We start from the raw sequence: 112858 nt of genomic DNA, 5'->3' as shown, positions 1-112858 counted from the left end.
TGAGGGCAGATGATCCAGAGCGCACGGGCAAAAATCAGGTTCCAAAACAGGCAAAATCAGTTGGCAGCAGTCACAATGGCAGGCTAGAACGACTCAGGTCAGAGCTGGGACAAACTGGCAGAGAATGTGAGTCAAGGCAGGGTTTAAATGGACCGGGTAATGAGTGAAAACAGAAACAAGTGGGTCCTAGTAAGGAGATAAGTGGGTAATTGGCAAAAGTCCAATAAGGAAAGGCGCTGGGTCAAAACCCACATGGCCAGGTGAAAGGAGGCAGAAATTAAGGGCTATTGTGGTCCAGAGCTATCAGCAGAGGCCATTCGACCCCGTGTTCAGGCCGGATCCTTAACACACATTTGTCAGACAAGATTTTCCCTTGAGGAAACTATGCTGACTACAGCCTATTTTATTATGTACCTCCAAGCACCCTAAGATCTCATCCTTGATAATCGACTCCAACATGTTCCCAACCACCGAGGTCAGACTAACTGGCTGACAGTTTCCTTTCTTCTGCCTCTTTCCCTTCATGAAGAGTGGAGTGACACTTGCAATTTTCCAGTCTTCTGGAACCATTCCAGAATCTGGTGATTCTTGAAAGATCATAAATAATGCCTCCACAAGTCTCTTCAGCTAGCTCTTTCAGATCCAGGTCCAGGTGACCTATCTACTTTCAGACTTTTCAGTTTCCCAAGAACCTTCTCCCTAGTAATGGTAACTTCAAACACTTCATGACCCCTGACACCTGGAACTTCCACCATACTGCCAGTACCTTCCACAGTTCATCCACCATTTCCTTGTTCCTCATTACAACCTCTCTAGGATTATTTTCCATCAGTCTGATATCCACTCTCACCTCTCTTTTACACTTTATGTACCTAAAGAAATTTTTGGTATCCTCTTTAATATTATTGGCTAACTTACTTTTGTATTCCATCTTTACTTTCTTAATTACTTTTTTAGTTGCCTTCTGTTTGTATTTAAAAGCTTCCCAATCCTCTAACTTCCCTCTAATTTTTGCTCTGTTTTTCATCCTCTCTTTGACTTTTATGTTGGCTTTGACTTCTCTAGTTAGCTACAGTTGTGTCATACTTCTTCCTCTTTGGGATGTATACATCCTGTGCCTTCCAAATTGCGTCAGAAAATTCCAGCCATTGCTGCTCTGCCATCATCCCCGCCAGTGTTCGTTTCCAGTCAATTCTGGCGAACTCCTCTCTCATGCCTCTGTAATTCCCTTTACTCCACTATAATATTGATACGTCTGACTTTAGCTTCTCCTTCTCAAATTTCAGGGTGAATTCGATCATATTCTGATCACTTTCTCCGATGAGTTCTTTTACCTTAATCAATTCTGTATCAGTGCACAACACCCAATCCAAAATACCTGATCCCCTAGTGGGCTCAGCCACGAGCTGCTAAAAACCCGTCTCACAGGTATTCCAGAAGTTCCCCCACTTGGAATCTAACACCAACCTGATTTTTCCATTCTACTTGCATATTGAAATCCCCTGTGACTAGTATAATGTTGCCCTTTTGGCATGCGTTTCCTGTCTCCTGCTGTAATTTGTAGACCCCATCCTTTCTACTCTTTGGGGGTCTGTATATAACTCCCATCAGGGAACTTCAGTTCCTTAGTTCTATCCACAATGATCCAACACCTTCCAACCCTGTGTCACCTGTTTCTAATGAGTTGACATTTTTTACCAACAGAGTGACACTGTCCCCTCTGCCTTTCTGCCTGTCCTTTCGATATGATGTGTATTCTTGAACATTAAGCTTCCAGCTATAATCTTCTTTCAGCCATGATTCAATGATACCACAACATCATACATGCCAGTCTGCAACTGTGACTCAAGTTCATTGACCTTATTCCGTATATGTGAGGTGAGGGCCTCCGTTGGTCAGAGTTGACCATGGATATTGTGTCCTAGCTGCTTGGATATTCAAACCTGGGCAGTGTGAGGTGGAGAGCAAGCTGGTTCCCATGTAGCAAGCTTCCCCTCTCCACGCATCTGATAAACACAAAGGAACAGCAGAGACCGATATAGTTTGGCACCAGTGGCATCACAGGAGTTGCCAGTCAGGATTGATCCATGTAAGACTGCCATAGGGACTCCAGCTCTGGATTTTTCCCTCGGTGTTTACACCTGAAGCTCTTCCCATGAGTGGGTATCGCCGCAAGGCAGCAGAGGTTTGAGATCAGAATTCTCCTTCTCTTCAATGAACTGCCAATCACGGCTGATGAGCCCCATCTGCCCATAGCGACTCGTTTTAAGGTGCCAGTAACGTGCCTTTGCCCATTTTCCTGTCAGTAGAGATGGTTCTGCCAAGCTTGGGAGCTAAGCCACATGTGAAGTCCAAGAGCTGGTTGTCAGGGGCTATTTGAGTCACACACCATTGGGAACATTTAGTAGGTAGTGGGAGTTTGTCCTCATTACCAGCCCTGACTATAATAACCTTAAGCAACCATATACTGCGCACATTTAAATATAACACCTTCAGTCCTGTATTCACCCATTTTGATTCTGTCCATCTTTTACATTGCAGCTCAACCTGTTGACTGCACTTTTGCCCTGTCATGAGCCTCTCCTTGCTGGAAGTGTCATTACACATTGTCACAGTTTGTAAACTAACTGTGATAGTGCTCATCTTCAGCACTATCATTCTGGTTCCCATCCCCCTGCAGACTAGCCAACCTGCCCCCAAGGAGATTGGACCTCCTCAGGTTCGGGAGTAACCTGTCCCTTTTGTACAGGTCATACCTTCCCCAAAAGAGGTCCCAATGATCCATTAGTCTAAAACCCTGCCCCCTGCATCAGTTCTTCAGCCACAGATTCACCTGCCAAATCATCTTACTCTTAACCTCACTGGCACGTGGCATCAGGCAGCAATTTGGAGATTTCTACTCTGGAGGTTCTGCTTCTCAGCTTTCCACCTGGCTCCCTAAAATCTCTCTTCAGGACCTCCTCACCTTGCTTACCTATGTCATCAGTACCAATAAGCACCAGGACTTCTGGTGGCTCACCCTTGTCCTTGAGAATGCCATGGACCTGATCCGAGACATCCCTAATCCTGGACCCAGAGAGGCAACAATACCATCTAGGTGTCTCTATCGTGCCCAAGGAACCTTGTCTCTGTTCCTCTGACTACAGAATCTCCTGTCCAGCCCCATCCCTCGATTCCTTGAATACCCAGAGATCCATTGAATTTTGCTTTGAAGCAACACACTGTCTGATCCTCCACAGCCCTCTGGGTTGGAGAATTCATCTGCATATCAGCACAGAAATTTTCTCCTAAATGGCCTCACCTTATTGTGATCTCCTCACTTAAGACTTGTCAGGCAAGGGAAACATTCCTCCTTCATCTGGCCCCTAGAGGTCTCTAATATAAATTGTCAGTTGTTTGTTTATTGTCAAATACACCACGGTAGAGTGAAAAACTTATATTCAAGTTCAAGTTCATGTTTAGTTGTCATTCACCCAAACATGAATATCCATGAATACAGCATTACTCTGGAGCCAAGGTGCAAAACACAATGCCAACAGTCACACACAGCACAAGGCACATATAGCATGTATAAGATATCAGTAAAATACAGTCACACAAAATAATTATAATCTGAGACCCTGAGTCCATGAATATTGCAGCAGTTGAACACAAGATCGCTTGTCTTCTGCCGAGCAAACACTGTGGGGGGCAGCACCGACTCCAGTTTGGACACTGCAACATACCACCTATGGTGCTCCTTTGGAGTGCACCGACTCCCATGCCTCTCTCCTGGGCAGCTGTAACAGGTGACTCTGTGGCTTGAGGCCTAGTCCTGGCTGTGATCGAGGCCTAGTCCTGGCTGTGATCGAAGCCTAGTCCTGGCTGTGATTGAGGCCTAGTCCGGACTATGATTGAGGCCTAGTTATGGCTGTGATTGAAGCCTAGTCCTGGCTGTGATCAAAGCCTAGTCCTGGCTGTGATCGAAGCCTAGTCCTGGCTGTGATCGAAGCCTAGTCCTGGCTGTGATCGAAGCCTAGTCCTGGCTGTGATCGAAGCCTAGTCCTGGCTGTGATTGAGGCCTAGTCCTGGCTATGATCGAGGCCTTGCTGCTTCCCTGCCACCTGCCGGTATATTAGTGAATCAGACTCACAGCATTCCACATTAACAATGTCCACCAGGGTCTCACAATCACAAGTAAAATGACCAAGATGATCATTCACTGTTAGACTGCACACTGCCTTGGTGCACCGACTCCTCCATTGCCTCCCTTACGTGGGCATCAGCACAATCAGCACCACCCAGTTTTTTCAGTTTCTCTGCCAACAAGCAGCTCACTGACAGGATAGATCTGCATTTCTTTAAGTTTTTAACGTCCTGCAGGGTCCTGAGATTGTAAAAAATATATTTAAAAAACAATCATATTTTGCTTGCCATCTGTACAGATCATTTCATCACATTGAGGTAGTCCAAGGGAAAAGCAAAACCAGAATGCGGAATAAAGTGTTACAGTTCCAGTGAAAGTGCAGTGCAGGCCGAAATAAGGTTCAAGATCATAATGAGGTAGATCGTGAGGTCAAGAGTCAGGCTTATTTTACTAGGATATTATTCATTTATAGGTTGGACTCTGTAGCTCACGTTATGATTGTGTTTGGTTTCTGGTACCTCCTTTTGTAATGCTATTTTATACAGTCAATGGATGACACAGCACTGAACTGAACTAAACCACACATCCCTAGACCATTTCATTGACTCTGTGGTCTCTATACGTTTTGCTCTTTTTCTGCTGTTTGCATTTTTTTTTGCATATTGGGTGTTAGGTGGTCTTCTTTGAACGGGTCCTGTGGTAACTTCTACTTTACAAAAAGACCGCTCAATAACTTGATGGCCAAAAGAGCATCTTTATCTGGGACGGCAAATGTTATTTACAATACAGAGGCTTCCAGGTACCTCGTGCGGCCTGGGTGGAGGGACTATATACAATGCATACCGGGAGTAAAAAGAGCGGAAGTAAAGACCCCGCCAACCCCGGATCCCGCCTCTTGCTACCAACAGCTTCCCGATTAGTATTAACTTACTTTTAATAATACTCACAATTCAACAGGTTCCACGATGTTTCTTTGTTTTGAGGCTGTCTGCGGGAAGATGAATCTCAGGGTTCTATACTGCATACATTGATAATAAATGTACTTTGACTCTTTGAATCTTGTGGGAGAGAAGCTATCCTTGAATCTGGTGGTATATTCTGTCAGGCTTTTGTATCTTCTGATAAATGAAAGGAGGGAGAAGAGAGAGTCACTGGGATGAGGGGGATCTTTGATTATGTGAAGCAACATACAAAATGCTGAGGTCAGGCAGCTTCTATGGAGGGAAATAATCGATATTTCAGGCCACGATCCTTCATCAGGACCAGAGGTGAAGGGGCAGGGAGGTGGGGTTGGAGGGAAGGGGTTGGTGTCCAAGTTAGCTGGTGATAGGTGAGGCCAGGTGAAGGGGAAAGTGGGTGAGTGTGGAGTGAGAATGAAGTGAGAAGCTGGGAGGTGATAGGTGGAAAAGGTAAAGGTCAGTAGAGGAAGGAATCTGATAAGAACAGAGAGGAGGCAGAATGGGAGAAAAGGAAGGAAGAAGGGCATCAGAGAGAGGTGATGGGCAGGTGGGGGAAGGGAGGGGAAGAGAGGACCCAGAATAGGGAATTGAAAAAGGGAGAAGGGGAAGGTAAATGGGGTTGAAGTTAGAGAAATCAAAGTTCACCCACCACCAGGTTGGATGCTGCCCAGAAAGAATATGAGGTGCTGCTCCTCGTGCCTGAGAGTGGCCCCATCGTGGTAATAGAGGAGGCCGTGGACCAACATTTCAGAATGGAGATAGGAATGGCCACCAGGAAATCCTGCCCGCTGTGGTGGACAGAACAGGGTACGTTGGCTGATTTACCGAGGCAGTGAGAAGTGTAGACAGAGCCCATGGAGGAGAGGCTGGTTTCTGCGAAATGTTGACCTGTGTCCACACTTCTCCACAGCGTGTCTCAGTCATGAGCGATGTGTGATGTGTGCAGTGTACAATATTCTTCATCATCTTTCGGAGCCTTTATCTGGGTTTTAAATCGTTCATCCTGCCCACAGCCGTTGCTCCACCTAAGGGTGGATTTCAACGGCACTTGCTCATTGTTATTATCAACAAATGCTGTGGTGTCGCACTGGCAGCCCTACAATTTTAACTCTAGTCCCTGCTGATGTCAGCTGTGATTCACCCAGTGACATAATTACTCCATTCAATCAAACCAAACTCTCTCATTGTTTCGTGTGATCTGAGTCGTCCCTACACAGTCGTCAGCACTATTTTGAATTCAGAAGCATATTCTGCCTCAGATGAGTAGTATTAACAAGGTCCTATTGTTCCAAGATTACCACAGCACAAACAGATTTGAAAGCAGCATTGGCACAAAGTTAGGAGGCTAAACTTCCACTTGGGCGCTTATCCACGAGTCTGCAGGAAGCGAGAGGCCTGAAGCCCGACCAGGAGTTGGGGGAACTGTCAGGGTAGGTGGGTGGGAGGGAGGAAAGGAGCCTGCTTTGATTGCATCAATGCGCTGGGCCCAGAAAATGTGCTGGGCAATGCATTCCACAGGGAGGACGTGTAGAGAATCCTTACAGAATGGCACTGGAACTTAAATCCAAACTCCAGGATGCCCCCAGTACTCAGAACCATGCTACAGTACCATGGCACCAACCATTCTGTTAATAAGTTATCTGCCTTCCTTTGAGTCAGATAGGAAAGGCAAACTGGTAAATTAGTTTAATATTTTTGTATGTACTGAGGTACGGTGAAAATCTTCACTTTCCACGCCAACCCTACAGGACCTTTCATTACAACAGTGCATTGAGTTAGCTCAGGGGAAAACAGAATGCAGAGGTGTTACAATGACAGAGAAAGTGCAGTACAGGCAGACAGCAGTGTGCAAGGTTATGACGAGGTAGACTGTGAAGCCCATCTTATAAGATTAAAGATGAAGGTTAGATTTACTCCTCACGTGTACATTGAACCAAACAGTGCAATGTGTCGTTCGTATCAAATCAAATCACTAAGCTTCTCGTGCCAACATAGTATGTTCAAAGCCCACTCACCCTAACCAACAGCTCTTTGGAATGTGGGCAGAAACTGGAGTATCCAGAAGAAACTCATGCGGTCATGGAGAGAACGTACAAATGGCCTTACAGACAGAGGGGGAGTTGAACCTTGATCTTATAACCGGTTACTGTGAAGCGTTGAGCTACACGACTCTGCCACCCATACAAGAGAGCCTTTCAATAGTCTTATACAACGGGTCTTCAGACTGGTGGTAGGTGGGAAGGGAAAGAGAGAGAATGTCTGGAGTGGTGGGGTTTTTGATTATATTGACTGCTTTATTTGGGAAGTGGAAATTGTAGACCGAACTCACGAAGGAGAGGCTGTTTTCTGTGATGTGCTGAACCATGTCTGTGATGACCAGATGAAGGGTCCACTCCTTTTATAAAAACATTTTTTTATTGAGTTTTCAAATGATTACAGAAAGAAAAAAAAATTATCTACCCTTCCCCCCTCCCCTTAACCCCTCCCCCCTAACATCCCTATAGAAGAAAAGAAAAAGAAAAAGAAGAAAAAGAAAGAAAGAAAGATTGCCTGGATATCGGAAGATCCCCACATGCTCCACGGAGTTCATAATAGTTTTAGTATAAATATTTATTTCTTTCCCCAAATAACCAATTATTTTATCTTTGGAGCACCTATATATTTAATCCTGTCTTTTGTAAATAAGGGCGCCAAATTTTCAAAAATGTTTCATATTTATCTCTTAAATTATAAGTAATTTTTTCAAGTGGAAAACAGCTGGAAATTTCTTTCTTCCAACAATCTATACTTAAGTATGAATCCGATTTCCAAGTAACTGCAATAGCCTTTTTGGCTACTGCCAGTGCAATTTTTATGAATTCTTTCTGATATTTATTCAATTTGGATTTTGGTTTTATCCCTTCAATATTGCCTAATAAAAATAATATTGGGTTATGTGGAAGTTGTGTTCCAATAATTTGTTCCAGTGAAACTCTTAAATTTGTCCAAAAAGGTTGAATTTTAGAACAAGACCAAGTAGAATGTAAAAAAGTAACAATTTCTTGGTTACATCGGAAACACTGATCAGATAAATTTGGGTTTAATTTTTCCAAGGGTCCACTCCTGATGAAGGGTTTCGGCCCGAAATGTCGTCATTACCTCCTCCCATAGATGCTGTCTGGCCTGCTGACTTCTGCCAGCATTTTGTGTTTTTTTATTTATTTCCAGCACCTGCAGATTCACTCGTGTTGCATGTGATTTCTGCAATTTTTTGTGTCGTCCTGCAGAGCAGCTGTCATATGCACCCATATAAGGGTTCTTTCAATGTGCATTGATAAAAGCTGGTAGACTCAAGGAATTCTGCAGATGCTGGAAATCCAGAGCAACACACACAAAGTAACAAAATGCAGAAGGAATTTAGCAGGCCAGGCAGCATTTATAGAGAGGAATAAACAATTCAAACCCAGATCCTTCATCAGGATAAAAATTGGTGAATGCTCACTTTCTTCAGCCTCTCGAGGAAGTTGAGGCACTGGTGTGTTTTATTTGCTATAATGTCTACTTGGTTGGATCAGGACAAGCTCTTGGTGAAAGAATCAAATAAAAGTAAATCATTGTACTTTTATATTGCAAGAAATCCTGGAAAAGTAATTGTATATGAAGGCTCGGTATCAATCGGCTTTCTTATTTCTGGCCAGGCCTCGGTGTTGTTCAGGTTCAGAAATGAAGAACTTCCCCTTTACAATGGAGATGAGGAGGAATTTCTTTAACTAGAGGGTGGTGAATCTGTAGAGGCCTAGTCATTGGGTATATTTAAAACGGAAGTTGATAGGTTCTTGATTAGTCAGGGTGTTAAAGATCACGGGGAGAAGGCAGGAGAGGGTTAATAAAAAAACCAGGCTGGAACGGTGGAGCAGACTCGATGAGTTGAATGGCCTCATTCTGCTCCTGTGTCTTATGACCCTATGGTCTAATGATGGCTTCTTAATTGATGCCCTGTATCAAACACACTGCCAGTCCCTCACAGCAGAACGTCATTAACTGCCAACAGCTGTCCCAGAAAATGGATGATGTTCAGTGAAGCTGCCTTACTGGCTGTGGCAGAAACCTCATTAACCCAAGGACTCCCAGAAAGGGCAGGGGAAGTTAATCTCTCATTGATTTAAACGCATCAATCTAAATGGTCTGTACTGAGAGCATACAGCACTGTGCTTCAGTTAAGCTGCTAAAACAAGGTCTTCTTTGCTCAGTGGGGTGGATTCAGATTCCGATTCAGATGCATGTCCAGATTTCAATTCGGATCTGTGCACTTTGGAACGTGCAGTGAAACATGCCATTTGTGTTAACAACCATCACCACTGAGGGTGTGCTGGGGGCGGCCCACAAGTGTCGCCACATTCCAGCACCAACAGATCATGACCACAATGTTCAGCAACAGAAAATCAGCAAACAAGCCCTGTTCTTCCCTCCCACCCATGCACACACACTGTCCTCTAACCCTAGGACAGCCCATTTCCGGCCTCCAGTGATTCAGGGCTCTGGTCATCAGACCTCAACTCCTGACTGACCTCCCAGCTTTGATCTTCCGTTTGGACCCCAGGACTCACTAATGCCCCAAGGTGAGGACCTTGAACTCCAGGCCTCGGCTCCAGACTCTCTGAGGAATATCTGCTCCCATTTTAGGTGAGTACCATTTGCACCATGGTTTTTTTACCATCCTTGCCAAATTCCCACTGTTGTGACTGTGAATTGTCACCAGAGAGACTCTGAAGCTGGTGATATCGAAGCCTTTATTCAGCACAACAAACAAGCAGTCTTCTGGAGACTCATAGAACACACAGGACCTTCAGCCCATCTTGTCCAGCCTGAACCATTAATCTGCCTAGTCCCATTGACGTGCACCTGGACCATAGCTGTCCATACCCCTCCTATCCATGTACCTATATCCAAACTTCTCTTAAATGTTGAAATCGACCCCATATCTACCATTTACTATAGAAGCTCGTTCCACACTCTCACTGCCCCCTGAGTGAAGAACTTCTGCCTCATGTTCCCCTTAAACATTTCACCTTTTACCCTTAACCCATAAGTTCTAGTCGTAGTCTTACCCAATCTCAGCATAAAAAGTTTGCTTGCATTTACCCTAACTATACCCCTCATAATTTTGTATACCTCTATCAAATTTCCCCTCAATCTTCTACACACTCCAGGGAATAAAGTCCTAACCTATACAACCTTTCCCTATAACCCAGGTCCTCCCATCCCAGCAATATCCTTGTCAACCTTCTCTGCACTCTTTCATTCTTAGCTACATCTTTCCTCTAGGTAGGTGACCAGAGAGGCACATAATGCTCCAAATTAAACCTCACAAAAGACTACTCCAAATTAGGTCACACAATTAGATAGAGTCTCACAAACTCAAAGTACATCACACTTTTATTCCCTTAAGGTGAAAGGTAACAGCAGGTGACTCAATGAAATGATATTGTTTTCTTCAATATTTTGGGTTGACATCCTTCCTTTGATTTACTGTGGGAGACACCTGTGGTGAACTACATATACTTGTCTGGACACGCCCCCCCCCCCCCCACTGACTGCTCCTGTGGCCCCTCCGACTGACCCCTGAATAAAGGCGATTGGAGGCACTGCTCCTCCCTCAGTCTCCTGGAAGTTGTGTGATGGTCTTTTGCTGCTGACAGTGCTTTCTTCCAGCTAATGAAAGCCTATCTCTCGCCTCACATCTCCGAGAGTTATTGATGGTGCACCAACACCTCTGAATATTGAAATATCTATGCTGGGACAAAGTAATTCACACAGATGGTCTAAAAGCTTCTGGGGACCGAGATCTCAGACACCCAAAAGTAATGTTGTCAGGGCTGACAATGAGTACACAAATAACCGAACTATTGATTCCAACTATACCTGTGACTATGTTTGATATGCGAAGTGCCAACATCAGTCTGGTCTTCCAGCTCAAACTCAGGTCACAATGGTGCAAATAACACATTGATGCTGACCTATTAATGTCACCCCATTGCACACAAGAATGATTGTGGTTACTTCGCTTTGCTAACCAAATCTGCCAGCAGTCAGACGCCCACTGCAGGCCAGAGAGTGCTCTGCAGACAGTATTTATTTGCAAAATGTCTTTTTGACTTCAAACTGGTCACTGCTTGCAATTTACAATTTACATTAAGAACCGAAGAGTGGTTCTTCAATATTGGCTATATTCACATAAGCCCAGAGTATTCCCTCACAGCCACAGCCCCATCTCTCGCTGGGACACTGCAGAATTAAAGTGCCACTCTGTCCGACTGTGCACCTGATATTTAGCCTTGCTGCCACAAGGGTTGAACTGAGGACGCCTGCTGCCTTAACTCAGTCAGCATGCTGAAGAATCAGTGTGGAACTTCAGACTGCTGTGTCAAGATTCAAGACTATTTAATGTCATTTCCAATACACAAGTGCAAAGGAGTACGGAATAATTGTTACCCTGGATCCGATGCAGCAGAAGTAAAACACATAAAGTGACTCTAGGCTCAGAAGTATCTGTACACAAGAAGGCTCTGACAGGAAATGATGAAGTAGTGGTGGGGGGGAGTGCAGAAGGGTGAGTTATTGGATGAGATGTTGATCAGCCTTACTGCTTGGGGAAAGTAACTGTTTTTGAGTCTGGTGGTCCTAGTGTGTTACGTAGCCTCCTCCCTAATGGGAGAGGGACAGATAGTCCATGAGCAGGGTGGGTGGGATCCTACATAATGTTACTGGCCCTTTTCAGTCCTTAATATACACCTTTCTGTATATACTGTATGTCCATGATAACTCTCCCCTTATCTGGGCCTTTAATACGATAAAGGTCCCAAGGCCCTATGTGGGAACATTGTCAAGGACCACTGTTCCCTCTAGCTTGCGAAGTTTTGCGGCCGCACAGTGACTGAAATGCTCCCACACACACAGCCTTTGTTGCCAGATAGCTGGAATTTCCTTTTATATAATATTAATTTTGAAATGATACAAATATAATTTTTAAATCTATGTTAATATAATTGTGAAATACCCTGTAATTAAGTGTGTTGATGAATATGGTTCATAGGTTCTCTAAATAATAAATATTTTCTTTGCAACATTTTAAAGCTCCTATGCATTTTCATTGTCACTGTTACAAATTGTAACAAAAAACACAGAACGGGAGTTGGTAACTCGTTAATAAACCACCAACATGGGGAATGCTGATCCGCCTCGTCAAAACGTTTTACTTTTTCCGTTGTGCCTTTCAGTTGTTTTGACTGCCTGGCATCGTTTACTTGTGTTGTGCATTTTGGTTTGTATTTGCCTGATTACAAAAACAGAAACATTGAAAGTGCTGCACAGTTTTCAGTGCGTGTAAAAATTTCCTGCTAGGAGCAACGGTTGGTCTGCGCAGCTATAAAAATAATTAGAGGGAACGGAGGCAACGTTGCCAAGGATGCAGGAGAAATTCTATCTGGCATCTTGAAACTGCACTGGCCAAAAAGCAAAACTTCTCAGCCTAATCTGCCCTCCAGTGTTTGCCCTGTAGCCCGGCTGACTAAAAGACAAAATCAGCTTTATTTGTCGCATGTACATCAAAGCATCAAAACATAGGAAAATGCTTTGTTTGTGTCAATGACCAACACAGACTGAGACTGTGCTGGGGACAGTCTACAAAGATTCGCCGTGCTTCCAGCACCAACAGAGCCTGCCCACATCTTACTATCCCTTACCTGTACGTATGCCTTTCTGGAATGGGAGGAAACTGGAGTGCTCGGAGGATCCCATGTGGTCATGGGGAGAACGGACAAACTATTGTGCCTCAAGTTCACATCTGAGTAACGTTTCAGAGTAAGAAGAGTTCTTGCTTCAGGCAGTGAGTATCAGACCCCCCAGTGCTCTCTGCCTGAGAACAGTTTCTCTCATTTCCTCTCTCATCCTTCAGCCAGTGATGTCAGATTGACCTGACATTAAGGGAAGGAGGTTCTCACTGTTCTGTTTGTCCCAGCACCTCAGAACTTTACAGTACACAGTTACAGAGCTCAGACAAATACGTTCCCAAAAAAATAGCATGCTCTATCTTTCTAATAGTCCCAATTGTCTCCGAAGATCATCATCTTGTTTTGGTGGAGAGGCTCATGAGTTGTTGAGATTCCGAGAGTCTGCATGTTAGGGTCACCCGTGGTGGTAAAGTCAAGGGAGAGGTTTCAGACAGAGGGCAATTCAATCAAGACCTTGATGGTGCAGTTGGTGGATAATGATAACACACCACAACAGCAGTGAAGGGTCCCCAGTTGTCATGCATTCCCCGCCACTGGGCCCTGACCCCCATCCTTTAGGGACCATGTGGTGGTTTAGGCACTTGGTGTACAACAAAGTTCACACACAGGCGTTCTCCATTAAGGGAGTCCACCCTAACATCCGGGTTATGTCACCTACAGCCACCTGACGACCCACCAATAGACAACAATCTTTTAGGGGAGTATCATGCTTAACTTGAGTGATCAAACTACTATTAAACATTTCCAAACCTGGTAACATTCTCACCAATCTTCTTTAATTCCTCTTAAGCACAACCTATCCTGTGGTGTATTGACCAGATTTGTACACCCTACTCATGCTGTTTGTGTGGCGGGTTGGAGGTGGGAGGTGCTCCTTCTCTCCTCTAGTGTGCAGGTCACCCTTGGGCAAGGTGCCTGCCCCGATCAGGGTCCTGTGAGGCCATGGGAGCAGGTGGTGGATGGTCATTTGAGCAGCTGGTGCAAATCACAGAGCCTGGTTTTGTGATGTCACCCGTCTTGTAAAGACACTGCCCAGGAGAAGGCAATGGCAAGTCACTTGCGTAGGAAAATTTGCCAAGAACCATCATGGTCACATAGACCAGGATCACCCGAGTCACTCGACACAGCACATAGCGATGATAATTCATGCTGTGGTCTGGCAGATAGTTGATTGTAAGCAGCATAGCCTCAAAAGTAATTCTTTAAAAAATTGCTGCAGATACTGGAAATTTAAAATAAGAACAGAAAATGCTGGTAAAGACTCTGCAGAACAAGCTGCATCTGCGAGAAAAGAAACAGAGCAGGCATTTCAGCTCAAAGACTGGTCAGGGAGCATCTGTAGAAGGAGAAACAGTTAATATGTTAGTGCTGGGATTTCCTTTGTCAAAAAATGGGGGAATAGCAAAGGTTTTCAGCAGGAAAACCTGAGTGGGGTGGGGTGGGGGGGGGGAATCTTTAGAACATATAGAATACAGCTAGGACATGTCCATATAGCTTATTGAGAGCAGCTAACAGCAAATTAAATCTTTGTTGTCTGCACAAAGTGGCATCCCACAGGGACTGATGCTGGGGCCTTTGCTGTTTGCTGTTTACAAAAGCAATTAGGGTGTGACTGTACAAAGTAAGTTTGAAGATGATACTAAAACAGGTGGTGGCATAGACAGTGAAGGAAGTTCTCACAAACTACAGGGAAACCTTGATCAGCTGGGTAAGTGGGCCAAGGATGGGCAATGGCTTTCTATCCAGGTAAGTGTGAAGTACAGTCATTGGAAAGTAAAACCAAGGTAGACTTGTACAGTGAATGATTAGACTGGTGTGGAACAAAGAGACATGTGCACAGTCTGCTGGAAGTGTTGTCACAGGTAGACAGGATGGTAAAGAAAGCAATTGGTATGTTGGCCTTTATCAACACTTTACATGTTTTAGTAATATGCATACTATGAATATTTAGAATGAAAATTGAAAAATCACATACTTCTGATTTTATTTATTAATTGAAGGGTATAATGAAATTCAGTACGACAAAGGAAATCTTTTACTTTTCATAAACTTTTTCTCATCTGTCTTTATTACAAATCCATCGTCTGTAAACACTGTCCAGGTTAATTTCCTAACCAGATGAAAGATAAATCTTAATTCTCATTAGATCATCTAATTGTTCCACTTCTAGTCTGTTTCTGGATTTACATTTGACTGAATTCATAAGACTGAATCCACGTTCACAATCGGCACTGGAAAATTGAAATGTTCCAACAATGTTAACAAGAATTGACACTTCTTCCAGTTCTTCATTTCTAAGCACATAGTTCAAATTATCATCTTACAGGGGCTCCCGACCTTTCTTATGCCGTGGACCAATAAGTAAGGGTCCGTGGGCCCCAGGTTGGGAACCCCTGTACATCTTAATTGAACCAGTCTTTCGGAGAAACATCAAATTTGAAATCACAGTTTAGCTGTGATATTTTTGAAGCAATGCTTTCTTTGTAGTTTGTAATAGTAGCTGAGTGATTTTTGTCAGTCATACAACATTCTCTTTTTCACATTCAAAATGGGTAACATTTGCAGTAGCAGCAGGGTCAAAAGCTTTACATTCTCCTAACTCATCACATCAGGAAATCTATTATCCAAGTGATTACACACACATTGAATGAACTGAACAACAGAGGCAGTACCAACATCAGAACTTATAGAAAGAAGCAGATATTTCACTTTACACAAACACGAGGAAATCTGCGGATGCTGGAAATTCAAGCAACACACACAAAATGCTGGTGGAACACAGCAGGCCAGGCAGCATCTATAGGGAGAAGTACAGTTGACCTTTCAGGCCGAGACCCTTCGTCAAGACTAATGTTAGTCAAAACGTCGACAGCGCTTCTTCCTATAGATGCTGCCTGGCCTGCTGCGTTCCACCAGCATTTCGTGTGTGTGATGCCAGATATTTCACTTTGTTACTCCAGAATGAGAGAGTGAGCCCAAGGACTTCTATGCCCACTTTGAAAGAGAGAAGCTGTGAAGATCCCTGCTGCACCTGATGACCCTGTGATCTAGAGGCCGATGTCAGACTGTCTTTCAGGAGAGTGAACCCTCGCAAGGCGATAGGCCGTTAGAGTACCTAGGGAGGCTCTGAAAACTTGTGCCAACCAACTGGCAGTTGTACTCAAAAACATTTTTAATCTCTCATTGCTTCAGTCAGAAGTTTCCATCTGCTTCAAAAGGGCAACAATTATACCAGTGCCCAAGAAGAGCAGTGTGAGCTGCCTTAATGACTATCGTCCAGTAGCGCTCACATCTCTGGTGATGAAGTGCTTTGAGAGGTTGGTCATGGCTACAATGAACTCCTGCCTCAGCAAGGACCTGGACCCACTGCAATTTGCCTATCGTCACAATAGGTCCATGGCAGACACAGCCTCAATGACTCTTCATGTGGCTGTAGGTCACCTGGACAATACGAACACCTATGTAGGGATGCTGTTTATTGACTATAACTAAGCATTCAACATCATCAATTCTACAGCCCTGATTGAAAAATTACAGAACCTGGGCCTCTGTTCCTCCCTCTGTAATTGGGTCTTTGACTTCCAGTTAGGAAGACCACAGTCTGTGTGGATTGGTGACAATACCTCCAGCTCGCTGACGATCAACACTGGCGCACCTCAGGGGTGTGTGCTTAGCCCACTGCCCTGCTCTCTCTATACCCATGACTGTGTGCCTAGGCTTAGCTGAAATGCCATCTATAAATTTGTTGATGATAACCATTGTTGGCAGAATCTCAGATGGAGACAAGAGGGTGTACAGGAGTGAGATAGAAACATAGAAATCTACAGCACGTTACAGGCTCTTCGGCCCACAATGTTGTGCCGACCATGTAACCTACTCTGGAAACTGCCTAGAATTACCCTAGCGCAGAGCCCTCTATTTTTCTAAGCTCCAAGTACCCATCTAAAAGTCTCTTTAAAGACCCTATTGTATCTGCCTCTACCAACTTCGCTGGCAGTGATTTCCAAAATCCACCACACTGTGTGAAAAACTTACCTCTGACATCCCCTTGTACCTACTTCCATGCACCTTAAAACTATGCCCTGGGAAAAAGCCTTTGGCTGTGCACGTAATCAATTCCTCTATCTTGTACACCTCTATCAGGTCACCTCTCATCCTCTGTCGCTCCAAGGAAGAAAGGCCGAGTTCACTCAACCTATTCTCATAAGGCATGCTCCCCAATCCAGGCAACATCCTTGTAAATCTCCTCTGCACCCTCTCTATAGTTTCCACATCCTTCCTGCAGTGAGGTGACCAGAACTGAGCACAGTACTCCAAGTGGGGTCTGACCAGGGTCTTATATAGCTGCAGCATTACCTCTCGGCTCTTGAACTCAATCCCTCAATTGATGAATGCCAACACACCATATGCCTTCTTAACAACACTGTCAACCTGCGCAGTAGCTTTGAGTGTTCTAGGGGCACATGCTTCAGGATCTCGCTCATCCTCTACATTGCCAAGAGTCTTACCATTAATACTATATTCTGTCTTCAAACTTGACCTACCAAAATGAACCACTTCACATTTATCTGGGTTGAACTCCATCTGCCACTTTTAAGCCCAGTTATGCATCCTATCGATATTATGCTGTAACCTCTGACAACGCTCCAGATTATCCACAACACCCTCAACTTTTGTCTCATCAGCAAACTTACGAATCCACCCTTCTACTTCTGATTGGAAACCTCTGAATGAGGGACAAGGAGCTTGTCAAAATCTAGACTTTTCAAGCTGCACAAAAAAGGAATTTGATCTAGTATTCACCAGTAATAAGGACCTCGGCAATTGTGGGGATGACTTATAGCGGACTGAAATGCTTGAGTGTATAGACATTAAGAAAGAGGTTGTGCTGGAGCTTTTGGAAAGCATCAAGTTGGATAAGTTACCAGGACCTGATGAGATATACGCCAGGCTACTGTGGGAGGTGAGGGAGGAGACTGCTGAGCCTCTGGCAATGATCTTTGCATCATCAATGAGGATGAGACAGGGTCTGGAGGATTGGAGGGTTACAAATGTTCCCTCATTCCAGAAAGGGAGTAGAGATAACTCAGGAAATTATAGACCAGTGAGTCTTACTTCAGTGGTTGGTAAATTGATGGAGAAGATCCTGAGAGGTAGGATTTATGAACATTTGGAAAGGCATAGTATGATTAGGAATAGTCAGCATGGCTTTGTCAAAGGCAGAACGTACCTTACGAGCCTGATTGAATTTTTTGAGGATGTGACTAAACACATTGATGAAGGAAGAGCAGTAGATGTAGTGTATATGGATTTCAACAAGGCATTTGATAAAGTACCCCATGCAAGGCTTATTGAGAAAGTAAGGAGGCATGGGATCCAAGTAGACCTTGCTTTGTGGATCCAGAACTGGCTTGCCCACAGAAGGCAAAGAGTGGTTGTAGACGGGTCATATTCTGCATGGAGGCTGGTGACCGGTGGTGTGTCTCAGGGATCTGTTCTGGGACCCTTTCTCTTTGTGATTTTTTTAAATGAGCTGGATGAGGAAGTGGAGGGATGGGTTAGTAAATTTGCTGATGACTCAAATGTTGGGGGTGTTGTGGATAGTGTGGAGGGCTGTCAGAGGTTACCTCCTCTAACTTCATGCACGTTTCCACTATCGCTCCTGATCAACCTATTCTCACACAGAAAGACGACCAGCTAGTCGAGTGGTGCCACAGTAACAACCTGACACTCAGCATCAGCAACACGAAAGAGCTGATTGTGGACTTCAGGAAGTGTAGGACGAGGGAAAATGAAGCAATCCTCATAGAGGGATCAGAAGTGGAGAGAGTGAGCATTCAAGTTCCTGGGTGCCAAGATCTCTGAGGATCTAACTTGATCCCAACATATTGACGTACTATTAAGAAGGCAGGACAGCAGCTATATTTCATTAAGGGTTTGGGGGGATTGGGTTTGTCATCTAAAACACTCGAAAACTTCTACAGATGTACCTTAGAGAGCATTCTGACAGTCTGCATCACCGTCCGGTATAGGGGAGGGGGTGGGGGGGTGGGAAGCTACAGAAAGTTATAAAATTTGTCAGCTCTATCTTGGGTACTAGTCTCCATAGTGTCCCTCTTCTCAGTGTAACCATCAGGAAGGAGGTACAAAAGTCTGAAAGAATACACTCATGGACGTTGAACACTGAATCACTACTTTTTTATTACTTCTGGTTTTGCACTACTGTTTGTAATTTAACTATTTTATGTATGTACTTTATTTATCTATTTATTCACTTATTTTCTAAATTTATCATGCATTGGATTGTACTCCTGCTGCAGAGCAAACAAATGTGCGACATATGCCAATGTTAATAAACGATTCTGGTTCTGATTCTAATTCAATAAACAGTATCACCAATATACCATGACAGTAACTTTGTAAATTTTGCTTTTGTGTACTGCAGTGCTTCAAGTGTATTCAAACAGCTTTTTGAAGGAATCTTCCAGATCTGCCAGATCATCTAAAGCATCATTAAAGACACTTTTGAACAAAATCATCAGACAGTCATTGCTGATTGTATCATTAGAAAATTCATGGACTATATTCATTAACATGTAATTAATTACAGGGTACTTCACAATTAAATTATCATAGATTTCAAAATTATGTTAACATAATTCCAAAATTATATTAATACTATATAAATTATATTCCAGCCGTGAGACAACAAAGGCTAGGTGTGCGGGGGCATTTTGGTCACTGTGTGGCCGCACACCGTGGAGCAGAGAGGGAACAGCGGAATGGATTCTGCAGTTTTACCTACAGAGGGAAAGCCACTTTATCATCTGACCACTAGAGGGAGCAGATTCACAATAATTTTAAACAAACTTTCTCTGAAGGATTGCCACAGTTCCTCCCTCACAGTGTACACTGAAATAAGTATGCACGAAATGCAATCGAAAGAGTACAGTAAGACCCTTAACGATGCTGACGAGCAGAGAGCTCTTGGTGTCCAAGTTCATAGCTCCACAGGTTGATAGGCTGGTTAAGAAGCCATATGGCATGCTGACTTTTCTTCGTTGAGGCTTTGAGTTCAAAAGATAGGAAGCTATGTTGCAGCTTTGTAAAACTCTGGTTAGGCTACATCTGGAGTATTACAAACAGTTCTGGTCACCCCATTATAGAAATGATGATGAGAATTTAAAGAAGGTGCAGAAGAGGTTTACCAGGATGCTGCCTGGATTAGAGGGAATCTTTCATTGATTCTATTATGGTTCTTGGATTTATTGAGTATGTCAGCAAGAAGGTGAGTCTCTAGATTGTCAGTAGTGACATATATGTACTTTGATAATAAATTTACTTTGAACTTTCAAACCGGAGCACAAGGTCATGGAGAGAATATACAAACCACACTTCTTCAAGTACACATACAAACTGCTTGCAGACAGTGGCAGGAACTGAGCTCTGATCACAATCACTGGCCTTGTAAAGTGATGCATTATGCTGCTCTCTTCTCGTTACTATCATCCGGGAGGAGGTACAGGGGGCTGAAGCAGGTTTATTTATTTACTGAGATACGGTGTGGAAAGGCCCTTCTGGCCCTTTGAGCCCTGCGGACCAGCAACCCCTGATTTAACCCTACCCTGATCATGGAACAATATATAATGACCAGTTAACTGACTGACCGATACATCTTGGGACTGTGGGAAGAAACCGGAGCACCCGGAGAAAACCCACGCATTCCACGAGAAGGACGTACAGACTCCTTACAGGGGACGCCAGGATTAACAAATGAACTCTTGTGTCCCGCTGTGCTACCATGGTGCCCATGATGGCGATATAGAAGAAGTCTGAATTGTCCTTCATGTATCAGCATCAGAATGTCTGCTGCCTTCATTATCGACTGACAAGCAGAAAGGGTCAGTTGAATCATGTGATGCAATTGCATTTCACCTTCATCGAGTTCATATCAAAGGTTCAGTGGTTCAATTTAATATCAGAGAATACGTACAGTATGTTGTTGCATGAATGAAACTGCCAGAGAAAATTACTGGTAGATACAAAGCAGCTTCTTTATTCAACAAAACAAGGTACTGCAGGCATCATATGGAGAGGCATCTGGTTAAAAGGTCTTCTGGCCCAACATGGGACTCGATAGTTTATGTGCCCAAACATCAAAGGACAGCTCCATATTTACAATGTATGGACAAAGCTTTCTTGGAAATTTCACACTGTCTGATTCACATCCACACCAAAGCCATCCAAATTAATTTTAATCAGCATTAAAAGGTCTGGGATTCACAGCTTTTAGGAACCCATTCTTCAGAACTGCACTCCAAATTAAATCCACAAAACATTTTCAGATGTGACGACTGGTAGCCAAAGTCAATTGTTAAATGTATATGACCTAAATCCAAAAATCAGTCGAACCATACACGGCCTGAAATTCTTTCCCTCCGCAGACATCCACAAAGCAAAGAATGAACGTCAGAAACATCAGAACTCCAGAACCTGCCCCACCCCCTCCCACACACACAAGCATCGACCCTCCCCCACTTACACCGGCAGAAGCACCAACTTCCTCCGCCCACCATGCAAGCAATAGAAAAGCTCCCAAAGAGACCCTGATCTGGATCCATCGAAACGACAGCCTAGCTCAGACTAGCGAGGGATCACTCTTGCAGCAACATCAAGAGCCGGAGACAAGCATATATTTAAATCCAGAGCAACACATGGGAAATGCTGGAGGAACTCGGCAGGCCAGGCAGCGTCCGTGGAGGATGACAATAAACAGCCGATATTTCCGGCTGAGACTCTTCATAAGGACCGGAAAGGAAGGGGGGAGGGGGCGGAAAGCAGGAAGAAGAAGGTGGGGAGGGGAAGTAGTACAAGTTGGCAGGTGATAGGTGAGACCAGGTGAGGAGGAAAGTGGTGGGGGAGGGGTGAAGTGAGAAGTAAGATTATGCATATGATGATTTTCAATTTTGCCAATGGTTGTCTGAGATTGCCATTTCTAGGCATAGAAACGTAGAAAACCTACAGCACGATACAGGCCCTTCGGCCCACAATGCTGTGCCGAGCATGTACTTACTGTAGAAATTATCTCGGGTTACCCATCGCCCTCTATTTTTCTAAGCTCCATGTACCTATCCAGGAGTCTCTTAAAAGACCCTATTGTATCTGCCTCCACCACCGTCATTGGCACCCCATTCCATGCACTCACCACTCTCTGTTTAAAAAACTTACCTCTGACATCTCCTCTGTACCTGCTTCCAAGCACCTTAAAACTGTGCCCTCTCGTGTTAGCCATTTCAGCCCTGGGAAAAAGCCTCTGACTATCCACACAATCAATGCCTCTCATTATCGTGTACACTCTGTCAGGTCACCTCTCATCCTCTGTCGCTCCAAGGAGAAAAGGCCGCGTTCACTCAACGTATTCCCATAAGGCATGCTCCCCAATCCCCTTTCTATGGGTTCCACATCCTTCCTAGAGTGAGGCGACCAGAAATGAGCACAGTACTCCAAGTGGGGTCTGACCAGAGTCCTATATAGCTGCAACATTACCTCTCGGCTCTTAAACTCAATCCCAGAGTTGATGAAGGCCAATGCAGCATATGCCTTCTTAACCACAGAGTCAACCTGCGCAGCAGCTTTGAGTGTCCTATGGACTCGGACCCCAAGATCCCTCTGATCTGCCCTCTATTTTTCTAAGCTCCATGTAACTATCTAGGAGTCTCTTAAAAGACCCTATCGTATCAGCCTCCACCACCGTCACCATCAGCCCATTCCACAAACTCACCACTTTGTACCTTCATCAATGTGTTCAGTCATATCCTCAAAAAATTCAATCAGGCTCGTAAGGCATGACCTGCCTTTGACAAAGCCATGCCGACTATTCCTAATCATATTATGCCTCTCTAAATTGACCTCTTCCTGTTTCTAACTTCCAATTACAGAGACCCAGTAGACAATCCCTCTATGACTTCCTTCTTTTCTGCAGCCCTGACACTATTTCTGATCAGCAGTGCCACACCCCCACCTGTTTTGCCTCCCTCCCTATCCTTTATGAAATGTCTAAAGCCTGACACTCTTAAGTAACCATTCCTGCCCCTGAGCCACCCAAGTCTCTGTAATGGCCACAACTTCATAGCTCCAAGTACTGATCTATGCTCTAAGCTCATCCGCTTTGTTCATGATACTCCTTGCATTAAAATAGACACATCTCAAACCATCTGTCTGAGCACATCCCTTCTCTATCACCTGCCTATCCTCCCTTTCACACTGTCTACAAGTTTTCTCTATTTGTGAGCCAACCGCCTCTTCCTCTGTCACTTCAGTTCGGTTCCCACCCCCCAGCAATTCTAGTTTAAACTCTCCCCAATAACCTTAGCAAATCTCCCCGCCAGGATATTGATCCCCCTGGGATTCAAGTGCAACCCGTCCTTTCTGTACAGGTCACTCCTGCTCCAAAAGAGGTCCCAATGATCCAGAAATCTGAATCCCTGCCCCCTGCTCCAATCCCTCAGCCACGTATTTATCCTCCACCTCACTCTATTCCTATACTCACTGTCGTGTGACACAGGCGGTAATCCTGAGATTACTACCTTTGAGGTCCTGCTTCTCAGCTTCATTCCTAACCCCCTGTAGTTTGTTTTCAGGACCTCTTCCCTCTTCCTACCTATGTCATTGGTACCAATATGTACCACGACCTCTGGCTGTTCACCTTCCCACTTCAGGGTATTGTGGACGTGGTCAGAAACATCCCAGACCCTGGCACCTGGGAGGCAAACTACCATCTGTGTTTCTTTCCTGTGTCCACAGAATCGCCTGTCAGACCCCCTAACTATAGAGTCCCCTATCACTACGGCCTTCCTCTTCCTTCCCCTACCCCTCTAAGCCACAGGGTCAGTCTCTGTGCCAGAGGTACGGCCACTGTTGCTTTTCCCAGGTAGGTTGTGCCCCCCAACAGTGCTCAAACAGGAGTATTTATTGTTAAGGGGGATAGCCAGAGGGGTACTCTCTAGTAGCTGCTTCTTCCCCTTCCCTCGCCTGACTGTTACCCACTTATCTGTCTCCCGAGAACCCGGTGTGACCACCTGCCAGCAGATCCTCTCTGTCACATCTTCACTTTCCCTGACCAGACGAAGGTCATCGAGCTGCAGCTCCAGTTCCCTAACCCGGTTCCTCAGGAGCTGCAGCTCGAAGCACCATGCGCAGATGTGGCCGTCCAAGCGGCTGGGAGTCTCCTGGACATCCCACATCCGACACCAAGTACAGAACACTGGCCTCACAGACATACTCCCTGCCTGTATTCTTCACAAGAAAATTACATCACCTCGACCCATTATCGCTGAAGTCCTCTTGCTCTGAGTCCCTCTACTCCAGCACCCATTCTATAAAGGTATCTTCATTTTAAGTTCTTTCTGCTGGTCTAACTCGCTGGTGTCTACGCACCTGGGCAATCATTACTTATTTTGATATTTATCATGCATTGCCTTGTACTGCTGCCACTAAGTTAACAAATGTCACGACATATGCTGGTGGTATTAAACCTGATGCTGGTTCAGATCTTACAGTAAGTCCTGTCCTACGCTTTATGTTCTGTGTTATTTAAAAATCCATTCATTAAGACCATAAGATGTAGGAGCAGAATTAGGCCATTTGGCCCATTGACTCTGTTCTGCCATTTCCCTCTCAGCCCCAATCTCCTGCCTTCTCCCCATGTCCCTTCACGCTCTGAGCAATCAGCCGCTACCTTAAATATACAGAATGATCTGGCCTCCACAGTTGCCTGTGGGAACTAATTCCACACATTCAACATTCTCTGGCTAAAGAAATTCCTCCTCTTCTCTGTATAACTGGACATCACTCTATTCTGAGGCTGTGTCCACTGGTCTTAGACTCCCTCACCATAAGAAACATCCACTCTATCGAGGCCTTTCTCCATTTGATAGTAGTAAGTAGTGCAAAAAGAGAGAAAATACTGAGGTGGTGTTCATGGGTTCATTGTCCATTCAGAAACCTGATTGCAGTGGGGGGAGAAGCTGTTCCTGAATGAATGTCATCAATTCTTCAAGTGTCTTCTCTCCAACTTTGGCTGGAGCCGGTCTAGGTATTGTTTTGATTGAATTATAATTGTTTGTAGCAAACAAAAACTAGGAACTAGATTCTTTAGTCACTTATGGAAAACAAGTGATCCGTTGATTCAGTTTATTCAACACATGACTTGGTTGAACTAATCTAAGTAATCAATTCAAGATTGTTTAATGCACAAGTGTAAAGGAGGATGAAATAATTGTTACTCTGGATCTGATGCAGTACAAAATAAAACACAGCAAGATAAGGATCATAATAGTAAATTTTAAAAGCACATCAAGCATAATTACTCGAGATAGCTTACCGATATGTACATATTTATTTATTTTAGTGATACAGTACAGGTAGCCATTCCGACCCCAGCAACCCCCAATATACCCCATCACCCTAACCCATATTTACAATGGCCAGTTAACCTACCTGATATGTCTTTGGACTGTGGGTTGAAACCCAGGGAATCCCACGCATCCCGTAAGACCAGCAGACCATAAGATATAGGTGCAGTATTGAGTAGTTTGTCCCATCGAGTCTGCTCCGCCACTTCTGCTCTTAGCCCCAATCTTCTGCCTTCTCCCTGTATCCCTTCATGCCCTGACCTATCAGGAACCTATCAACCTCTGCCTTAAATATACCCAATGACTTGGCCTCCACAGCTGCCACAGATCCACCACCCTCTGGTTAAAGAAATGCCTCCTCATCTCAGCTCTAAAAAGACGCCCCTGTATTCTGAGGTTGTGCCCACTGGTCTTAGACTCTCCCACCGTAGGAAACTATGGTTCCACAGGACTCATTGTAGAATGGCACCAAACTTTGAACCCTGGAATGGCCTGAGTTTAAAGAGCATTGCACTAACCACTGCAGCTACCCTGGTGCAATACAATAGATTGATTGTATGTCTGTAAAGTGAATGAAACATTCAGCAAAAAAACTGGATTCTTTTGACCCACCTTGCCTAGTGGGTTTTTGCTGTGACATTCTAATACAATGACAAGTAAAGTTCAACTCAAATCTCAGTAAAGCTCCAAAACTAAATCCCCAAGATACCGTCAAAGATAAACAATACTGACTCTGAAAACAGCAGGGTTAATCCTTGCTGATTTCTGTTCAGAACCTGTAAAAGTTGAGTAATTCAAATTCAAAGTAAATTTATTGTCAAAGCATGTATATCCTATCCAACCATAGAACCATAGAACATTACAGCACAGAAACAGTCCCTTCAGCCCTTCTTGGCTGTGCCGAACCATTTTTCTGCCTAGTCCAACTGACCTGCACTGGACCATATCCCTCCAAACCCCTCTCATCCATGTCCCTGTCCAAATTTTTCTTAAATGTTAAAAGTGAGCCTGCATTTACTACTTCATCTGGCAGCTCATTCCACACTCCCACCACTCTCTGTGTGAAGAAGCCCCTCCTAATGTTCCCTTTAAACTTTCCCTCCTTCACCCTTAACCCATGTCCTCTGGTTTTTTTCTCCTCTAGCCTCAGTGGAAAAAGCCTGCTTTCATTCACTCTATCTATACCCATTATAATTTTATATACCTCTATCAAGTCTCCCCTTATTCTTCTACGCTCCAGGGAATAAAGTCCTAACCTATTCAACCTTTCTCTGTAAATCAGTTTCTCAAGTCCCGGCAACATCCTTGTAAACCTTCTCTGCACTATTTCAGCCTTATTGATATCCTTCCTGTAATTTGGTGACCAAAACTGTACACAATATTCCAAATTCGGCCTCACCAATGTCTTATACAACCTCACCATAACATTCCAACTCTTATACTCAATACTTTGGTTTATAAAGGCCATTGTACCAAAAGCTCTCTTTACGACCCTATCTACCCGTGATGCCACTTTTAGGGAATTATGTATCTGTATTCCCAAATCCTTCTGTTCTACTGCACTCCTCAGTGCCCTACTATTTACCTTGTATGTTCTATCTTGGTTTATCCTTCCAAAGTGCAATACTTGTCTGCATTAAACTCCATCTTCCATTTTTCAGCCCATTTTTCCAGCTGGTTCAAATCCCTCTGCAAGCTTTGAAAACCTTCCTCACTGTCCACTACACCTCCAACCTTTGTATCATCAGCAAATTTGCTGATCCAATTTGCCACATTATCATCCAGATCATTGATATAGATGACAAATAACAATGGACCCAGCACTGATCCCTGTGGCACACCACTAGTCACAGGCCTCCACTCAGAGAAGCAATCCTCCACTACCACTCTCTGGCTTCTCCGACTGAGCCAATGTCTAATCCAATTTACTACCTTTCCATGTATACCTAGTGACTGAGTCTTCCTAATTAACCTCCCATGCGGGACCTTGTCAAATGCCTTACTGAAGTCCATGTAGACAACATCCACTGCCTTCTCTTCCTGGTGACCTCCTTGAAAAACTCTAATAGATTTGTTAAACATGACCTACCACACACAAAGCCATGTTAACTCTCCCTAATAAGTCCCTGTCTATCTAAGTACTTGTAGATCCTAACTCTTAGTACTCCTTCCAATAATTTACCTACTACCAACGTTAAACGTTAAACTGGCCTATAATTTCCCAGATTACTTAAAGAGCCTTTTTTAAACAACAGAGCAACATGAGCTGTCCTCCAATCCTCCAGCACCTCACCTGTGGATATCGACATTTTAAATATATCTGCCAGGGCCCCTGCAATTTCAGCACTAGTCTCCTTCAAGGTCCAAGGGAATACTGTCAGGTCCTGGGGATTTATGTACTCTGATTTGCCTCAAGACAGCAAGCACCTCCTCCTCTTCAATCTGTATAAGTTCCATGACCTCACTACCTGTTTGCCTTGTTTCCATAGACATCATACCAGTTTCCTTAGTAAACATAGACGCAAAAAACCCCATTTAAGATCTCCCAAATTTCTTTTGGTTCCATACATAACCGACCACTCTGATCTTCAAGAGGACCAATTTTATCCCTTACTATCCTTTTGCTCTTAATATACCTGTAGAAGCGTTTAGGATTATCCTTTACCTAGACTGTTAAGTACTTTTTTTGCACTTTTTATACTCCTCAGGCACCTTATTTGTTCCCTGTTGCCTATACATGTCATACATCTCTCTCTCTTCTTCTTTATCAGAGTTCCAATATCCCTCGAGAACTAAGGTTCCTTATTCTTATTCATTTTGCCTTTAATCCTGATAGGTACATACAAACTCTGCACTCTCAAAATTTCTCCTTTGAAGGCCTCCCACTTACCAATCACATCCTTACCAGAGAACAACCTGTCCCAATCCACGCTTTTTACATCCTTTCTAACTTCTTCAAATTTGGTCTTTTTCCAGTTTAGAACCTCAACCTGAGGACCAGATCTATCTTTATCCATGATCAAGTTGAAACCGATGGTGTTATGGTCACTGATACCAAAGTGTTCCCCTACACACAGTTCCGTCACCTGTCCTAACTCGTTTCCTAATAGGAGATCTAATATTGCATCCTCTCTAGTCGGTACCTCTATATATTGATTTAGAAAACTTTCCTGAACACATTTTACAAACTCTAACCTGTCTAGACCTTTAACAGTAAGGGAGTCCCAATCAATATGTGGAAATTTAAAATCCCCTTCTTGAAATTCATCTTCTTGCAGGCAGCCGTAAAACAAAGAAAAACGATGGAACCCATGGCAAACCACACACAATAAAGACCGACAAACATCCAATGTGCAAAAGTGGACAAACTATGCAAGTAATAAAAAAGTAAATAAATAAAACATAGAACAAGAGCTGCAGAGTCCCCAAAAGTGAGTCCACAGGCTGCAGAGACCCTGAAAGTGAGTCCCCAGGCCTCCGGGACCCTGAAAGTGAGTCCACAGGCCGTAGAGACCCTGAAAGTGAATCCCCAGGGTGCAGAGACCCTGAAAGTGAGTCCACAGGCCTCCGGGACCCTGAAAGTGAGTCCACAGGCCGCAGAGACCCTGAAAGTGAATCCCCAGGGTGCAGAGACCCTGAAAGTGAGACCACAGGCCTCCGGGACCCTGAAAGTGAGTCCACAGGGTGCAGAGACCCTGAAAGTGAGTCCCCAGGCCTCCGGGACCCTGTAAGTGAGTCCACAGGCCGCAGAGACCCTGAAAGTGAGTCCACAGGCCGCAGAGACCCTGAAAGTGAATCCCCAGGCCTCTGGGACCCTGAAAGTGAGTCCACAGGCCTCCGGGACCCTGAAAGTGAATCCACAGGCCGCAGAGACCCTGAAAGTGAGTCCACAGGGTGCAGAGACCCTGAAAATGAGTCCACAGGCCGCAGAGATCCTGAAAATGAGTCCACAGGCCTCCGGGACCCTGAAAGTGAGTTCACAGGCTGCAGAAACCCTGAAAGTGATTCCACAGGCCTCCGGGACCCTGAAAGTGAGTCCACAGGCCACAGGCTGAAGAGCATTCTGTGCTGAAGCTGGTTAAGATGGTTGAACATGGTAGCGTGAGACCCAAGACCCGTCACACCTCTCACCCAATGGGAGATAATGAGAAGAGAGCGAGGCTGCTCAAACACAGGCAGATGGGACTGGCTCAGGTGGAGGGATCTTGGTTGGCATGGAGTAGGGAGCTGAACACTGGTTCATATTCTGATCTTGGGCCTCAATCCTTTAATGTGGCCTGGTCCACCCCAGCAATGGCCACCGTGTAGGTGGCCAGCCTTCATCTTCAAGGTGTCATACTGATGCACCATCAATAACTCTCGGAGAAGTGAGTTAAGGTAGGCTTTTATTGGCTGGAGGAGGAGCCACAGGAGCAGTCAGAGGGTGGGGGGGGGGTGCATGTCCAGACAGGTATATGTAGTTCACCACACATACCTATATTCCCAGGAGTCAAATTCACTGAATCATAAATTCAGAAGGTTGGTTAGTTGGTTCAAAAGTTCTTTAGTTAAAGGGAAATCACAGCTGAAGATTGCAGAGATCATAGAATTTCTCTCATGGTTTAATCATACGCTTTCCCACACAAAACTATTTTCTGCCTTTGTCTGACCACGAGAAGGAGTTGATAATGCGTATCACAGCCTGGAATGATGGCTCCAATGCCCAGGATCGCAAGAGTCAGCAGCTCCATCACAGGCACAAACCTCCCCATCGAGGACCTCTTCAAAAGGCAATGTCTCAATTGAATTGAATTGTATTGACCTTATTTCTTACACCTTTCACAAGCGTGGAGTAAAAATCTTTACATTACATCTCCGTCTGAATGTGCAAGTTATAGTCATTTGTAATAAACAGTATGTACAACAGGACAGGCAATTTAGCATAGAAATACAATTGTATCAGCATGAATTAATCAGTCTGATGTCCCGGAGCCTGTCGGTCCTGGCTTTTATGCTGTGGTACCATTTCCTGGATGGTAGCAGCTGGAACAGTTTGTGGTTGGGGTGACTCAGGTCCCCAATGATCCTTCGGGCCCTTTTTACACACCTGTCCTTGTAAGTGTCCTGAATAGCGGGAAGTTCACATCTACAGTTGCGCTGGGCTGTCCGCACCACTCTCTGCAGAGTCCTAAAGGTGACATCCATCATTAAGGACTCTTAACATTTAGGAGAAGCCCTCTTCTTGTTAGTACCATTGGGAAGGAGGTACAGGAGCCTGACGACACACACTCAGAAATTTAAGAACAGCTGCTTCCCCTCCACCATCAGATTTCTGAAGGGTCCATGAACACTGCCTCACTTTTCCTCTTTTGCACTATTTATTTATTTTGTAACTTATGTATTTTAATGTCTTGCCTGTATTACTGCCACAAGATAACAAATTTCACAACATATCAAAGTTCAATGTAAATTATATTATCCAAGTACCTATACATCACCAAATTTGCTGATGTACCATTGTTGGTAGGATCTCAGATGGTGACGAGATGGCGTGCAGGAGTGAGAGATGCCAACTAGTGGAGTGGTGTCACAGCAACAACCTGGTACTCAATGTCAGTAAGATGAAAGAGCTGATTGTGGATTTCAGGAAGGGTAAGACGAAGGAACACATACCAATCCTCACAGAGGGATCAGAAGTGGAGGGAGTGAGCAGCTTCAAGTTCTTGGGTGTCAAGATCTCCGAGGATCTAACCTGGTCTCAACATATTGATGCAGTTATAAAGAAGGCAAGACAGCAGCTATACTTCATTAGGAGTTTGAAGCGATTTGTCATGTCAACAAATACGTCAAAAACTTCTATAGTTGTACCATGGGGAGCATTCTGACAGGCTGCATCACTGTCTGGTACGGAGGGGATACTGCATAGGACCGAAAGAAGCTGCAGAAGGTTGTAAATCTAGTCAGCTCCATCTTGGACATTCGCCTACAAAATACCCAGGACATCTTCAGGGAGCGGTGTCTCAGAAAGGCAGTGTCCATTATTAAGGACCTCCAGCACCCAGGTCATGCCCTTTTCTCACTGTTACCATCAGGTAGGAGGTACAGAAGCCTGAAGACACACACTCAGCCATTCAGGAACAGCTTCTTTCCCTCTGCCATCTGATTCCTAAATGGACATTGAAACTTTGGACACCACCTCACTTTTTTTAATGTACAGTATTTCTGTTTCTGCACATTTTTAAAAATCTACTCAGTATACATAATTGATTTACTTGCTTACTTATTATTATTTTCTATTTTATTTATTATTATTTTTCCCGCTTTTTTTTAGATTATGTATTGCATTGAGCTGCTGCTACTAAATTAATAAATTTCACATCACAAGCCAGTGATAATAAACCTGATTCTGATATATAACCTCAAGATTCATTTTCCTGTGGGCATTCTTGGGATCTTGGAGTCCGAGTCCATAGGGCACTCAAAACAGCTGTGCAGGTTGTGTGGTTAAGAAGGCGTACGATGTATTGGCCTTCACCAATTGTGGAATTGAATTTAGGAGCCGAGTGGTAATATTACAGCTATGTAGGACCCTGGTCAGACACCACTTGGAGTACTGTGCTCAGTTCTGGTCACCTCACTACAGGAAGGATGTGGAAACTATAGAAAGGGTGCAGAGGAGATTTACAAGGATGTTGCCTGGATTGGGGAGAATGCCTTATGAGAATAGGTTGAGTGAACTCGGCCTTTTCTCTTTGGAGTGATGGAGGATGAGAGGTGACCTAATAGAGGTGTATAAGATGATGAGAGGCATTGATTGTGTGGATAGTCAGAGGCTTTTTCCCAGGGCTGAAATGGTTGCCACAAGAGGACACAGGTTTAAGGTGCTGGGGAGTAGGTACAGAGGAGATGTCAGGGGTAAGTTTTTTTACTCAGAGAGTGGTGAGTGCATGGAATGGGCTGCCAGCAACGGAGGTGGAGGTGGATACAATAGAGTCTTTTAAGAGATTTTTAGATAGGTACATGGAGCTTAGAAAAATAGAGGGCTATGGGTAAGCCTAGTAATTTCTAAGGCGGCACAGCTTTGTGGGCTGAAGGGCCTGTATTGTGCTGTAGGTTTTCTGTGTTTCTATGTCACTCAGTAAATCTATAGAATAGTAACTATAACAGGATCAATGAAAGGCTGAGCATCTAGGGCATTCAACCAGAGTGCAGGAGACAATGAACCCCACAAATGCAAAAGAAAAAAGCAATAATAATAATTAAGCAATAATTATTGAGAACATGAGATGAAGAGTGGTTGTGGGAGCACTTCAGTGATGGCAAGTGAAGTTGAGTGAAGTTATCCCCTTTGGTTAGAGTCTGATGTCTGAGGGGTAGTAACTACTCTTGATGGTATGATTCCTAAGGCTCCTTTACCTTCTTCCTGATTGCAGCAGTGAGAAGAGAGCATGTCCTGGGTGGTGGATTTCCCATTCTAGGGAATTGGTGTTTCCACACCAGACTGTGAGGCAGCCAGACAATATCCTCACAACTACACATCTATAGAAGTTCGTCAAAGTTTTAGACGTCACGCCGAACCTCTGCAAACTTATAAGGAAGTAGAGCTCCAGTTGTTGTTAATCACCCTGATTTTGATTCTGGTGCTTCTATCAGATTTCTAAATAGACAATGAACCCATGAACACCACCTCACTTTTTGAACATGTTGTTTATTTTTTTCTATTTCTTATTATAACTTCTAATAATTTTTTGAGCCTTGCACTGTTCTGCTGCTGTAAAACAAAAAATTTCACAACATACAGGACAAGTTTTTTTCAAAAGCGTTGCTTTCTCAGAATTTTTGTTTGTGATAGCCCACGAGGCTGAACACAAATATAATTTCAGATACTTGTATCATGTAGGAGTTTGGAGAAATGAGAAATTAATTTTTATTGAATGTAAATCATTTAGTTGCATAATTGTGTTGACCCTTTGCCATAGTTCAACAAAGCTAAAAATGTTTTGTTGATGATTTTCATTTATACTAAGTGTCTGAGGTTTCTCACTTCAGCGTCCAACATTAATCAGCAAGGATTGATTGATTCCATTTGTCCTGATACCGTTTCTCTATGACCACAATCTCCTGGTAAAACCTCTCACCATGTTCATCACTGACAGCGCCAAGATTTGCGGAAAAGAAGTCTAAATGGGAATGCAGAAAATGAATCTTTAGTGACTTCATGGTTTTGTATGCTTGAAGCATTTTATGAACCAGCTGCGTGTAGTTTGGTGCTCTGTAGTTGCCAAGAAAGTTTTCAACAACATCCTTGAATGCCTTCTGTTGACTGTTCATCAATGGAACTAGTTTAGGATACACTACACAACTCATAATTAATCAAAGCTCGCACTTTATTGTCTCTGTACAAACAGCAACGTAACTATGTTGACCCCGGGCCAACAACTTAGAACATGAATTGTACTGCTTCCTCAGTACCAACACTCACTCAGACCACTTTTCCAATTTACAACACCAACATAGGGGATTTCTGTTGTCCAGATGATCGAATCTTTCTTCACCCAGCCCCTAGCATGGCGGGTCTTCCTTGCCACGGTGGGTCTCTTGAGAGATTTATTGCTGATTGTTCCTTCCCAATTCAAATATTGCATTCCAGTGTCATTGGCTGTAGGTCCTCTGATTGACCTTGAACAAGTTTTATTGGCTTTGCTCCAGATCAGCATCCATTTCGTGCCCTCTTCTCAGCAAGTGACAGCTCTTTGATCTCTTCAGTAACCACTTCAAATCACTCCAGGCAGGCACCAACCCCAACATTCACAAACCTGCATGTAATGTTAGATCAAAGGCACCTCACAAATAACTTGTTATCTGGAAATTATCTCCAACCCAGCAGATGACCTGAAACATTATTGCATCTAATTTAAAACACAGAGAGTAAAGGAACTCCATCTCACAAAATGGAGGATGTAAAACTGTTCCACAAAATGGTAGCCTCCGTCTCCAAGCACATGGCAGGAACAAAGGCAATTGCTCTGTCTGCTTCCACTGTCCTTGACCCATTCAAGATCAACGTTTTCAACAAGTAGAAGATACACTCAACAGTATTCAGGAAGCAAATCTTTGTTGTCCAATGTAATCTGACTGATTTTGATTCTGATTCCAACTGGGATTTCCAGAGTTTCAATGAAATCTCCACTTCAGATTCAGAATCACTTTATTGCCAATAAGTGAAACATCCCAGAATTGAAAAACACAAAATGCTGGCAGAACTCAGCAGGCCAGACAGCATCTATGGGAGGAGGTAGTGACGACGTTTCGGGCCTCTCAGAATTGATAGTGGTTTGGTGCCAAGCAGAAAACACAGGGCAATACCATTACAGACACACAATAACAACCAACAATTTGCAAGATAATTGTGTAAACAGCCCTGAACAATCAACAATTAGCAGAATAGTCACATGTACAAATGTAAATAATCAACTTTAAATAAATGTGAATATATGAGCAGATCAAATAATTCTCAACAGAACAAGGAGCGTGTGGTGAACTACATATACCTGTCTGGACACGGCCCCTGCTGACTGCTCCTGTGGCTCCTCCCACAGACCCCTGGATAAAGGCGATTGAGGCCTGAGCCCGGCCCTCAGTCTCCAGGATGTAGTATGATGGTCAACTACTGCTTGTTCTTTCTTCCAGTCAATAAAAGCCGATATTTCGCCTTTACGTCTCAGAGTGAGTTATTGATGGTGCATCAGAGAGCAGAAAAGACCATCTAATGGATGTTGTGCAGGGGCAGCAAGGGTGGTATACCTGAGTGAGTTTTGTTGAGAAGCTGGATAGTTACTGGAAGGAAGCTGTGGAAATGACGTGTAGCCCTAGTGGCAATGGACTTGCAGTACTTCCCTGATGACAATTTAGCAAATAGGTGACTGCTAGGGTGGGTGGAGTCAGCAGTAATTTTTTCAGCTCTTTCCTTTGCTCTGACGATGAACAGGTCTTTTAATGTTGGTAGCTGACAGCCCATGATCTTCTCTGCAGAGTGGGCCACTCACTGCAACCTAGACTTGGGAAGGGAGGAGGCGGTGGGAAGCCGAACGGTGATAGAGGTGATCACATCACTGTCAAAGATGGCTGAGTAAAATTTTTTCAAGAAATGCCCTGAGATGTTCAGTTTCTAAGCTGCCATAGGAATTGGCCATAGGCTAATCGAGTCCGCTCCATCATTTCATCATAGTTGTCCAATTTTCCTTTCAGTTCCAATATCCTGTTCGTATCCCTTCATGCCCTGACCAATAAAAAAATCTATCAACCTCTGCCTTAAATATACATAAAGACTTGGCCTCCAACCTGTCTGTGTCAATGAATTCCACAGATTCACCACTCTCTGGCTTCACTATGTGAATCCAAGTACACCGAAACCACATCCTTAACAAATGTCTTCCCAATCCAACATCCAACATCTTCTCAACCACTGAGGTCAGACTAGAAGAAGAAGAAGAGATCATTGGGAGGCCGTCAAGATGGCGTTTTTTTAGCAGGCTTTTTTATTTTCACAATAGCCAAGTTGCTAGCTCGACACTCAAGTCAGCAAGGATGGGAAGTGTGCAAGGCAGTCAGCTGGATTCAAACACAGGAGCCTTTGCTCCCAAGTCCGGCGCTGATGCCACTACGCCACCAGCCAGCCTGAGGCCTATAATTTCCTTTCTTATGCCTCCCTCCCTTCTTCATGTGGAATGACATTTGCAATTTTCCAGTCTTCCAGAACCATACCAGGATCTACTGATTCTTGAAAGATCATTACTGATGCCTCCAAAATCTCTTTGGCCACTTGTTTCAGAACCCTGGTGTGTACTCCATCTGGTCCAGGTAACTTATCTACCTTCAGACCTTTTACTTTCCAAATAACCTTCTCTCTATTAATCAGTGGTTCCCAACCTTTTCTATGCCCCACACCCCTAGGAAATGTTTGATTAATGTTCGCACCCCCTACAAAAGTAATATGACATTTGAAGATGAAGAAGTCTAATTTCTAATTTTTGAACCACAAATTGAACCACATACAATACTGTAGGTGAACAAATTAAACTTAAAAAAATAAGCTTTTAACTCAGTGCATAAAATGCAAATATAAATTGAGCAATTAGATTCTGATTTATTCAGAAAAAATTGTAAACAGTAAATTGATGAGACTCCTCAACTCTGAGGTGTAACTCCCAGGTAACACTGATGAGAATCCTCAACGCTGACTCGGGCAGTGGGAGACTGGAGTGAGTTTACGTCTCTCTTGACTCGGGCAACGGGAGACAGGAGTGAGTTTACGTCTCTCTCAACTCGGGCAGCGGGAGACTGGAGTGTGCTTGGGACAAACGTTACTACCACTTCTCAAGACACACTGGCAGCTGGCTGAGTGATGACTCGTGACTTGTCACTCAAGCACACAAGCCACTCTTTGTCGCACCCCCTGAAATTCCATCTTGCCCCCCCCCCGGGGGTGCGGGCGCCCCAGGTTGGGAACCCCTGCTATTTATCCTCCCTGACAGCTGGAACTTCCAGCACACTGCTAGTGTCTTCCACAGTGAAGACTGATGCAAAATACTTATTCAGTTTATCAGCCATTTCATTGTCCCCCATGGCTACCTCTCCAGCAATGTTTTCCAGTGGTCTGGTATCCACTCTTGCCTCTCTTTTATTCTTTATGTATCTGAAGAAACTTTTGGTATCCTCTTTAATATTATTGGCTTGCTTGCTTTCATATTTCATCTTTACCTTCTTAATTACTTTTTAGATGCCTTCCATTGGTTTGTAAAAGCTTCCCAATCCTCTAAATTCCCACTAATTCTTGCTCTATTATATGCCCTCCCTTGGGAAAGTATAAGCCCATGATGTATTTCCTGGAATGAAGGAGACTGAGAGGATGGGGGGAGGTAACCTGAGAGAGGTATGTAAGATCAGGAGGAGCATAGACAGGGTGAAAGCACGTAGTCTTTTTGCCAGGGAGGGAGTTGCCCGTGACCGTGTGGGTTACCTCTGGCTGCTCCAGTTTCCTCCTACAGTCCAAAGATGTACCAGTTGGTAGGTTAGTTGATCATTGTGAATTGTCCCATGGTTAGGCTAGGATTAAATTGGGAATTGCTGGGTGGTGTGGCTCAAAGGGCTGGAAGGGCCTGTTCTGCCCTTTGTCTCAATAAATGAAAATAAAAACCAGAAGCGAGTGATTTAAAGGGGCAGCATCTTCACACAAGTGGTGATGCATATTTGGAGTGAGCTGCCTGAAGTAGTGGTTGAGGTGGCATTTAAAATCCATCTAGTTAGGTACGTGGCCAGGGGAGGTTCCGAGAGCTGTGGCCAAGTGTGGGCAAACAGGACTAGCTCACTGGACAACACAGTAGGCACGGATGAGATGGGCTGAAGGGCCTGTTCCATGCTGTACTGAATTTCTCCTTAAGGCCTGCCTTCTCATTCTACTGAGCCTCGAAGCAATTTGTTTTGATAATAAGCTTAAGGCAATCCAGGTGTGGTTTCACCAGAGCAAGATTTCCTCATTCTAATCTTAACTTTCTTGCAGATGACTCAGATGACATTTCCTCTTCCTGACTGCTTGCTAGACCAGCTGGTTAACCTTCTGTAATTTGTGTCCACTGCATGACTACATTTCACTTGCCGAGAAGAACCTGCCTTTCCAGCCCAACGAGCTGCACCATCCAGCGAATCACCTACTTAACCCTAGCCTGATCACGGGACAATTTGCACTGACCGATTAACCTACTAACCAGTATGTCTCTGGACTGTGGGAGGAAACCGGAGCACCCGGAGGATACCCATGCGCTCACGGGGGGGTAACCGTACAAACTCCTTACAGATGGCATTGGAAATAAGCTCTGGAATGCCCCGAGCTGTAGTAGTGTCACACTGGCTGCCACGCTGCCAACTTCTACATGCATTAATCATTTAAAAACTGCCTTGGCTTTGCAGAGGAGGACTGTTAAACCAATAGGCATGGAGCTTTTATCATGTCAGAGAAGCTGCATTATTAAGTCCCAGCAACCACCTTGTAAGTCTCCTCTGCACTCTTTCCAGCATAACGACATCTGCATTTACAACACTCAGATGGAGCTCTGCCACAGGGAAAGCGGCATCCATCGTCAAGAAGCCCCCAGCATCCAGGTCATGCCCCATTTTCCTGACTACCATCGGGCAGGAGGTACAAGAGCCCACAGTTCCCACACCACCAGGTTCAGAGATGGGAGCATGTGGACAGTTTTGGTCTGGGAGCAGGTTTATGGTTCATTATGGACTAGATGGGCCAAATGGACTGTTTCTGTGCTATGGTGTTCTAAGACTCTATTGCAACATAATTCATAAGAACCAACCATCCCAGTGTGTGATTGATCATGAAAATATTTGACAATAGATGTTGGGATAATTTGCTCCATGTTGAGAAGCTGCCTGTTAGTTTGTTATTGGTATTACCATCGGGATAGGAGACCAACCTGACAGGAGAGAGACGAGAATTGTTCTGGCATCGTGAGCTTGAATACATTTCAGTTGTGTCTTTGCAAAAGGAGAAATTTCCACCGTCGAGCACCGTCACAAAAAAGCAACGTCCATCATCCAGGACCCCCACCATCCACACCCATGCTCTCTTCTTGCTGCAACCATCGGGCACAGAGGTACAGGAGCCTCAGGTCCCACACCACCAGATCCAGGAACAGTTATTACCCCACAACCATCAGGTTCCTGAACCAGTGTAGATAACTTCACTCACCTCAATTCTGAACAGATTTCACAACCTATCTTCAAGGACTTTACAACTCATATTCTCAGTATTACTTATGTACCTGTTTTCTATCTATTTAATTTTAACTATCTGTCTGTTTTGTACTTGGACTGTTTGTCTGCCTCTGTGTGTAGCTTTTTATTGTTCCTATTTCATTGTTCTGTGAATGATTGCAGGTAAACGGATCTCAGAGTAATATAGTAGTACATCCCACTTCGTAGTCCTAAAGGACTACAGAAAAAACGCTAAAAAACCCTTGACAGCCGCCTGGAAGAACATGCAGGGGCTCCGTTCAGAAAACAACATTTACCACAAGCTTCATCATTTCTTGTTTGCACTATTTATTTATACTAGTAATTGAAAGTCATTTTATGTCTTTACATTGTACTAATGCTGCAAAACAACAAATTTCACGTCATATATCCTTGATGATAAACCTGATTCTGATCCAGGCTCCTGTGAAATGGTCTTGAGAAACGAACAGCCTATCAAGTGCAGGTCTGACGCAGTGAGCTCTGACTGGCTACCTGACATTTTCACTCAGTACAAACAGGCAGCCACAGTTGCAGCCAGTCGTCAATTCATTGGTTGCTAAGTACTTAGATCATGAGACATGGCAGCAGAATTAGGCCATTTTGGCCCATCGAGTCTGTTCCACCATTCAATCATGGCTGATCCTTTTTCTTCTCCCCAAGGCCTTCTCCCCGTAACCCTTGATGCTACGACTTAGAGATAAGCTGAATTGATACCTCAGTCACTGCATTGTAAACACTTTAAATCACTTCTCACCTACCTATCACTACCCCGAGTCCCCCCTCCTTCCCTTTCTCCTATGGTCCACTCTTCTCTCCTATCAAATACTTTCTTCTCCAGCCATATAACCATATAACAATTACAGCATGGAAACAGGCCATCTTGGCACTTCTAGTTCGTGCCAATGCTTACTCTCACCTAGTCCCACCGACCCGCACTCAGCCCATAACCCTCCATTCCTTTCCTATCCCTATACCTATCCAATTTTACTTTAAATGACAATATCGAACCTGCCTCTACCACTTCTACTGGAAGCTCATTCCACACAGCTATCACTCTCTGAGTAAAGAAATTCCCTCTCGTGTTACCCTTAAACTTTTGCCCCCTAACTCTCAAATCATGTCCTCTTGTTTGAATCTCCCCTACTCTCAATGGAAAAAGCCTATCCACGTCAACTCGTTCTATCCCCCTTGACTTTTCCCACCCAGCTGGCTTCAGCTATCATCTTCCAGCTCGCGGCCTTCCCCTCCCCCCACCTTTCCATTCTGGCATCTTCCCCCTTCCTTCTCAGTTCTGAAGAAGGGTCTTGTCTCGAGGCGTCCACTGTTTATTCATTTCCATAGATGCTGGCTGACCTGCATTCCTCCAGCATTTTGTGCGTGTCATCTTTTATAAAGCTGTTTATTTTGTTAATACATGCTGATGTTTATGCATTTATGCAAATTTTATTCCATTTCTGTGCTTTAACCTCTAACTTTATATCTCATATAATTTTTATTCTTTATACTTATTGAATGATGTCACTTTTGATGCATGTTGTGCCAACATTCCACAGCAAATGCTGTAAGACCTTAAGACGTAGGAGCAGAATGAGGCCATTCAGCCCATCCAGTCTGCTCTGCCATTTCATGGTTGATTTATTATCGCTCTCAGCTCCAGTCTCCTGCCTTCCCCTCCTGATCTTTGACACCCTTTCAAATTAAGAGCCTATCGACCTTCACTTCACCTTCACTCAAGAAGTCTGTCTCCACAACCGTCTGTGGCAATCAATTCCACAGTTTCACCACCCTTTGGCCACAGAAATTCCTCTTCATCTCTGTTCTAAAGGGACATCCTTCTTTTCTGATACTGTGTCATCAGGTCCTAGATTCTCCTACTATAGGAAACATCTTCTCCATGTCCACTCTGTCAAGGCCTTTCGATATTTGATAGGTTTCAATGAGATCCTCATTGTTCTAAACTCCATACCTTTATCAAATACATCAAATGTTCTTCATACATTAACTCCTTCATTCCCAAGAACCTTATGAACCTCCTCTGAACACTCTCCAATGCCAACACATCCTTAGCTAAGGAGTCCCAAACTGCTCACAGCCCTTGAAGTGTGGTCACCAATGGCTTAGTATTACAATGCTGGTTTTGATATCAGAATCAGAATCAGTCTTTAATCGCCAAGTACCTGTGCACATACAAGGAATTTACTTCCGGCAGATGTTGTCTCTCTGCTCATAACAATAATAATGATAAATATAAATGAAAATATAGATTATACATACAAGTAGTGCAATCCAAGTAATAGTTAGCCGACAGTTAACCGACAGTTAACTGTTCAGCAAAGTGACCGCAGTAGGGAAAAAACTTCTCCAGTGCCTATTAGTCTTAGTCTGGAGGGATCTGAAGCGCCTACCAGACGGAAGCAGTTCAAACAGGATGGAAGGAATCCTTTATGATGTTCCCCGCCCTCTTCTTCAACCTGGAAGAGTACAGGTCCACAATAGAGGGCAGGGAGGCTCCAATGATGCGCTCGGCAGTCGTCACTGTGCGCTGTAGTCTGGTTCTATCCTGCTTGGTGGCGGCTCCAAACCACGCAGTGATGGAGGTGCACAGGACAGACTCGATATTCGACTAGATGCAAAATTTTTCTGGCAAGTAAATATGATCCTTGATCCCTGGCAGATTCGCAATTTCCCAGGCCAAAAATAAAGATACAGATGACCATAAAACTTACAGACACGTCAGGCATTGCAGTAGTTTCTGAGACGGGACGGTCTGTACCCTGAGGGTAGATTCCTATCGTCAGAGCTCGAGAGGTGGAAAATAACACAGACTGCTTCATTATTCACTGGCTGGCCTGCCAGATTAAGGTGATTATTGAGGCAGAAGTCTGCCCAGATTTCAATACAAGTCTGCAGGTAATGATGCCATTGGTATGTCAGAAATTTAGTGGGGGTGACTAATTAAGCTGAATATTATATCTTTCATTTTTACTCCACTGTTAAATATTGTTAAAATTAAAATGAATGTCTCGGGGCTGTCTCACACTAGAAACCTCACAGGCTCAGAACAGTATCACATATTGTGGGGCATAGTACCAAACAGCACAGACACAGGCCAGAATGTTGTACTGAACCAATTTGACACCTCCTGCCTGCACAATGTCCATATCCCTCCACTTCCTCCATAGGCGTGCCTATCGAGATGTCCTGGATGGTGAGGCCGATCAGCACCTCCGCACACTGACCCAGCCCACCACTACTACTTTTATATTTCCTGTCAGAGTCACCGTATGCACAAACACTCCTCTACTTAATATCATTTTATGTATATACAGTCAGTCTATGTATACAAGCAAATCTTATGTATTTGTACTTGTTGTATTTTTGTTGTGTTTTTTATGCTGCTTCTGATCCAGAGTAACAATTGTTTCGTTTTCCTTGACATGTGTACTGAAGGATGACAATAAACAAACTTGCACCTTCTATTGTGTATCTAGGAGCCACTTAAACACCTCTTACAAATGCCTAGGAGGCAGAAAAAGTAAAGAATCACAATCAACTTTCTTCATCATCATCATTATAAGACCATAAGACATGGGAGCAGAATTAGGCCATTTGGCCCATCGAGTCTGCTCCACCATTCAGCCATGGCTGATCTTTTTTCCTATCTCCTCCTCAATCCCAGTTCCCAGCCTTCTTCCCGTAGCATTTGATGCCGTGTCCAATCAAGACCCTATCAATCTCTGCCTTAAATACACCCAACGACCTGGCCTCCACAGCTGCCTGTGGCATCAAATTCTACAACTTCACCACTCTTTGGCTAAAGAAATTTCTCTGCATCTCTGTTTTGAAAGGGTGCTCTTCTGTCCTGAGACTGTGCCCTCTTATCCTAGACTCTCCCCCATGGGAAACATCCTTTCCACATCTACTCTGTCTTGGCCTTTCAACATTCGAAAGGTTTCAATGAGATCCCCCCTCATCCTTCTGAATTCCAGTGAGTACAGACCCAGAGCCATCAAACGTTCCTCGTATGATAACCCTTTCATTCCTGGAATCGTCCTTGTGAACCTCCTCTGGACCCTCTCCAATGCCAGCACATCTTTTCTAAGATGAGGGGCCCAAAACTGTTCACAATACTCAAGGTGAGGCCTCACCAGTGCCTCACATCAGCATCACATCCTTGCTCTTGTATTCTAGACCTCTTGAAATGACTGCTAACATGGCATTTGCCTTCCTCACTGCCGACTCAACCTGCAAGTTAACATTCAGGGTGTTCTGCACAAGGATTCCCAAGTCCTTCTGCAACTAAGCTTCCTGGATTTTCTCCCTGTTTAGAAAATAGTCCGCACATTAATTTTTGCTTCCAAAGTGCATGATCAGAATTTTCCAACATTAAATTTCATTTGCCACTTTCTTGCCCATTCTCCTAATCTGTCTAAGTCCTTCTGCAGCCTTCCTGTTTCCTCAACACTACCTGCCCCTCCACCAATCATTGTATCAGCTGCAAACTTGGCAACAAAGCCATCTATTCCATCATCTAAATCATTTATATAGAGCATAAAAAGAAGTGGTCCCAATACTGACCCCTGTGGAACACCACTAGTCACCGGCAGCCAACCAGAAAAGTATCCTTTTATTCCCATTCACTGCCTCCTCCAATCAGCCAATGCTCTAACCATGTTAGTAACTTCCCTGTCATACCATGGGCTATTAACTTGGTAAGCATCCTCGTGTGTGGCACTTTGTCAAAGGCTTTCTGAAAGTCCAAATATACAACATCCACTGCATCCCTTTTATCTATCCTACTTGTAATCTAAAGAATTTCAACAGGTTTGTCAGGTAGGATTTTCCCTGAAGGAAACAATGCTGACTTTGTTCTATCTTGTTATGTGTAACCAAGTACTCCATCACCTCATCCTTAACAATTGACTCAAACATCTTCCCAACCACTGAGGTCAGGCTAACTGGTCTATAATTTCCCTTCTGCTGCTTTCCTCCTTTCTTAAAGAGTGGAGTGACATTTGCAAATTTTCAGTCCTCTGGCACCATGCCAGAGTCCAATGATTTTTGAAAGATTATTTTTAATGCCACCACAATCTCTAACGCTACCTCTTTCACAACACTAGGGTGCAGTTCCTCTGGTCCGGCTGACTTACGTATCTTTAGGTCTTTCTGCTTTTTGAGCAACTTTTCTCTTGTAACAGTAGCTGCATCCACTTCTGTTCCTTCACACACAATATCAAGCACACTGCTAGTGTCTTCCACAGTGAAGACTGATGCGAAATATTCATTTAGTTCATCAGCCATCTCCTTGTCCCCTGTTATTATTTCTCCTGCCTCATTTTTTAGAGGTCCTCTATCCACTCTCATTTCTTTTTTTATTTTTAACATACTTGAAAAAACATACACTATCCACTTTGATATTCTTTGCTAGCTTGCTTTCATATTTCATCTTTTCCCTTCTCTCTGTAGGCTTTTAAAAACTCCCGAATCATGTATCTTCCACTAATTTTTGCTTTGTTGTATGTCCTTTCTTTTGCTTTTACAATAGCTTTGACTTCCCTTGTCAGCCATGGTTCTACTATTTTGCCATTTGAGCAGTTCTTCATTTTTGGAATACACATGTCCTGCACCTTCCTCATTTTCCCCAGAAACTCACACCATTGCTGCTCTGCTGTCTTCCCTGCCAGCAGCTCCTTCCAATTTACTTTGGCCAACTCCTCTCTCACACCTCTGTAATTTCCCTTAGTCCACTGAAATACTGCTACATCAGACCTTACTTTCTCCCCATCAAATTTCAAGTTGAGCTCAGTCACACTGTGATCACTGGTTCCTAAGGGTTCTTTTACCTTAAGCTCCCTAATCACCTCCTGTTCAATACATAACACCCAATCCAGTATAGCTGATCCCCTAGTAGGCTCAACGACAAACCGCTCTGAAAAAATAACTCTTAAGCATTCAACAAACACTCTCTCGAGATCCATTACCAACCTGATTTTCCCAATCGATCTGCATGTTAAAATCTTCCATGACTGCCATAACATTGCCCGTTTGACTTGCCTTTTCTATTTCCTGTTGTAACCTGTGGTCCACATCCTAGCCATTGGTGGGAGTCCTGTATGTAACTACCAGCAATGTCCTTTTACCTTCGCAGTTTCTTAACTCAACCCACAAGGATTCAACATCTTTCGATCCTATGTCACATCTTTCTACCAATTTGATGCCATTCTTTACAAGTAGAGCCACACCACCCCCTCTGCTCACCTTCTTGTCCCTCCGATATAATGTGTAATCTTGGACATTCAATTCCCAACTACAACAATCATTCAGCCACGGTTCAGTAATGGCCACAACATCATACCTGGCGATCTGTAGTATTTCAACAAGATCGTCCATCTTATTTCTTCTGCTACGTGTATTTAGACACAACACTTTGAGTACTGTATTTGCTATCCTTTCTGATTCTACATCCCTAACGATTTGATATTCAGCCTGTTGGCTGCAACTAAGTCCCATCACCTACCTGCCCCTCTTGACAGTTTGACTGCACTCTATCTTTGCTTTTTTATTGTCCATACTATCCCAAGTCCCTTCACTCCAGTTCTCACCCACTTGCCAAGTTAGTTTAAACCCTCCCCAACAGTTCCATGTGCTGTTCCGTATGATGTGGGAAATCATGATCTTTGACTGTGATTATTCTTGGCAAATTTTTCTACGGAAAAATGTGGGCTGTGTCTTTATAAGAGTGGTGACTCCAACCATTATCAATACATTTCAGAGATTGTCTGCCTGGGGTCAGTGGTCACATTACCAGGACTTGTGATATGCACCGGCTGCTCATACAACCATCCACCACCTGCTCCCATGGCTTCACATGACCCTGATTGGGGGGCTAAGCAGATGTTTCCTATGGTGGGGGAGCCTAAGACCAGAGGACACAGCCTCAGAATAGAGGGACATCCATTTAGAACAGAAATAAGAAGGAATTTCTTTAGCCAGAGTGGTGAATCTGTGGAATTCATTGCCACAGATTCACTACTCTCCGGTTAATGAAGTTCCTCTTCATCTCCGTAACGACGGATGCCACCTTCTTGACATAGTGCATGTTGAAAATGTCCTCGACAAGGGGGAGGGTTGTGTCCATAGCTGAATCCACAACCTCTGGACCCCTTGTGATTCTGTGCAGTGAAGCCTCCATACCAGGCTGGGACGCAACCCACAGACATTTGCAATTCTCCTCAAACTCATAATGAAGTAGAGATGTTGGCAGGCCCTCTTCAAGATTGTATCTATGTTAGTCCCATTTACCTGTGTTTGGCCCAGTTCCTTCTACACTTACCTAATCCAAGAATTCAAGCAAGTTTCTCTTAAATGTCCTTATTGTACCCGCCTCAACCAGTTCCTCTGGCTGCTCGTTCCATATAGTCATGACCATATAATAACAATTGGATTCCCCCCTTCTCCAGCCCTATATCTCTTTCACCAATCAACTTCCCAACTCTTTACTTCACCCCCACTGCCCTGGTTTCACCCATCACTTACCACCTTGTACTTCTTCCTCCCTACCTTCCACCTTTTCACTCTGACTCCTCATCTTCTTTTCTCCAGTCCTGATGAAGGATCTTGCCCGAAACATCGACTGTACTCCTTTCCATAGATGCTGCCTGGCCTGCTGAGTTACTCCAGCATTTTGTGTATATTGCTTGGATTTCCAGCTTCTGCAGATTTTATATCGTTGGTGTTCTCCTGTTGGTGAATCTTTCACACCATTTATTGATTTATTTTAATTGTAACTTATAATATTTATGTCTTGCACTGTACTGCTGCCACAAAACAACAGATTTGTCAACATATGTCAGTGATAATAAACCTGATTCTGATTCTCATCTACCTTTTTGTTAACTTTCATTCCCTCTCTTTTCTCCATTCCAACTGCCCGCTCTGCAGTTTTACATTTACTTGATCATATTTCCAATTCGAAGGAAGAATGCTTGACACCTCCCTTTTCTTCCAAAGCTTAAAGTAGAAAGTTCAAAGGAAATTTATTATCAAGGTACGTATATGTTACTGTATTCTGTGCCTTCCTCATGCTCTGGCCTGATTTATTTTCCTTCTTAAACCCAGTCTCCTGCCTTTTCCCATAATCTTAGGAACTCTTACTACCAGTAATCAATTTATCAACCTCTGCTTTAAATACACTGAACAACTTGGATGAGAGTCTTTTTCCATGCTGTGCTCTTCAACACTCTGCACTTTATTAGGTATGCCTGTACACCAGCTTGTTAATGCAAGTATCTAATCAGTATAAAAGCACGCAGACATGGTCAAGAGGTTCAGTTGTTTCTCAGACCAAACATCAGAATGGGGAAGAAATGTGCTTTAAGTGACTTTGACTGTAGAATGGTTATTGGTGCCAGATGGGATAATTTGAGTATCTTAGAAACCTCTGATCTCCTGGGCTTTTCACACACAACAGTTTCTAGAGTTTACAGAGAATGGTGCGTAAAGCAAAAGGAAATCTAGTGAGCAGCTGTTCTGTGGGTGAATACACCTTGTTAATGAGAGAGGTCGGAGGAGAATGGCTAGACTGGTTCACAATGGCTGACAGGAAGGTGACGGTTACTTAAATAACCGCACGTCACAACAGTGGTGTGCAGAAGAGCATCTCTGAATGCACAACACGTTGAACCTTGAGATGGTTACAGATGGCTACTGCAGTAGATAACAACAAACATACGCTTAGTGGACACTGAGTGTGCGTTCTATGTCAAAATCCATTGTAATCAGTGTAGCAATTAGCGTAATGTTACTGCAGCTTGGGGAGTCGGAGTTTGGAGTTCAATTCTGACACCTTCTGTAAGAAGTTTTAAAAATCCACCCCATGAGCAAGTGCTCCAGTCGCGCCCTCACACCCATAGCCCAGAAACGTGCTGGTTAGTAGGTCGTTGTAACTTTTTCTGTGATTAGGCTAGGGTTAAATGGGTGGGCTGCTGGGAGGTATGGCTAATTTGGCTGGAAGGATCTGTTCTGCATTGTATCTCTGAATAAAAATCAATGAAAAATAAAAAGAAATAAATTTAGGATATTACTGTGAAATTTCCACTTAATCCACTGCCTTAAGGAAATGAACTGAGACCAAGGCACCTGGTAGGTTGATGCCTCTTGCCCTGGTTAAATATTTATATCAGTGATACACTAAATGCTCTCAAGAGACATAATGAAATATTCAGAAGTCCTACCATATGGCAATCTTAACTGGGTTTCATCCCAGAGCGCAGCAGCTGAGGCTGGAGTCCCTCCATCAGTTTGTGTGTGTTACTCTGGATTTCCATCCTCCTGTGCTAATGGGCTTCACTCTAGTTTCCTTTGTGCTGTTCCTCAGAACTGTCAGGAGGAGATGGTTTGGATGCTAATTGTTACTGAGTAAAAGTTTTTGTTGTGGTGAATTAATAAGGAGTTTTAATTAACTAGCACTAGTTGTGATGATTATATTCATGTGCTGAAGACATTAGGTTTTAAGCTTCCTGATTTATTTTCCTTATTAAATCCAGTCTCCTGCTTTCTCCCATAATCTTAGGTACCTTTACTAATCAGGAAATTATCAACCTCTGCTTTAAATATACCGAATGACTTGGCCTGTACCGTACGCCCATCTGTGTCAATGTATTCCACAGATTCACAACCCTCTGTCTAAAGAAATTGCTCCTCATCTCTGTTCTAAATGGATGTCCCTCTATTCTGAGGCTGTGCTCCCTAGTCTTAAATTCACCCACTATAGGAAACAACCTCTCTACATCCACTCTAACTAGACCTTTCCAGATTCAATAGGCTTTGATGAGATCTCCCCTCATTCTTCAAAACTCCATTGTTGGTAGAATCTCAGGTGGTGACGAGAGGGCAAACAGAAGTGAGATATGCCAACTCGTGGAGTGGTGCCGCAGCAACAACCTGGCACTCAACGTCAGCACGATGAAAGAGCTGATTGTGGACTTCAGGAAGGGTAAGACGAAGGAACACATACCAATCCTCAAAGAGGGATCAGAAGTTGAGAGAGTGAGCAGTTTCAAGTTCCTGGGTGTCAAGATCTCTGAGGATCTAACCTGGTCCCAACACGTTGATGTAGTGATAAAGAAGGCAAGACAATGGCTTGAAGCAATTTGGCATGCCAAAAAATACTCTCAAAAACTTCTATAGATGTACCGTGGAGAGCATTCTGACAGGCTGCATTACTGTCTGGTATGGAGGGGCTACTGCACAGGACCGAAAGAAGCTGCAGAAGATTGTAAATCTAGTCAGCTCCATCTTGGGCACTAGCCTACAAAGTACCCAGAGCATCTTTAGGGAGCGGTGTCTCAGAAAGGCAGCGTCCTTTATTAAAGACCTCCAGCACCCAGGGCATGCCCTTTTCTCACTGTTACCATCAGGTAGGAGGTACAGAAGCCTGAAGGCACACACTCAGTGATTCAGGAACAGCTTCTTCCCCTCTGCCATCTGATTCCTTAATGGACTTTGAAGCTTTGGACACTACCTCACTTTTTTTCAATATACAGTATTTCTGTTTTTGCATATTTTTAATAATCTGTTCAATATACATAATTCAGACAGACAGACATACTTTATTAATTGATTTACTTGTTTATTTATTATTATGTTTTATTTTTTTCTCTCTCTCTGCTAGATTATATATTGCACTGAATTGCTGTTGCTAAGTTAACAAATTTCATGTCACATGCCTTTGATAATTAATCGGATTCCGATTCTGATTCTGAAAACTCCGTACAGGCCCACAGTTATCAGACGCTCCTCATACATGAACCCTCTTGTCCCCGGGATAATTCTTTGGGCCTCTCCACTGCCGGCACACCTTTCTTTAGATAAGGGGCCAAAACTGTTTATGATACTCTGTGTGGCCTGTCCAATAAACCCTCAGCATTACATCCTTGCTTTTATATTCTCATCACCATCGCCATTTTGTGCCGTGCCTTATGACGTGGGCAGTCATGGTATTATGACCATAATTGTCCTTGGCAAATCCTTCTACAGAGGTGCTTTCTTCTGGGCAGAGACTTTACCAGACAGGTGACTCCGGTCATTAGCAATAACCTTCAGAGATTGTCCGCCTGACGTCAGTGGTCACATCACTGGAAATTGTGAAAAACGCCAGCTGCTCATTTGACCATCCACTACACTACCTGCTCCTATGGTTTCACGTGACTCTGATTGGTGGGGGGGGCTAAGCAGGTGCTACACCTTGCTCAGGTGTGACCTGTAAACTAGCAGTGGGAAGGAACACCTTACACCTTTTTCGGTAACTCCATCTTGGCATCTGATGACTTGGGTTGACTTTATATTCCAATTCCCTTAAAGTGAATTCTACCATTGCATTTGCCTTCCTCACCACTGACTCACCTCTGATTTCTGGATCTTTTCCCTGTTTCGTAATTGTGTTATCTCCAAGATGCTAACTGGTAAATTAATTTCTAGATGACTCACACAGCCAGTATTTCTTATTCATCCCTCTTGCCCTTGAGATAGAGATCAGCTGTGGATTTATCCACAAGATAAAGAAAATCTAAAGATTAATTTTATTAGTCACATACACTGAAACATCGAAACAGGCAGTGAACTGCGTCATTTGTATCAACGACCGAAACAGTCCAAGGATGTGCTGGGGGCAGCCTGCAAGTGTCATCAACAAAGCAAGCCCACCAACTTACTCTCCTTAACTGGAACATCTTTGGACTATGGCAGGAAACTGGAGCACTTGGAGGAAGCCCATGTGGTCACGGGGAGAACGTACAAACTCCTTACAGACAGCGGGGGGATTGGGACTCTGATCACTGTACTGTCACACTAACCACGATGCTACTTTGGCTCGCAAAGCTAAGTTTGTCACTGAACGGTGGCGTGGTTGATAAGCAGTAATAAACAATAGCTTTGCTGTTTGTGCTGAGTTCCAGTCGGAATAACCGGCTTATCCACTTCTCATGTGACTCATCCTCAGCTGACGTGGGCAAGCTGCAGGAGTATGCATTACAAACAAGAGACAATCTGCCGATAAAAACACAAAATGCTGGCAGAACTCAGCAGGCCAGACAGCATCTATGGGAGGAGGTAGTGACGACGTTTCGGGCTGAAACCCTTCATCAGGAGTGAAGTAACATGGGATGATCGAGGGAGGATAAGAAGTGGGGGGAGGGATAAAGTAGAGAGCTGGGAAGTGATAGGCTGGAGGGAAATGGGCTAGGGGAAAGGTGGAGAATTATGGGAAATAAAAGAGAAAGAAAGGTAGGGCTGGGGGGAGAGATTATAGTGAGGGGGGAAAAGAGAAAGAGAACCGACTAAAATAATAGATAGGGATGGGGGTAAGGAGGGCAGGTGTATCACAGACCTCCGTTGATACACTTCTTCCCTCACCACCATCCTAGGCCCCAGACAGTCCTTTCAGGTGAGGCACCACTTCACCTGCGAGTCAACTGGGGTGATATACTGTATCCGGTGCTCCCGATGTGGCCATTTATACATTGGGGAGACCCGCCGCAGACTGGGAGACCGTTTCGCCGAACACCGGCGCTCAGTCCTCCAGCAGTGGTGGGATCTCCCTGTGGCCACACATTTCAATTCCACAGACCACTCCCACTGCGACATGTCTGTCCGTGGCCTCCTCTACCGTCAAGATGAGGCCACACGCAGGTCGATGGAGCAACACCTTATCTCCTGCCTAGGTAGCTTCCTACCTGCCGGCATGAACATCCAACTCACAGATGCTATCTGGCCTGCTGAGTTCTGCCAGCATTTTGTGTTTTTATTTATCTCCAGCATCTGCAGATTCACTCGTGTTGCCTTTGAAAATCTGCCTCTGATGTCTAGAAGATCTATATTGTTGAATTGGAAGGAAATGAATCCTCCCGCTGTATTTCATTGGTTCTCTCAAACTATCTTATGTTTAAATTTAGAAAAAATTAGAAGTGGTGTATTTGAGACTTCTATTAAATTTGAAAAGTTATGGAGACCATTTATTCAACATTTTCATATGATGTAATATGACCCTGTTCCAAGTTCATTTGATTTCCCAGCTTTTAGCTTATGTATATTGAGAGGACCGGAAGTGACGGCATTGATGAATATTTATTCTTGTGAGATATTATAAACAGCCCCCTTTTTTTTCTCTCTCTCTTTTTTTAGCTTCTTTTTTCTTCTATATTAGTTATTAGATTAGTAGATTAGCTAGTTTTGAATTATATTTTTTTTCTTTCTTTTTTCTGTATTTTTTATATCATATATTATGAAATATTTAGACAGCATGTTCATACATATATTGTATGGCTTATGCCTTGGTAAACTCATTTATATTGTAACTATTGTTTATGTTTTTTTTCATATGTAATGGAATTTGTATGTTTGTAATTTCTTTATCAATATATCATTTGTATTCTGTCCATATTACTAATAATAATAAAAAGATTTAGAAAGAAAGAAAGAAAATCTGCCGATGCTGGAGATCCAGAGCCACACACACAAAATGCTGGAGGAACTCAGCAGGCCAGGCAGCATCAATGGAAAAGAGTAAACAGTCAACGTTCCGGGGCAAGACCCTTCATCAGGCCTCAAGCCTGAGTTTTTGCTTGGAACTTTGTTTGTCAAACGTACCAACGTTGGCAGTGAATGAAGAGTTGTTTCGACAATGGTAGAGCCTTTGATCAATGAAGTGCACCATTGCGTGTGATTAATCTGGATGGGCATTGAGAACCTCGGGGCCATTGAGGGCAGTTATCATGTCACATGCTGGTGATAATAAACCTGATTCTGATTCAGACACAGAAACCCCGTCTAAGTGGCAGAAGGGACACACTGTGTCACAAACCATCCACCCGCCTGCCTGATTAGTCACCTTCTGGTGGAACAATCCCAATTTCCCTTGTCAGTCACCTTCAGAAGCTGCAGAACTAGCCAGAAGCAAATCACCAAAGAGGAGAGGATGATAAATCTGGCCACTAGATAATGAGACATAATTGCTATCCTTTTTAAAGAGCCAATCAAACAGTGACGGAACCACACAGCGAAGGGAAAGAATTATTGCTGATCTGTGAAAATTGGCTGAAGTAAACATGCAGTGAACCTCTCGCACCATCGGTCACAGGGTAAATTCATTTTGAAAATCAGCTGCTCTGATACAGGAGCAGCTGGTAATTGATCACCACTGAACTTATTTACAAGGAGCGCTGCCACGAGAAAGCAGACCCATCATTCAGGACATTCCCTCTTCTTAATGCTTGGTGCTGACTGCAGCCTCCACCAGGAAGGGCCCACACCACCAGCTTCTGCAAGAGTTATTACCCCTCAACCATCAGGTTCCTGAACCAGAGTGGATAACTTCGCTCACCTCAACACTGAACGCACCCTACAGACCCACTTTCAAGGACTATACAACTCATGATTTCAGTATGATTAATTTATTATTATCGTTAACATTATTTACATTTGCACAGTTTACTTCTTTTGCACATTGTAGATTTTTCATTGATTCTATTGTATTTCAAAGTTCAAAGTACATTTATTATCAAAGTATATATGCATTACACAACCTTGAGATTTGTCTCTTTACAGGCAGCCACAAAACAAAGAAACCAATTAAGCAGACCAACAACAAACACCCAAAGCGCAGAGAAAAAACAAACAAATTGTGTAAACATTAAAAGTAAGTTAAATGGCATTCAGAGTAGTCAGACACAAAGCCTGGCATCAGTGCAGCCAGAGCAGGCCGCAGCCTCAGTCCAGCACCGAGCAGAGTAAACGTTGCAAAGTAGTGAGCAGAACGGTCTGTCCCTTGCCTCCAGCCCTGACACCCTGCCTTTTCAATCTGGCCCAGCATTTAAATCACCCAAATACTATCTTGCTGTCAGACCCGGACCCTGCTGCTTCAATATGCTCTGACTCTGACTTCTCATCTTTTATCTCTGGTCCTGATGAAGGTCTCGGACTGGAACATTGACTGTTTACTCTTTTCTATCGAGGCTGCCTGGCCTGCTGAGTTCCTCCAGCGTTTTGTTTTTGCTTAATAAGGTATTTAGTCGTTTTCTTAGTTTTGTTTGCTGCTGGTAAGTAGTCTTCACCAGCGCCATCTTAAACCAGAAGAATTTCTTTGTTCTGCTGTGAATGCCTGCAAGAAAATGAATCTCAGAGTAGAATTTGGTGATATAAACATACTTTGATGATTAATCTGTTTTGATCTTTGATGAATAAATCTGTAATAAAAAGGTTGTGTTAGTAATGAAACTGCTAGACTGTCCGAAATGAAATTAAAATTCTCAGTACAATCTCCGAATGATACTTTCTCACACACACATAACAACAATAACGTGTCCGTGCATGGAAATAACTTGGAAGCTGTGTACTTGAGTGGTTAATGGTTGGGCTGAGTTGTTCTCTGATCTTGGCCATTTACGTGCAAATGTTTTGTCACCACACGCGAGGAGACACCATCAGTGCACTGGTGACTGTGCTGTGTCCTCTGAATGGAATTTTAGACAAGACCAACGTGGTCTATAACATCCAATGTGGGGACCGCAACATATGTTACGTCAGCCACACTGAGAGAAAACTGTCAACAATGATCCAGGAACATCAACTGGCAGTAAAATGGCATGACCAACTCTCCCTGGTCTCTACCCACGAAGATTGAGAAGATCACAAATTCGACTGGGTATCAATGAAAGTCATGGCACAAGCGAACACACGGCATACAAGAGAATCCCTGGAAGCATGGCTTTATGCGAAGAATTCCATGAACAAGCATGTAGACCTTGATCCTATTTATCAGCCGTTGCAGCCAGAACGCCAGACCACAATGCACAGCCAATCAACGACGAGTTTCTGCAATGACGTCCAATCACCTGATTGAAAAGTATGTAAAGGGAAAGCATTTGGAGGACACACCACATCAGCAGCCCACTGATGAAGTCTCCCCTCATGGTTACGAGACATTTCCAAGTAAGTTGCCAAGACTAGAGAACAACTCAACTCAACCATGTTCATGCAGAATCAGAATCAGGTTTATTATCACTGGCATGTGATGTGAAATTTGTTAACTTAGCAGCAGCAGTTCAATGCAATACATAATCTAGCAGAGAGAGAAAAAAAACATAATAATAAATAAACAAGTAAATTAATTACATATATTCTATAGGTTATTAAAAATGTGCAAAAACAGAAATATATATTTAAAAAAGTCAGATGGTGTCCAAAGCTTCAAAGTCCATTTAGGAATCTGATGGCAGAAGGGAAGAAGCTGTTCCTGAATCACTGAGTGTATGCCTTCAGGCTTCTGTACCTCCTACCTGATGGTAACGGTGAGAAAAGGGCATGCCCTGGGTGCTGGAGGTCCTTAATATTGGACACTTCCTTTCTGAGACACCGCTCCCTGAAGATGTCCTGGGCACTTTGTAAGCTAGTGCCCAAGATGGAGCTGACTAGATTTACAACCTTCTGCAGCTTCTTTCGGTCCTGTGCAGTAGCCCCTCCATACCAGACAGTGATGCAGCCTGTCAGAATGCTCTCCACAAATCATCTATAGAAGTTTTTGAGTGTATTTTTTGACATACCAAATCACTTCAAACTCCTAATAAAGTATAGCCACTGTCTTGCCTTCTTTATGACTACATCAATATGTTGGGACCAGGTTAGATCCTCAGAGATCTTGACACCCAGGAACTTGAAGCTGCTCACTCAGTAGCCTACCATGACATATTACAGGTGGTCAAAAACCCTAGAATAATCCATTCCTATTAGTGTGATATACAGTCCCATGTGATTTTAGACCTGATTAAGGAAACAGAGCCTAAAGGAACAGCAGAGACTGATACAATTTGACACCAGTGATGTTGCAGGAATCTGCAGTCAGCGTTGAACTCAACATGGGATGCCTTAGGAGTTCGAGCTCCAGACTTTTCCTCAGGGTGCACTCCCAAAGCCTTCTCCATCAGTAGGTATGGTGACTGAGCTTTGAGATCAGTTTTTCTTCTCCTAGATGAGCTGCCAACCATGGTTGACGAGCTCCATAGGCCCTAAAATTTTCTGACAAAAGATGGGACTGATTAAGCATAAAATATTTAACTTTATTTATCTTCAGTGAGGTGGAGAGAAATGAAACCCTGGTGGTTTGCTTAAAAAAAAATTACTCAGGGAATTAGTAACTGAATGATGGGAGATATTCAAGGAGGAGAAGATACGGATATTGTCAAGGATTTTTTTTTAGGAAAAGGAGTTAGAATTTATTTAAATCTACATCCATCCCACAATGTGAGGGAGTAAAAATCTGTGCATTATGACTCTGTTGCAATGTACAGACACGTGAATTTAAAAGTCTCATGCCTTGTAGAGAGAAGCTGTCCCATAGCCTGTTGGTCCTGGCTTTAATGCTGTGGTACCGTTTCCCAGATGGAAGCAGCTGAAACGGTTTATGGTCGGGGTGACTGGTATCCCCAATGATCTTCCAGGTCTTCTTTCTGCGCCTGCTGCTGTAAATGTCCTCAATGGGGGGATTTTCATGTCCGCAGATGCGCTGGGCTACCTGAACCACACTCTGCGGTGCCCAGTGACCGAGGTTGGTGCAGTTACCGTATCAGGGGGAGGGAGAGTACCGTCAGTAATTATGCTCTCAATGGGGCCCTTGTAGAAGGTCTTGAGGATCTGGGGGCCCGTGCCGAACTTCTTCAGTCGCCTGAGGTGGAAGAGATGAGGTTGTGCTTTTTTGCCACAAAATCGGTGTGTACAGTCCACGTGAGATCATCAGTGATGTGTATACCGAGGAACTTGAAATTACTCAACTTTATTCACCATATACATTCATATGTTTTGGGAATTTGCTGCGGTGTGTTGGTCAAGATGTGACATGGAATAAAAAAAGCTGATAGAGTTAGGAGTTAAAATTCAAATAAGGAATAAATGTGCATAAATACCACCATGTATTTACAATGGAAACAGCTCTATAAATAGTGGTTTGAAGTGGTTACATCACTGCGCAGTGACAGAGAGAGATGGAGTAGGGGCAAGCTAGAATCGATCTTCAGATTAACTCCCGGGGGGAGGGAACTTTTAAAACAGCATGTAGTTTTTCTTTTAATAACCCTATAGTGCTGTGCAGAAGGGAACTTTAGGAGAAGGGTTTGTTGGGTTGGAAGTGTCTGCAATGATTTTCCCTGCCTACACCTTTGTCCTGGACATGTACCACTCCTGCTGTGATGGTAGACTGCAGCCAATGACACACACTCCGATAGGAGACAAGGAATTGGTACTTGCTTGGTGAATCGAGCCTTGAGCCTCGAGTGCTTTGTGTAATGCGATTACAGCACCAGTGATGGGCCGTCACTGTAAAGATTTACAGTATTTTGCCGCCTGTAAAGATTTTGTGTGTTTTCCCGTGACTGCTCAGGTTTCCTCCTGGTACTCTGGTTCCGTTCCACATACCGAAGGTGTATGAGTCAGGGTGGTAAGCTGTGAGCATACTATGTTGCCATGGTGAAGCTTGTAGGCTGCCCCCAGCATATCGTTCGAGGTATTGGTCATTGACACAAACAGCTCATTTCACTGTATATTATGATGTACATTTGACAAATACCGCTACTTTTCATCTTTAATTTCTTTAAATAGAACATACAAAATGCTTATGGGAACTACAATAGAGAGCAAGTACAGAGTGCTAAGTAAATTTATTATCCAAGAACGTATATGCCACTCTTGCGAACATAGACAATAAATCCAAGAAACAGAATGGAATCAATGAAAGATCGTACCCAACAAGACGGACACACAGCTAATGTCCAGAAGACAACAAACTGTACAAGTACAAAAGAAAAAAAAGACTAAAAAGATAATTGAACTCATATCCCCCTCTTGTCATTTGGGATTTCAACATGCCTTCAGCTCTGGTCTCGGGCACATCCTAATTCATATCACTTGGTAGTTGTAGCTTTGAGCTCCCTGCCTCCCATGTCATCCGATTCCCTCATAAATTTCTCCATTACTCTTTCACTGTCTACTCCCAAGGACAAGACCAGACTTCAATGCAACTCGAGAGGAGAGCTGCAGTGTTGGAGATGCTGACCAAGGTAGGCTGCTCCTTTAGATTGATGGAAAAGATTCATGGAATTATTCGAAGATTAGTTGAGATCTCCTTGGTGTCTTGGTCCATGTTTATCCTCAGCTAACATGACTATTACTGATTAGGTTATTACTGTTTCTAGGAGCTTGGTCAATGCAAACTATTTAGCTTAGATTAAATTTATTTATTAATCACATGTACATTGAAACATAAAGTGAAATATGGGAAGAAAATGGGGTTCAGAGGGGAAATAAGTCACCATGACGGAACGACAGTGCAGGTTCAATCGGTCGAATGGCTTAATTCTGCTCCCATGTCTTATGGCCTTAACAATCTGATCTTCCTGATCAAAGTTACACCAGAACTGGCTGAGGGGCATTACAGCTCAAGCTGGCTTATTACTAAAGATGCTGAAGGTTCGGTGTCAGCTGTGGATGTGCATTCAGCCTCTCCGCTTCATTTCACTTCTCAAGCATTTCTTACCCTATCATCAACAGATACTCATAACACAGTGCCAAAAATTTAATCACAACCATCTAGTTCTGAAGAGCAGGGCTAATCATAGAGAGAGAGTCTCTTTTCATTTCAGTTCATACTCTCCTGAATTATTCAGGGGGACCTGCTCCAAGGTGTCAAATGTTGCTGTTCACTTTGGTCTCATATTGCACTAGAAAGCATAAATAAATATTGACCCATGCTAAATCACTGCCTTATTTTCATTTTCTTCACATCTAAACGGCCCTCAAATACCCGGATGAAACAAAACCACGACACATAGCAGGGAATTTGTACCGGCCGTCTCCTCCCAACTTTCAGAAAATCTGACGAGTCCTGCCTGAAACACTGACTGTCCACTTCCCTCCACAGACGCTGCCTGACCTGATGATGCTTTTGTCTATTGCTCCAGAGTCCAGCTCATGCCGCCTCTTGTGTCTTTGTAAAGCTCAAAGTTAAGTTGTGAAATAGGTTTATTTTTTTTTGTTTTATTATTTATTCAGCAATACAGTGTGGAGTTAGATCTTCCGGCCCTACGAACCATGCTACACCACAACCTCTACTAACCCTAACCTAATCACGGTATGTGGGAGGGAACCTGTTCATTGCGCGAGGAGGATGTACAGAGAGGTGCCGGAATTGAACTCTGAACTCCGGAATGGCCTGAGCTGCAATAGTGTCATGCTAACCCCTGTGCAACTGTGCTCCCCTGCTCTTATTTACTGCATTTAAAAACTGATCCGCCTTCTGAAAATGGAACATCAGAACATTTAACAGACAGATCGGCTTGCACTCTCCCATCGTGAGGTACGGATTTTCCAAATGCATTCCGCAGAAACAGTGAAAAAATGCATTCCTCAACTTTTACTATTTCCCCATGTCTTACAAATCTAACTTTATTTAAAAAAACACTGAAGTTTCTAATTCTCATGCTCCCTGTCTCTGAACACGGCCGTTACGAATCCTTGCCTGAATAACATCGACGACACGGCACAGAAGGCGAACACTTTGGTTTATGTGAAACACACAAAATGCTGGAGGAATTCATCAGGAGACTCACTTTCAGGGACTCTTCATCTCGCTCTCGATATTTATTATTCTTACTTTCTTTCTGTATTCGCACAGTTTGTTGTCTTTTGCACACTGGTTGAATGCCTAGTTGGCATCGTTTTTCATTGATTCTACTATAGGTGTTGTTCTACTTTGGATTACATGTACATGATGACATATATACATTTATTTTGAGCTTTGATCAGGTCAGGCAGCATCCACGAAGTGAAAAAAACAGCCGATGTTTCTGGCCAGGACAACATTTACTGTTTACTTTTCTCCATAGATGCTGCCTGACTTGCTGAGTTCCTGCAGTAGCACTCTGTGTATTTTGCATATGCCCAGCTTTGGTGTAGTTAACCATATAACCCCACTCCCTGACATTTCCCATGTTTTTCCTCTTCCCGTTGCAAGTTACTACTGAATATCTTCCACTATCCGTTTCAGACAATGCATTTTGTGTGGTCTGGCAGGGGTCGAGGACGGACTCCATCATGTACTGAAACCAGGAGATATTCCTTGGCTGGGAGCGTCACTGGAAATCCATAGAATTCTCTACTCCAAATGAGTGAGTCCCCTTACTTGTTGACCCTGCAACTCAAGTGGATCAAAATGGGGGTTGAGGAGGAAACTAGATTTCAGGCCGACCACGTTCTACTTTATTCATTTAGAGATACAGTGTGGGAGAGGCCCTTCGAGCCTCACCACCCAGTAACCCACCTATTTAACCCTAGGCTAACCACAGAACAATCTACCATGACCAATTAACCTACTAACCGGATCGTCTTTGGACTGTGGGAGGAATCCAGAGCACTGAAGGAAACCACACACAGTCATGGGGAGCATGCACAAGCTTTTTACAGAGGATTCTGTAAATGAACGCTGAACTCTGACCCCCTGAGGCGTGATAGTGTTCACGGTAACTGTCACGTACCATGGCTCCCCAGTTGATACTGCTTTGCCATTCATACTTAATGAATGGTATATACAGTTTCAAGGGCTCATATTGTGTGGCTCTACTCCCATCTCGTAAGTTTTTATTCCATTGCCTGGAAGCATTAAGGGCAGCACAGTAGTGCAGCAGTTAGCCTAACACTAATTACAATGCCAGTGACCCAGGTTCAGTTCCCTTTGCTGACTGTAAGGAGCTTGCATGTCTTCCCCATGACTCCGTGGGATTCCTCTGGGTGTCAGAGTCATGGGAAAAAATGCAGCAGAGAAACAGGCCCTTTTGCCATCCAGTCCGTACCAAACCATGGATGTAATTGGGTGACACAGTGGATCTTTGGGCCTGAAGGGTGTTGCCTGGGTTGGGGAGCGTGCCTTATGAGAATAGTTTGAGTGAACTTGGCCTTTTCTCCTTGGAGCGACAGAGGATGACAGGTGACCTGATAGAGGTGTATAAGATGATCATGTGGGTAGTCAGAGGCTTTTTTCCCAGGGCTGAAGTGGTTGCCACGAGAGGACACAGGTTTAAGGTGCTGGGGAGCAGGTACAGAGGAGATGTCAGGGGTAAGTTTTTTGCTCAGAGAGTGGTGAGTGTGCGGAATGGGCTGCCGGTGACAGTGGTGGAGGCAGATACGATAGGGTCTTTTAAGAGGCTTTTGGATAGGTACGTGGGGCTATGGGTAAGCCTGGTAATTTCTAAGGTAGGGACATGTTTGGCACAACTTTTTGGGCCAAAAGGCCTGTATTGTGCTGTAGGCTTTCTATGTTTCTAAGGGCCTGTTACCATGTTGTATCTCTAAGAAAAAAATTAAAAGATTTTGCCTTGATCTTTTGAAAAGTTTTACTTAAAAATGCCAATTCATTTCTGATCACAAGTTATGATTTAATCTCAGTTGGAGGTTCTGTCCCAGAAAAAGCTCACAGTTTCTATTTTCAGAGGAAGTTTTGCCTCTGGTCAGGCTGCCTTTTAAAGTTCAAAGTAAATTTATTATCTTCTTTCTTCTTTCATCGTGGTTTTGTCTCTCTCTCTCTCACTTCAGTCTGGTATAATTCCTGTTCTGAGTGTTGTTTGTGTCTATTTGCCTGTGTCACTGCAGCAAGCAAGTATTTTGTTGTCCCTGTACCTCAAAGTTCAAAGAAAATGTTATTATTGAAGTACATATATGTCACCATAGATTGATTTTCTTGTGGGCATACTCATAAATCTATGGAATAATAACCATAACAGAATCAATGAAGGACCACCCAAATAGAGCATTCAACCAGAGCACAGAAGACAAAAACTGTACAAATACAAAAAGAAGAAATACTTGCAATAAATAAATAAGCAATGTATAAAGAACATGAGATGAAGAGTCCTTGAAGGTGATTTCATTGATGGGGCAAGTGAAGTTGAGTGAAGTTATCTCCTTCAGTTCAAGGGCCTGATGGTTGAGGAGTAATAATTGTTCTTGACCCTGGTAGTGTCAGTCCTGAGGCTCCTGTATCTTCTTCCTGGTGGCCAGAGTGAGAAGAGAGCATGTCCAGGGCAGTGGGGGTCCCTGATGATGGACGCTGCTTTCCTGCGACAGCGTTTCATGTAGATGTGCTCATTTATGAGGAGGGCTTTACCTGGACTGGGTCATACCCACTACTTTTTGTAGGATTTTCTGTTCAAGGGCATTGGTGTTTCCATACCAGGCTGTGATGCAGCCAGTCAATGTGCTCTCTGCTAACATACTTGTACACATAACAGTGAACTTGACTTCATTCAAAATTCAAAGTTCAAATTTATTGTCGAATGTATATGGTACCTTGAGATTCATTTTCCTGTACATTTAAAAAAAAATAAAGAAATGTGATAGAGCTATAAAAAAACTAAAAGTAAACAAAGAGTGACAAAGAACTAATGTGCAAAAGAATATTGGATTACAGCTTGAAATTCAGAACAGAATTATATCATGTTTGTGAACCGTGGGAGATTTTAACGTCAACCAGATCTGTTGTAAGATTACAGATTTGACACTATGTACAGGATTAGGCTGATAAATGTTAGAAATACAAGTCGTGGTATTTCTGTATGCACATTTCATGACCTCGGTCAAACTTTACCAGTGTTTGGATCAACCAAAATGCAAATATAAAGCTCCCAAAAACATCACAGAACATAGAACAGTACAGCATAGTACACACCCTTCATGCCTATCCTTTGATCTTCTCTAAGATCCATCTAATCCTTCCCTCCTGCATAGTCCTCCATTTTTCTATCATCCATGTGTCTTTCTAAGAGTCTGATAAATGTCCCTAATATATCTGCCTCTGCTGCTACCCCTGGCAGGGCATTTCAGGCACCCACCACCCTCTGTGTAAAGAGCTTTCATCTGACATCCCCTGATACTTTCCTCCAATCACCTTAAAAGTATGCCGCCTCATATTAGCCATTTCCACCTTGGGAAAAAGTCTCTGGCTATCCTCTCTCTGTGCCTCTCACTGTCTTCTACACAATATATATATATAATAACTCTCTGTACAATAGGTACTGCGCCATCTCCCACTTCCCAAGAATAACTTAGAAAATATTTATGATAATATTAGTCTGGTTTAATATGGTAGCAATTTTGCATATTGTTTGAACATTTGAGATCTCTTAATGGAACACAGTATTTCCTACTTAAGTGAGGCCAGTTCACAGTCCAACAGAATGTTTGACAAAGGTAACTCCCCTCCCTCACCTTCTTGCCCTTTCCTTTCCAGTCTTGATGAAGAGTCTTGTCCTGAAACGTTGATGATTCTCCTCAGCAGATGCTGTCCGACCTGATGAGTTCCCCTAGCATTTCTTGTGTGCTCCAACAAAATGTACACACAGCGGCCACTTCACTAGGTACAACTAATTTCCAAGGATGTTGCCTGCATTGGAGAGCACGCCTTATGAAAACAGGTTGAGTGAACTCAGCCTTTTCTCCTTGGAGCGACGGCGGATGAGAGGTGACCTGATAGAGGTGTACAAGATGAAGAGAGGCATTGATTGTGTGGATAGTCAGAGGGCTGAAATAGTTGCCACAAGAGGATACAGGTTTAAGGTGCTGGGAAGTAGGTACAGAGGAGATGGCAGGGGTAAGTTTTTTACGCAGAGAGTGGTGAGTGCGTGGAATGGGCTGCCAGCGACAGTGGTGGAGGTTAATAGGGGCTTTTAAGAGACTCTTGGATAGGTACATGAAATAGAGGGCAATGAGTAAGCCTAGGTAGTTCTAAGGTAAGGACATGTTCGGCACAGCTTTGTGGGCTGAAGGGCCTGTATTCTGCTGTAGGTTTTCTATATTTCTACCTGTACACCTGATCATTGATGCAAAATCTCTAATCAGCCAATCATGTGGCAATAATACCATGTATAAAAGCAGGCAAGAATGGCCACGAGGTTCAGTTGTTGTTCAGATCAAACATCAGAACGGGGAAGAAATGTGATCGAAGTGACTTTGACTGAAGAATAATTGTTGGCTTGAATATCTCAGAACTGCTGATCTCCTGGGGTTTCCACGTACAAGAGACTCTGGAGTTTACAGAGAATGGTGTGAGAAACAAAAAACATCCAGTGAGTGGCAGTTCTGTGGATGAAAACACCTTGTTAATGAGAGAGGTCAGAGGAGAATGGCCGGACTGGTTCAAGCTGACAGGAAGGCTACAGTAACTCAAATAACCACACGTTATCTAATAAAGAGGCAACTGTGTCTTTCTCAGCTGGGATGCCTACCGAATGTGTAAATTTTGCTCAGCCGTGGCTGACACTGCAAAGCAGACTTTAGGGGGGAAAATAAAGATGAACAATAATTCTCCTTCTCTGTGCAAGGGTAAAGATGCCTTTGTCCTCACCTGCCACCGAACAATCAGTAATTTAGCTCTCAAAAGTCATTCCCAGTGCACAGTGTTTCGGAGTGTCTCTTGCCACCTTCGCACCCAAGGTCCAACGCCTGCATCTCAGATCTTTACACAGCTCAGAGAAACACTACTCTGCCATAAAGCAGACCCGTGCAGTGGCTCCATGTCGGAAATTGCTCTTCACGGTGACTTTGATGACTGGATTGCATGCTGACCGTGCCATACTCTGAAGGCTCACTGCCAGTTCGACAAAGCCACCCTTAGGAGTCGTGCTTCACCAACTCAAAGCGGCTGAAAGTATTCCTGGCCCTCACCTTATCATTGCATTCCTTCATCATTTCTAGCTTACTATGCCCCAGGGTCATTCGCGCTCCCGTTCTCATAAACTCCTTCGGAGGTTCATACAGATCTTTGCTGAAGCCTTCGCCCTCCTCTGTTTGGTAGAGTAATTCCCCACGATTGAGCAAAACGGGGGGTGATGGCAGGGAGATGGTGCTTTCGTCCTCTGAATCATCTCTCGATATTTTGTTTCTGGATGGGGCCCCAAGACCTTGCAGCGCGTTCCCAAACGCCAGGTCTGCGAGGTGAGCGTTGAGTACAAAGGGGAAACCTGGTACGTGGTTTGGTCTGGGGCCCAGTGGACTTGCCCTGGTCAGTGGGTCAGGAGCCCAGCCATTGCCCAGTCTGTCATTCTCTCTGAATTTCCAGTTGATGGCGGTCGCGTTGTTGGAAGCGCATGGGCTGGTGCGCTTGCGTTCCCTCAGCACCTGAGCCGCGGGTGTGGCTGCCTGAGCGCTACTGCGAGGGCTGCTCCCAGATAAGCTGCTCGACGGGTTGGAGTGGGCCACGTCCGCCAGCCTTTCCTTCGCGAAATGGTGGTTCGCAGCAATCCTGAGCTTGGACGTGTAGCAAGAAAGGTCATCGTCTGCAGAGGAGGAGAATCGATCGATTGGTTTTGACATAGCATAAAGGCAGCGAAATTCATCATCGAATTCTTGGGTCAGCTCTCCCGTCAGTAACATGACAAAGTTGAAGTTCACCTGTCCTGAGAGCCAGGTAAAACTGCAAGAGAGAACACAGGTAGTCAGTGTCCTTGCATAACTAAATCTTCCAACATTCTGGTTTTTCTTGTTAAACCTGCACATATGGCAACAGATGGGTAACCGGCTCTGTGGTTGCTCCACACTGTTTAAACTAGTAACTTAGTTTACTATTTATACATTTGTACATAAAGTGGCCACTTTATTAGGTACACCTGCACCCCTGCCCATTAATTCAAATACCTAGCCAGCCAACTCAATGCATAAAACAAGCAGAGACGGTCGAGGTTCAGTTGTTGTTCTGACTAAACATCAGGGCGAGAAAGAAATGTGGCTTTGATCATGGAATGATTGTTGGTGCCAGACAGGGTGGTTTGAGTATCAGGGTGCTGATCTCAATAGACAATAGGTGCAGAAGTAGACCATTCGGCCCTTCGAGCCTGCACCGCCATTCTGAGATCATGACTGATCATCTACTATCAATACCCGGTTCCTGCCTTGTCCCCATATCTCCTGGGACTTTCACTCACAACAGTCGCTGGAGTTTACAGAGAATGGTGCGAACAGTGAAAAACACCCAGTGAGTGGCAGTTCTGTGGGTGAAAGTGCCTTGTTAATGAGAGAGGGCAGAGGAGAACGGACAGACTGGTTCAAGCTGACAATAACTCGAATAACCACGTGTTACAACAGCGGTGTGCAGAAGAGCATCTCTGAACACACAACATGCTGAAGCTCAACGTGGAGGGGTTACAGCAGCAGAAGACCACACCGGAGTTCCACTCCTGAGGGGAAGATGAGTGTTTACAGTGAAACGTTTAGTGTTGTGTGCCCTCTATATACAGTAGATCATTTCTGCACATCAGCACATCGAGATAGTAGAAGGGAAAACAATAACAGAATGCAGAATAAGATGTTACAGTTAAGGAGAAAGTGCAGTGCAGGTTGACAAGGTGCAAGGACAGGCAGAGGTAGATCTGCGGTCAGGAGTCCACCTTACTGTACTAGCAGCCATTCATTAGTTTGATAACAGTTGGTTAGAAGCTGTCCTTGATTCCAGGCCTCTGTATCTGCTGCCCAACGGGAGTGGAGAGAAAAGAGAATGTCAGGGCTTCCCTCTTTACTGAGGGGGGATAGAGTCTACAGAGGGGACACTAGCTTCCGGGGGCATAGATTGAGGGTGAGAGGGGAATGTTTTATAAGTGACCTTATAATGTTTTAACACAGAAGGTGGTGAGTATATGGAACAAGCTGCCTGGGGAAGTGGCTGAGGCAGGTACAGTAATATCATTTAAGAGGCATAAACACAAGAAAATCTGCACATGCAGGGAATCCAGAGCAACACACACAAATTGCTGGAGGAACTCAGCAGGTCAGGCAGCATCTATGGAAAAGAGTAAACAGTCGACGTTTCGGGCCGAGGTCCTGATAAAGGGTCACAGCCGGAAACGTCAACTGTTTACTTTTAGTGTGTGCTCATTTTCGAGGCACTTGGAGGGATATGGGCTGAAGGCAGGAAGATGGGACTAGCTGGGTGGGCACTGTTATTAGCATGGACTGGGAGGCAAAATATCTATCTGTGCATCTATCTGTGCATGCTCTATGAGTCATAAGAACATAAGAAATAGGAGCAGGAGTAGGCCATCTGGCCCATCGAGCCTGCCCCACCATTCAATAAGATCGTGGCTGATCTGTCTGTAAACTCAGCTCCATCTACCTGCCTTTTCCCCACAACCCTTAATTCCCTTACTGTGTAAAAACCTATCTAACTGTTTCTTAAATATATTTAGTGAAGAAGCCTCAACTGCTTCCCTGGGCAGCGAATTTCACAGATTCACCACTCTCTGGGAGAAACAGTTTCTCCTCATCTCCGTCCTAAATCTTCTCCCCTGAATCTTGAGGCAATATCCCCTAGTTCAAGTCTCACCTACCAATGGAAACAACTTCCCAACTTCTATCTGACCTATCCTTTTCAAAATTTTTATGTTCCTATGAGATCCCCCCTCATTCTTCTGAACTCCAGAGAGTATAGTCCCAGGCGACTCAATCGCACCTCACAGATTAACCCCTTCGTCCCTGGAATCAAACTGGTGAACCTCCTCTGCACTGCCTCCAAAGCCAGTATATCCTTCCTCAAGTATGGAGACACAGTACTCCAGCTGTGGCCTCACCAGTGCCCTGTACAGTTGTAGCATGACCTATTTTGAATGACACCTCCATTTCTTGTAAATACAGACATGCGCCTGAGGCATAAGTGACAAGCAGCTGAAATCTCCCCCCAAGTGATTCCATCCATTGGGTGAACTACGTGTGCCTGTCTGGACACGCCCCCTGCTGACTGCTCCTGTGGCTCCTCCCACAGACCCCGGTATAAAGGCGATTGAGGCCTGAGCCCGGCCTCTCAGTCTCCAGGATGTAGTATGGTGGTCACTCACTGCTTGTTCCTTCTTCCAGTCAATAAAAGCCGATATCTCGCCTTACGTCTCAGAGTGAGTTATTGATGGTGCATCAATCCAGTAACTCCATCATGCATGGTCCCAAGCCCGGCTGTGAGAGGAGGAGGGTTGGGCATGGGGCCAGAAATGCTAACTGGAGCTCCAGGAAGGATCTTTTTTTAGAAGGCGTGTGAAGTCGTGTGGTGAGTGGAAGCCAGCGGGTTGATCGACCTCCTACTGGCCCAGGACAGAGGACTCTGGCGAGCTGCTGTTGGCAGCTTATGCCCCAGTAGGGGTGATGGGCTTCAGAAGAAGAAGGAACATCACCCATAAGACCAGAAGATATAGGAACAGGATGAGGCCATCTGCCCAATTTCATCATGGCTGATCTATTTCCCTCTCAGCCCCAATCTCCTGCCTTCTCCCCATATCCCTTAATACCCCGACCAATCAAGAACCTATCAACCACTGCTTTAAATATACATAATGACTCGGCCTCCACAGCCACGAGTCAGCACGAACTCGTTCCAATAACGTTAATAATTAATATTCTTGATCTGCATATCCTTAAAATAACATTCCCTATCCCTCGAGTTCTTATCACCACACTGCTTTGCTTACCTTCTGGGCCTGATTGCCAACATCAGTTTTTATTGGAACCGCAGGTCGATTTGATACAAGCTGTACAGGGAAGTGCAGATGGGGTTTGAATCATAGAGCACAGCACAAAAGCAGGCCTTTTGGCCCATCTAGTCCATGCCAAACTGCTAGTCTGCATAGTCCCATCAACCTGCACCTGCATATAGCCCTCCGTGTACTTACCCCAACTTGTCTTACTGAAATGTAATCACACTCACTACTTGCACTGGCAGCTCGTTCCACACTCTCACCACCCTCTGAGTGAAGAAGTTCCCCCTCAGGTTCCCTTTAAATACTGCACCTTTCACCCTTAACCCACGACCTCTAGTTCAAGTCTCATCCAACCTCAGGGGAAAAGGCCTGCCTGCATTTAATATCCCTCATTATTTTGTATTCCTCTGATAAATCTCCCCTCATTCTCCTTCACTGCAGCAAATAAAGTCCTGACCTATTCAATCCTTCCCTACAACTTAGGCCCTCAAGTTCAGGCAACATCCTTGAAAATTTTCTGTTTACTCTTTCAATCTTATTGACGACATTCCTGTATTGATGACATTCATCAGAACTACACACAACTCCAAATTCAGCCTTACCAATGTGGCAAAAGCTGTCTTTAGAACCCTCATTTACCCGTGACACCTCTTTAAAGGAATTATGGATCTCTTTGTTCTGGGGCACCCCTCAGTCCTACCCTGGTTTCACCCCCTAAAGCACAACACCTCACACTTGTCTGTATTGAATTCCAGCTGCCATCTTCCAGCCCATATTCCCAGGAGGGCCATGGTGTCTGAGAAAGCGCAGGAGGCCCATTTTTGTTTAATTACTAAATGCAGTGATGTGCTGTGATCGAGAACATGTTGCCTAGAAGCAGATTCAGTCACAACGTTCAAAAAGAGATTTGAATATTTTGGAGCTAAGGTCAAGTAGAGCTAATTAGACTTCTTTTCAGAGAGCTGGCATGGGGATCTGGGGTTGATGTTTCCGTAATGATGCAAGAACAACTAATTCAAATAAAATTGAAGATCAGTCAATCGATTATACCCTCATACTCTGACTGGGTAGCCTCCAATCTGACAGCATAAACATTGATTTCTCTAACTTCCTGTAATTTCTTTCCACACCCCCGCCTCTGTCTTCTTCCGCTCCCCATTCTGCCATCCTCTCACCTCTTCTCTTCTCCTCACCTATCATCTCCCACTGGTGTCCTTCCCTCTTCCCCATGGTTCACTCTCTTCTCCTATCATATTCCTTTTTATTCAGCCTCTTCATCTTTTCCACCTATCACCTCCCAGCTTTTCATTTCATCCCCCCACTCCCTCACCCACCCACCTTTCCCCTCACAGGTTTCACCTGTCATCTTTTAGCTTCGTCTCCTCCCATACACCCCCCAACACCTTCTGATTCCTGCATCTTCCCGCTTTCTTTCTATCCCAATGAAGGGTCTCGGCCCAAAACATCAACTCCTCACCTCGATGCTATCTGACCTCCTGAGTTCCTCCAGAATTTTGAAAAACATTTCACTGTTTGCCACTAGAAGATTTTTTTGGATATTTTTTTAAATACTGGAGATTCTGCAGATGCTGGAAATCGAGAGCAACACACAAAATTCTGGAGGAACTCAACAAGTCAGGCAGCATCTATGGAGATGAAATCAGGCTGAAATACAGTGTACTATTGGGTATTCTAGCACCTTATTTTTTAATGTTTTGGTTTTAGTTTAATTTTATTTTATTTAGAAATACACCGCAGAACAGGCCCTCCTGGGCCAACAAGCTGCGCTACTCAGCAATCCACCAATTTAACACGAGCCTAATCACAGGACAATTGACAACGACCAATTAGCCTACCAACCAGTATGTTTTTCGACTGTGGGAGGAAACCAGAGCGCCCGGAGGAAACCCGTGTGGTCATAGTGACATTGTGCAGACGGTGTTAGAATTGAACTCTGCAGTTTGATGCTCCAAGCTGTACTATTGACATGCTAACCTCTACCTCGTGTGCAAGACTTTTGCTGTCTGTTTCTTAAAAACGTTGATGTATTTGAAGGCTTGGGAGGATCCCCATCAGGGGATCAGAGGTGGAGAGGGGCAGCAACAACGGGTGGGGATACGTCTCTACCAAAGGAGGGGTAAGGTGCTCCTTCCCTCTGCTGGCCTGCAGGTCACCCTTGGGCAAGGTGTAGCACCTGCTTAGTCCTCGATCAGGGTCACGTGAAGCCGTGGGAGCAGGTGGTGGACGGTCGGTTGAGCAGCCGGTGCAGATCACAAGTCCTGGCTATGTGACCACTGACAATCTCTGAAGAGTATTGATAATGGCTGGGGGTCACCCATCTTGTAAAGACACTGCCCAGAAGAAGACAATGGCAAACTACTTCTGTAGAAAAGTTTGCCAAGAACAATGATGGTCATGGGTCCATGATTTCCTACGTCATACAACATGGCACATGATGATGATGCTGAGTGCTCTATGACTGCAAGCTCTTGTATACTCTGCCTGATGGAAGAGGGAAGAAGTAAGATTGAGGTGGGAGAAGCTGTTACTTTTCGGGGGGGGGGGTGCAGTAAGTGTCTTCCCCACCCTACTCCATGCTTTCTGTTCTGTTTTCCTCCATCTATCTCCTACCTGCCCCTACCTCTCAATTCACCCCTCCCCTACTTCAATCTTCATCCCTCCTCAGTCCACCAATCCCTCAGTGGCCTGTCTCATCACACCTCCAGGTTCTTCAACAGGTTTGATGAGGAGGCTTCTTGTTTACCCCTCTACAACCCATCCACCCCCAGCTCCTCCCCTCTCACCACTCGCCCTCCATCTCTCTGGAAGGACACCGGAGAGCCAATGACCACAGACACGTGGACTGTCGCTGCTGAGCAGGTAAGGAGAGAGCTTGGCAGACTTCACCCAGGCAAGGCTGTGGGACCGGACGGCAACAGCACCAGGGGTTCTCCAGGTGTGTGCTACTGAGCTGGGTGCTGTCCTTAATCTGAGCCTGAGCCTGGAGAGGGTCCCTATGCTCTGGAAAATATCCTGCCTACTTCCAGAACCCAAGGAGACATGTCCCACCATGCCCAGAGACCAGTGGCACTGACCTCACATGTTATGAAATCATTAATCATTAAGATCACTGGACCTGTCATTATCTTCCCACTTCAGTGGGATTTCACCATTTGGATGAGCCAGGCAGCACTGTGAGAATCATGTTCTTTGCTTTCTCCAGAGCTTTTAACACCATACGAGCTGCTTTACTAGGGCGGGAGCTCATGGAGATGCAGCTGGATGCTCCACTAGTGTCCTGGATGACAGACTACCTGTCCAGGTGGCTACACTACGTGAGATTGCAGAGCTGTGAATCAGATACTGTGTTTAGCAGCACAGGGGCACCTCAGGGGACTGTCCTGTCCTCCTTCCTGTTTTCCATCTACACCTCGGACTTCAGATGCAACTCAGAGTCCTGCCACCTGCAGAAATTTTCCAACGATTCGGCAGTTGTGGGACTCAGCCAGGGTCAAGAGGCTGAGTACAGAAGAGTGGTGGCCAACTAGTTGAGTGGTGTGGGCTGGATCACCTGCAGCTCAACATCAGTAAGACAAAGGAGTTGGTGGTGGACTTCAGGAAGGTGGAAATACCCTGCATTTCCATCTCCATCAAGGGAATGGATGTGGAAGTCATCTGGGACTACAAACACCTGGGAACTCACCTAGACAAGAAACTGGACTGGACTAAAAATGCCGAGGCTCTGTACACTGAGATGCACCACTGAACGCCACAGGAGATCCCTTCTCCGTGGCTATAAGACTCTACAGCTCCTCCTTCTGAAGCATACGTGGTTTCGCTGCACATCAGTATTTTGCACTATTACTTTTTAATGCACATTTTGTATTTTTCCTGTACCTCAATGCTTACATTTTGTATTTTAAAGTACATATTTCTGACCGAGCAACCTTGTAACAACAATTTCCTCCGAGATAAATGAAGTTTTATTTATCTTATCTTATTTTAGCATGATTTTCTCTAGACCCCAAGCCTCCTATCTCAGTCCTGCTCAGGGTTTCAACCTGCAGCATCTGGAGTATCGCACACAGTTCTGGTCACCTCACTATAGGAAGGATGTTGAGGTTTTGGAGAGGGTGCAGAAGAGGTTTACCAGATTCTGCCTGGATCAGAGGGTGTGTGTTGGACAAACTTGAGTTGTTTCTAAGGAGTGGCAGAAGCTGAGGGGAGATCTGGTAGAGGTTTATAAGATTATGACAGACAGTATCTTTCTCCCAGGGTTGGAATGTCTAATACCAGAGGGCATGCATTTAAGGTGAGAGGGGATAATTTCAAGGGAGAGGTAAGTTTTTTGTACAGTAAGTGGTGGGTGCCTGGAATTCACTGCCTAGGGTAGTGGTAAAGACAAGTACATTAAGTTTAGAAATGGACGTGAATGTGAGGAAAATGGAGGAATGTTGATCTTGTGCAGGCAGAAGGGATCTGTTTAGTTTGCAATTTGATTACTGATTTAATCAGCTTGGCACAACATTGTGGACCGGGGCCTCTTCCTGTGCTGTACTACGTTGACGGCTCCTCTCCCTCAACAGCTGCTGCTCGGGGACCTCCAATGGATTGCCCATTGCTTCTGAACCAGTGCTGCCATTTTATGAACTCCATTCAGTTTGCTTCATTCAACCAAAAAGCACCTGTCTTAGTCTTGGTAATGTCTGAGAGTTTTAGGTTCCTAGATATGAATGCAACCAACAGCTTGGGCTGATCCAACCATGTAGATGCGAGACCCAAACAAGCTCACCTGCACCTCCACAGGAAAGTCTGCAGACTGTGGTGGATACAGCCCGGTGCATCACAGGAAAAGCCCTCCCCACCACTGAGCACTTCGACAAGGAGTGCCCATTGTCAAAGGCCTCCACCATCCAGGCCACACTCTCTTCTTGCTGCTACCAGCAGAAGGGGGGCAGAAACTGCTCTGGCCATGACCACAAGACTCTCAGAGTTATGGATGCAGCTCAGCACATTGCAGAGAGCAGCCTCCCCTCCACTTCTCACTGCCTCAAGAAAGTAGCCAACATAATCAAAGGCCACTCACATCGTGGACATTTTCTCTTCTCCTCACCTACCATCAGGAAGAGATAGAAAGGCTTGAAAAGTCACCCCATCAGGCCCAAGGACAGATTCTATCCCACTGTTACAAGATTTCAGAACGGACTTCATACAGTAAAAATAACTGTGCTCGTGGACCGTTTGTCCCATTCCCATCAGGGAGGAGGCTACGCCACATCCACGTCAATCCACCAGACTCAAAAACAGTTTCTTTCCCCAAGTCGTAAGGCTGATCAACCCGCCCACCCACTCACCCACCCCTACACACCCCCAACCACCACAACTTTATCATTTTTTTTCTGCCACCTTATGTACAGACTCTTCTGAGCCTAGTGTCACTTTATGGACATAAAATCCATCTATGCATATAAGGTACGTTATGGTCCTGTGTGGAATTCCTACGCACATATATACAGCTAGGGTGCCTAAGACTTCTGCACAGTTCTGTATTTGTCAACGTGGAGCGGAGAGCGAGTTTGTAAATCTGACAGGAGCAAAGAATGTTAAGAATGGTAAGGGTGGAGTGTTGTGGGAGGGGTGTGGGACAGATGGCAGAGAAGGAGTGATAGGGCAGGGGTGTAGTGTGGGTTCAGACTCACACAGCCCTGAGATACCACGCGAGGTCATTTGGTTCCAAACAATAGGTTTATTGATCATTACAGAATGTCTGTCTGGTGCTCCCTGCTCCCTTCCCTATCCCCTCCCGTCTCCCAACCATGATTCCCCCCTCTCTGCCCCCTTCCCACTCTCAGTCCACAACAGAGACCCATTTCAGAATCAGGTTTATCATTCTGTATGTCATGAAATCTGGTTTTTTTGCGGTAGCAATACAGTGCAATACATAAAATTACTACAGTACTGTGCACAAGTTTCAGGCACCCTAGCTATATTTATGTGCCTTAGACTTTTGCACAATATTGTATATATTTATATTTATTGTGCTTTTTATTATTAGTGTGTTCTTTATCTTATTGTGTGTTTTTGTACTACATCGGATCCAGAGGAACAAATACTTTGTTCTGCTTTATACTTGTGTACTGGAAATTACATTAAACAAATTTGAATCTCCTCATCAAGACTTTATTACCTGCCTGCACCACACTTCCTCTGCCATTGTAATGATTTATTCTGCTTTGTGTTATTGCTTTTCCTGAAAGCACTGTTGTAATGAAATGATTTCCATGCATGGCATGCAAAACAAGATTGATAGGTGATGACGATAAACCAGTTCAGAAAGGAAGCTGAGAAAGCTGCTCTCCCAGTTTATATAAATCTGTCTCTAAGCCAGTTTCAGAGCAGCCCTGAGCTGAAAGAGTCTGGCACCTGAGCACTAAAGCCCTGTGCCGGTCAACTGGCTGGAGGGTTCACTGATACCTCTAACTTCTTGCTTCAGCAGTCTGAGGTACCCACCTGCCCGAAGCAGGCTTCACTTATACCCATGCCTGAGAAGAACCTGCCTCACTGGCCCACTGTCCTTCATAAATCAAAGTATTGAGTACAGGAGATGGAATGTTATGTTGAAGTTGAATTAGATGGTAGTGAGGCCTAATCTGGAAGTAGTATGCGCAGTTTTTGTCATCTACCTACAGGAAAGATGTAAATAAGTTTGAAAGAGTGCAGAGAAAATTTACAAGGATATTGCAGGATCTGGAGGACGTGAGTTATAAGGAGAGATTGAATAGGTTATGACTCTATTCCTTACAACCTAGAAGACTGACAGGAGATTTGCCTGAGGCATACAAAATTATGAAGGTTATAGATAGAGTTAAAGCAAGCAGGCTTTTTCCACTGAGGTCAGGTGACTACACCAAAAGGTCGTGGGTTAAAGGTGAAAGGTTTAAGGGGAACAGGAAAGGAAATTTCTTCACTCAGAGGGTTATGAGAGTGTGGAAGAAGATACCAGCACAAGTGGTGCATGGAAGCTCAATTTCAATGTTTAAGTGAAAATTAGACAGGTTAATGGATGGTAGGGGTATGGAGGGCTATGGTCCCAGTGCAGGTTGATGGGAGTTAGGCAGTTTAAATGGTTTTAGCACAGACTAGATGGGCTGAAGGACATGCTTCTGAACTGTACTTTCTATGGCTCTATGACTCTTTCTTTCTTTCTTTCTTTCTTTCTTTCTTTCTTTCTTTCTTTTCCAATCTTTTTATTATTATTAATAATATGGCCAAAATACAATTGATATATTAATAAAGGGATTATAAACATACACATTCCCATTGCACATGAAAGAATACATAAGCAATGATTACAGTATAAATGAGTATTCCCAAAACATGAACAACACAGTGTATATATACATATATATATATATGAACAAGGTAAATCTAGATATTTCATAATATATAATATAAAAAAACAGAAAAAAGAAAAGAAAAAAGATATGCAAAAATAACTAAACTACTAATCAAATAGCTAATAAAGAAGAAAAAAAGCAAAAAAAGAAAAAAAAAGAAAGAAAAACTAGAAAAGGAAAAAAAGGGCTGTCTATAATATCTCACAAGAATACATAATCATCAGTGTCGTCAACTCCGATCCTCTCAACATAATTAAGATTAAAGCTGAAAAAACAAATAGGTTTGGAACAGGGTCATATTACATCATATGAAAATATTGAATAAATGGTCTCCATATCTTTTCAAACTTAATAGAAGTATCAAATACACCACTTCTGATTTTTTCTAAATTTAAACATAACATAGTTTGAGAAAACCAATGAAATACAGTGGGAGGATTAATTTCCTTCCAATTCAGCAAAATAGATCTTCTAGCCATTAGAGTGAGAAATGCAATCATTCGACAGGAGGAAGAAGATAAATGAAGCAAGTCCATCATTGGTAAATCAAAAATTGCGGTATTTATCTAATAAATATAATTTGCCTAGATTTCATTTTTTTAGATATTTACAGATTAGGCATTTTTTAAGTACTGTACTTCCTACGTTTCCAAATTTTGTGTCCTCAGATATTTTGGAGAGTTTGAATTAAACCCTTTTCAAAAAGGGCTTCTTTCAAAACTTTATAATATAATTATGAAGATACGTTCAGAGCCCCTTTATAAGACAAAAAATGATTGGGAAAGAGAGCTTAACCTTATTATTCCTATTGAGAATTGGGATAAAATTCTTCAATTAGTTAATACATCATCTATATGTGCCAAACATTCATTAATACAATTTAAGGTCGTACATAGGGCCCATATGTCCAAGGATAAATTAGCTCATTTTTATTCTTATATAAATCCTATTTGTGATAGATGTCAATCTGAAACAGCGTCTTTAACTCATATGTTTTGGTCATGTCCGCTTTTGAAAAAATATTGGAAAGATATTTTTGATATTATCTCTGCGGCTCTATGACTCATATGAAACATACCATCTCCTGCCTAAGAAGCAACTTTGATCCATTCCAATTTGCCTACCAGAGCAACATGTCCACTGCAGATACTGTCTCATTGGCTCTTCAACCCTGGAACATCTGGACAGCGAAGATGTATTCATCAGGATCCTCTTTAGCAACAGCTGCTCAGCGTTCAATACCATCCTCCCTTCAAAACTAATCAATAAGCTTCAAGACATTGGCCTCAATACCTCCGTGTGCAATTGGATCTCCAATTTCCGCACTTGCAGACGCCAGTCAGTTTGCATTGGCAACAACCTCCCTTCAACGGTCTCCATCAGCATATGTGCACCACAAGGCTGTGTGCTTAGTCCACTGCTCTACTCACTTTATATTTAAGATTGTGAGGCTAAGCACAACTCCAGTGCCATATTTAAGTTCGCTGACAACACCACTGTTGTAGGCCGAATCAAAGGTGGTGATGAATCAGCAAATAGGAGGGAGACTGAAAATCTGGTTGAATGTCAGCAAGATCAAAGAGCTGATTATTGACTTCAGGACGAAGTACCGGAAATCCAGGAGGCAGTCCTCATTGGGGGATCAGAGGTGGAGAGGGTCAGCAACTTGAAATTGCTCATTGTGATCTTCCCTTGGCCCAGCACATAAGTGCAATGATGAAGAAAGCATAGCAGTGCCCCTACTTCTTTATAAGATTCAGCATACCTAAAATTTTATCTTAAAAAACACCTGTAAATGTGTGGTGGAGAGTTTATTGACTGGCTGCATCATAGCCTGTTATGGAAATGCCAATGGCCTTGATATTAGAATCCTGCATAAGGTAGTGTATACAGCCCAGTCCATCACGGGTAAATCCTTCCTCACCATTGAGCACATCTACATGGAGCGCTTCATGGAGCACATCTACAAAGCAGCTTCTATCATCAAGGACCCTCCACCACTCAGATCTTCACTGTCGCCATCAGGAAGGAGGTACGGGAACCTCTGGACTCACATCACCAAGTTCAGGAATTACCCTCAACCATCAGATTCTTGAACCAGAGGGGATAACTTCACTCAACTTCACTCACTCCCTCACGGAACAGTTCCCACAACCAATGGACTCACTTTCAATGACTCTTCATTTCATGTTGTCAGTATTTATCGCTTATTTATTATTAATATGTTTTTTTTCTCTTTCAGATTTGCAGTTTGTTGTTTTTGCACATCGGTTGTTTGTCCGTCCTGTTGGGTGAGGTCTTTCATAGATTCTTCTATGGTGACACAAATGTACTTTGATAAATCTACTTTGAAGTTGAATCATTTACTTTGAACTCTCAACATTCCTGAAAAGGATGGGTTGGAAGTTTGGAGGTTTGCATACCTCAATGGGCCAGGGAGCCATGCTGGCTGGACTCAGGGCTTTCTGCTTTGGCTCTTGGTAGGGTCACCCATGCCAAACAGGTCAAAGGGTAGAGGGCAGACTATCAGTGATCCACCGGTCCTCCAGGTTCAGAGGTTCAAGCTAAGGCTAACAAACCTGACTGATCAAACAAAATTTCTACAGAGTGGCAGAGCTGTTGTGCTAGGTGATTCCATGGTAAGGGGAATAGAGAGGAGCTTCTGTGGCCGCAATCGGGACTCCCGGGTGCAAGGGTCAGAGTTGTCTTGGAGAGGCTGCAGGGCATTCTGAGAGGGGAGGGTGAGCAGCCAGCTGTCGTGGTGCATGTAGGTTCTAATGATGTAGGAGGAAAGCAGGGTGAGGTCCTACAAGCTGAATTTAGGGAGCTAGGAGATAAATTAAAGAGCAGGACCTCAAAGGTAATGATCTCAGGATTATTACCGATGCCACATGCTAGCCAGATTCAGAATAGCAGGATAACTAGAATGAATATGTGGCTTGAACGGTGGTGCAGGAGGGAGGGTTTCAGATTCTTGGGGCATGGGAACTGCTTTTGGGGGAGGTGGGACCAGTACCATCCGGACAGACTACATCTGGGCAGGGCCAGGATCAATGTCCTAGGGAGATTGTTTGCTAGTGCTGTTGGGGAGGCTTTAAGCTAATATGGCAGGAGGATGGGAACCCACACAGAAAAGAGAGGGAAGTGATGCAGAGACCAAAGCTAGAGATAGTGAAGAAAAAAGTAAGAGTAGAGTGCATAAAAGTAAAAAGCAAAAATCTCATAGGTCACTAGATTCTAAAAGGACAATGAGTGTAAGGGCACTTTATCTAAATGCCCGTAGTGTTAGAAACAAGGTTAGTGAACTTGTAGCACAGATCAGTACCAAGGCATATGATTTAGTGGCCATTACAGAAACCTGGTTGCAAGGTGGAGATAACTGGGAATTAAATGTCCAAGGGTATCAGGTATTACGGAAAGATAGACAGGAAGGCAGAGGAGGTGGGGTGGCGCTCTTGATTAGGGATGAGATCAGGGTGATTGTGAGAGACGATATAAGATCGACAGAGCAGAATGTTGAGTCCATCTGGGTAGAGATTAAGAATAGTAAAGGGAAAAAAACATCAGTGGTGAGCATTGTCTATAGGCCACCTAATAAAAATATTGCAGTGGCAGAGGTGATTAACCAAGAAATAACTGAGGCTTGTAAGAACGGAACGGCAGTTGTCATGGGGGATTTTAACTTCCACATAGATTGGGTGAACCAGGTTGGTCAAGTAAGTCTTGAGGAGGACTTCATAGAATGCATCCATGATGGCTTTCTTGAGCAGCATGTTAGTGAACTTACAAGGGAAAATGCCATCTTAGATCTAGTCCTGTGCAATGAGAGAGGTAATATCAACGATCTTGTAGTCAGGGATCCTCTTGGAAAGAGTGATCATAGTATGATTGAATTTTGCATTCAGATGGAAGACAAAATAGTTAGATCTAAAACTAGTGTATTATGCTTGAACAAGGGAGACTACAACGGGATGAGGGAGGAGTTGGCTAATGTGGATTGGGAGCACAGGCTACTTGGTAGGACAGTTGAGGAACAGTGGAATACTTTCAAAGAGATCTTTCACAGTGCTCAACAAAAGTATATTCCAGTCAAGAATAAGGACAGTAAGTGTGGGGAGAGCCAGCCTTGGGTAACTAAGGAAATAAAAGATAGTATCAGATTAAAAGCTCATGTGTACAAAGTTGCAAAGAGCAGTGGGAGACTGGAGGATTGGGACAATTTTAAAAAGCAACACAGAACAACTAAACAAGAAATAAGGAAAGGGAAGATAGAGTATGAAAGTAAATTAGCACAAAATATAAAAACATAGCAAAAGTTTTATAAATATATAAAGCAGAAGAGAGTGGCTAAAGTCAACACAGGTCCCTTGGAAGATGATAAGGGCAAATTGATATTGGGTGAAATGGCTGAAGCATTGAACGACTATTTTGTATCGGTCTTCATGGTGGAGGACACGTCTAATATGCCAAAGAGGATGTTATGGACGAAATGGGAGGTGAGGACCTCGATAAAATCACTGTCACTAAAGAGATAGTGACGAGCGAACTAGAGGGCCTGAAGGTGGATAAGTCCCCTGGTCCTGATGGGATGCATCCCAGGGTGCTGAAGGAATTGGCGAAGGTTATAGTAGACACATGGGTAATCATTTATCAAAACTCTCTAGACTCTGGGAAGGTCCTGGCAGATTAGAAGACAGCAAACGTCACGCCACTTTTTAAAAAAGGATGTAGGCAAAAGACAGGCAACTAAAGGCCAGTTAGCTTAACATATGTAGTCGGGAAAATCCTTGAAGCTGTCATTAAGGAAGAAATAGCGAAACATTTAGAAAGGAGTGGTTTCATTAGACAGACGCAGCATGGATTCAGAAAGGGCCAGTCCTGTTTGGCAAACTTACTGGAGTTCTTTGAGGATATAATGAGTGCAGTGGATAGAGGGGAACAGGTGGATGTTGTATACTTGGATTTCCAGAACGCGTTCGATAAGGTGCAGCGCAAGAGACTTATAAATAAGATATGGATGCATGGAGTTGGAGGAAGTGTATTGGCATAGTATATTGGATAGTGGATTGGTTAGCCAATAGAAGGCAGAGAGTTGGTATAAATGGGTGTTTCTCTGGTTGGTAGTCAGTGGTGAGAAGGGTGCCACAGGGGTTGGTGCTGGGCCTGCAGCTGTTTATCATTTATATTGATGATTTGGAAGAGGGGACTGAGTGTAGTAAATTGTACAGAGGATGTGGAGAGTCTGCAGAGGGATATAGATAGGTTAAGTGAGTGGGCCAAGATCTGGTAGATGGAATACAACGTTGGTAAATGTGACGTCATCCACTTTGGAAGGAATAATAGAAGAGTAGATTATTATTTAAATGGTGAAAGATTGCAGCATGTTGTTGTGCAGAGGGACTTGGGAGTGCTTGTGCATGAATCACAAAATGTTGGCTTGCAGGTATAACAGGTTATTAAGAAGCAAACGGAATGTTGGCCTTCATTACTAGAGGGATTGAATTTAAGAGCAGGGAGGTTATGCTGCAACTATACAGGGTACTGGTGAGGCCGCACCGGGAGTACTGTGTGTAGTTCTGGTCTCCATACTTGAGGAAGGATATACTGGTTTTGGAGGCAGTGCAGAGGAGGTTCACCAGGTTGATTCCAGGGATGAAGGGATTAACCTATGAGGAGGGATTGAGTTGCTTGGGACTATACTCTGGAATTCAGAAGAATGAGAGGGGATCTTATAGAAACATACAAAATTTTGAAAGGGATAGATAAGATAGAAGTAGGAAAGTTGTTTCCATTGGTAAGTGAGACCAGAACTAGGGGACATTGTCTCAAGATTCAGGGGAGAAGATTTAGGATGGAGATGAGGAGAAACTGTTTTTCCCAGAGAGTGTTGAATCTCTGGAATTCTCTGCCAGGGAAGCAGTTGAGGTTTCTTCACTAAATATATTTAAGAAACAGTTAGATAGGTTTTTACATAGTAAGGGAATTTAAAAGGTGTTTTAAAAGGAATAGGATGGGAGGTAGAAAAGGGGGGGTTGCATTGCTGGTCAGGGATAGTATTACGTCTATAGAAAGGGAGGACGCTGCAGAGCGAGTGTCCATGGAGTCAGTCTGGGTGGAAGTCCGAAATAGGAAGGGATCAATCACTGTGCTGGGAGTAGTCTAGAGGCCCCCAAATAGCCCTCAGGACACCGAGGAGCAGATAAGCAGGCAGATTTTAGAATGGTGCAGGAAATACAGGGTAGTAGTTATGGGTGATTTCAACTTCCCTCATATTGACTGGCACCTCCTGAGTGCAAGAGGGATAGATGGGGCTGAATTTGTCAGGTGTGTTCGAGAAGGATTCCTGACGCAGTATGTGGACCGGCCGACGAGAGGAGAGGCTTTACTTGATCTAGTTCTGGGTAATGAACCCGGTCAGGTGGCGGACCTCTTGGTGGGGGAGCATTTTGGTGAGAGTGACCACAACTCCCTTAGCTCCAGCATAGCTATGGAAAGGATAAAATCAGACAAAATGGTAAAGTGCTTAACTGGGGAAGGGCTAACTTTGAAGGGATGAGGCAGGAAATAGCGAGAGTAAATTGGTAACAGATGTTCAAAGGGGAAAGCACAGAAGTAATGTGGGAGAAGTTTAGGGACCACTTGAGCTGGGTTCAGGATAGGCTTATCCCACTGAAAAGGGAACTGTGGCTGATGAAACCCATGAGGCAACTCGTCAAGAGGAAAAAGGATGCATATGCTTGATATAAGAAGCAAGAAGTGGGGGGGCTCATGAGATGTAGAGGCGGAAGCATGGATGAGTAAGTTTGCGGATGACACGAAGATTGGAGTTGTAGATGGAGCTGTAGGTTGTCGAAGGTTACAAGAGGATATAGACAGGCTGCAGAGTTGGGCAGAAAAATAGCAGATGGAGTACAATCCGGACAAGTGTGAGGTGATGCATTTTGGAAGGACAAATCAGAAGACTGAGTACAGGATTAATGGTCAGTTATTTAAGAGTGTGGATGAACAAAGGGACCTTGGGGTTCAAATCCATACATCCCTCAAGGTCGCTGCGCAGGTTGATAGGGTAGTTAAGAAGGCCTATGGGATGCTAGGCTTCATTAACAGGGGGATTGAGTTCAAGAGTAGAGAGGTCATGTTGCAACTCTACAAATCTCTGGTGAGACCGCACTTAGAGTATTGCGTTCAATTCTGGTCACCTCATTACAGGAAGGATGTGAAAGCTATGGAGAGAGTGCAGAGGAGATTTACCAGGATGTTGCCTGGTTTGGAGAACAAGTCATATGAAGCAAGGTTAGCAGACCAGGGACTTTTCTCTTTGGAGCGTAGAAGAATGAGAGGGGACTTGATAGAGGCCTACAAGATTATGAGAGGCATAGATAGGGTGGATAGTCAGCACCTGTTTCCCAGGGCACCAATAGCAAACACCAAAGGGTATATGTACAAAATTAAGGGAGGAAAGTTTAGGGGAGACATCAGGGGTAAGTTTTTTACACAGAGGGTTGTGAGTGCCTGGAATGACTTGCCAGGGATGGTGATGGAGGGTAAAACATTAGGGGTATTTGAGAGCTTCTTGGACAGGCACATGGATGAAAGAAAAATAGAGGGTTATGGGGTAGTGTGGGTTTAGTACTTTTTTTTAAGGATTTTATGGGTCAGCGCAACATGGAGGGCTGAAGGGCCTGTGCTGTGCTGTAGTTTTCTATGGTTCTATGGAATTAAGGGTTACGGGGAAAAGGCAGGTAGATGGAGCTGAGTTTACGGACAGATCAGCCCTGATCTTATTGAATGGCAGGGCAGGCTCGATGGGCCGGATGGCCTACTCCTGCTCCTATATCTTGTGTTGTTCTTGTGTAAACAGCAATGAAGTATGAATCTCCTGATAGCCACTTTAACACATAGGAACAGAATTAGACCATTTGGTCCATCCAGTTTGCTCTGCCATTCCATCACAGCTGATTTATTAACCCTCTCAACCCCATCCTCTTTTTGTCTCCCTAGGTTTCAATCAGATTCCCCTCATTATTCCAAACTCCAGTGAGCACAGGCTCAGAGCCATCCAGTGCGCCTCATATGTTAACCCTTTCCCTGCTGGGATCGATCTCGTCAACCCCCTCTGGACTCATTGCAATGGCAGCATATCTTTTCTCAGGTAAGTGGCCCGAAGCTGCTCAGAGTACACGTGGTCTGACCAGAGTCATTCTCGACGCTCAGAAGCACGAAGGACAGGAAAAGAGTAGGAGGGGGCAAGGAAGTCCTGGGAATGTCGGATGCTTGGAACATGAGGTTGATGCATAGGCAGCTTACGCTCAGTGGCCACGTTATTAGGCCCCTCGTGTATGTTCAGCTCCATGACAGACCGTCCCAAGCCCAGCCGTGAAAGGGGGAGGGTTAGGCATGGGGTTAGCAACCCCATCCCATAAAAAGCAACACACACAGAAAGCTGGGGGAACCCAGCAGGCCAGGCAGCATGGGAAAGAAGTACAATCACAATCCGGGCCATCATCCGCAGGCAGGACTGGAGGTAAAAAGTCGAGGAGTAGATTTAAAAAGTGGGGGAGGGGAGAGAAACCCCAGGTGACAGGTGAAACTGCGAGAGGGAGGGGTGAAGTAGAGAGCTGGGAAGCTGACTGGTGAAAAAGACACAGGGCTGGAGGAGGGGGAATCTGATCGGAGAGGACAGAAGGCCATGGAAGAAAGAAAAAGGGGGGAGGAGCACCAGAGAGAGGCAATGGGCAGACAAGGAGATAAGATGAGAGAGGGAAAAGGGGATGGGGAATAGTGAAGTGGGGGGGGGGTAGACATTACCGGAAGTTTGAGAAGTTGATGTTCATGCCATCAGGTTGGAGGCTCCCCAGATGGAACGTAAGGTGCTGTTCCTCCAACCTGAGTGTGACCTCATTCACGACAGTAGAGGAGGCCATGAATTGACTTATTGGAATAGGAATGGAAAGTGGAATTAAAATGGGTGGTCACCGGGAGATCGCGCTTTTTCTGGCGGATGGAGCGTAGGTGTTCAGCGAAGTGGTCTCCCGGTCTACTTCGGATCTCACCAATACACAGGGGGCCACACCAGGGGCGCCAGACACAGTATATGACCCCAACAGACCCACAGGTGAAGTGTCGCCTCACCTGGAAGGACTGTTTGGGACACTGAATGCTGGTGAGGGAGGCGGTGTAGGGACAAGTGTAGCACTTGTTCCGCTTACAAGGATAAGCGCCAGGAGGGGGATCAGTGTGGAGGGACGAATGGACAAGGGAGTGATCCCTGTGGAAAGCAGATCCTGTAAAAACCCAGGGCTACAGAGACACCAACAGGAGCTCCATGGAGAGGAATGATCATTGAAGCTTGGCCACATCTGGGACAAACTGCAAGACTGGCTGATGCACCATCAATAACTCTCTGAGACGTGAGGTGAGATATCGGCTTTTATTGACTGGAAGAAAGAACAAGCAGCAATTGACCACCATGCTACATAGTCTCCAGGAGACTGAGGGCCGGGCTCAGGCCTCAATCTCCTTTATACAGGGGTCTGTGGGAGGAGCCACAGGAGCAGTCAGCAGGGGGCGTGTCCAGACAGGTATACATAGTTCACCACACTGGCCCAGGGTAGGCTGTCAGCAGCCTATACCCCTGTAGTGGTGATGGGCTTTAGTAAGCAAGTGAGTGTATGTTCACGGTTTTCTGCGGCTCTAGCCTATCCACTTCAAGGTTCAACATGCTGTGTGTTCAGAGATGCTCTTCTGCACACCACTGTTGGTTACTTGTGTTACTGTTGCCTTCCTGTCAGTCTGAGCCAGTCTGGCCATTCTCCTCTGTCATCTCTCATTAACGAAGTGTTTTCATCCACAGAACTGCTGCTCACTGGATGTTTTTTGTTTCTCACACCATTCTCTGTAAACTCCAGAGACCATAATGCATGAAAAATCCCAAGAGATCGACAGAGATACACAAACCACACTGTCTGGTATCAACATTTATTCCACGGTCAAAGTCACTTCGATCACATTTCTTCCCATTTCTGATGTTTGGTCTGAACAACCGAATCTTTTGACCACGTCTGCATGTTTTTATACATTGAGTTGCTGCCACATGATTGGCTGATTAGATATTTGGATAATTAGATGTATCAAAGAAGAGCCACTGAATGTATATTAAAATGGAAATCATTGGGGGAGGATAGCCATGAAACTCTGGCAATGAGCTCCCCCAGCATATTTTTTGAATTGCTCAAGTGTTTGGTTTAAATCACTTTAAATATTTACCTGTATGAACCAGCCACCACCTTCTCCAGGTCAATTATCAGGAACTTTTCCAGGACCTGACCATTAAACTTCTTCCCGGACTTTGTACAGTAGGTGTCTCCCACCACACTCCGGATCCGCATGTTCTAGAGAGGGAGAAAGAAAACAACGGTATGTTTACTTGGGCCGAGAGCAGAGAGATGAATGAGCCAGCAATAGTCAGTACCACACACTGCCAGCTGGAGTTGTCACTATCTAGGGTGGTGAGTGTTGAATGGGTTCAGAACCAGTCACTCTCCCAGTGAACACACTTGCTAGCTCTGTCGGTTAGACTAACAGATGCCAATTAAGCATGTATAAGGAATGAGCTAGTATCATAAAAACTTGCAGTAAAACAATGCCCACAAAGGTGGTAAAAATGGACCAAGACTTTGACCTTTTTACCATAAGACCATAAGATATAGGAGCAGAATTAGGCTATTTGGCCCATCCAGCCTTCTCCGCCATTTTGTCATGAGTGATCGATTTCGTTCTCAGCCCCAATCTCCTGCCTTCTCCCTGTAATCCTTCACGCCCTGTCCAATCAAGAATCATCAGCCTCTGCTTTAAGTACACCCACAGGCTCTGCAGGGGCCTGTGGCAACGAAGCATGTTACACGTTTTACATGTCAGCGCGTCTGAGAGTCTGGGGCCAAGCACCGATGGTCAGAGACCCGAAGGTGGCCAGTCCTGAGGTTTGAGGCCTGAGTGTGTGTGGGAGTGGGCGGGTGTTACCTTGCTGTTGTGGCTTGTGTTGTTCTGCCGAGCGTTGTGGACATGTTGGCACCGGAACGTGTGGCAACGCCTGCAGCCTCCGGATGTGCTGGTTGTTAACGCAGACTACGTATCTCACTGAGAGTTTGGATGCACATGTGATCAATGAACCTGAATCGGACAGGTCTGGTCAGGTGCAAAGAACAATGGACTTGCAGCAGCATTACAGCTGCAAATGGTCAGGAGAGCAACATTCGCAAGAGAAACAGAAATTCAACACGACTTCTACACAATTAGAAAGCAGATTATCAAGGATGCTCTCTTCTCACTGCTGCCATCAGGAAGAAGATACAAAAAGCTCAGTGCCTGCGCCACCAGAATCAGGAACAGTTATAACCCTCAACTATCAGGCTCTTGAACCACTCAACTTCATTGCCCCATCGCTGAACTGTTCCCGCAGCCTACGTACTCTTTACCTCATTCTCAATATTTATTGTTTAATTATTCATTATTTTTCCCCTTTGTATTTGCACAGTTTGTTGTTTTTGCACATCAGTTGTTTGTCCATCTTGCTCTGTGTTTGTCCACCTTGTTCATTGATTCTATTGTGTTTCTGTGTATTTACTGTTAATGCTGGCAAGAAAACGAGTCTCAGAGTTAGTATACAGTGGACATTTACGTACTTGAGAAATAAATTCACTTCAAACTTTTGTTACGAATGTGCCACAACTCTGAGGGGCCGAAGGGTACAAAGTAGCCCCCTCCTTTTGGAGAATTGCAAGATCGCTATTAATTCGGGTCTGGGACCCAGGAAATGAGAGAGAATCCACAAGGTTTGGAATGTATCCTGGCCTCAGCGAAACAAAACCACTGATAACGGCTATTGTCTCTTGGAGATGGAATTGTGTATTGAGTACTGTACTATTCATTGAAGCCCCTCAGGGGATGACCAGAGTGGGCTGGTTGAGGGATTGCATCATCCCAACCTGATTGACATCTGAGACCCCGTGAGTCAGGATAAAAGAGGGTCTGGGGAACGACCCCTTCAGACGCCCCAGCAGAAACGCTAGAAATCCCGTGACAGTATTTAATAGCGACAGCTAGTGGGGAGCTTGTGTGTGTCCTTCCCTTGCCTGGGATTGGGGCCTTACCACGGAAGAACGGCTTTAGCTAAAGGAGAGGCCACAAGTGACCAGCCACACCAACGGGACTCTTGAAGGATCGAAATCATAAAAAGGAAAAGCTGGCAAGTTTCTAAAAATCTCTCTCTTGACTCCAACCAAAGGCTGCAGCCTGAATGAACTGAGTGACTTTTATATTTCCATCGGACAATACATTATCCCCTAGACAACGATAGAGCTTATTTCTTATTGATTATTATTATACCCGCACTTTTAGATTTAGTATTGACGACGTATATTATCTGTATGGTTGCATTGATATTATTTTTGTGTATTTTTACTAATAAATACTGTTAAAAATAGTACCATCAGACTTCAACGGACCTCTCTATCTTTGCTGGTAAGTGACCCAGTTACGGGGTTCGTAACAGTTTGAACACAAAAAAAAAGAGCCAAGATTCTGCAGATCTTTTGGATTACCAGTACTTGAAAGTCTAGGAATAGGACAGCCTTTGACAAAAATTGCTAAAACATAGTTGTGAGGTACAGAAAAAGATTGACCATGGATAATGTAATGCTAACCTTCAGCCTCCATAGGAGTGCTCAAACATCAGGAACGGTGTTTCAGCCCAGTTAAAACAACTCTGATCAAAGCATGTTTGGGATTTTGCAGCATTGGGAAGACGTGTTAACCCAGAAATGCATGGTGTTGCATGCATACCTGCCTCCCACCTGGAAAACTTCAATAAGTCCAAGACATATCTGCAATAGTATCAGCCTCTTGCACCATCCACTCAGTCTAACTGAGCAGAGTATGGGGGAAGGACCTGGTTACAGTTAACAGGAGACTGGGAGGGAAAAATGACAGCGCCGCATCCTTTCTTTCTTTTTCAATCTTTTTATCGAATTTTCCAAAAAACAGATACATAACAGTCATAATAGTACAAAGAGAGTGAGATTACATTGTTGGCAATTAACACATGAGTAAAAATTATAGATAACACCATATAATAGACCTCCCAAACCCTTACACCACATCCTAATTAGCTCCGGAGTCTTGCTTCAGGAAGGAGACACAATCAGAAGCAGAGTCAGGTTTATTATCAGTTATGCATGTTGTGAAGTTTGTTGGTTTGGGTGGCCCCTGTACAGTGCTATACGCAAAAAAAAATTAAGTTACAATAAGAAATATGTGTATATTATATAAATAAGTAGTGCAAAACGAGAGGAAAAAAGTGAGGTTGTGTTCACAATGCGTTCAAAAATCTGATGACAGGGTGAAGAAGTTGCTCCTAAAACACTGAGTATATGCCTTCGGGCTCCTGTACCTCCTCCTCAATGGTTGTAATGGGAAGAGGGCCTGTCCTAACCATTAACATGAGGAAGTCTACAGATGCTGGAAATCCAAAGTAACACAAACGAGATGCTGGAGGAACTCAGCAGGTCAGGCAGCATTTACGGAAAAGAGTAAACAGTCAATGTTTCGACCCTTCTTCGGGGCCAAGAAGGAAGGGGGAAGATGTCAGAATAAAGAAGTGGTGAGATGGGAAGGAGGCTGGCTGGACGGTGATAGGTGAAGCCAGGTGGGTGGGAAAGGTCAAGGGCTGGAGAAGAAAAAATTTCAGATAGGAGAGGAGAATGGACAATAGGAGAGAGGGAAGAAGGGGACCCAGAGGGAAGTAATAGGTAGGTGAGAAGAGGTAAAAGGTTAGAGTGGGGAACAGAGGCGGTGGTGGTGAAATTAATTCACCAGAAGAGAAATTTATATTCATGCCATTAGGTTGGAGGCTACCCATACAGAATATCAGGTTTTGCTCCTCCACCCTGAGGGTGGCCTCATCTTGGCACCAGAAGAGGTCATGGATCGACACATTGGAACAAAGGAGATCGGAATTATGGCAGTTGGTGCTAACCGTTTGTGGTTTGAGAGCTCCAGTAAAATGAGTCTTGTTCGACACCCGTTGCACAGGCTACACTGATGTAGCCTGTGTGCCTTGTATCGTAAAGGAATATTTTGGCATGTTTGGCAGGTACTGGCCACATATATGCAAATGAATTTGGGAGAAAAGGGGAAGAAGGGTGTGCCTTTCATGTTATTTGACATCACATCTGAACACGTAACAAACTGAACACCATATGCAAACTGGTTAACAATAACACGGTTTTCTTGTTCAGCTCATCTAAAAACACACTGGTGTATAAATACCATGGTGCTTTAGAACCATAGAACATTACAGCACTGAAACAGGCCTTTTGGCCCTTCTTGGCTGTGCTGAACCATTTTTCTGCCTAGTCCCACTGACCTGCACCCTGGCCCATATCCCTCCATACACCTTTCATCCATGTACCTGTCCAAGTTTTTCTTAAATGTCAAAAATGAGCCTGCATTCACCACTTCATCTGGCAGCTCATTCCACACTCCCACCACTCTCTGCGTGAAGAAGCCCCCCCTCAATGTTCCCTTTAAATTTTTCCCGCTTTACCCTTAACCCATGACCTCTGGTTTTTTTCTCCCCTGGCCTCAGTAGAAAAAGCCTGTTTGCATTCACTCTATCTATACCCATCATAATTTTATACACCTCTATCAAATCACCCTTCATTCTGCTACGCTCCAGGGAATAAAGTCCTAACCTATTCAACCTTTCTCTGTAAATCAGTTTCTCAAGTCCCGGCAACATCCTTGTAAACCTTCTCTGCACTCTTTCAACCTTATTAATATTCTTCCTGTAATTAGGTGACCAAAACTGCACACAACACTCCAAATTTGGTCTCACCAATGCCTTATACAACCTCACCATAACATTCCAACTCTTATACTCAATACTTATAAAGGCCAATGTACTGAAAGCTCTCTTTACAACCCTATCTACCTGTGACGCCACTTTTAGGGAATTTTGTATCTGTATTCCCAGATCCCCCTGTTCTACTGCACTCCCCAGTGCCCTAACATTTACCCCTTGTATGCTCTACCTTGGTTTTTCCTTCCAAAGTGCAATACCTCACACCTGTCTGTATTAAACTCCATCTGCCATTTCTCAGCCCATTTTTCCAGCCGGTCCAAATCCCTCTGCAAGCTTTGAAAACCATCCTCACTGTCCACTACACCTCCAATCTTTGTATCATCAGCAAATTTGCTGATCCAATTTACCACATTATCATCCAGACCATTGATATAGATGACAAATAACAATGGACCCAGCACTGATCCCTGTGGCACACCACTAGTCACAGGCCTCCACTCAGAGAAGCAATCCTCCACGACCACTCTCTGGCTTCTCCGACTGAGCCAATATCTAATCCAATTTACTACCTCACCATGTATACCTAGCAACTGAATCTTCCTAACTAACCTCCCATGCAGGACCTTGTCAAAGGCCTTACTGAAGTCCAAGTAGACAACATCCACTGCCTTCCCTTCACCCACTTTCCTGGTAACTTCCTCGAAAAACTCTAATAGATTGGTTAAACATGACCTACCACGCACAAAGCCATGTTGACTCTCCCTAATAAGTCCCTGTCTATCCAAATACTTGTAGATCCTATCTCTTAGTACTCCTTCCAATAATTTACCTACTACCAGCCTATAATTTCCCGGATTACTTTTAGAGCCTTTTTTAAACAACGGAACAACATGAGCTGTCCTCCAATCCTCCGGCACCTCACCCGTAGATACCGACATTTTAAATATATCTGCCAGGGCCTATGGAAAAGAATTCAGCCCTGCACTAGTTCCAGGTACCAAGTGGTAAAGGGGACTTGCTTTTAAATGTTTGCAATGCAAGATATGATTGAGGTTCAGAGGATCTTGAGTAAAAGTGGAATGGGAACTGACAGAGGTATGGTTTACAATTGCCACACGTAGTGAACCCATGACTAAGGAACCTCAACACCCCGGACATGCCCTCTTCTCTTTGCTACCAGCAAGGAGGAGGTGCAGGAGCCTGAAGATCCACACACAGTATTTTAGGAACAGCTTCTTTCCCACTGCCATCAGATTTCTAAATGAGTCATTAACTGACACTACCTCACTACTTTGCTCTCTGTTTGTACTATTTATTTATTTAAAAATATTTCTTACTGTAATTTGTAGTAAGTTTTAATGTATTGTACTGGACTGCTGCTGCAAAACAACAAATTTCATGACATATATCGAAGATCACAGAATATGCCACCATAAACTGCCACAAGATTCATTTTCTTTTGGGCATACACAGGAAAATAAAGCAATACAATAGAATTTATTAAAAAAACTATCCATAAAGAAACTGACAAATAACCAATGTACAAAAGAAGACATTTTTAAAAAAAATTGGATAGGTATATGGACAGGAAAGGAATGGAGGGTTATGGGCTGAGTGCAGGTAGGTGGGACTAGGTGAGAGTAAGTGTTCAGCATGGATTAGAAGGGCCGAGATGGCCTGTTTCCGTGCTGTAATTGTTATACGGTTATAAGACAAATCATGCAACTAATATAAAGAGATAAATAGGTATATAGATAGATGGATAGATAGACAGATAGATAAATGGATAGATTTATAGATAATACTGAGACCATGAGTTGTAGAGTACTTGAAAGTGAATCCATGAGACATAGGAGCAGGATTAGGCCACCTGGTCCATCGAGTCTGCTCCGCCATTCAATCATAGCTGATCCTTTTCTATCTCCTCCTCAACCTCAGTTCCCAACCTTCTCCCCGTAACCTTTGATGCCATGTCCAATCAAGAACCTATCAATCTCTGCTTTAAATACACCCAATGATCTGGCCTCCATAGCTGCATGTGGCAACAAATTCCACAAATTCACCACCTTTCGGCTAACGAAGTTTCTCTGCAACTCTGTTTCAAAAGGGCGTTCCTTTATCCTAAGCCTGTGCCCTCTTGTCCTAGACTCCCCCACCATGGGAAACATCCTTTCCACATTTACTACGTCTAGGCCTTTCAACATTCGAAAATTTTCAATGAGATCCCCCTCATCCTTCTGAATTCCAGCAAGTAGGGACCCAGAGCCATCAAACGTTCCTCATATGATAACCCTCTCATTCCTGGAATTATCCTTGTGAACCTCCTCTGGACCCTCTCCAATGCCAGCACATCTTTTCTAAGATGAGGGGCCCAAAACTGTTCACAATACTCAAGGTAAAGCCTCACCAGTGCCTTATAAAGCCTCAGCATCACATCCCTGCTCTTGTATTCTAGACCACTTGAAATGAATGCTAACATTGCATTTGCCTTCCTCACCGCCGACTCAATCTGCAAGTTAAACCTTCAGGGTGTTCTGCACAAGGACTCCCAAGTGTCTTTGCATCTCAGATTCCTGGATTTTTGCCCTGTTTAGAAAATAATCCACACATTTATTTCTACTACCAAAGTGCATGACCATGTATTTTCCAACATTGCACTTCAATTGCCACTTTCTTGCCCATTCTCCTAATCTGTCTAAATCCTTCTGCATCCTACCTGTTTCCTCAACACTACCTGCTCCTCCACCAATCTTCATGTCATCTGCAAATTTGGCAAAAAACCCATCCATTTCATCATCTAAATCATTTACATACAACATAAAAAGAAGTGGTCCCAACACCAACCCATGCAGAACACCGCTAGTCACTGGCAGCCAACCAGAAAAGGATCCTTTTATTCCCACTCTCTGCCTCCTACCAATCAGCCAATGCTCTAACCATGTTAGTAACTTTCCTGTAATACCATGGGCTCTTAACTTTGTAAGCAGCCTCATGTGTGGCCCCTTGTCAAAGGCCTTCTGAAAGTCTAAATATACAACATCCACTACTCCCCCTTTATCCATCCTTCTTGTAATCTCAAAGAATTCCAACAGGTTTGCCAGGCAGGATTTTCCCTGAAGGAAACCATGCTGACTTTGTATTACCTTAGCTAATGCCACTACAGATTAGATCATTTCTAATGCCGCCACAATCTCTAATGTTACCTCTTTCAGAACCCTGGGGTGCAGTTCATCTGGTCCAGGTGACTATGTACCTTTAGGTCTTTCAGCTTTTTGAGCACGTTCTGTCTTGTAACAGTAACTGCACTCACTTCTCTTCCTTCACACACAATATCAAGCACACTGCTAGTGTCTTCCACATTAAAAACTGATGCAAAATACTCATTTAGTTCATCAGTCATCTCCTTGTCCCCTGTTATTATTTTTCCTGCCTCATTTTCTAGGGGTTCTATATCCACTTTCATTTCTCTTTTATTTTTAATATACTTGAAAAAACTTTTACTATTACAAAAAAACTTTTGATATTATTTGCTAACTTGCTTTCATATTTCATCTTTTCCCTTCTAATGAATTTTTTAGTTGTTCTCTGTTGGATTTTAAAAACTTCCCAATCCTCTATCTTCCCACTAATTTTTGCTTTCTTGTGTGCTCTTTCTTTTGCTTTTACAGTAGTTTTGACTTCCCTTGTCAGCCATGGTTGTACTATTTTACTATTTGAGTATTTCTTCATTTTTGGATTACACATGTCCTGAACTTTCCTCATTTTTCCCAGAAACTCACACCATTGCTGCTGTGCAGACATCCCTGCCAGCAGCTCCTTCCAATTTACTTTGGTCAACTCCTCTCTCATACCACTGTAATTTCCCTTAATCCACTGAAATACTGCTACATCAGACCTTACTTTCCCCCTATCAAATTTCAAGTTGAACTCAATCATATTGTGATCACTGGTTCCTAAGGGTTCTTTTATCTTAAGCTCCCCAAGTGTCTCTGATTCATTATATAACACCCAATCCAGTATAGCTGATCCCCTAGTGGGCTCAATGACAAACTGCTCTAAAAAGCCGTCTCTTAGGCATTCAACAAACTCAATCTCTTGAGATCCATTACCAACCTGATCTTCCCAATTGAACTGCATGTTAAAACCTCCCATGACTACCACAACATTGCCCTTTTGACTGGCCTTTTCTAATTCCTGTTGTAACCTGTGGTCCACCTCCCAGCCACTGTTGGGAGGCCTGAATATAACTGCCATCAACATCCTTTTACCCTTGCACTTTCTTAACTCAACCCACAAGGATTCAACATCTTCTGATCCTATGTCACATTTTTCTACTGATTTGATGCTATTCTTTACCAGCAGAGCCACACCACCCCCTCTGCCCACCTTCCAATCCCCCTGATACAACGTGTAACCTTGGACATTCAGTTCCCAACTACAACCGTCCTTCAGCCACGATTCAGTGATGGCCTCAACATCATACCTGGCAATCTGTAATATTGCAACAAGATCATCCACCTTATTTCTTATACTATGCACATTTAGATACAACACCTTGAGTACTGTATTTGCTGTCCTTTCTGATTCTGCATCCCTAATGAGTTGATACTCACCCTGTTGGCTGCGACAAAGTCCCATCACCTGCCTGCCCTTCCTGACACTCTGACTGCACGTTACCTTTAATTTTTTACCACCCGTCCCATCCTGAGTCCCTTCACTCTGGTTCCCACATCCCTGCCAAGTCCATAGGTTCTGGAATCAGTTCAGAGTTGAGGCGAGAGAAATTATCCACACTGGTTCAGGAGCCTGACGATTGATGGGTAAAACTGTTCCCGAACCTGGTGGTGTGGGACCTGAGGCTCCTGTACCTCCTTCCCAATGATACGAGAGCATGATTTGGATGGTCGGATGCCGTTCTCTCGTGGCTGCATGACTTGTAGATGTGTCAGTGGTAGGGAGGGCTTTGCCTGTGATAGGCTGGGCTGTATAACTATTATTTAGTTTTTCTCAGCTCAAGCTGGTAAAACCTGAGAACCGGTCATAGCCAAGCATGCTCATTTGCCAACCGTAGAAATGCTTGGACTATTCTAGTAGATTTCTGAAGATTCACATAAATATCACTGTGCAGGCATGATTATTTAATGCTATTGTGTGGTGACTTTGGGACAATACCAGTTGCCGATATTACTATCGGAACAGCGTATCCTCTACCCAGTTCATGTTCCATAGTCTTTCTAATTCCGCTTTTAACTCAGCATATTTATAATGTTTTTGCTTATTGATTTCTGTATGTTATGTGTGTTTGGAATGGCTAGATCTATTAAGAAAGTTATTCTTGCTTGTTTATCCTGTATTATTATATCCGGACCATTATTATGTATTGTCCTATCTGTAATAACAGATCAGTTGTAATGTAACATGTAGTACTCTGACTCCAAAAACCTGACCAGGCTTGTATTTATAGTAAAGTATGGTGTCTCTTATGAGGTTATATTTTAAAGCAAGATTTTGGTGAAGGATGTTTGTCACTTGATTGTGCCTGTGTCAGTAATCAGATTGAGTTAAACTGCTACAGGATCCTGGAATGTGTTGGATTGTTTCTGGTTTCTCTTATTTACTGCATTTATCATCTTGAGTTTGTTGGTCTTTCACTATATACTCTTGATAACTTTTTCTGTTCACCACCTGGTCCTATATTGCCCCAAGGATCCCTTCTGTTTCGGGGGGAGGTCTCCAACTCTCAGCCAGGCGATCAACGCTTCCTCATCGACATCTAATTGGCTCAGATCGTGGGGATGTCTTCCATGGAGGGTCATGTTCTTCCATTGGTTAACCTTTACCTTTAATTTTTTACCACCCGTCCCATCCTGAGTCCCTTCACTCTGGTTCCCACATCCCTGCCAAGTCCATAGGTTCTGGAATCAGTTCAGAGTTGAGGCGAGAGAAGTTATCCACACTGGTTCAGGAGCCTGACGATTGATGGGTAAAACTGTTCCCAAACCTGGTGGTGTGGGACCTGAGGCTCCTGTACCTCCTTCCCAATGATACGAGAGCATGATTTGGATGGTCGGATGGTCGGATTACCTTTGATAATTTATTAATTTTTCTGTGTTGTGCTTTCATTTAAGTTTAGTGTTGTGTACTTCTTATCAGAACTTCATACGCTTGCGTGGAATGCTGAATCCTGCTTTCATTGATGAAAGCATACCCTTAGAAGCTTTATCTGAATGTTGTGTAACTTTTTATGTTTGTTATTCCTCTTCCTCCTGTTCTCGGTAATGTTAACCTAATTGCATTTGAATTAATACAATGTTTTCTAAAATTTATCATTTCAATTTTTATTTTTCTTTGTAAATTTTCCAGTGCAGTTTTGGACCAAGATTTTATGCCAAAACACTACATTAATATGGGTGTAGCAAAAGTGTTTGTTGCCTTTGTTATATTTTTACTATTGAGCTCTGTTTGGCAGATTTTCTTAAGCCTTGAAGTAAATTCCGTTGAGCTTTCCTTTATCACACTATGATCTATTTCCTTATTGATATCCCAGATACTTACGGGTTTCTTGTTCATCCACCAGTTGTTTTGTATCCTGCTTCTCTGATTTACGCTCTACTTACACTTTTCTTTGTTTAGCGTTCTGCATTTATCTAGTTCAAAGTTCATGTTTATACCTTTAGAAATTAGTTCTACTTGAATTAATTGCTTTAGCTTTACTAATGAAGGAGCGTATATTTTCAAATCGTTCATGTACAGGTGGTGTGCCAAAATATAATTTGTTTGGTTGTCTGTGCTTGATATCCTATCTTTGTCCCAATTCAGTAAATTAGACAGCAGGTTTAAAGCGAGACAAACCATAGTGGGCTTAGGGAGTCGCCATGGAAAATGCCTCGGTTTATTTTGATAACGGTGGTTGTTCTTTTTGGTTGATAATAGATAGGATGAGTACAGTATGCCAATGCTTCATTAGATGTTGTAGAAATTTCACAATACTGGGTGTCATTTATATATCTTAACAACTTCTATTAACCATGAGTGTGGGACAGTCAAACACCTTTCAGTAGTCAATATAACAACATGAAATATTTCTACTTTTCCACTGGGCTTGATTTAGAATTACAGAAACTATTATCAGTTGTTCTTTACATCCTTTCATATCCTTACAACATCCTTTCTGCTCTTCTGTAAGTATATTGTGGTTGTCTAAGAGAGTGGTGATTAATTATAAGCTACATGATGTTACAATTTTAAATATAGTTTTTAAACAAGTAATAGGATGACATTTTGATGGATCTTTTGTGATCCCTCCTTTAGGTAAGAGATATCTTTTATCTTCTCTCAAAGTTCAGGCACTTTTTCAAGAAAATTATTGATATATATTAACAGGTACAGATGAAGGCAAGTAATTTTTATGCTAATGATTATCAATACTATCACTACTGGTACTTTTCCAGTTGTGGGCATCTTTTGTAACATCTTTCAGCATGTCCATTGTAACATCAGGTGTTTGCATTTCTTCAATCGTGTGACTGCGTTCTTTTCCCTCCCGAATGCAGCTGGCATGTTGATTGTGTGTAACCCCGTTTGACTGGATATTAGACCAAAACTGCTTATCTCTGTTTTTGCTGGTAACTCTGTGCTTGGGTTGCTGAGGATTTTGTGCATTGGATTTAGTTTCAATATCCTGTAGGAGCCATTTTCATTCCTTCTGAACTGATAATTCTGTTTTCTTTGTCCGGTGCATTTCATGTATCCAGTTAGTCTGGCTTTGTATGCACCAAGCTTTTATTTCATAAACTCTATCATGCTTTCGTTAGGCTGATCGTATCTTGCATGGACCTTATATTTCCTCAGTATTTTCTTAGTTTTTCTCTTAACTTTCTTGCTTTTCATACTCACTTTTTATACTCAGTTAGGAAAGCTCTTATAGTTTCAATTTTGTTTTTTATCTCTTCTGCCATTTCAGTGATATTTATTATTATTATTATTATTTGCTCAGTTTGTTGGTTCTAAGTCAGATTTTTCTTTGATGCTATTGTAGTTCTTTGTTCTACTGTTAATGCACAGAAAGGATTAATCTCAAAATAGTATATGGTGACCTATATGTACTTTGACAGTGAATTTCCTTTGACCTTTGAACCGCCCACTTGCACAAAGCAGCCAACTCAGCAGCTTACCTTAATGTGTTCCTTTTGGATGTCGAGTTCATCGCACATTGATATAAAATGCTCCAGGTTACTTTCATCCAGCAGTAGGTAGACAGGGACTTTTCGTTTGTTGGAAGCTTCCAGCAAATCACAGAGTATGTCTATGTCAGTGAACAAATCCATCACAATCGCAATGAGCTGAGGACGACAGAAAGGGAAGACATTGTTATATTAAGGTGATAAGACATGGGAACAGAAGTAGGCCATTCGGCCCATCGACTCTGCTCCACCATTCGGTCATGGCTGATTTATTCTCCTGCTTCTCCCTCTAACTTTTGACACCATGACTAACTCAGAACCTATCAATCCCCACTTTAAATATACCCGAAGACATGACATCCACAGCTGTCTGTGGCAATGCATTCCACAGATTCACCACCCTCTGGCCAAAGAAATGCCTCCTCATCTCTGTTCTAAAGGGTTGTCCCTCTATTCTGAGGCTCTACCCTGTGGTCCTAGACTCTCCCATTATAGGAACATCCTCTCCATATCCATTCTATCCATTCAATGTTCGATAGATTTCAATAAGATCTCCCTCATTCTTCTAAACTCCAGCAAGTACAGGCCCAGAGCTACCAAACACTTCTCACATGCTAACCCTTCCATTCCCAGGGTCATGCTCGTGAACCTCCTCTGAACCCTCTCCAACGCCAGCACACCATTTCTTAGATAACAGGCTCAAAACTACTCACAACACTCCATCTGTGGTCTGACCAATGCTTTATATAGCCTCAGTATTGCATCCTTCTAATATCTGTATGTTCTTCTGGTGAAAGAAAAATATTATTACTGAAAGTAGAAGTGTCTTCTGCAATGTAGCCAGCAATAAAATTTTTAGTAACACACACAAAATGCTGGAGGAACTCAACAGGTCAGGCAGCATCTATGGAGCGAAATAAACAGTTGATGTTTCGGGCCAAGACCCTTCATTAGGACTCTTAAATAAACCTTTATTGAGTGCACACCCAGAGACTTTTCCCCAGGGTGGAAATGGCTAATATGAGGGGTTATAATTTTAAGGTGACTGGAGGAAAGTATGGGGGGGGGGGGGTTGTCAGAGGTGGATTTTTTACACAGAGAGTAGATCTTATACACATGGACTCTGCAGGGTGGAGAAAGAGGCAGATACATTAGTAACATTTAAAAGACTCTTAGTAAAGCACATGGATGATAGAAAAATGAAGGTCTATGCAGGAGGGGAGGGTTAGATTGATCTTAAAGAGTAGGTTAAAAGGGTCAGCACAACATTGTGGGCTGAAGGGCCTGTACTGTGCTGCAATGTCCTACAATAGACAATAGACAATAGGTGCAGAAGTAGGCCATTCGGCCCCTCAAGTCTGCACCGCCATTCTGAGATCATGGCTGATCATTCACTATCAATACCCAGTCCCTGCCTTGTCCCCATATCCCTTGATTCCCCTATCCATCAGATATCTATCTAGCTCCTTCTTGAAAGCATCCAGAGAATTGGCCTCCACCGTCTTCCGAGGCAGTGCATTCCAGACCCCCACAACTCTCTGGGAGAACTCTCTAAGTTCTATGTTTCTGAATAGCTTCCAACTGTGTATCTGGAACAAAATTGGGTCTGTCCATTTGAAAACTAAACAAGGCAGCAACGATAAGACAACTGCAGCAACACAGAGAAACTCTCGATGGATTTTATTCTCTTTGAAGCAGAGAACGGTCTTTGAACCACACCAAGTTTCTGCCACCATCTCCCTTGTCCCCGCCCCCACCTTGTCCCTTTCCTTCCCACACTCTATAAAGTTCACGTTTCTCCTCGTGGCCTTTGGTAAGAATGCAATGGAATGTAAGTGTCTGGCAAGGACCCTTGTTATTCATTATTTGTACAAATGATTTGATAAACTGTGACATGACACAATAGACCATAGATCATAGAACAGTACAACACAGTACAGGCCCTTCAGCCCACAATGTTGTGACAACCTTTTAACCTACTCTAAGATCAATCAAACCCTTCCTTCCTACATAACCCTCCATTTTCCTACCATCCATCTGCTGATCTAAGGTTTTCTTAAGTGTCCCTAATGTATTTGCCTCTACCACTACCCCCGGCAGGGAGTTCACCCACCCATCACTCTCTGTGTATCGTTGATAGTGAGGAGGAGATTGTGGTCTTGATCAGATAGGCTGAGGACTAGCTAACGGGTTTCAGTACAGATGACCGCGCCGCGTTGGACTTTGGGAAGTGAAACTAATGCAGGGCTTACACCACAGGGTGTAGGGAGTATTATAGGATAGAGGAACCTGGGGTGCAAGTGCGTAGTTCATTGAAAGAGGCACCACAGGCAAACAGAGTGTTTCGCCCTGACTAATCAAGAATATATCAACCCCTGCCTTAAATATATCCAATGACTTGGCCTCTACACCCACCTGGGAGCACATTCCACAGATCCACCACTCTCTGGCTACAGAAATTCCTCCCCATCTCCATTCTAAAGGGATGCCCCTCTACTCTGAGGCTGTGTCCTCTAGTCGTAGACTCCCCCACCATCCCCTCCACATCCACTCTATGGAGGACTTTCAACATCCAATAAGTAATAGTAGGGGTCCATGGCTTAGAAAAGGTTGGGAACCTCATTGCTTGAGGAAGTTGCTAAGAAATTCAAGGTTCAAGATTCAAGATTGTTTTAGGTTCTTTCCTGTACGCAAGTGTAAAGAACAAAATAATTGTTACTCAAAATCCAATGCAGCATAAAAAGAAGATAAAAAAACACAATAATAAAAAATATAATATAGCTTTATATACAGTGCCATAAAAAAATTCACCCCACTCCCCTTGGAAGTTTTCATATTTTATTGTTTTACAACATTGAATCACAGTGGATTTAATTTGGCTTTTTTTGACACTGATCAACAGAAAGACTCCTTTGTGTCAAAGTGAAAACAGATCTTTGCAAAGTGATATAAATTAATTACAAATATAAAACACAAAATAATTGTTTGCATAAGTATTCACCCCTTTAATATGACACACCAAATATCACTGGTGCAGCCAATAGATTTTAGAAGTCATGTATTTACTTAAATGGAGTTCTGTTTTTGGATACCTGTGTGCAGTCAAGGTGTTTCAATTGATTGTAGTAAAAATACACCTGTATCAGGAAGGTCCAACTGCTGGTAAGTCAATATCCTGGCAAAAATTACACCATAAAGACAAAAAAATGCTCCAAACAACTCAGGTTATTGAAAAGTACAAGTCTGGAGATGGATACAAGAGAATTTCCAAGTCGCTGACTATCCCTTGGAGTACAGTGAAGTCAATCATCAAGAAATGAAAAGAATATGGCACAGGTGTAGATCTGCCTGGAGCAGGCGGCACTCAAAAGCTGAGTGACCGTGCAAAAAGGGTGAATGAGGCCAACAAGAGACCTATGACAACTCTGGCTGAGATGGGAGAGAGTCACAGCTTTGTGGGAGAGTGCAAAGAGAAAGCCACTGTGGGAAAAACTCACATGAAATCTCGGCTGGAGTTTGTCAGAAGGCATGTGGGAGACTCTGAAAGCAGTTGGAAGAAGGATGAAACCAAAACTGAGCTTTCTGGTCATCAAACTAACACTATGTTTGCTGTTAGTGAAACACTGCACATCATCAAAAACACACCATCCCTACCATAAATCATGCTGTGGGGATACTTCACTGCAACAGGCCCTGGAAGGCTTGTGAATGTAAAGGGTAAAACAAACACAACAAAATACAGGGAAATCCTGGAGGAAAACCTGATGCAGTCTGCAAGAGAACTGTGACTTGGGAGAAGATTTGTTTTCCAGCAAGAAAATTACCCTAAGCAGAAAGCCAAAGCTACACAGGAATGGCTTAAAAACAACCAAGTTAATGTCCTGGAGTGGCCAGACCTCAATCCAATTGAGAATATGTGCCTGGACTCGAAAAGTGCTGTTCACTCATGATCCCCTTGCAATCTGACAGAGCTTGAGCAGTTTTGTAAAGAAGAATGGAGAAAAATTGCAGTGTCCTGATGTGCAAAGACTCCACACAGATTCAAGGCTGTAATTGCTGTTAAAGGTGCATCTACTAAATACTGACTTGAAAGGGGAGAGTAATTATGCAACAATTATTTTGTGCTTAACGCCGGCTGGTGGCATAGTGGGATCAGAGGTCCCGAGTTCGACTCTGGCCGGCTCCCTTGCACACTCTCCATCCGTGCCTGGGTTGAGTGTCGAGCTAGCAACTCAACCTAGTAAAAAAATCCTGGAGAGGGGTGGGTTCTGCCAGGTTTCTTATGCCCAAGACGATGAGCAATCAGCAAAAAGATCGGTGCTAAAAGCTTGTCATAATGACGACTCCGTCAGGAGTTACAGGCGCACACACACACACACACACACACACACACATTTTGAGCTTGGTAATTATAATAAATTTATACAAATTTGTGGAAATTTGTTTTCACTTTGACATGAAAGAGTCTTTTCTGTTGATCAGTGTCAAAAAAGTCAAATTAAATCCACTGTGAACCACTTTTGTAAAACAATAAAACATGAAAACTTCTAAGGGGGGGTGAATACTTTTTATAGGCACTGTACAAAGATCGCCTGACAGAAAATGATACAGTTGTGGTGGTGGGTGGAGTTGTTGATTAGCCTCAGTTCTTTCATCCCACGAGTTGATATCACAGTCAAATCTATTCAGAGAGAAGTATGTATTAGGGAGATTTTTTGAATACAGTACGTCACATGCTTTTTCCAACGTCAACGTATGGTGGAGTTTCCAATTATGTTGAATTTCTGGAATGGTTGGTCTACAGTTCAAGACAGGCCTAGAATTTGCAACTCGATTTATCAAAGGTGTGAAATGATGATCTGGAATGTGTCCACCAATCGACCAGTGAAAGCGAATCAAGGATGAAGTATCATCGATACTCATCATATACATTTTATACACATTAGGAATTTTCTGTGGTGTGTTGGCGCGACATACAACAAAAAGCAACATTCAGCAATTCGAAAGATTAAAGTTTCATATGAAATATAGAGGTTAAAGTATAGCTATGGAATAAAACGTGCCTAAATACCCGCATCTATTTACAATGTAAACAGTATGATAAGAAGGGATTTAAAGTATTTATAGTGCAGTGACTGGGGTAATAGAGGGGGTGGGGTGGGGTTAACTAGAATGGTCAATCAGATTGACTGCCTGAGAGAAAAAACTTCTAAGATGGTGTGAAGTTTTTGTTTTAAGAGCCCTATAGCACTTTTCAGAAGGGAGATTTTAGAAAAGACGTTTCGTAGGGTGGGTAAATTTTCCCGCTCCCTTCTTTGTCCTGGACACATGTAAGTCCTGCAGAGATTGTAGACTGCAGCCAACGACCTTTTATGCTGACCTGACAAGTTCACAGATTTCACAAAATCCACCACAGTCATAGTGAAGATGCTTCCAGAGATCTGTTGCTGTGGAATTGCAGATTTAGACTGGGAAAGCTTACCGAGCAAGAGGCTTGATGTTATAGTGCGATTATGTCCACTATGCCCACTGGCTGTATCACGGCCTGGTACGGGAACACCAGTGCCTTTGAACAGAAAATCCTACAAAAGGTAGGGGATTCGGCCCAGTACATCACAGGTAAAGCTCTCCTGATCATTGAGCACATCTACATGAAATGCTGTCGGGGAAAGCAGCATCCATCATCAGGGACCCCACCAACCAGTCTAGGCTCTCTTCTTGCTGCTGCCATCAAGTAGAAAGTACAAGAGCCTCAGGACCTGCACCACCAGGTTCAAGAACAGTTGCTACTCCACAACCATCAGGCTCTTGAACAAAGGGAGATAACTACATTCACTTACCCCATCATTGAGATGTTCCCACAACCAATGATCTCACTTTAAGGACTCTTTACCTCATTATCTCATGTTCTTGTTACTTATCACTATTTGTTTATATTTTCATTTGCACAGTTTGCTGTCTTCTGCACTCTGGTTGATCTTTCATTGATCAGATATAGTTACTATTCTATAGATTTATTGAGCGTGCCCACAGGAAAATTAATCTCAGGGTGACACACATGCACTTTGATAATAAAATTTACCTTGAACTTTCAAACCCTTTCAAAAAATGTCCAGCAGGGGCTCATTTGTGGGAAGAACTGCACCCGAATGACATGGTGACACATGCGGTTAAATTTGTGACCTCTCATCTCCAGCATTTCCAGGTTCAACCCCTATCCTTGCACGCCCTCCCTGCAATCCTGTGTTCTTTCTCTGGGTGCTCTAGTTTCCTCACACATCCCAAAGGTGACTGGTTAATTAGTCGCTGTCAATTACCCAAGTGGCATTGGCTTATTATTGTCACACTAGCTGAGTGAAGAGCTTTAATCTGCTTTGTAGAGCTCTCTGTACACCCATGGCTCTGAGGGCAGGCACAGATCAAATACCTTTCATAAGTCTGCCAACGACACAACTATTGTTGGCAGAATTCCAGATGGTGATGAGGAGGCGTACAGGAGTGAGATAGATCAGCGTGTTGAGTGATGTCACTGCAACAACTTTGCTCCCAGTGTCAGTAAGACCAAGGAATTGATTGTGGACCATAAAGGAGAAGAACACACACACCAAAGGATCAGAAGTAGAAAGGGTGAGCAGTTTCAAATTCCTGGATGTCAGCATCTCTGATGACCTACCCTGGGCCTAATATATTGATGCAATTACAAAGAAGGCTATATCTCTATATCAGTGTCTATATCTCATTAGGAGTTTGAGGAGATTCAGTATGTCGCTGAAGACTCTCGCAAATTTCTACAGATGTACTGCGGAGAGCAATCTAACTGCTTACATCACAATCTGGTACAGACAGGCCATGCACTGTGTTGGAAAAATGCTACAGAAATTTGTAAACTCTGCCAGATCAATGAATCAATCAACCAGATCATCAATCATCAATCTTCCCCAGCAATGAGGATACCTCCAAACAGTGATAGTCAGAAAGGCAGCATCTGTCATTAAGAACCCCCATCACCAGAACTTTGCACTATTACCATCAACCAGGAGGTACAGGAGCTTGGAGACACACTCAACATTTCAGGGACAGCAAGACTGCAGAAGGTTCAGAGGATCATAGACTTAGCCAGCTCCTGCCCACCACTGAGGATATGTTCAAGGTGTGGTGACTGAAGAAAGCGGCATCCATCACAAAGGACCCTCACCAGCTGGGTCTTGCCCTCTTCCCATTGCTACCATCAGGGAGCAGGTACAGAAGCCTAAATGCACACATTCAGTGATTCAGGAACAGCTTCTTCCCCTCTGACATCCGACTTCTGAATGGACATTGAACCCATCAACACTACTTCACTATTCCTTTTTATTTGTTCTATCTATCTATCTATCTATCTTAAAATAAACAATTACTGCTGCATCAAAACAGCAATTATTTTTTCAGCCAGTGAGGAGAGGAGCGAGGAGGGGTGCTCCCGGAACTGGAAACCCGTGGATGTGGGCAGGAGATAGTTCTGCCTATCGGACCGACTGGCGATGTTCCAGGGGTATGTATGAGGCTGGGTAACCACGGAAGAGGGAACACATGGTGTCCATGGGTACCATGGAGGTGTTCTGGGATAGGGGGTAAAATCTTTAACAGGGTTGCGAACATTTTAATTTATTTTTCCGTTAGTGATTGTGTTATTCAGAATGGGTTTAACATCACCAGCATAGGTTGTAAAATTTGTTGTTTTGCAGCAGCAGTACATTGTAATAAATAATAATTTAAAAACTATAAATTACAATAAAATATGTATATAAAATCAAATTAAATTAATAGTGCAAAAAGATTTAACAACGCAGTGGGTTCATTGTCCGTTCAGAAATCTGATGGCAGAGGGGATGAAGCTGTACCTGAATGGTTGAGTGGGTGTCTTCAGGCTCCTGTACCTCCTCCCTGATGGTGGCAATGAGAAGAGGACATGTCCTGGGTGGTGGGTGTCTCTGTGATTGTTGTAGAATGTATTTTGTAATGAACATATCTTTGTAAAACCTTCTAGAAGTCAGTGATAATATACCTGATTTTGATTCAGGAGAGGGGGAATGGGGCAGGTGTGAGAGTCAACATGCACCCGATGGGCCAAAGAGCTTTGTGGTTTTATTATACTTAAACCGCAGGTCGATAGGTTCTTGATTAGTCAGGGCCTCAAACGTTACGGGGAGAAGCTGGAGACTGGGGTTCAGAAAGGTAATAAATTAGCCATGATGGAATGGCGGAGCAGACTCGATGGGCTGAATTCTGCTCCTCTGTCCTATGATCTACGAGACCCAAGCCAGACCGGGAGCTGGCTGTGTGCTACATAAATGCAAGTCTGCCACTCTCCGGTGCACCTACCGTCCTGGCTTTGTTCAGCAGGCTCCGGATGGTGTCCTTGATGCTGTGGCTTCTATCCCTCTGGAAGATGATCTGGGACTCGGAGGGCAGGCAGACAGCTCTCGGGGGTTTGGACCAGCCCAGGTCGAGGAGCGGCGCCTCCGAGTCCGTCTGCACGGGGAAGTACGTGGCCGAGGTCAGCTCCGACACCTCGTCCCCCTCGCAGTAGCTCTGGCGGTTGCCCCTTTCGCGGAGCTCCGCCGTGGGGCTCGGCAGCCTGGCAGCTCCACTCCGGCTGATGTAGTCGATCTCCAACTGGGACAGGAAACCCAGCTCCCTCTCGGCAGCCAGCGTTCGCTGGTAACCCGGGACTCCGGACTCCAGCAGCGCGTCCGTGGCCAGTCTGGCCGCTTCGCTGTGACTGAGCTCCAGCGCGGAGCTCTGCCTCCAGGAACATTTCACTTCCTCTAGCCTCTGACACAGTTTGCCCAGCGGTTTGCGGTACGCGGGCTTCTGCAACAAGGTGGCATCACCGGTAGTTTTACCGTTAACGTTCATCGTGGAAACCAGCGGCTCCTGATCCAGGGCTTCCCACCCCGACACTTCCTCGACAGGTGATCAGTCTGTTACTACCTGTCGGAGCGTCTCCAGAATCCAGCAACTCCACCAATGGCTGTGAGCTGCACCGAGCCCCACCTGCACCTGTTACCCAAGCAGCCAATCGCATCTCAAGCACGGCTCCACCGTATCGGGTGCCATGTGAATGCAAGTCCACGTCCATACATCCCCCAAAGTTGCCGCACAAGTTGACAGGGTTGTTAAGAAGGCCTTCAGTGCTCGGGATATTGAATTCAAGGGCCACGAGGTAATGTTGCAGCTCTTGTAGAAGCCTGTTTAGATCACACTTGGAGTATTGTGTTCGGTTCTGGATGTGGGAGCTTCAGAGAGGGTGCAGAGGAGTTTGACCAGGAGGCTGCCTGGATTAGAGAGCACGTCTCATGAGGATGGGTTGAGTGGGCTAGGCTGTTCCTCTTTTGAAAAAAGGAAGATGAAATGTGACCTGGAAGAGGCGTACAGGATGAAAAGAGGCGTAGACGGAGACATTTTCCCCTAGCCTCCACGAGATGGCCTAATGTTAAGGTGATCGGTGGAATGGAGAGCGGGATGTCAGAGTCAGAGGTCCATTCCTTGCACAGGGAATGAGGAGTGGAATGCATTGCTGGGGTGGTAGTAGAGGCATTTAAGAAACATTTGGATAAGCATATGGATGGTAGAATCCCAGAGGGCGATGTGGCAGGGAAGGGGTAGATTGATTTTAGTATAAATTCAAAGGTCAGCACAACATTGTGGGCCAAAGGGCCTGCACTGAGCTGTAGTGATCTACTTCCTCCTGCACCTATCGTCCTGGATGGTGACCTTGACGGTGGCCCCTGGGACTTGCCAATGGCTTGCCCAGATCCAGATGGGAATAATTTTGAGAGGGTACAGTTCCAATGCACAGGCACACAAGAAGTTGGAGAGAATAGTAGACACTTCCCAGGCACCAGCCTCTCCACCACACAGAGCATCTACAAAGGTAGATCATACTGCCTATCTTCTCTCTCTGGGGTCCCCTCCTCCTCCCCTTTCTCCTGCGGTCTATTCTTCTGTCCTATCAGATTCCATCCTCTCAGCCCTTTACCTTTCCTACCTACCTGCCTCTTTGGCTTCACCTATCACCTTCTAGCTAGTCCACCTTCTCCTCCCCCCACCATTTTATTCTGGCATTCCCCCCCCTTCATTTTCAGTCCACTAGAAGAGACTTGAACCGAAATGTTGACTGTTTATTCATCTCCATCAATGCTGCCTGACCTGCTGAGTTCCTCCTGCACCCTGTGTGAGTTGCTTTGGATTTTCAGCAGCTGTTGAGTTTCTCCTGTTTGTGATCTACAAGGGGTTCGACCTCAAGAAATATCAAGGATCCCTTCCATCTGGGCTGTGACCTTTTCTCACTGCGAACTTTGGACATGAGGTACAGACAGCATCACCAAGGCTCACATCACCAAGTTCAGAAGCAGCTCCCAATGATCTGCACAACCCAAACCCAACTTCAGCAACAGTCCACTAATGTGGACTTCAAGCTTTTTATCATTCAGCTGTGTGCGTGTTTACCACCAAATAATTAGCAAATACTAAGGTGCATTCATGTCACAAGTTAAAAAGTAAACATTACTGGGGCTTCATATGTGATGAGACATAGGTGGTGGCAGGGAGTTCAGTAGTCTCACAGCCTGGGGGAAGAAACTGTTTCCCATCCTGACAGTTCTTGTCCTAATGCTACAGAAACTCCAGCCCGATGGTCAGGGGTCAAGGAGATTGTGGGGTGGATGGGAGGGATCGGTGACAATTGACTTGACCCTGATTCTGTCTTTTTTGCACTGTGGTCTTGTTTTTGTTGTTTTTCTCCTCTCTCTTCAGTGTTGAAGAACTGAGGTATAATTTACTTTTGGTCTGTTGTCTACACCTGCGTATCTGTGATGTTGCTACATCATTGTATCTGTAACTCACTGTACCCGTGCATATGTCAATAAACTTGACTTAATTCAAAGTTTAATGTAAATGTGTTATCAAAATATGTATATTTTATCATATATTACCCTGTGATTCAATTCCTTGCAGGCATTTACATTAAAAATAAAGAAATACATTAGAATTTATGAAAAATTGTATGTGAAGAAAGACTGACAAAAAACTAATGTGCAAAATCAGGATCAGAATTGTGTTTAATATCAATGGCATACGCTGTAAAATTTGTTGTTTTACAGCAGCAGAACAGTACAATACTTAAAATATATTATAATCTACAGAAAATATACATAAAAATTAAATAGGTAGTGCAAAAGGAGCAGAATAATGAGGTAGCGTTCATTGGTTCATTATCTGGTCGGTGGACAGGAAGAAGCTGTTGCTGGGATGAGAGGGCTTGAGTTATTAGGAGATGTTGGATAGTTTGTGACCTCTTTTCGAGCGTAGGAGGCTGAAGAGTGACCTTACAGAAGTTTATAAAATCATGGGGTATATTGATTAGGTGAAAGGTCACAGTCCTTTCCCCTGGGTAGGGGAGTGTAAAGTTACAGGGCAGAGATGTAAAACGAGAGTAGAACGATTTAAAGGGGACATGAGGGGAAATAAAAATTCATCAAGTTATACAGCATGGAAACAGTCCATTCGGCCCAACTCACCTATGTTGCCTAATTGAGTTAGTCCATTTCCATGCATTTGGCCCATCTACCTTTCCTATCTATGGACCCATCACATTGTAATTTTATCCACCTTTACCACTTCTTCTGGCAGCTCCTTACATAGACTCAATACCCTTTGTGCCAAAGCAACTTAGCACCCTGATCAACTTTGAGATTCATTTTCTTGTGGGCATACTCTATAAACCGATGGAATAATAACCATAACAGAATCAATGGAAGAATGCCCAACCTGGGCATTCAACCAGCGTGCAGAAAACAAACTGTGTAAATACAAAAGACGGAAATAACAATAATAAATAAGTAAGCAATAAGTACTGAGAACATGAGATGAGGTCCTTGAAAATGACTCCATTGGTTGTGGGAACATTGCAACGATTGGGCAGGTGAACTTGAGTGAAGTTATCCCCTCTGGTTCAGGAGCCTGATGGTTGAGGGGTAATACCTGTTCCTGAACTTGGTGATGTGAGTCCTGAGGCTCCCATATCTTCTTCCTGGTGGCAGCAAGGTGAAGAGAGCAAGGCCCATGTGGTAGAGGTCTTCTCATCTTCTTTCGCTCCATAGAGAACAGCCTCAGCTAGCTCATCCTACCTTCATCGTCTGCCTGCACTTCCTCTGTAATCTTAACTCTTTACTCTGTTATTGTTTTTCCCTTGAATTAGCTCAATGCACTGACATATTGCAAATGTCACTCCGATCTTCAAGAAGGGAGAGAGGCAGAAGAAAGGAAACTATAGCCCAATTACTCTGACCTCAGTGGTTGGGAAGATGTTGGAGTCAATTGTTAAGGTTGTGGTTTCAGGGTTTCCCCAAGGGAAAATCTTGTCTGACAAATTTCTTGGAATTCTTTGAAAAAATAACAAATAGGATAGACAAAAAAGATTGGGTTTATGTTGTGTACTTGGATTTTCAGTAGGCCTGTGACAAGATGCCACACATGAGGCTGCTTAACAAGTTATGAGCCCATGGTATCACAGGAAAGGTTCTAGCATAGATAAAGCAGTGGCTGATTGGCAGGAGGCAAAGAGTGGGAATAAAGGGAACCTTTTCTGGTTGGCTTCCATTGATTAGTGGTATTCCACAGGGGTCAGTGTTGTGACTGATTCTTTTTACATTATATGTCAATGATTTGGATGATGGAATTGATGGCTTTGTTGCAAAGAAATAAAGGGTAGACTATTTCCTAAATGAAGAGAAAATACAAAAATTTGCGGCACAAAAGGATTTGGGGGTCTTTGTGCAGAATTCCCCAAAGATTCATTTGCAGGTTGAGTCTGTGGTGAGGAAGGCAATGTTAACATTCATTTCAAGAGGACTAGAATACAAAAGCAAGGATGTAATGTTGAAACTTTATAAAGCACTGGTGAGGCCTCACTTGCAGTATTGTGAGCAGTTTTGGGCCTTTTATCTTAGAAAGGATGTGCTGAAACTGGAGAGGGTTCAAATGAGGTTCATGAAAATTATTCCAGGATTAAACAGCTTGTCATTTGAAGTCTTGATGATTCTAGGCCTGTATTCACTGGAATTCAGAAGAATGAGGGGTGACCTAATTGAAGACTACTGAATGGTGAAAGGCCTTGATAGAGTGGATGTGATGTTTCCTATGGTGGGAGTATCTAAGACCGGCAGACGCAGCCTCGGAATAGAAGGACAAACTTTTAGAACAGAGATGAGAAGGAATTTCTTTAGTTGGAGAGAAGTGAATCTATGGAATTCATTGTCACAGGCAGCTATGGGGTCCAAGTATTGATGTATACTTAAGGCAGAGGTTTATAGATTCTTGATTAGTCAGGGCATGAAGGGATAAGGGGGGAAGGCAGGAGACTGGGGCTGAGAGGAAAATTGGATCAGCCATGATGAAATGGTGGAGCAGACTCGATGGGCCAAATGACCTGATTCAGCTCCTCTATCTTATGGTAATGGAATGATCTGTGTAGACTCCATAGAAAATAATGTTCCTCACTGTACATGTGTCAATGATAATCCAATCTGCTCTTCATAGAAATCATTGTGAGGCCTTGATTTGGAAACAAGCAACAGATTAGGTCAGTACAGTGGTGCAGTGGGTAGAGCTGTTGCCTCACAATGACAGAGACATGGGTTCAATCCAGAACTTGGGTGCTGTCTGTGTGGAGTCTGCATGCTTCTCCTTACACCCCGAAGACATGTGGATTGATCAGCTATTGACCACTCCAAAATATCCACCAAGCCCCATCTGTAGATGACCAAAATCTCTGAATCATGTTC

General features: G+C 43.8%; 1 protein-coding gene across 1 annotated transcript; it reads right to left on the bottom strand.

The window, feature by feature from the left end:
* Nucleotides 1–62432: 62432 nt before the first annotated feature.
* On the bottom strand, nt 62433–107930 carry fam83c (family with sequence similarity 83 member C). Its single transcript, XM_059981205.1, has 4 exons — nt 107394–107930; nt 99024–99191; nt 86256–86380; nt 62433–65552 (listed from the first exon to the last, which is right to left on the bottom strand). Exons 1-4 carry the CDS (start codon nt 107928–107930, stop codon nt 64751–64753), a joined length of 1632 nt encoding a protein of 543 aa, XP_059837188.1. The 3' UTR covers nt 62433–64750.
* Between the last annotated feature and the right edge of the window lie 4928 nt (nt 107931–112858).

The sequence above is a fragment of the Hypanus sabinus genome, chromosome 9, assembly GCF_030144855.1.
Source record: "Hypanus sabinus isolate sHypSab1 chromosome 9, sHypSab1.hap1, whole genome shotgun sequence".
Classification (NCBI taxonomy): Eukaryota; Metazoa; Chordata; class Chondrichthyes; order Myliobatiformes; family Dasyatidae; genus Hypanus; species Hypanus sabinus.
This window is presented reverse-complemented; position numbering and strand designations above follow the sequence as displayed.

Bases quoted from the DNA above. Each gene is read 5' to 3' on its own strand.
- fam83c (XM_059981205.1), bottom strand. From the start codon at position 107,930: ATGAACGTTAACGGTAAAACTACCGGTGATGCCACCTTGTTGCAGAAG. The intron at 99,192-107,393 runs GTAGGTGCACCG...TGTCGTCCTCAG, and splicing joins TGCTGAACAAAGCCAGGACG to CTCATTGCGATTGTGATGGA. The intron at 86,381-99,023 runs GTAAGCTGCTGA...CTCCCTCTCTAG, and splicing joins TCCAAAAGGAACACATTAAG to AACATGCGGATCCGGAGTGT.